General features: G+C 42.7%; 4 protein-coding genes across 7 annotated transcripts; 1 reads left to right on the top strand and 3 right to left on the bottom strand.

The window, feature by feature from the left end:
* Positions 1 to 21,219: 21,219 nt before the first annotated feature.
* LOC106865248 (histone RNA hairpin-binding protein-like) lies at positions 21,220 to 29,142 on the bottom strand. Its single transcript, XM_014895174.2, has 8 exons — positions 28,469 to 29,142; positions 28,068 to 28,199; positions 25,823 to 25,927; positions 25,236 to 25,295; positions 24,855 to 24,986; positions 24,189 to 24,338; positions 22,882 to 22,966; positions 21,220 to 22,176 (listed from the first exon to the last, which is right to left on the bottom strand). The coding sequence occupies exons 1-8, from the start codon at positions 29,032 to 29,034 to the stop codon at positions 22,060 to 22,062; spliced, it is 1,347 nt and encodes a 448-aa protein (XP_014750660.2). The 5' UTR covers positions 29,035 to 29,142; the 3' UTR covers positions 21,220 to 22,059.
* Positions 29,143 to 31,312: 2,170 nt separating this feature from the next.
* On the bottom strand, positions 31,313 to 42,706 carry LOC106865279 (uncharacterized). Of its 2 annotated transcripts, none has more exons than XM_088163022.1 (12): positions 42,582 to 42,706; positions 40,946 to 41,062; positions 39,631 to 39,735; positions 39,134 to 39,253; positions 38,234 to 38,383; positions 37,278 to 37,415; positions 36,553 to 36,669; positions 36,049 to 36,156; positions 34,801 to 34,914; positions 34,364 to 34,477; positions 33,439 to 33,625; positions 31,313 to 32,602 (listed from the first exon to the last, which is right to left on the bottom strand). In XM_088163022.1, the coding sequence occupies exons 1-10, from the start codon at positions 42,632 to 42,634 to the stop codon at positions 34,372 to 34,374; spliced, it is 1,128 nt and encodes a 375-aa protein (XP_088019148.1). In that variant the 5' UTR covers positions 42,635 to 42,706; the 3' UTR covers positions 31,313 to 32,602; positions 33,439 to 33,625; positions 34,364 to 34,371. The 2 variants fall into 2 exon arrangements, with proteins under 2 accessions (XP_088019148.1, XP_014750710.2); XM_014895224.2 differs by having other exon boundaries at positions 39,134 to 39,265.
* A 4,971-nt stretch (positions 42,707 to 47,677) lies between these two features.
* TMEM129 (transmembrane protein 129, E3 ubiquitin ligase) lies at positions 47,678 to 55,542 on the bottom strand. The gene is made up of 4 exons (XM_014895223.2): positions 54,798 to 55,542; positions 53,217 to 53,691; positions 50,845 to 51,004; positions 47,678 to 48,349 (listed from the first exon to the last, which is right to left on the bottom strand). The coding sequence occupies exons 1-4, from the start codon at positions 55,504 to 55,506 to the stop codon at positions 48,101 to 48,103; spliced, it is 1,593 nt and encodes a 530-aa protein (XP_014750709.2). The 5' UTR covers positions 55,507 to 55,542; the 3' UTR covers positions 47,678 to 48,100.
* A 1,179-nt stretch (positions 55,543 to 56,721) lies between these two features.
* On the top strand, positions 56,722 to 76,466 carry TACC3 (transforming acidic coiled-coil containing protein 3). Of its 3 annotated transcripts, none has more exons than XM_014895226.2 (16): positions 56,722 to 56,822; positions 60,477 to 60,657; positions 60,789 to 60,934; positions 63,248 to 64,330; positions 65,434 to 65,530; positions 65,942 to 66,134; positions 67,112 to 67,158; positions 68,013 to 68,146; positions 68,758 to 68,869; positions 69,550 to 69,702; positions 72,005 to 72,081; positions 72,172 to 72,215; positions 73,168 to 73,328; positions 74,645 to 74,751; positions 74,953 to 75,073; positions 76,303 to 76,466. In XM_014895226.2, the coding sequence occupies exons 2-16, from the start codon at positions 60,478 to 60,480 to the stop codon at positions 76,366 to 76,368; spliced, it is 2,721 nt and encodes a 906-aa protein (XP_014750712.2). In that variant the 5' UTR covers positions 56,722 to 56,822; position 60,477; the 3' UTR covers positions 76,369 to 76,466. The 3 variants fall into 3 exon arrangements, with proteins under 3 accessions (XP_014750712.2, XP_088019149.1, XP_088019150.1); XM_088163023.1 differs by lacking the exon at positions 56,722 to 56,822 and adding an exon at positions 60,079 to 60,161; XM_088163024.1 differs by lacking the exons at positions 56,722 to 56,822; positions 60,477 to 60,657; positions 60,789 to 60,934 and adding an exon at positions 62,140 to 62,259.
* The last annotated feature ends 66,677 nt before the right edge of the window (positions 76,467 to 143,143 follow it).

A 143,143-nucleotide genomic window follows, 5' to 3' on the forward strand; every position in this document is an offset into this window, starting at 1 on the left:
CTGGTTACGATTAACAGCACATTCTCACCCACTCTCTCTGATTCTGCTTGTTCACAAGCCCGGGGGCAACCGGAATATCTTTCTTTTTGTCCCACACTCCTTCATCACCACGGCAACAAATGGGCAAATATTATAGTGTTTTCGGTTTTTTTTTAATTTGCAAGTAGACTGGTGAGTTTTCAAGACCACACACACAGACACACAGTACGTGTAGCTCAAACTCGGGGATAAGCGCATTAAAACCATGGGTTTAACCAGTAACTTGGGCTGTGGTCTGGCTCCTGGCCAATGCCCACTAGAAAACGCCCGCACAAAGTCACACAGCAGTGGTGACAACACAGGAATGTGAGCCATGTCCAACATGTGGACATGTGCGCCTGTGGTTGTTGTCACCAGCAATTACAGGGAGGTTGAGGTCCTCCCCAGGACCACCCTGAGTCCATCCTAATTGTGCCACTGGCGGAAACAAAAGTCAGCTCTTGTGCAGGGTTTAAAAGCTGAACTTGCACCCCCAAGGGGACACTGCAGCCTAGAGCCTGCAGGGACACCAGTCACTAATCACTGTGGCCTGGGAATCAAAGCCACCATGTGCTTTAATAATTGTCCCCAAATGAAGGGGCTAAAGGAATAACACCAGGAGTTCATCAGCCACTGGGAATTGAGGGGAGGATTTAACTCTGCCTCTGTGCCCGCTGAAACCCCTGTGTCACCAGGAACCCCAGCAGGCAATGCTTGTCCATGCAGCAGCTAATTACAGCACTGGGGCTAAAGGCATGCACAGAGTTCCAGTTTCTGGTTTGGAGTCTGGGAAGAGATCCTTGCCAGCTACAGCTGCTGGAAGGTGCCATGCCTTGGCATGGCCATTGGGCTGATGGATCATCTGGCATCCGACCCCAGTGAGCTTGAAGGCTCTCAGCTGCAGCCTCTGGATCCAGATCCTAGCCAGGAGCGCTGAGTCTTTCCCTAAACCTCGGTTCCTTAGGCACCCTGCAACATCTGTATCACTTGGGTATTTCATGGGAAAGTTTTCTTTTTGTTGGTTACATGTTGCTGCTTGCACACTTTTTTTTTTTTTTTCCCCATGTATCTAGACCATCTATTCTTTTCAAGTGACAGATACTAAAAGTAGTAAGCTGTAAAAACATGTACCACCAGAGCTATAAAGAAAATCTCTTGGGAGATGGTAAAACAAACCCAGTCCCAAACACCCTCCCCTGGCCCACGTTGCCAAACCACCTCCTTTTCTACCGCCCTGCCAACAACTCAATTCTTCCACAATACCTACAGGGAGGGAGGCGGTAGGAGATTAAAAAGCCAGGTTCCTCCCTCGCTGAGGTTTCCCAGCACGTATTGCTGGCCTGGGGAATACGGGGGAAGGGCAGAGGAAAGGCTGGCTCTGCCCTGCGTAGAGCCCAGCAAGTTTTCAGCTGTATAAAATATATTAAGTCCCAATCGCGCTGGAGCCGGTGTTGAAAGATTTCAGCAAGGCCAGCACTTGACCTTTCGCAGACAATAGCCCCGGCCCTAATTGGCAAGAGCTCATTGTGCGGCCTCAGCTGTGCTGAACAGGCGGGTTTCATGCTCATTCCCCCGTGCGCCCAGGTCCGGGCTGCGGGCGGGAAGCGGCCAAGGTTTGGGCATTCCTGATTGTTCTATAATGCCACCTGCTGACTCGAGGGCGACGGCAGACAGTCTATCAAAAGTCCTTTCACGGAGCCCTGCTTTTAACTTTGGTGCTATTTATATTAATGGGATCATTCAATGCACTTCACTCATGTCCTGATTTAGAGTCGGAGGACAGCCCCGAGTTGCAAATCCTGAGTGAGCACCGTAAGATATATTGGACACTAACTATACTGGCTTTTTGTGCTTCAGCTGGGGTGCGACTACGAAATATAATGAGGAGGTGATTGAAAAGGTCCTGAAACTCAAAATATTAACATGTCTGTTTATACCACACTATGCTTGTTTGAGACTGAAGCAAGCACGAGCATCTGTGTGCCAGCACTATAATGTGTCTTCACCGAGTGGCCAAGGTGGTAGGAGGGGGCAGACACAAGGGGCTGTTTTGTCTGGGAGGCACAGATCTTGCTCCAGCTACAGGCATCCATAGCAATTCATGCAAGGATACATAGATTAAGGAGGCTCCCATCCAGAAAAAGGCTCTGTCTGTACCATGCACTTTTGCAAAGCCTGGGAAAGTGCAAACACAGACCTGGGAGTGGATGATGCACTGCTAATTTAATCCTTTAGCAAATTGAAAAATCATGGCCCTTTTATCTGACAAAATTTGCACTTCCTGAACTCATCCAATTATGCCAATGAGTCCTTGTTCTTCACTTCCCTGTCTAGACCAAAATTCAGTTTTCACCTCCATCTCTGGGTGAACCCTTTTACTGAAGGATCATCTCCGTTCTGGAGTGTTCCTAGCACACTTCAGCTACTCGTACTGCTCTGCCTGTGCTCTGCTTGCCCCCTCACATCCATTCTGGTTCTCTTTCCCTAAGGTCTGGCTCTGCTTTTGCATCTGGCACCAACCTTATTTATCACCCCCATAAATAACTGTTCATCCAGGTCTCTACCAGCACCTGAAGCAAATCTTTGTGTCTTTCTTATGAGCTCTCAGCTGATGCTCAGGGTACAGTTTTCAGAGGGCTTCTGACATGGGCAGCTTGGTGCTCTCCAGCACAGCAAGACAGGCACTGCAAGGCCTTTGCACTGCTCTCCTCCTTCTGGCACCTTCATGGGGTCTAATTTTTTGTGCTGGCCTCCCACACACTTCATAAAAGATGCACATTCAAGCAGGCTTTGTGCCTGGAACACAATTAAGCATCCAACTGTCCGATCTGTGTGGCCAAATCCTCTGTTCCCGGGGCTTCTCAGGTGCAGGTTCACACTGGTTCATCAGGTTTCCATAGGGGGGAGGAAATGTAATTTAGCTCTTTCAGTCTTAGTCATTGAAAATAAAAGGGGAGTAAGTGAAGCTTGTCTCTGGCTATAGGAATGGCAAACAAACCAGCCATGATTCTTTATCTTAAAGTGAAATTTGCAAGTGAACAAGGCATTATAATTGATGCAGATTTAAAGATTTAAGGTGAGGCTATTCTGTGTTTCGTTTGAATGACAAACCTTATCTCACTTTTCCCATCCCCTCCCTTTTTCTTCCCTTGCACAGCAAAATGCTTAACAATAATTTCTTCAGGCCCAGTCCTCAGAACTGCTATTACCTACAACTTCAGCAGTTTTTTTGAGCAGCTGAAGGTGTTTAGCAAGCCTGAAAAAATCCCTCCATCAAACCTCTCTTTCATCACAAGCTGACCACAGAAATGTCACAATACCTGTGATGAGCAGTTTCGCTGCATGCTCTGGGTCAGTCTGTACCACTAACAAAACATTACATGTGATGAAAACAACCCAAAATCACCACACAGAAAATAACTATCATCTCTACTAAAGACAGATCAGGTGTGTTTAATTCCAGAACCAAATCAAGCTCTGGACTATTAACTGTGCAGCAACTGGCAGTGCCTTTCATCATAAAGCTGTGGCCTGTGCCCATCAGTACCTTCCCAGAGAATGCCTGGCATGGCTTGGGGGATACAGGCATTCCTAAAAGGCAGTATGGATAGTACAGAGCCAGCTCTGGCTCCCTCCATGCTCTTCCAGCACTGCCTGAGCTAGCTTTGCATCCTCAGGAATCTCGTGCTGCACACCAGGGCTCACCAAACACACACACCTGCAGTTTCATGCTGTGAAAAGCCATCTGGATGGGATACAGCATAGCACGGCACAGGCAGTGATTTTTGGATACTTTGTGTCTTAGGCCTAAAGGCCACACATGGGCCCAGAGGAAACCACAGCTCCATAGACCTTCTGTACATAACTGGCTATGCCACTTTTCTTTGGGGCTGAAAATAACATCTGCTGTGTTGTATTTAGCATCATAGCTGTCACCACGGAAAGGAATATTTCACCTCCTAGGACTCACCAGGGAGCAAAGTTTTAAACTATAAACTCTGTTATGAGTTTGAATCTGAAACACTAAAAAACAGTGTAGGACTTGGTCACTTCTGTTTATTGAGAGAGAGAGAACAGGGAGGTTAGAGGGTGGATAGGAATGGCTGATGGCACAAAAGTGGTCTTGAATGAATGGAAAAGTAAAAAAAAAAAAAATTTTATAATGCTGCTACTAAATGACAGAGCCATTAGCATACTGGTATCTTGTGTGATTACTGTGGGAGGGATGTTCCTCATGCATCCAGAGATGGATCCATCTAGAGATGGATTGTAACCTTTATCTCTGTCACACCAGTTCCTTTGCATACACTCGGGCATTGCATTGCCTTTGCACCTCAGCTGTAACCAGGCAAGGAAAAATAAAGGAAAGGAATAGTGTAAAGGAAATAAAAGTGTAAAGGAATAAAAGGTGCAAAACCACTCAGACTTCAGTCAAAGCAAGTGACCACAGGAGCTGTAGGTCCTCTCATTTTGATTTGCTTTTTCCAACTACTGCAGAGGAAAATGAGATCTCATCTGACTGAAGGCAGCACTGGCCACTGGAATGTTTGACTGCACAGAGACACAGATGAGCCTTTGATTAGCTCAGGTTTGAAAGAGGTGCACAAAGAGGGAAACAACAAATTGGAGAACAAATGGAAGCTAAGTACACTTTGGCAAACTGAGCTCTAGGGGTTTTTCTTAACTAGGAATTATTGAAGTTTCTCTGAAAATGCTCTGCTGTATATAATAAAAGGACAATTTCACTAACTGAGGGGATCAACCTTACTAGGTTATATACCTTAAGAGTAAGAAGAGTTAGAAAGGCCCAAATCACAAGATTTAGAACAATCCATGTAGGAAAAGTCCTTACTTTTGGTCAGTGCATTCAGTGAAAAACAATTCCTATTGCACAAGAGCAGGAGGAGATTGAAGTGAAAAACAGTCAGTGAGGAAAGCACGTTTCCTGAAAAGTTGTCAGCCTCTGCAAGGATGCCCAGGAGCGCATCCAGCATCTCACTGTTTCTCCAGCTTGCAGTTTTCCAAATGACTGTCATCTTCCTCCTTGCTCTGCCCTCCATAGCTGTTGGAAGCCCATTCTGTCTCGTTTTTCTACCCTCTTAAATGTCCCTACTGCCCTGCCCTCTCATTTACCCAGAATTATCATCAACAGGTCTTTTCTCCTCTACATCCTTAACACTGCCAAGTAAACCAAATAAACCAAGTGCAGCATCCTCACTGTCAGAAGTTCTGAAACACCAGGCCTGGGAGTCTGAAGTGTTATAGGACAGTTATACCACAGAAACAAAGAAAATAAATACTAGACTTAAAGATTTTAAGTAATCTCTACTTAAAAACTTAAATATTTAAACACTTCTGTACAGCTGTTTAGCATTAGTTGTTAAACTGTGTGATGCAAAATGCAAAGATCATTTTGCTTTAGTGGGCAAAGATCTCTTCTGAGTAAATCAGAAGGTTGTAGGTTTAATAGTCAGTTTTTAATTATATTTCTATTTTTTGTTATATATTTATTATATTTTTAATGCTTGAAATGAGAGTGAGAGAGAACATGAGAAAAACCTAGTTTGGGTGTTTATCTGAAGAATCAAAAGTCTGAAAATACACTTGGAACTAACATTTGCAAAAGTTCTGCCAAATCTTTCAGCTCTAAGATTATTAATGCAGATTGAAGGAATACTTTAATATTCTCATTCCAATTTGAAAATAAAGGCTGGATGAGGAGTCCCACTAGAGACCAAAACTAGCTATGTACTGTTTGCAGCAAGCACTAGACAGGACATTTTTCTGAGAAAAGGGGAAACACCAGTACAGGACAGCCTGCTCACTGGTCTGGTTTAGAGCAATCTTAAGCCTTTGCACACTGGTAATCTTCCCAACTCAGCTCCAGATGTTAAGGCTGGCTGGCTGGAGGGAGGAAGGGAAGATATGGAGAAGAAAATGCGCCAGATATCCAAGATTAGAAGTTATGCAGTCTCAGGCATTCATAAAAGATGGGAACTTGCCAGCTCCTCCACATAAGGGATGGAGTTTGGAAGTGGGAAACAGCTGCTGTTGTCCTGTGCTGCCTCCCAGGCCATGGAATTTGTGCCAGTGACCCACCACAGCCAGAGATGGAGAAAGACCCTCAATGCAGAAGCCCAGCTAGAAGATGGAGCTAGAGGACGATAGAGGACAATTTCATCCAGGAGAATCATCCCTGACCACCAGGCTACATCTGACCCCTGACAGTGACTGCTGGGCTCCTGTTACACCCACTGGGATGATGTCAACCACCTTCTTGGGGAAGCACTGACATGTAAAACCCACGTGTGACTGTCACACTGTCACATTCATTACAGCAAGAGTTTCCTGAATCCCCCTGTGTGACTGATCAGGTTTTACATTTCCCCAGACACCTCCAGAAGGAACGTGGGCCTTTGTCCGGCTGCAGTCACACATCCCAGCTCATTTCACAGGCAGCTCAGGCTGTTACTGTCTGCAACCCCGGGATGCTGAAATCCTGCACCACACACTGCACTTTGATGTGGCATTGGCAAAGGGAGGATGCTCCCCTCCAGCGATGTGCCGAGTGAAACCATGCAGTGAAATGAGTCCAGGCAGGGTCAGGACAGATTCCACGGCTTTTGTGCTGCCTCCTCTTCACTTTTCCCTTCCTGTAGCAATTATTGCTCATCAGCACAGATTAACAATTGCACAAGCAAACCCTCAGAACAAATGAAATCAGGGCCGAGGGCCAATCTTAGTCAGTGGAGCTCTGCCACTGACTTTAAATGGGATTGGGATTTAGCCCTGAAGCCTTTCCCTGGTTTCCTCTTTTTACCCATTCATGTGCTGCACATGTGTAGCTCTCTGGCAGCTCCTCTGGCTTTGTTTGGGATGAGGCTCTCACAGGTACAAGCTCCAAAAGTTGCACCCATAACCTTCTGGCATTCTTCTCCACCCACCCCCTGGCTCTGGCTTTCTGCTAAGAGTTGTTCCAGCCATTTTATGGTATCTTTTAAAAGGTAGGAGAATAAAGACAAAAATAGCTCTCAATCCATTCATACGGGTTTCTGCTGGGCTGTGAATAATTTAAAGGTCTTCTCACCTCATCTCTTGTTTATCTGGTAGCCTCAGGCCTCATCTACATGAAAGAGTTGCAGCCATTCAAGTAGATGTTAATTTAAACCAATTCATTAAACTAACACAACCCCCCGGAGCGAGCAGAGGGAGGGATGCTCCCCTGTTAAACCCAGGCTCCTATCGGTTTGCTTTAATCTGGTGAGAAACTAAACCAAAGTAAGGAGCGCCCATGGACAGGTTTGCTCTGGTTTTACAGAACACATGGAACAGAGCAATGCAAATCATGCCAGGGAGTTCTCACTGGCAGGGCTCTGCTGCTCACTCCCTGCAGGGACAAGCTCAGACATTCAGCAGAGATTGGAACCACCAAAAAAACCCATCATGAGCCTCTAGAATACACCCAGGGCCATGAGCCTTGGGCTGGGCTGTGTTGTACGAGTGTCACACCTCTCACCCAACCCAGGGGCTCTGTTGCAGGTCTGCACTTTTTGGCCAGTGTCCCTGCAGGTGGTAATAAAGCCACACCTGTGTTTTCACACCATGTTTAACAGGGGCTATATAAGAAACCAGATAAAGTGTAGGTCACCTGAAAAAACTGCAATGTCAGTGGGAGCCAAAGAATGAAAGAATTGCAAGTCACACCACCCCAAAGTCACACAGAAAATCACTATTCAATGAAAACAAGCCCAAAAAGAAAAGAGAGGAGTGATGGGACTGGAACATTTTTGCTTCACAGTTCTGCCCTCTTTTCAGTGAGTGGAAAGGACTGAATCACCAGTTGTCAGCATTGAATGAGGACTACAAAGAACATGAAGCCAGACTCCTCTCACGTGTGCCAAGGGGGAGGATGAGAGACAGCAGATACAATCTCCATCAGTAAAATTCCAATCAATATTAAGAAGTTACTTAATGATGAGAGCAGTTAAACCAGAGGAGGCCTGAGAGATGGTGGCATCTCCATCCATGGAGATAATCAAAGCTAAACCATACAGAGACCCTGAACAACCTGATCTAATGCAGAATCTACCTGTTTTCTCAGAGGCATAAAGGTGTGATCTGATGGCTTAAAGTCCCTGTCAATTTATTCTGATTTATTCAAGTAAAATACAGCAGAAATTTCTTTTCTGAAGCCAGCTTCCCTCATGTTCCAAAGTCACACAGCTGGTAAATTCACCTGGCTATTACTCAGTTGTTCACTCTTCTTGAAGAGAGAAGGCAAAAAAAAATATTATGCAAATATTTTATTTTGCAAAAAATAGTCTGCAAAATGGTGCCAGTTGGCACAGTACAATTTCATGGGGCAACACAGAAGATTTTCCATCAGGAAAGTGCAGTGGGACACTGGAAGCCTACAGAAAGCTTCTTAGCATCCACCTCCTTGCTGAGTGGACAGGCCTAGGCGTGGGAAGTTACTGGAAGTTTTGCTGGGGATGGTTATGTAATTTGGCTTTCCCCTGCTCTGGTAAGCACTGGCAGTCAGGGTGTAGGTGACTGCTGGCTGGTTCTGTCACTTCCAAGCTGCAGCTGTAGCACCACACCATGGTACCTACACCTCTAGCAGCAGCCACAGCTCCTAAATTTCCATCACTGCGAGTGCTCAAGGCAGGAAGAGAGACAGAGTCACTGTTAATATGGGCAAAACCCCTTAGGCCATGTAGGGGCAGCATTAATATAACATTATTTCAGTGAAATGATTTTGCAAAAGGTATATAGATTTTACCAATACTTGAATATTTTTGGATTTGTTTTGATTTCTATATATATATATACACACATATTGTAGGAAAAATATTTGTGTACATTAATTTTTCATCATACTGGAGAAATCCTGCAAGATCTGTTTTTATATTACTATGGTTCTTTTCATCCAAGGATCTTTTATCAATTATCATGCCAAAGCTTTCATGGGTTCAAAGACATGAAAAATAAATTTCCAGGAGGAAGGCATGCCAAGGGCCACAAAACACAGAAGCTTGATGTCTAACTCAGGAAGCCTTTAAGCCATGGATAGCTGGAAAGTGGGATAGTGCACCAGAGAAATCTCAGCACGCAGTGCTGTCCTTGTTTTCTGTTCCAGCACCCAGCACAGATAGGACACTGGCTATGTGCTGCCTTCATGTTCTCAGCCTGATCCTCACATCTCTGGTCCACTCCTGAAGTTCTGTGGTACATCTCCAGTGCACTCTCTCAGCCTCCTGCTCCCTCATTTTTGCACAAGCTCTGGATCTTTTTGTGACCTTCTCTGAGCTGAACCAACTGGCTGACACACCAGTTATCTGGCCCAAAAGGGAGTCTGACAACTACAAGTGATGGTACAAAAACAGCAAGCCCATGTGGTTGTCTTGAGGTCTCCTCCAGCCTTAAATGATGTTGGGCATTACTTAGACCTTGTTGCAGCTGTTGAATTTGACTCACCTCTTCCACCCCACTCCCCAAAACAGATGTGGTTGTAAATTATAAGCAGAATAGAAGGAACAGTGAAGACTATAAGAATGCAAGAGCAAGTAACAGGTCGTAAATTCTGTTGGGTTGACTTATGTACAGTTTTCAAGTGGCTTTGACCTTCAGCACAGCACAGTTCTGAGTGTCTGTGCAACATGGACAGAGGAGGAGTCTCTGCTGCACTTCTTTGACAATCCAAGATAACTGTGAAGGATGAAGGAGCAAGTGCCTGTAGATCTCACAGAGCTTCCCAGAAGTCTGCTCACAACTGCTATGAGATGCATCAGAGCCATCCTCACCTTGCCGCTGGATATTCATGGGAGATGCTAAAGTCAATCAAATCACAACTGTAGATGCAAGAATTCAAATCTCAGCCCCTTGATGGGCCAGGAGGGTGCCTGGTGAAGCCCTGTGTTCAGAAACTGTACTCAGTAAGTCCACCAGAAATGCAGCCCAGCACAGTTAACACACTGCTATAGTCTAGAATGAGAAGTCAGACAGAAGCAGAAAACCTGGCATAACACCACTTGAATTACTTCTCTGTCCCAGGTTGTGTTTGTGGCCTTCCCAAACACCTAATCCATCTGAAGTCAGTGGGAGGTTTCCATTTACTGCAGATCTCAGACCAGTCATCTAAAAAACATTGGGATATGAGTATCTTTCAGTTCTTGGAGTCTGTAGAACTTGCTGCCTTGGTCAAATTTGTAAGGGTGTTAAGCTGATTTCTAGTCCATGATGTCTAGGCATAGTTGAGGGGAGAGGGTGCTTAGAGAAGGAATCTTAGTAAAACTACTTTTAAAAGTATAAAAGTTATCCTCTTATTGCCAGGAAAATCATAGTTTTTCATACTCCATTGGTCTGAAAACCAGTTTTTGTTTTCTGAGAAAGTACTGCAGGGAGTCGACAGAGGCTTTAAGAAACTATACTGAAACAGGTATAATTGTCACTGGGTTTGTCTTTTGTTTGGTTAAAGATCAGAACTCAGGCAGTGGTAGGCCTTGCATGGCAGAGACACTTCAGATTTCTAGTCACAAGAGACCCCTCTGTATTTCATGTCTGCTGCATTAAATGTGCCCACCCCAATACAGTTGATTGAATCCTTGGACACAGAGGATAAAATGTATTTCATTTGTATTTAATATATGGTGCAGCTATTGCATACTCACAGCTGTAAACCAAAGAAAATAAGTAAGAATATAAAAAGTTTCTTCTAGTCACGTGCTGACAAAACAAGAACCTGTATCTCATTTTGTTTGGACAGCAGGGGAAAGATGAGAGGGGGGCAGCCAGAGCAGCTGCAAATAACTATGTCTGTTTCAAATTCAGAACCAATCATCTTCTTGGTGTAATTTCTGACAAATCATTTTCTCGTCCAAGAATTTTTAGGTTGATCCTGCAAGACTGCTGGGATAATCAACCTGACACTGCAGATAATAGGATTGTGATCATAAATCTTAAGATTCAAGTATATTCACCATGGTTGAGTGACCACCAGCATTTTGAGGGAATGAGAATATTTTTCCCCTGAAAAGATGACGGCACGAAGGGCACATATGCAGAAAGTGAAGCTGAGGAAATACAGAACAATGCATCATTTTTGTTTCAATTTGCCACACACTCCTTATCATTTCACCCACATTCTGCCCACTAATCAAGGGGAAGAGGCTTGGCTGGTGCAACTGGTTCTGGATAGATCTATTTGTGGCTGTTGCTATTGCAGCAACAGCAAAAGCATGTTTTTTATAGAAGAATCTAGGCTCTGTCACAGAACCTAAGTGACTTATTCCGTGAACAATTATTTTTATCTACAGAGTGAAAGAACCTTTACACCTGACTGGTGTTGTGTGGGGCTATTCCAGTCATGCACATGTAAATGATGAAGGGAAATACACTTATTTTCATTATTTGGCCCTGCCTTTTCTGCACGGAGGAGGAGAAATCAGATATTTAAGTAATTTAAGTAATATTAATATCACAGAACTATGGAGCTGGGTTTTTTGCCATTTAAAAATGGTTTGTCTTCTGCAAGCAAAATGAGAGAAATGTACAAAATAGCACTGAGTTGTTTATCAATACAAAACACTCAGCTGATGAGATACACTAATCCACAGCCAAACACTGGAAAAAGGCCCAGCCAACTCCTGCTTAAGCCACCACCTTACTCCACAGCTTTTATATGTCAGATCCCTGACAATACCTACAATTTGAGCCAATTACACAGTTAACCACAGCCCTGCATATCCATGGTGACCAAACAAATGCTCACCTTCCAAAACGTGAGGAATTTGACATTAATAAAGGCATGTTGCTCCCTGCTAGGCAATGCATGAGCTGGCCAGACGTGCCACATTATATCACTTGCAAACTGGCAGCATCACAGGGCAAGTGTGTTAACTGTGATACTGCTGTGAGAACGGGAAGGGGATGTCTGGATTTACTTTCTTCCCCAAGGACCTTTCCAAGAGCCAGCATCTTCTCCATTGCACATAATTCTCTTTTACTAGAAACACCTGGTAGGTCTTGTAATTCCTGTCCTCATATTGCAGAGTGCTCTCCCCTCTCACATCACTGTCCTCAGGCCACACAAGACACGCTCTTTAAAAGAACACAGAGCTAAGAACCAGAAGAGATGGAAATGACTCCTCGAAAACCAGAGCAAGGCTATAAGCTGTGCTGCTGCCTCAGCCAATGGGGGTCAAACAAGGAGTCCCCCTTTACTTCCATTTCCCCCGGAATTGCAGGCTGCTGGTACAAAAAACAGACCTCTAAAACAAAGCACTGCTGCTGCACAGGATGCCCAAGTTTTTCTGGAAAAAGTTGGTTAAGTCAATGAGTTAACAATTTGTTCCAATTACAAGAACAGTGACCTGGAGTACAGCAAAAGCTTCTTACCTTCCTCTCTGCAGTTCCAAAGCTCACGCACCAGGACCCTCATACTCTTGCTGCATGGTTTATATATTCTGTGCGTGTGGGAGTGAGTGCTCAGGGATTTGGGAGGGGAGGGGGAAAGGGAGAAGAGTCCAAACAAAAAAAGTTAATTCCTTTGATGGTGCAGCTGTGAGAGGGCAACTGAGATGATTTTGCTGTATTTCAGAAGCTGCATAGTTTTCCTGTCCTTTATTAATTCAAAAGCATGTTTCTATGGCCAGGCTCTTCTCAAGTCAGTCTCTCCTGCCTGCATAGCAGACGTTGGTTCTAAATTCCCACACAACAACAGCTAATGCTTTATTTTCCCCCTTCTTATGACCCCATCTTTCACCTTCTCTCCCAAACATGGCATACCAGAAACATTTCCTAACCAGTGCAAACAGAACAGCACAAATGAACCCGATTTGCTTGAGTGAGAAAACTGCGGAATAGCGCCCGGATGGGAACGATGAGTTGGAGCATTGGAATCCCTTGCAAGGTAAGTGGCTTCCTGGTTCATGCCCAATTCCTTTCCGTGCTTTGTACACTCCTTCACATGGTGCCATGACTCCTGGTCTGCAGGGCACAAGGAGCATGGAGCAGAGCCAGCACAGGGCAATCCAGCAGCATCAGGAGTCGTGGCAGTGCAGGTGGGTAACGCAGCCCTGCTCCCCATCCATGCAGCTCCTCCACCAGCACAGATCCCTGATGGCTTCAACACCTCTACCCCAGGCTTCTGCATGGAGCAGGGACCTCCCCACCTGCCCTGTCAAACACTGGCCCTGTCAGACATGAGCAATGGCACTACATGACTTCACAGGGGATATTTTCAGAACAGAACACACTGCAAGACAGTTCCTGTGCTCCCGCATTGCCTTCCTTCAACCCTGCAGCCCCCAGCTGCAAACCATCCAGCCATTTCCCTCTAACCTTGGTTAAATCAGCAACTAAGGTGACACAGTGCTGCAGCACTGGGCTGGTGTCACTGGACAGTAGATAAATGACCACAGACAAGGCAAGGAGTCAGCACCTGCAGAGTTGTGTGGTTTTATTGCAGCAGTGGGGGAAGGCAGGGGAGGGCTGGAATTCTGTTTTACCGTCCATGTTGAACAACATACATTGAAGGTTTTTCAATCCCTCTTCCAGAATAGCGCAGCTGAGCCTTTCCTAGAAGTGATGCCAAGATGGTTTTTTTCTTTTCTTTTATATACCATTTATATAACTTTTATGTATCCTCAGTATTCTAAGCATGCATACTTGTATTTCATTAAGTCTGATAACCTAGTGTTTAATAGGAGGAGACCAAACGTCCTAAAGGCCTCATAGTAGGAGGCTGGAAAACCCTATGCTACCTTGGGAAATGAAGGTCCTCTTTAGAACATATCCTATAAACTAGAGATTTGGCCAATCCGGGGGGAGTTCCTCAAATGGGGGAATATCACATCCAGGCCTCCCATTGGGGCATCCTTGTTAGATATGCTAATTTGTAAGGTCTGTAAATTGTATACACGATCTATCGTGTGTGTGCATTGTGGCGTATCCCACCTTGGCAAAGAGGTGCCCCAATATGGTAAAAAACCCTTATCCCTTAACCAGCTCTCAATTTTTAAGACCAGGAAAAGGTATCAGAAGGGCTAAACCATTCAAAAAGAGCAAAAAAAGGAGAGGACACACAAGGGTCTCCTCAACTGCAGACAGTGGCCTGACATGATTACGGAACATAAGCTGGATGCCCTCCCTCCCAAGCCATTCATCCTCATCTTCCCAGCCCAGCACCTGGCTCCCTGGCTGAGCTCCCCACCACCTCTGTTATTTGCATGGTTACTCTCATGTCTGTGAAAATAAGAAACTTGTGTCACACTCTGAGCTGCATCTCAGAGCATCCCGAAGCAGGGGGGCACAGGGAGGGACAGTGTTACCTAGGAGCTCCGGGATTTTCTCCGAGAGACTTGGTTCATTTTCTCTGAAGCTTCTGTGTTTTCTTTTCTCCCCTTTCACCCCACTTCTCTCAATGGTCTGGTGCCCTCGGAGAGTCCAGGAGCAGACACCAGCTGGCCCTAGCAAAGGCCACATCCCCCACTGCCTGTGTTGTTCTCTCCAGCTCGCCTATATGGATCCCTTAATTGCATGCATGTCTTTCAGGCTATTCTCCATGCATGAGCTGTCAGCAAAACCTTGCTGGAAACACTGGAATTTCACATTTTTCATGGAGATTTTCCATATCAAATGGGCAGTTTCACATTTTCCATGAAATTCCTAATGACTACAAAAAAAATACAGCCCCAGTGTTTGGAAGGGCTTGCTCAGCTTGCCTTCGGGCACCATTTGCGTGTTAAATGCATGTGTGTGAATTTACTTAGCATATCATTTCAGGGATGGGATTGGAATATTTTTTTTTTTTTTTGTTGCAGATGACAGGAGAGAAGCATGCATTCATCCATTCATTCATAAACCCAACTTGTGGCACAGCATGCTGGGGAAGGGATCTTTCGCATCATTTTTAAAACAGAGAGAGTGCAAAGCCCTGTCAACTGACAATATCCATCCAAGCTGTCATTGCCAATCACTTGAATGGACTGCAGCAGAGAGTATTTTCCACAATGAGATACCAATGGGGGTGACCATTAGGTCAGGAATCTTATTTTCTCAGCTCACCAACCCCTGCAAATAAATTCTCACCAAAAGGAGAGAAAAGCCTCATTGATTTGACAAGCGATCAGACACTGCAGTTGTCATTTTCCCAGCAGTTGCTGGCATATTTTTTTGCCTGGTGTGTGAGATATGAATTTTGTGACTTAACCTATCCAACTCTTAAAGGGATCATCCCTTTTTCATCTGCATCCTCATGAAAAGCAGAACTCACAGCAGCAATTCTCTGAAAGAAAAACACTGTTCTTAGCTTTAATATATTAATAGTTGATTTACAACAAAGTTCATGCAGGGGCGCTACTTCAATTTAATAGTCAGACACATTTATTTGACCAGCAAGAATGTGGGGTTTTTTCCCCTCATCAATACCCATTTTAATTTGTAAAACACATTTTTCCAAAGTTGCTGGTATTGTTCCCTTATGCCAAACAGCCAAACGAAGAAAGGCTACAAAAGCAAGAAAAATCACATTCTTCAATGAAAGTCGTCACATTTTCTTGGTGTTCTTAGAGACATGAGTTTTCATAACTTTTAAAAATACTGCATTAAAATAAATAAAAAACCAAATACCCAGCCAAACAATTGAATTATGCTGAATTCCAGCAAATGGCCTAAATTCTAACTGTGGATCCAGTGAAACAGATTTGTGCTGGCAGAAAAAGCGTATCTTCTTCCACACTACCCAAATCTACTTCACCTCTTTGAATTAGAGCTTGAAAAGTCATCTCAGATTTGCTGTGGAGTTTTTCTGAGGCAACATCTTAGCAGAAATAATTTGTTAACTGATGTAAAAACATAGACTTTATGATGTTTTTACAGGCAGGTTCTTTGGGACTATTTTCTGACCGTGAGGGGACTCTGGCTCCCAACTAAGAGCCTGCAGGGAAGTGAGTCCCTGGTTTAGCCTCCCCACAACAGGCAATCAAGGATCTGAATCCAACTTTCCCAGTGAGGTTTTTGCGTTTTTCATTAAAAACAAAAATTTTGTCTGTAGATATTTTTGACACCAGGAGAAGGTTGTTTCTGCCCAGTTGTAGACACTTTCTGAGGAGCTCACCATGTGCTTGAACACAACTACTTCAACCAGACTGGATTATGATTTGCAAAACCTGCAATTCCATCCATCCAGACATTTAGTTCCCAACAGTAAAACTCCACTTGGTCTCACTTACTCTATAGAATTATTATAATTCAGAGAAATAATGGCATCCACTCATACTGGAAGCACTTCTGTCAACAATTCAGAATATTTAAAAAATATTACACATACATACATATATATATATAAGGATTTTAATTCCAAAGATTGATGTATCTAAATTTACTATTGGGAGGAGAACATGACCAAATCAGAATGTTTCTTTGCAAGTATTCTAAGGTATGATCAGAATCCACCAAAAATAGATTAAAGATCAGGTAAAGCCTCACCTCTATGCCTTACACATGGTATAGCATCAAGATAGTTGCTTCCAGTTTAGTTTCTCCAGTAAGAATGAGAGGAAGGATTTTTATTCTCAAACGTCAGAAACATAATTACTATTTGGTAAAGTGACAGGTCACTAGACTTAGTATCATATTCTTCTAAGCATTATCAGGCCATTCTTTGTTAATCAATACTGCACATTTCTTACTAGCCTTATCATTGGAGTACATTGTTCCAGAAATTCTAGCAGCATATTGAGGCATGAATCTGCTTCCAGATAAGCCTGGCTGGCTTATTTTTTTGTCTTTTTTATTTCAAGATAAGTGCTCTAGGGCAGGGGCCTACCAAAACGACATTTTATTCCTCATATACTTATCAATTCTAGCTTTGCCATATCCTTTCAATTCAATACTCAGCTGCTCAGGCTATGAGCAGTCTCTAGGTGGGACTGACTTTCTATCCCTTTTTCTGATGTTCTTTCCTCTGTGCACACACGTGGTAACCTCACCAACACAATCCTTTCAGTTGCTGCTAATTCCCTGCTACAATTTCAGATCCAACACTCCAACTTGCACTACAAGGTGCAATTTTAGCTCAGACAGCAATACTTTCAGAGCAGTGAGGGCTTGGTAGGTGTATGAGACAAACACTTTCTAACACATATCAAGGAATATGGATTCAATGTCCAGGAATATTCTGAAACTAGTCAGCTGTGGATAAAATCCTGAAATTAATTTTTCCAGGGCAATCTCAACTACTCAGGAAAAAATAGTTTTCTGTTTTCACAAAAGCGAAGTTCAAACAATTTAATAAGCATTTTCAGATACTTCCACTGTAGATCACTAGGGATTTTAAATGCAAGTAGGCTCGCACTGTCTGTCAGGAGGACTTTTTCTCCCCCCTGAAGTCCATTTTTCCTCTGTCTGCTGTTAAGTTACTATTATCTTCCATTCTTTGTAATAATGGGCTTAAGATCAAGTGAAACTGGAAATGGAAAGAACAGTGAAAGATGACAGACTTGAAGGGGCTTTATTGGGACTATGGGTTGCTCCTGAGGTCAGAATCAGTAAGTATAATTAGATTCCTGGCATTTACAACAAATGTAAAGCAACTCAGAGCACTCTTTTGTGTGCCTGTAATTAAACATGCACTTTTACTGCCCTCTGCAGTGCTCCTAAGTATCTTTGATTCCAGCACATGAAAGTGGAATGAAAGAGCAGACCCAAATCTTCATCTCTATATGGCACTCATATTTCTGAAAACAAAGTATTTCTCAGCAGAAATGGAATAGCCCCTTTCTAAAGAAACACAAAAGGGAACATTGTTTTTGTTAATAATTAGAGCCACTCCTGTACCTCCCAGAAACTTTCTCAATAGACATTTAGACAACACAGACAGCTGGGCCCCACTTTAACCCACAAAACAAGTTCCAAATTTCTACTCAAAGTGAAGTTATTTCTTGAATGTATGAATCAGCTTTTTTTTTTTGATAAATTAGTTTTCTCTTGTGCTTGAACACAATCCAAGAGGTAAAGTGACAAGCTCAGAGTGAACAGGACTGGTAATCAAAAAATACAGTGGGGGCCAGCAGTGGCAGATGTTAAATCTTGGTTCCTTGCATGTTTTGTGTTTAGGTATTACCCAGATGTCACAAAACTAAACAGTGCACAACTGGAGTAAATTCTGCTCAGCATTACCACTTTCTCTAACTAAAATGTTTATGTTACATTCTAACTACACTGTTTTCTTTGAAAGCAAAATGGATTTTTGACACTTCACAAAGTAATTTCAATCTCTTAACTATTTATATAAACTTTGGCAAATTTACCCCAGTTGGCAGGAAGCTCTCAAACTTAGTATTCAACCAATGGCTAGCAACCAATCTTCTCACTTTATGAGAAAAAATATAGAAGAAAATATAGAAGAGCAAGAACTTCTAGTAAGGTCAAAATTATTTTAAAGGGGTCTTTTACTAGCCCAGTTTTGATAAAGAAGTGCTTGATCCCCCCGATTTCCACACAGATCCATCCTCAGACATACAGAGTTGCTTTCCACATGGTCTTATTTACATTAGGAATACAAAAAACCAGATAATCCTAAAAATAACTTCAGTAAATACTTATATGAACAGAAAGTTGTTTGAATGGTATTTTGGACTTAAAAATGGATTCATGGAAGAAAGCTGGTTTTAGCTTGGCTTCCTTAGAACACTGAATTGTTGTACTGGCAAGTCTTTTTCCAAAATCTCTGTCCTGTCATTTCTAATTTTTGAACTGGCTGTCCAGGTACTGAACAGAAAGGTAAATATGTTCCCTTAGGGTTTATGTGACAACAGCTGAGTTGTCACATAAGGAAGACCCAACCAATGTCCAAGTGAAGGACAAGCTGGAACAGCTCAGCTCTTTAATGTTCTGCTTGCCACCCTACCCACACACGTGTATCAATGGCCCAGTCAAAACAGATGGAACTTTAAATTAGCCACAGCCATGACTGCTGTCAGCCAGGCATGGCATGAGGATGCTGAAATGGGACAGGGCTTGGTGTGAAGGGAGTAAGAAACACAAACCAGAAGGCACAGGTCTATAAAAAGCAGGGTTGACAGGTTCTGCTGCCTACAGAACAACCTGCTCAGTTTTATTTTTAGAGGAATTTAACCTAATAAGGCTAAAATTTGACAGCAGTACTTCCTTGTTCCCCATCTGAAGCAAACTCCACTGCATGCAACTATGCACAACTGAACATATGGATATTGTTTTTCCATAAGATTCCTCTATTACCACCAGATACTGCCCTAAATGGATGGGGTTAGCCCACATTTAACCACTAGAGGGCTTAATTCTATAGCAAAAAACTCCGCTTGGTTTCCAATTTAGAGTTCAGTACCTTTGGAAAAACATCCCAACCACAAAAACTAAGTGATATAAGCAATTGAGACAAAGGGAAGTTGTTGTAGTGACGACATTACTGTGGATGGCCAGCTCCTTCAGGAGAAAGTAACAAATCTGAGCCTGTTTCACAAACAGAACCAGCTACATTTCTAGTCTGGATCATATTCACCTGGTTCCTGGGTGAGTGTGCTGCACACAACTGAAAGCTGAACAGCACTTCAGATTGCTTTCAATGAGATCGATTAAGATATCTGTAAGCAAGCTGGAGCACACCACAGGAAAAGAAAACAAGGGATAAACTAATCAAAAAACCCCACGAAAAACGGTGGCATAAAACCTTACAGTCTGAAGCAGAAGTGACAGAGCACACTGAAAGGTGACAGGATAGAGCAGAGATGGAACAGAGTGAGCACAGGCAGAAGCAACACCCATCTCAGCAGGGCAGGGCCATGAACAGGAGGCACAGGCAATGAAAGAGGGTCATATCCCAAGGCCTGTGCTGACAACCTTGTCTGAGTAGTAGCAGGTTAGTTGGATTAATCTCAAATTATATACCAGATTACGGAAAACCACTTAGAATTTACTCTGCAGAAATTTAAAAGCGTCTCAAGACATTTGCCAAAGGAGAAAATTATTTGTTGTGTGCTCCCTTATAACAGAGAAGTGCACCCCATTTGTTTGCCTGAACACTGCCCAGGGACTTGTGCTCTTCACAATGTTTTGCCCACATTCCACCCCAGAGCTGGTGAGCACTCAAGGTGGGGTCTCACAAAAGCAGAACAGAGGGGCAGAGTCCCCTCCCTTGCCCTGGTGGCCACATTGCTCTTGGTGCAGCCCAGGACACAGTTGGCTTTCTGAGCTGTGAGTGCACATGGCTGAGTCACTTCCAGTTTCTCATCCACCACCCACATCCTCAAGTCCTTCTCCTCAGGGCTGCTCTCCATCTGTTCATCCCCCAGCCTGCATTTGTGCTTGAGAGATGGTCCCAACCCATGTGATTCCTTATTTCAAAACCAGGTGTAAGTAACCTTACTCCTCAGAAGCCTCTAACAATCTTTTGAATATCCCACTGATCCAACCTGTTTGGGTAGCTACAGTAGGATAGAAAAACTTCTTAAAAAAGAAAAACAATTCTACTGGTAGTTCTGATACTCAGCTACAGACTGACACACCAAAAATACTTAAGAACTACCAGAAACAATGTGGCCAGAAAATGTGACATAAGAAAAGCAAACTGGGAAGGACAGAAGGTACTCAGTCCAGGTAGAAAGCAACTAACATTTTGCCTCCTCTGGAAAAAATACATGTTAGGAAGGCTGTCTCCTTAACATCAGAGCTTAGCACCAACCGTGTCCCAATGCCACTGCTTCCTCTTGGAAGTTTCCCCATCAGATCAAGCTACCTAATTTCAAATGTGCCTAACAAATTAGACAGCTGTAAGCAATATTACTAGCTAAGATACTCCCCTGAGTTGATGAGTTTAAGGGGTGTACCATTAACACCCAGAAATTCCATTTTAATAGATAAAACCAGGTGAGGTGACTGTAAAAGATGTCTTGTTAGTAAAGAAGATTGAAGTGTTCACCCAGCTCTTCTAGCAGTTTTTCCTAGAGAACAGGACTTGGCAAGCAGCTAGTGGACATCCACTAAATTGTCTCAAATTCACTCTGGTGGCCAAGTAAATAGATTTTAAGGTCTCCTCGAAGTCAGAGGATGGCACTAACACAGATATATCCTGGCTTAGTACCAATGTCAGACACTTGGCTTTCAGTATTTCCCTGCATTTCATTATCCACAGAGCACTGCCAGCAGGAAATGAAGAGTCGTATGTAAAAGTAAACGCAGTTCTGTTTATTTTCCAGCAACATCCCACACAAAAGCAACAGAAACACGAACTGCTCTCAACAGAAAATCTGTACAGTTGTTAACATTTACAACAGTTTTACATTTAAAACCAGAAAACTGAAATAATCAAACACTTTCCCTAGACATTGTTTTCTTGACTGTATTAATGACTGATGACTATTTACAAATTTCAAATTAAGGCTACTGTTTCTAAAAAAACCCCAAACATTACTGCATAGACTTTACCATGTTGACCTCCAGTTTCTTGAGTGTATTAAACTTCCAATTGTTTCTGAAACATTTTTGCAAAAAAAGTAGGGTTTTTTTTAAGGTAGTTAATCTTACAGTGACTGCAGTAGATGGGTACTAACCAGTCACATGGCTCAGTACCACGTGCATTACTTCAGGTCAGGTGTTTTACAAAAGCAAGATGTAAAAGCAAGGTAACATTAAAAAAAAAAAATCTCCCTTCTTGGTTCTTGATCTGCAGATGGACAACTGAAATCATGTTTACAATAGGGGAGGGAATGGGGGGAAATTGGTAAGATCTTGCTGTGCTATTTAAAGGATAGCACTGCCTTTGGCTAACTTTTCTATTGAAAAAATTTATAAAAAAATCTGATATACATAAATTAAAAGTTAACAAGAAATCACAACTTCATTGCAATTTTACATAAGTCAGGTCTGGAGAGTACCTAGACCAATCACAGCTTTGAGAACAGTCTTCAACTTTGCTTAAGCTTTCTTACTATTAACAGGTTATGGATCAAGCTAACCTCTCAAATTTAAAATAAACTTTCTCTAAAACAGTTTGCACAGGACTATTTAACTCACAGTATCAAATTCATCCAGTGGTTCACTTGAACACACTTCCAAGTCAAATTCTCCTTCTGCTTGATAGTCAGCATGTGTAACTTTGGTGGGAGTGCCAGAACAGGTATCCTGGAAGGGAAAGGCAATTAATAATTACTAGTTAAGTAGAGATTAATAGTGCAGATAATTTAACTAACTTCTGTAATCCATTTAGACTACCCTGTAACAAAGGCTTACAAATGCTTTAAAGGCCATAAAAACTCAATGCTAGCCTTAACATTAAAGAGATGTAGGTTTCTGCCCATCCAACCACATTTGAAGATACCTTGCAAGTGTTTTAAGGACCTACATAGGCAAACATTAAAACATTATGCAGATATAATATTAGAAAAACAAATCCAGTAAGAAAAGCATTCCTGGATCTTTACTGCTCAGCTGTACCAAGTGCTTTCTGGACATAAAAGGAGCCTACTTCTGTGTGACAAGGAAATTACACCCTATTTTAACATTAGATATTGCAATCTAAAGTAGTATTTCAACTGTACATTACAGTTCAAGACTGATTTACTTTAACAGATAGATTTTCTTTTGTAGGCAATGAAAAAGTGGGATATTTTTAATTTGAGATAAATTAAGTTCTAATTCTCTATACCCAAGACTACAGACAGATAATGGCTATAGGTGGAAAATACTTAAAATTCAAGACTGCTCAGCTTTATAAACAGGCCCTAAATAAAGTAGGTGATGGGATCTGTATTCAGGCTGCTCTGGATATAATTCTAAGCAATGAACCAATTATCAGCAAATAATTATACAAATGACAGATATGCTTACATTGTTATCTTGACAGCTCGTTTGAGATTCAGTAGAACTGCTTCCAACAGATTCTGTCTCCATCTCACCAAGGTCAACAGGAAAACTGTAAAATCATTTAGAAGAATATAGCATAAAACAAATTGATTTTTTAGTGTTAAGATGCACTTAATTGTGCAGTTATGAAAAAAAATGGTCAGGAGAGCAAAGAAACCTACAGAGATCACAGGGACAGTGGTGGCAAACTGGGGAGAGCAAACAGAACTGCAGGACAGCTCAGTACTGCCAAAATGGCAAAGGACTGAATAAGAACTCTTCAGACTGAATACTGCAACTTGTCAAAGAGAAAAACCCAGTGCTCAAGAAATGCCTCAATGCAAATGTTACAGGAGAAGAAGGAATTTTTTTTTCCCAGACAAGGTTTTCACCCATCTGTTTTGCAAAGATTTAATATGCACTATACACAGACCTAGACCCCAGCATCTGAAGGCAGTATTTCAACACCAATGCACACAGCAGGGTTCTGGCTGAAATACCAGCTCCTCTCACACTGATGGCAAGGGAAGCTAAAAGGAAACTTTGCTTTTAGATCCTGCTGCTCTGCACTGGCTTTAAAATCAGCATCCCATTAAGGAAAAACATTTACTTTATTAACACGAAACTGCTGAGGAATTAAGTTCCATCTTTGTCCATTCTGTACTGCCAGTTTTATGTCACATGTTGCTGTGTATTGCTTTCTACAGAGGAAAATAACGAGGGCATCACTCTACATCTTCTAGAGGCTTGGACTGTGAACATTTGTGGCCATGCTTTGAGCTTTGGTGATACCTTGGGATGAGTTCACAATTCTCCCTCTCTGGTCAAGAAACATTTTATACCACTGTTCTTGAGCTAGCAAGTGAGAAAGGTGAGATAGGTTCTTGTGCACTGGATTGGTCCAAGCTCAAGATTCAGACCTGCCATTAGTGATAACTCTCCAGCACTGCTCCTACCAGATAATTTGAAGACTGCTCAAAGAACTGGCTCATGTTGATGGTGTGGTGTTATTTTACAGAGCAGTGCAGAACTGGCTCTGCTTTCACCATTAAAAAAGTGAGGGATATATATGTAAGCCCTTCCAAAGACACTGGGCAAGGACCAGGAAGCTATGGGAGATTTTGACTGGGAAGGAACTGAACAGAACTAAGTGTGAATAAATAATTAGTGAAAACATTCAGCATTCACTGACTTGTCTCAAAAAGAACTATGCTGGGGTTGATATTTATTTCTTAAACATGAAACTTCACATCATAATTTCGATAAAAGCATCTTGAATTATCTGTACATACATTTCCTGCAGATCACATCCTTCTTCAGTTGGAGGATCCCAGGAATGCAGTGCAACTTTCCATAGTTTAATTTGCTGGTCCCATGACCTACGGCTGTACTTCTTAAATTTGTTTGGAGTTCTGGGATGAACTCCTGGTACACGATGGCATCTATTCAGATATTAGACATGAAAAAATCTATCAGTGCTTTATTCATACATAGCTTTAAATGTTAACCAATTGTACTTCTTCGTTTTTCTGACTTCAAGTCAAATGAGATATTATTATTATTAATAATAATAATATCATTCATAGGTCTGAAAACCTCATACCAAACTCAATAGCAATTGTAGCCATTTTGTCTTGTAGTTAACTCACGAGAAAATTGACTGCAAGAAGCAATTTCATTTCCTCTCATTGACAAGCACATTCAAAAGAACTTTCATTTTCATTTCAGCAGCATGAGGTATTTCTTATATACTGACTCACTAAAATAAAACCTCAAACCACATCTCAGTTGATTGTTAGTGTGATCTAACAGTTCAAAAATGTCTTAAAAGTTTCATTTGTAGATGTCTTCTATTTGACTGTGTATTGGATACCAAGTTTAGTACACTAATGTGCTTATAAAGAACAGGCATGACTTGCAGGTGGACATTTACTTTTCTAGAAAGTCAAGCAGCTTACCTAGGAACTTCTTTAATGTATCTATCATATGCAATCATGTTTTTTCCATAGTTTATCTGTTTTTGTCTTCTCATCAAAACCACCTCATCTGTCTCAAATTCTACTGTCGCCGTGGACTCCTTTGAATCAGAACTGCAGAAAAAAAAACCATTGTAGGCTTGGGACTACTAGAAATCCAGTGGCATTCAAACAAACGCACTTGTAAAAGGCTATAAATAAACATGTTGAAACTTTTCAAATAAATGCTCAGGGTGTTACTAAACCATGGTACTGGAATAGACTTCAGATGAACTATTTAAAACTGTGTTTTAAGAAACAACACTGTACAATGAAAATTCTATTTTCAAGATTTTCTTTACCTAAGCTAGAAATTTAACCTACCTTCCTGAGGAGGACTTCCTTTCTCTTGAAAATTCATTTATCAGGAGTTTTCTTCTGTGTCTGTAAGAATTCAAATCAGTTTTAAGAAATCATATACACAAAGAGGAACATGAAGGCTGCACTGTCACAGGTCACAGTTGAATTAAGTTCTCAGAAAAGCAGCAGCACCCCAAACATTGCAAAAGCCTTTTGGCTATGAAATGGATGTTTCAGTTTTCCCTTAAAAGACAATAAAAATACCAAGACTCTCTCTTCCTGGCTATCTTCCCTAAAGCAACTTCTTATAGCAATGATACAAAAAACCAGTCATCAGTGAGAAGGTATTTTAAGTATTTCAATCTAAGAGATTCAGGAAAAGCTTCTTCCAAAAGGAAGATATTTAAGGATATACATCCAATCTCCAGAGAGCATCCCATACATTCCTGCAGGACTTAACCCAAAGCTGATCTAAAAGCAGCAGACAAGAGGCTAAGGTTGGCCTGATTTTACTACAATGCTGATGTTAAAAATACAAGTTGAAACAGATTCTACAAGACAACCTCCATTTCCCTTCCTTTCACCACTTCATATTAAACACCCAGGGGTACCTTGCAATTTCTTTGTTAATGTTGGTCCTCATTTCATCTTCTTCCACTGCAGTTCCCCAGTCTGAACACCGAGAAAGGGGTCCAGGACCTTCTGGTGTTGTAAAACTAGAAAGAAAAACAAATTAAGGCTCTGTGTTAAAAGTTTGGGTTATTGAATTTACCTCCCCCACTCACAGCCTGAACCCTTAAACGTAATTATTTACAGTACCCAAAACAGCTGTGAAAATCTTGTGTTCTGTTAAAATTTAAATCGCTGTAAAATTAATCAGTTGTGAGTTCCACCTTGAGGTTGTGTGGTTTGTGTTGGGTTTTCTTAAAATTTATGTAGATATCTATTGAAACATACTATTGTTGCTTGATAACCCAACTCATGCTTTCAGTAACTTCCAGCTCATGTTCTTCAGAAAATGGTACATGAAATACCAACTTTAGTCATTTACTCACTTGTTTTCACTCCACTAATGACTTAGCAATTATTTACTCTTTGATGACTGCAGACGCATTAGCTATATAAGAGATAAAAGCTGGAACACAGAATTAAGTTGCAAAGCTAATTAATTAAAATTACATGATAGCACCACGAGCTGCTCCATGTAAATATATGCCTAGTAGAGAAGGCAAAGGCACAAAAACTCTGTATCTTAGTTAGGAAACTGAGATTTGCTATGACTTTGCAAAGTGGTTTAACAACTTTACTTCAGCCCATTAGCAGCACAAGCAGGTCCAGGCTTTTGCAGGGGAATAAGCTCATATCCCTTCCCAACCATCTATTGCTGCCTGCATTCAGATTATTCAATGTTTCCCCTGTCTGTCTTCCTGATAACTAATCTTCCTTAAGTAAAACCCAAAACTGTATCCTACAGAGCAGAGTTTTTTTCAGTAGATCTGGAAATGCTCTAGAGACAGGGAATTAGATTCATCTGCACTAATACCAGCTGCAACTCCCACCCTGTCCCAAATTGATTTGCACAACTTGGAATATTTTGTTAAATTCAAACTGAAAGTTCTTTTTAGACAAAACCCAGTTACCAACTTGACAAAATGAAAAATCCATAGCAAACAGTATAGGCCCCTTTGCAAAGATCTGTTCAACCTCCAAGGATTTCAAACTTTTGCTTATACCTATTTCTAGATCTGCAGAGAATACAGGCCACATTCAGTTATTCTCTCTCGTGGTAGAGAACAGAATCCCAGTTGGTCGCAATTGAGCTTTTTTCTCAACACTGTGATGCAGCTTTTTATACTTGTTTAATTCTGCACCTATGCTGGGATTATCGAGATGACCCAGCCCCATCCTGATCATCTTTACTTTTGAGAATTTTAATTTGACATGGTTGGATTGGCATAAATAAAAGGTAGTTTCGACTGAGGAAGAAAACAGTTTCAGTCGGAGCTCAATGCAAACAGAAATCAGGAAGTATGCCTGCACAATTCAATACTGGAAGACACACAGAAGTGTTGCTTATTTATTGAAGCTATCTGCAAAGTTTTACCCTTGTACTGCTGTTCAACCATGCTTCCTGGAATTAGTTTAAGCTACTCTGGATAATGTAACTTGAGCCACTGACCAAACTGCTCCCTGCTTATCAGCAAAGGAAAATGGGTGGGCACAACTACCCCATTTTAGATTAGAAACCTCGATTCAATCAACTGGGCTGTGGCCACAACTCCCATCCACAGATCAAAGTGCCTAAAGAGACTGTGCCATGAACAGCTCAGAGTGTAAATGTGATCTCAAACAAGATACTTAATTCTAGCTGTGCTGGGAAACACGGAAGGCAGCATTATGGAGTGACTGCAAGCCTGGATCTCCCCACAAATGTGCTGAAATATAACATGGCTTCTCAGGGTGGCCTGTACTCCCTTCAGAAACATAAAATAGATGATTCCTAAGAACTGAATTTTTTTCATTTCTTTTAATTTTACCACAACTCATTGTACAGCCTGTATTTACAAACATAATGGGCCTGTACAGTATTAGTTCTTGATAAATGGCAGTAAAGCAGCATGAAATAGGACATAAATTATCAAGAACATATTTCAAGAGATAAGAATGAAAAATGTTGACTCTTAAGAACTGACTCCAAGATAAGAGCACTGCATTCGATCCTTTTAGACCAGCTATTCGTGGCTGATGAGCGATTGATAAACAGGCAGGGCTTGGAAAACGGGGTAGAAGGGCGAATTCAACAGCTCCCGGTGAACAAAAGAGCAGGAAGTCGCTGCCATTGTCACCACTGCTCACCTGTCCAGCCGGCTGTCCTCAGGCCTGGGCTTGTTTTCCTCAAACACGGAGGATTCGGGCTCGTTCTGCCTCCGCCGCCTCCCATCGGCGCCGCGTTTCCGAGCCTGGGCCCAGCGCGGGGGGTGCTGAGGGCTGGGGACAAACAGCGACACACGAGCACCCAGGTGGGCTTGAGCTCTTTAAACTCCCTCAGAGAGCGCGGTAATTTACCCATTTCCCTCCCACCAACGCAGAGAGGCGACGCCACTCCCGGCAGGCCCTTGAGGGGCTCTCCGGGCCCTCTGAGGGGGCTCTGCGCCCCCCCCACCCCTCAGAGAACTCCGCCCGCGGGACGGCGGGGAGCGAGGCCCGGGGGGAGCGAGGCCCGGCGCCGCCACCTCCCCTCAGCCCGGCGGCCCTACCTGCTCTGGGTGCTGCCGTGAGGGCTCCTCTGGCGGAAAGACATGGCGCGGTATCCTCGGGAGGGAGGGCTGGAGGCAGAGCCGGGCGGTGAGGGATTGGCAGGAGAGGGCAGCTGAGGCGGGCGGTGAGGCAGAGCCGGGCGCTGAGGCAGAGCGGAGCGAGTGCTGCTGCCTTCCCGCTCAGCCCCTTCGCATCTCCCGCCGGCGCTGAGCGACACCGCCCGCTCCGCCTCCCCGCGGGACGCCTCCACGAGCACAGGTGCGCAGGGGGGATAAGCGGGAAAGCGCAGCGGCCGCCCCGCGCTCTTACACGCTCGCAGACATCCCTCACCCCCCCTCCAGGGTAATGGCTCAGCCCGCTCCGCCCGGCCCCGCCCCCGGGGCGTGTTGGCGGGAGAATCGAGCGCGGCGGCGCGCGGTTTTGGCGCGCGGTGGCGGCGGGACTCACGTGAAACAACAGGAAAAAAGCCCAGCCCAAACAAAAAGTAAAATACAAATTCCCGCGATTGAAATATTAAAGATGACAGGCCCCGGCATGGCTCTACAGTCGATGAAGCGCACAGCATATTTCAAGGGCCAGTTCAAACCCCACGCCAGACGGTTACCACATAAATTTCACAATGACATGGCATTAAATTTTGTACCAATAGTGAAGGCTGGGTAATAACACGAGGTGGCTATGCCTTGGTTCGTGGACCTTTCTGGAGTTTTTACTTGTGCATGCATGCACAGTGAGATCCCATTCGTCCTACTATTTGGCATACACTCACATTTTAGAACAGTCATTTAGAAACCTGAAGTACTCTAGCAAAACACAAACAGTTTTAAACAATAATACATTTGCAGCCTGAAGACTGGTGGGACACTTCAGAGAGATAGTTTTCTTCTGGCCTTACAATTGCAGGATTACTAAGGTAGAAAAAGCCTTACAATAACAGGTTCATTAAGGCTGGAAGAGCCCTGTAAGATCATCAAGTACAACCATTATTAACGAGGCACTGCTGAGTCCATTGCTAAACCACACATCCAAGTACCACATCTGGTAAAACAGCTGGCAGAAGTAGCAAACAAAAATTTCTTTGGTGGCTAATCAGCTTAAAACACAAAAGCAGCTATCAAAGTGCAGCAATGGTTTTGGAGAAACTTTCTGAGCACACAATAACAGATGGTGTTTGGTTTTGATTTTTTTTTTTTTTTAATAAAGATACACTTCAGCCTTGCTATGTATTAAGGGATTTACTTTGAAAATTCCATTCCTGCAACCTGGCCTTACTGTAGTAAATTTTGTACAAACTCATGCATCTCCTGTGTGGCATCTGCATGACCATCCACATTCCTGCAGAGAAGTCTGCTCTGCTGGCATGTCTCCTTTCCCACACACTACTATGGAAAACAGAATTGTATTCTTGAACCAAGGTCATGCTTGAAGTACAGCAGAGGTTCAAAACGTGCACAAACAAACTCCCCTCCCTTCAGCCTGGCTCTGACTTCAGCTAGAACGGCATGTGTACCTGAACACACCCAAGCAAGGCAGACAGAGAACAGCTACAGCCTGGAAGCCACACAGTACTTTTAGCGCTACACTACCTACAAATTAAATTCAGTTTATCCAGTAGAACTATCTGCTGGGACACAGCTCAGGGATTACAGCTGCACAGCATCCTTCTGTCCTTGTCAGCAACAAAAATCCTACAGCAAAGCAGTTTCACACCATGGTGGGAATTTAAGGGGAGGAGATATCCTCAGCTGTGACCTCAAAGGAGTTTTACAAACAAAACTAAGTACACAGAGCTCATGGCATTTCAGAACTGGCAGTGAATGATGGTTTCCACAAGCACAGATAATATATCATCTGTGGATGCTTCTCCCAGTGGAAGCATGCCAACAGAAGATAGTTGTCACTTCTAGGGAGAAATTGAAACCTGCCTGATGAAGTTCATGGTATATTTTGGCTTAATTACAAACTGAGCACAGATTTATGCAGAGATTTAATTCAGTTGAGTAAAATTAAAGGAAAAACTGGGGGCGGAGTGCCAGACTTCTGCTTCACTTACCTCAGTTGTAAACGCTGTGTCAGACAGCCTTGGGTAGGTAAACAAGTGCATGGACAGGCTGCATTCCAGTTTTGACTGGTCTGTTTAGACTAATGAGGTTACTAATTAGAACACAGGATGATTCTACTTCCAGTGGCAGCACTGCATGAAATTGCTTTAGCGGACCTCAAATTTCATCTGCTGTTCCATTCCTTCCCTTGTGCTACCATAGCTTGTTCAAGCACACAGAATCTGGATTAGGGAATAAATCTGCTCAAAATTTAAATGCCACAGGCAGATTGGTTATGCTATGTCTAGACTAGTATCTTCAACTATGAAATACTAAGATCTTTTAAGGACTGCTGAACTGCAAATCCTATGGATGTGTCCCTAAATCCACTGCAGGCCCTGTCCATTATAGGCAAAAGTTTAACAGGCTCTTAACAGTCATAAAATACTTAAAGTGAGTTTAAGTATTTTTCTACAGCCTATTACTCTCACCTAGCAGTTCCATCTTCTCCAGCAGGACACCTTTCCATGGCAGAACGGGTGCTGGGACTTCAGCTGTTCTCTTCCACTACGTTACAATGCCATAACAAACTGAGGGGCTGGACAAAACCAGAATTGTAAACTGCCTTCAAAAGTCTAATTTTAATCCTCTTTTCCCCTTTTAGCAAGGGCAAAAAATCCAAAATTACTTCTTAAACCGAACTAAGCACCTTAAAACAAACAAGAAAGGACTGCTGAACCCACATATTCATTTTATAATCAAACAGACAACACAACTGCAAAAGCAGACTAACAGGGATTTTTAAAGTCTTTAATTCTTCTGCATAAAGGCAAATTGCCAGAAAAGTAACACATTCCCTTATTTACAATCACCATAAATTAAAAGAAAAACATGCACACTAGACAAGGTTCTAAATACTATCTTTTAGAAAAGCACTGTACAGATGTGTCCCTTGTACACACACGCTCCGTGCTCTGTGGTGTGTGACTGATACACCCTTGTGTTGGGAAAAATGTGTGAGCATGCCTGGAAATAACATTTTGGGAGGGAGAGTAGTTTCTGGGGAAGCAGCTTACTTGCGAATCAGCAGCCCAATGGGCTCTTGGCCCTGGGTATTGCTAGCCCCACAGTGTGGGAAAACAAAATCAAATTCCTGCAGAGATGCAACTCCCAGCTCTAGCAGACATTGGTATCCCAGTACATGCTACACAAGGACTGTAAAATTCTTGTAACTGGCACACGATTTTAGTCTAAACCACTGTAGCCACAGCTCTCACTTAAAACTTCTACACACAGTGCTAGCAGAGTTTTAAAAAAAAGGAGAGCCTATCCCAACACCATCACAACCCTTAGCCTGGACAAGAGCAGCTCCACACCTGCAAATACTGCTATTCATCCCCAATAGTTGTAGGAACAACAGGCACTGAATGCATCCTCTCCTACTCTTTAACTGTAGACTGGATCTTTGGGTCAGGCTGCAGCACACTTAAATGCAAAATCCAGGTATTTAAATTGTGCTGCTGTTCTAACAGTCACTCAGCCCCTTCAAGACAAGGATTTGATTTTGATAAACCATCTACCTTTCCTTTCTCTTCTCTCACTTGGCTTAGGCAAATGCCAGCTTAATACATCTCAGAGAATAGTAAACAGGCCAAATAGGTGATCACCCAATCCCATAGTTATGAACAGCCTGTCTTTAATGACTGGAGGAAAGCTGAAGTCATCTACATTCTTTTGAAGTAGTTCTTCAGGCTGGATGTCCAGTTCTGGTCCAGTGGAGCAGAGGGGGTTCCTTGGTTGGAGGGGTTGCATTTTTCAGTCTGACTTGACACTGGACCAATTCACTGGTGAAACATCAGCACACTCTGAGGAACAAGTTCTCCAGAGGGAATGGCAGGATCCATCACCTGAAGCAGCCTTTGAAATATAATGCACATGTCACCTGCCAACACAGGCACAGCAGAAATGTCCTCACAAAAGCTTTAAGGAACATCCATTGTCATTGCAGCACAGGCTTCATGAAATCTGAAGTTTTACATTTGAGGCACAGCTTGCAGGAAACAATCTATCCTTATAAAGATCTGGAGAAATCTGAACAAAAAAACAGTAACAGCATTTTATAAATGCTATATCCAGGCATTAACAACAAAACACATCTTTTAAGCCCTAGTGTTACAGTAGCAGTAAATGGAAGAGTGCACTGCATATGGTGAGCTTATAACACAGTATAAAGGAGAAACCCATAACGTCCACACTAAAGAAAGTGTTACAGCTAGTATGAACATTTTGAGAACATAAATTACTGAAAAAATACAGTACTAGATATCCTACATTCCTAAAGTATTTGTGAGAGAGAAAAGGAAGCAGCTGAGCCTATTTTTCCCAACCCTTAGCAGCATTTTCATCTACATGCCATTAATTCATAAAACAGGCTTTTATCTCAATTCTAATTAACAAATTTCCACCACATCTTAAGTATCCTATTGACTAAGTTTTTTCCCCACAAAGCAACCAGATACATTCACATTTATTCTTGTTTAAGAGAGAAATTTTCTTTTGGCAAAAGGGAAGGTAGTGTGGAATTCTACCATGTAAACCACTATCTGGTTTTCAAGCAAGATTAAAGTTCCACAGATAAAGTTCCTGACCCTTGAGTTAGAGCTCATCACATCTAAAAGCCAAGGTCAAAGGCAATGTTGCTCTAAATACTGATCTTTTCATCCCAGAAAACCGGTATGTTGCTCCACAGAGAAAATATTTAATTCACTTTATATATTCTGCATCTAACAGAGCTTTTTTTTCAATTAGAACAAGTGATTATAAATCCACTGAATATACACACTCCTTAATACAGCCTTATTTTTTAGATATCAACTACGTGGAAACCAGAAAGGCTCTTAACTGTGACACAGAGATGCTTCTTTTACCTGAATAATTTCACGTGATGTTGATTGCACATATGCTGACTGTAAATCTCTTTCAGTGCAGATCCTACATGACAGCACCAGTTTTCCAAGACTTGATCTGCTGATCTCAGACTACATTCCTATTCTTCAAGTCTTTTTCTGTCACAGGAGAAATTCCTTCTTCAATACTTCTATATACAAAGAGAGACTAGATATTTTCAAATATTGAATTAGCACTTGAGAGAAGTGAATGCATGTTAGAATCTTATTCATGCTCAAAAAAATTAAATTAGAAATTAATAAAGTCAAAAGAAAAAATGTCATTAGCATAAGTTTTTAAAAACTCTAATTGCCTTTTCCTCACATTGCTATAATCCAAAATCTAAGTGTAAAACTAATTTTGGCCATATTCTTAGAGAGTTTTATAAGGCAAAATATTCAAAGATCACTGTTTAACATTTATATCCTAATCCATGTTTCAGAGCCTGCATCAAATGTAGTAGGTCAAAGACAATCAAACTACACAAAAGGCTAGCTGCTAATAAAATCTGTTTGACCTAGATTACCACTCATCCTATTAATGCACCACAGGAATCTACAGTCCAAGAGAAAATTTTCATTAAAATCTACTGCTGCAAATGCCAAGTTGTGACTTCATCACAAAAATATTAAGAGGCAGAAAAGGTGCTACTGAAGTACTTAAAAAAACTGTCACTTTTCATTTGAGAGATAAAACCACATTTTCTGCCTGACAGGTAACAATTTCAGTTTAGTAAGTCTGAAGCATTCGATTTTTTAATTAAGGTGCTGTATTAAGTGCAAGAGAATGGGATAAAACACTAATAAAATAAAAGAGAAACTGATCTGCCTGAACTGAACAGTTGGATTCTGTATAATGATACTGCAGATGGGCTACAGATCAAGTAAGCAGTCAGCACAAACTCACCTTGGTATCTAAAATTTTTTCCTCAATATTGTATCTTCAGCATTTGCACTTTCCCATCCTCTGTCAGGGTATTCTGACTGATGTCCTTCCAATAAATTGCTACAAAGTTTAAGCCTACAAATAATAATTTAATAAAACAAAACAAAAACCAAAGACTAAATGACTTTATTATGGTAACTTTTAAATACTAAATACAGCTATAATCCATTTACATTAACACAGACTATAACATGAAATCATAAGGACACAATTTTACAACACAACATATAAATATTGATCAACACATCCCTAAGACAAATAGTAAAAAACAGCTAAATAAAAATTTAAAATCAAATGTTTATAATAAATGCTTGAATTACAGCAAGAAAGCAACTAAGCTTCTAAAATAATATGCAAAAATAGCCCTCAAACCCCAACTGATGAGCTGCATTTGATACCTCTCCAGCCTGCAGTCTGCATCTCTGCAAGTCTTGCTGTCAGGCAGAAAGAAGCTGGATTTCTTCTGTTTTGTTGTGCTCCATCCTGAAGAACAGCTGGCTGGAATTGGGTCACTGCATAAAAGCAAACAACTATCATTGTTGTCATTACAAAACAACTTAATCTCGAGGGAGACAGAGAGGCAGCTTCCAGCTCTTAGGCTGTGGACGTGAGAGGCAAACTTCCAATTTTTTGCACAAGGAAGTGTGAAAGGGGCATCATCATCATTTTCCAGCATTACCTGGGATGGCAGAGTTAGCAGAAAGCAACAGACAGAGAGTCAGACTGGAAAAAGCCAAGTAAACTCAATGTCTTGGGCTACAATGCAGGATGTGACCAAAGGCATGTATTCTATCACCATCTGTGGAAACCAGGTAGGGCAGTGATCTTTATCTCCAGGGGGGACATCTTCTGTTAATGGACCATCTGCTAAAACCAGCTAAGGCAGTGTTCATTATCTCTTCCACTTCCTCCAGGGAGACATCCTCCATTGGTGGGCCATTGAGTCTCACTGCATGACTGATAAAATTACATCACCCATGGGGAGAAGCTCCACCCAGGGGGAGGAGCCAAGCATTTCCTATCTAGGTAAAATCTGAGATTTGGAACACCCGAGCAGCCTTTTTCCACTGGATTCCAGAGGAAAACCAGAACCTTCCACATCATTACTGGACCTTTGGAGGAAAACTGTATCCCTCTACAGGACCACTGCTTCAACTGAACCACACCTGTCACTCCAGGAGGACTGCAGCCACCATTTAATGGGACTGCTACCAACACTCTGACCAACAGGGTGTCAGGTTTTGCTCTGACTCTGTCAGTGTTTTGGTTTTTTGTATTACTGTATTTTTATTTTAATTTTCCTAGCAAAGAATTATTATTCCTATTCCTATATCTTTGCCTGCAAGCTCCTTAATTTCAAAATTATAATTTAGAGGGAGGGGATTTACATTTTCCATTTTAAGAGAGGCCCCTGACTTCCTTAGCAGACATCTGTTTTTCAAACCAAGACACTCAAAGAACAGAAATAACAACTGAACATACTACATGCTGGAGGAAATGTAAGAAGGCAAAGAAACCAAAACAAAACCAACAAAAAAAACCCCTACTAGTAACCAGTGAAGGAAAAGATTAAGAAGAAAAGAAAAGGGCACCTTTACAGCATAAGCAATAAACAGAAGTAACAACATCATCACTAGGGTATTTACCTTGTTATTCCTATACTTTGTTGTACTGTCATTACTTCATCTCTTTCACCAAAGGCTTCCCAGTCTGAGCACTTTGAAAAAGCCTCCTGATGTCCTGAGTCAGTAAGGCTGGGAAGAAAATGAAAATGTCTGAACGCATGCACTGTGGTAACACAGTTCCTCTTAATTTCTCAGAAGGGGGCTAAGTAGAGAGAAGAAACCAACCTGTATGAACATTTTTACTAAGGTTAGTGTGAAATGTCTACTAACTGCCAAAACCCTTAGTGTTTCCCAAATCTACACATGAAATACAACCTGTGCTGTGTCTTCTGACACTTTGCAATGGAAGACTAAATATTTGCTATCATATAGCAAAATTATTCTCACATGATTTCCCTTCCTCATTAAATTTCAGACATTTAGATAAAATTAAAGCTATTAACAATAGAAGGGGAAAATACCAGTCATATTCTAAAAGTCAGATCATATCATCAATGAATTCCCACATGGAGAATCATTTCATACCTTTCCAGTGTGTGGTACATCTGCAGATAATGGTTTTTGCTCTCTGAAACCACAGAGGAGTCAGAATTGTTTCTTTTTCTGCGTTTCCATACTGGAGAAGAATCAGGAGAACGGGAACTACAAAAATAGATTTTACATATGTAGTATTTTTATCTGTGTTTAAACATTTATCAGTATTCTGCTAAATAACAGCATATGCTACAGAGGAAGTTTTCTTTTCAGGTGTGATTCTTCAGTCACACAGAGGAACACTGAGCAAATCGCTCACATTTTGGAAGAAAAACCATTTTGAGCTCCACACACATCACCTCAGGACAAGGTATTTCAGTAAACAGGGAAATACATGTCACAGTCAGTCGCCCTGCTGTTCTGCAGACAGGCACAACAGTATTAAGGATGAGGACTCCTGCTTCTGAAAAAGCTCCCCTACTTTCAGAACATTCCAGGAGCAGTTAAAGAAACCTCAGTACTCCACTGTATAAACTGAGAAGTTGAAAAAAATCACTGCATTTCCTTCTGTTAAATCATGTAATTCTGCAATGCTGGTAATTTTTCCATATTCAATGCTCTTTACTACTGATGGATTACATTCAAACAGCAAAAGTATCAAACTCCAAAGCTGAGTATTAAATGCCCTTCCACACAACATTTCCTACAAAAACCTGACAGCACTGACATGTACTGAATTATTTCCCTAAGTTAAGCACAGGAGTTTTCTCTCATACCTCTCAGGCGTGTAGGTAGTCTGTGTGCATTCATCTTCACATTCATTTCTCTTCTGCTTTTCATCAAACACAAAGGAGCTAGAAACATCCTCATCTTTGCAGAACCATTCCTGGGAACTACCTGAAGGTTCTGTACTACTAAACACAGGAGGAAAAAAAAAAAAAGCTTTAAAAAAACCACCCATCTGGCTTACTGCTCCAAACAGGTAACAGTTAAACTGCAGTAAAAAACTAACAGTTCATCTCATGTGACACCCAAATGGTGTAAACTGCAACTTTTACCACAGGTCAATTACAGCCAAGGTAAAACTATTCACACAGTGCAATAACACAGTTAAGGGAATTCCATTCACTCTTCTCCCAATTTACTACTCCAAATCTTGTAAAGTATGAGGTGGCATTAAGTAGCAGAGCTAACCTTGTTACAGAAATTCAAAGCTGTGAAAAGATAAAAATATTTCCTTCTTGAACACAGTTGCCACTATCCTGCAGAGAGCACCCATCTACTTAAACATCTCCCATCTACTTAAACATCTCCCATCTACTTAAACATCTCAAATTCTCTAACATACTGTCACTGTAGGAGACATTTGGTTCCACTGACATCAGGAAAAGGAAAGACGAAAAGTTATCAAAGTCCAGGAACCGTAACTGTCAAATTTCTGATTATGTCTCTTGCTTTCCAGAGAAGTAATGTTACCTTGTGCCCACCAGTGTAAATACTAAGGGGAAGGGAATTACTACTGCAGGCAGACCAAATGCCATTCTCCCCTTAACACCTGACTGCAGATTATCATAAACTAAATAACTGGAATATCTTGAAGACTAACAGAATTCAAATGGCAAACAACACATCCAAGAAGACTCCCAGTTTTGAGTCTGATCTTTTTTTCCCCCAGTCAGGAATGCTCTAAAGGAACTACAGAGCCCTCCTTGAATTCACCCATGGAACATACACGGGCCGCAGATCCCAAGTTTCTTCAGCAGGAGGATCCCAGGCATGCAGTGCTATCTTCCACAGCCGGATCTGCTTGTCCCAGGACCTACGGCTGTACTTCTTAAACTTGTTGGGAGTTCTAGGGTGAACTCCTGGGATTCGCTCTTTCCTGTAAATACACAGTAACATTTATTGTTTCAGAACATAAGGAGTTTTTTCCTTAAAAAGAATCCCTAATCCATCAGGTCTCACAAGCATCAGCACTCTAATAAACAAAATGTTCATATTTTTAAACACTTAACTGAAATGTATATACTATAAGACATTATCAAAAACAGATCACAAAAGCAACAACTAACTATAACGTGTTGAGTCAGACTGTAGGCTCATCCAGTCTAGCACTCTGACAGCTGCCAAAAGCAGATCCCTACTGGCCTTGAACAAAGATGAAACAGAAGCATAACTCATACTGCTTCAATATTATCCTAAAAAATCCAGCTCCTTCTACTTTACTTTTCCAGAGTCAATTATAGCTTCTTTTATTTAATATTGTACTGAGTCTGTCGAGGATGGAGCTACCTTCCTTCACAGCAGTCCCTGCAGTGCTGTGTTTTGCATTAATCACTAAAACAGTGCTGATAAACACATTGATTTTTGGGTGTTACTGAAGCGCTTGCACAGCTTCAAGGCCTCCTTTCTCCACCCCCCAGACACTAAGGTGAGAGTGAACATTAAGTTGAGAGAGAAAAGTGCTGGGACAGCTGACTTAAATTACCCAGAGATATCACACATCATATTATGTCAGACTCAGCAATAAAAAACTCAGGAAGAATTTGAAGAGAACTAAGACTGTGTGCTATTCTACACACCAGGAACAAATATAAGTTCATTTGGAAATCTGCAACACAGTGCAACTTACTTTGGAACTTCTTTAATGTATCTGTCATATGCAAGGGTATTCTTTCCAAAATTGATCTGTTTTTGTCTTCTTCTCAGGACCACTTCATCAGTTTCCCATACAGATGGATTAGCAGAGTCACTTGAAACAGAACTTGAAAATAAAAATATTAATTGAAAAGTTGAAAAGAATCTTACTAGCTTTATAAGAAGTTACATAAACACATATTCTAGAACTGCCCTGTATTCTTAATTATAGACAGTGAGCACAACTCTTATGTCGCAAGTTCACAGAAGTGAAAGCTGTGCTAATCAAATCTGAATCGCAAACGATCACACAAGTAACTTTAGAGATAAAACTTCTCTGCTACTTCCTCCTTAAAGCTTCCTTCTGGCTTGATAGGAAACAGCCTCTCTGTGGCTTCAAATCTGCATTAATGCATGTGAAGTAGTCAGAGATCACCAGATGGTTATTGCTAAAACCAATGCAACAATAAGCAGTAATAGTTCAATACCTACTTTGTCATTTTTTTATTTGATGTCCTCATTGTTTTGCCTTCTTCAATGCTACCTTTCCAGCTGGGGCAATTGGAAAGTGGCCTAGAATGTTCTGATGTTGTAGAGCTAGAAAATAATGGGAATTCAACATGAATGTTTGCTGCTTGTAACACATTTAATCAGCAGAAACATCAACAATGGACAAAACCACCTCCACTACTGTAAAACCATGGGCATATTCCTTCTCCATTTCAGTTCTAAGTAACTTTCAGCCTGCCTTCTTGTCAATTTAATGCCTCAGCATTTAATAAATTATGTAAGTAATACAGAAGCAGATTTAGCTGATAGTCTTGTTTTCCCTAAATGGTTTCACATCAACAGATGAAATTACCATCCAAGTTGACAATGTCATTTTAACACAGGACAAAGATTCCATACTGAAAAGGAACATATCCACTCAGCAAAAGAGAAACACAAAACATTGCTGGCACATGCACATAAGTCTCACACTCATGTCATACTGTTAGTATTTTTTTATGACCACATCAAAGACATAGAAAATGATCCTGAATGCAAGGCCTTTCCTAAGCTCCTCAAAAGATTCATTCATTAACGAAGCAGTATTAAACATGCCACCAAAAATTAAAAACACCTTCATTCAGGAATGTATGAATTACATTAAAAAATATTTTCATGCACCCTTAGTAAAACACTTCCTCTTACATTCTGTTCAGTTTTCTGCAGATATCTCAGCACTCATCACTTTTCACCCTTGCTATCAGACTAAGATACTAACATCAAACACTTGCTCCACCTTGGGTCTTTAGTCTAGAATATCCAAAAGCCAAAGAAAATAGTCATAAAATTACCTAAGTATAAAGTTCTATCTCATCTCAAATTGTCCCCAGTAATGGACTGTGGAGGAAATAAAAGGTGCCCACTAAAAACTGCAGTACAGCTAAATAAACCAAATGGACTGTAAAGAGACAAAGATGCCCACATTTACACATAAAGATGCACAAGTAAAGTATGAATATAACAGCAAACTGCTTAATTTATACTAATATTGAAGACTTCAGCAATAAAAGGCTTAAACTAGTGCTTCAGTACCTAGCATTTCTCCCTTTCATTTTGAATACTTGCAAATACTATGGTATGTATTGCAATGAGACAAACTGGATGGTCTTCTTTAGGCATTATGCAGGTATCCTCCTAACTCTGTGCTACCCTACTATAAGAAAACACTCAACCTAAACATGTCTAAACTCTTCTTGGAGTCCTAAAGAAGAGTGCAGCAAAGTGGAGATTTAAAAAAAAAATTACACTTATTCCTTACCTCTCCAGCCAGCGGTCTGAATGGCCACACTGATATTCCTCAAACACTGGAGAATCCGAATCATTGCAGCTTCTACGTTCCTGTTCTTGATGCCAGCAGTGTGGATGTTGCACAGAACTAGAAAACAAGAATTTTCATCTGAAATCAAGTCACTGAACATGGCCTATAAAAATCAAACATGGACAATCTCATTTGGCATACAGCTGTGTGATTCCTATCAACTTATTCAGGCAACACATACACAAGGTGTTCAATTGCTGAGAAAATGTCTTTGACTAATGTAATTAAGAAATCAAAATTTTCTAATAAACAGTTAATATTTAGATAACCAAAAACATACTCTTTTTGCAAACAAAATGGTAGGGAAGAAAAACCTAATTGAGGACAGCCACCAGGGTTTATGAACTTGTGGACATTCACCAACATCCACAGACCATCCTCTGTCAGCAGCACATTATTTGACATTTATTTACTGCCCCATCCAGTAAACTCATAGAAAAGACAAGTCCAGAAACTACACTTTAATGCAATGGCTAAGGAGAAGCAGGTCAAATGTTTATGTGGAAACACTTTTGCACAGGAAACTCTTGACCAGACGCAGCTGCAGAGCCCTCACAAGGCAGCCTGGAACAAGAGCTGACTGTAGTGCTTACGACACACTGGCGGATCAGACAGGGATTGCTTAAAGGTTGAGTTCTCTACATTCTCCTCTTCAGTTCCGGAGGCTTTGACATCTTAAATGATAGTTTACTAAACAAAACACAATTGTAGCATCTCCTAACACGAGACCTGGTGTCTGGGCTAAGGACCACACCAGCAAATTCACCGTCACATCTGTCCGAGACGACGATCTGGTGCTGCAACCTCTGCACTGTAAATACACCGTGTTTCTGTACGTGTGAGTAACAGCGAACACACTGCCCTGTACGCGCCAGGTCTCTGCCCTCAGCTCAACAAGGGAGAAGAAAGGATTTTTGATATTTTACTCTATATTAACCACCCGTGTTTTCTTTCCCTTCCTCCTCCACCCTGACTGGCTTTGGGAGGTTCCTGCTCCCAGAGCGCTTCAAGTTACCAACAACACAGCACAAACAGCTTCCTCAAATCACAGACCCAGGCAAAAAAGTCGCCTCCAAACCCGGTCAGTTCTCGCTAAGGCTATGAGCGAGACCACCTAACCACCTTAAACAATTACTGGGTTTAACAACTTGAAAGAAAAAAAATTTAAGCCAGCTTAGGTACACTATGACACATGTCATAAGTACGATACTGCTTGAAAACGTAAGGGGAAATGCTAAGCACACATTACGTCTTTTAGAAATATTCCGGTATTTGCTTTGCACTGCGCGACCGCTCCAGCCCCATACCGAGCCCCAGTGCTCCCATCCGGGCTGGGGCGTCTCGTCGAGCCCGCACGCCCTGCCCGGGGCTGCTGGTCCCTCACTCGCCACTGACACAGGAGGCCGAAGGAGCCCCTGCACTGGGACGAGGCCGCAGGAGAAGATTTGCCTGAGGAGCAGGGGCTGCACAGCCAGCACTACCTCCGGAGCCATCCCGGGACAGGCAGCGCCGCACTCCCGCCCGCCCAGCGCGGCGCTGCCCGCCCCGTTCCCCGTCCCCCCGCGGCCGCTCCCACCTGCGCAGCCCGCCCGGCTCCGCTGTCCCCGGGCGGCGCGGCCCGCCGGACATGGCTGAGGCGGGCGGCGGCCCGGCCCAACATGGCCCCGGCCCGGCCCGGCCCGGCCCTGGCGGCAGCGCAGGCGCGGCCCGTCCTCCCGCGGGGAGCGCAGGCGCGGCCCCGGCTGTGCCGTGACCGGGAGAGCCCCGGGTCGTGCTGTTCTTACGGGGGGGACCGGTGGTTCTGACAGGAGGAGAAAAGCGCCCTTGTGAGGGCCCGGGCGGTGACGAGGCCGGGAGAGCCCCGGACCGTGCTGTTCTTACGGGGGGGACCGGTTGGTCTGACAGGAGGAGAAAAGCGCACCGGTGAGGGCCCGGGTACAGTTCCCTCACACCGAGGGCACCATTGCCCTCACACCATCCCCCTCCGGCTGCATCCCCCGGCCCACTCCGCTCGCAAAGGCATGGAAAACGCTCTAAAGTTTTACCTGATAACCTTAACTTTAGAATTAAAGCTCCCACATTAAGGCGTTACCTCACGCAATAGCCAAGGATTCGTTTGGGGACAAGTTATTTTTCTGCTAGACGTCGTGAGGGGTTGGTGGCCAACACAACGTACAAGCTACAAGAATGTGTCCCACATTTCATACCATTAATGGAATCATGGAACAGTTTGGCTTGAAAAGGACCTGAGAGATAACTTGCTCCAATATTTATATCTCAACTCCTAAAATAGCTTAAAGCCAACAAACATTTCTTAAGAAAAACAGTCAGAACTTTAGTCTTACTGAGGTTATCCTGACTGGAATAGTACCTAGCTGCAGGCTAGCCAGTTTCATAAAATCACAGAATAGTTTGGGTTGGAAGGGACCCTGAAGACCATCTACTTGCAACTCCCGTGTCATGGGCAGAGACGCCTTCCCCTAGAGCAGGAGGCTCAGAGCCCCATCCAGCCTGCTTGGAACAGGGTCCCTTACAGGGATGGAGCATCCACAGCTCTGGTCAGCCTCTGACTCACCACCCTGACAGCAAAGAATTCCTTCCCCTGTCTCTAATCTAAACCCACTCCCTTTCAGTTTGAAGCCATTCCCCCTTGTCCTATCATGGCATGGCCTTGTCAAAAGTCCCTCTACAGCTCTCCTGGAGACCCTTTAGGTAGTGGAAGGTGCTCCAAGGTCTTCCTGGAGCCTTCTGTTCTCCAGGCTGAACACCCCCTGCTCTCTCAGCCTGTCTCCATAGCAGAGGTGCTCCATCCCTCTGAACATCTTCATGGTTCTCCTCTGGACGCACTCCAATAGGTCCTCTACAGGAATATGATATAGGAATGTTACAGATTCTTTATTGCTGGTGCTCAGTAATAAATCTGAGCAAGGTCATGATTAAATAAATGTTTTATGTAGGACACACCATTGCTACATGCCAGTGCTTCCTCGGAAAGACAATTTTTAGTCGTTGCCCCTGCTGATTTCATGACATCCAGTGTCACTCCTTCCCATCTGATAGTTGTGAAAAGTATGTGGAGGCTTTTCGTCCCCTGAGGTTCTTACAGAGATTTCATACGCGCATTCTTCCATTTATGCAACCCTCTGCATTCAGGCTGTAGTCAGAAAATCCATCGAAGGACTTACCATGTACACCTTCAGGAGAATTTAAGCCCTATTTGTATTTATTCCGATGTTCTCAAGTAAGACACCCCATACAGATAAGCAGACTGATTTCTGCCCATATAAAGTTTTATGTGGTAAACATAACTTTAAAATTAAAACCACAAGTCTTAACAAAGAATCGACTATATTTTTATTGAGCTCTTCAGAGAGTTTTAAGATTAACTGCATGTATTCATTTAGGCTTTTCCTTAAGGGCTATCCAAATAACACTGTTCATTTTAAACAGGCAAGCTATCTAGCTAAAAAACCCCACCAACCCCAAAAACCACAAATAAGAAATCCTGCAGTATGTCTTTGGAAGAAAATGTCTAGTAATCCATGGAAGAGCTTGAGCATTTATATCTCAACTCCTTAAACAGCTAAAAGTCAACAAACATTTTTTTTTTTAAATGGCACTGAGAACCTCAGTCTTACTGAGGTTTGTCCTGACTGGATGGTGCTTAGCTGCAGTCTAGCAAGTTTTACAATATCAGAAAAAGGTTTGATTTGGAAGGGACCTTCAAGATCATTTAATTCTACTCCCCTGCCACGGGCAGAGACACCTTCCACTAGACCAGGTTGCTCAAAGTCCTGTTAAATCCCTTTAGCACTTCAAAGAATGGGGCAGCCACAACTTCTCTGGGCAACTTGGTCCAGTGTCAACACAATAAAAATATTCATACTGAAGAGATCTCATGGTAACTTGGTATTTTGGTTTCAAGCTATGCCAAACCTCATAGTAGAAAAACTGTACTCATATAATGGATTAAAAATATGTCCTGCTTGGGGAAAAAAAAAAGTCTTTTTTTGGTTGATAAATTATGTTAACCTAAAGAAACAACAAATTTATCAATATGCCCTGGGACACTACAATTACAGAAGTAATACAACTGTGGAAATAAATATTGCCACGACCTATGTTTTGAGAAAGATCTGTTGAGCTGCAGCATGCCAGGAAATTTGGGCTACACATGATACACTCATATGGGGTATTTGTACTGACACAGTCCACCAACAGGCTGTGTTTAGTTTAATGACATCACATTTATATAATATACCTCAGATTACTAACACTGCCCACCCACAAATCAGTGATGTGGAGAAGCATACAGCTGGAAATGCAAAACTAAATAAATATCAGTAATTTACACACAGTAATAAAAAAGAAAATTCTTTCAGTAAATATTTTAGCCACTTGCATTACTTAGGGTTTTTTATTTTTTTTTTGTTTGGTTTTTTGAGTTTTTTTGTTTTGTTTTGTTTTGTTTTCACAAAATACTGTAAGAAAGCTGATTCTAAACCCTATCCTCCTATTTAAATGTATCAAGATTGTGTGGGAGGCAGTGGTGTGTTCTTTACTGCAAACAGAGAGGATCTTCTAGGATCTTCTCTAGAAAGGGCCCTGTATGTACATGTGGCTCTTTGGATGATAACCTGAAGCTACCACAAAGACAAATGCCTATTTTTCTAGTCTATTATTTTCATGTTAATATGGATTTTTAACAAGTTGTTTCTCTAACACAGCCTTTAAGAAGCTCACAAATGTTTGAGGCACGTCAGATTACTTTGAGAATTTAAACTTAGGGAAAACTACTTGTTTTAAGGAATATAAGTCATGTACTATCATTAACATAAATTGTGTTTTTATTTTGGTAATTATTACTAAGAGGCACTTCTGTGGATAGAGCATTAAAAGATGCAAGGGTATAAAACATTTATGACTGTTACTCTGTTGTACTTTTATATTGACAAAGAGGTAGGATGAAGAAAACGTTCCACTGGAGTGAAAACTTCCCATTAACTCAGAGTAGATTCCACTGCAAGAGCAATGAGGAATTTAAAGCTTTTATTACATAAGATACTATTGGCAACTGACCTGATTTTAGTCTGTAAATCATCTGCAACTACATGCATCTGAGATTCTGAAGGCCTTTATGATTTTAGCTTCACATAAATATTCACAATAAATATTTTTATTCCAAACAGGCAAAGTGCAGTAGTGGCAAAAACACAGCTCTCAAATCGTGCCATCTTTTCTGCAAGCATTTCAAGGGCCACATCCCACATATCCATGCCACATTATGTAAACTTTTCAGAAGCACATGCTACAAAATGCTTATTTGTAAAGGCTGCTGTGTAGTGATTAGGTGCATGTCAGACAACACCACCCGGCCCTGTAAGAACCTTGCAAAGGTTAAAAAATCCTGCAGACACCATTTTAAATCTGGAAATAACTTTCCCACAGAAGTACTAGAAAATATTTTAAATTCAATTGCTGATTGGCTCCTAGATTTTTTAATTAGTTTTCAGACTTGCCAACAAATCTGTTTGAAACTCTAGAACTCAAATTAATTCTATTCAGATGAAGAGTGACATGCCACTGAAGATCTCTTTGGGAAAGAGAGATAAATCCACACAACCTGTCTCAGTGTCAAATTTTCACTCTGTACAATCCAAAACAGCAGGTAATGGAAAACAGAGAAATCACTGTTATTATCAGGTAGTTTACTTAATTGCATAGTAGATGCTGTATATCAAGGAACTGAGATATGCTGAAGCAATAAATGTTCTTAAACTCAACTAGTTTGAATTTTTACAAATTAGTATTATTTTAAAATTCCAAAGTTAAAATCCAACACCAACAATTAAATATTAGTTTTCAAGCAATGCTGTCAGATCTGTCTTCAGTTCCTTACCCCTCTATGAATTCTTGCTTGCAGGCACACTTGTAACCATTTCCTGGCTGGTTACAAGTGCAGATGGGTGCATTCACTCACTCACACCCATTCACTGTAGCTCAGCTGAGACTCGTATTTCATGGCTGTGCTTCCAAAGTTGTACCATTTTTACATCCTGCCACCTGTTCCTGCTCAAACCAGTTGCCTGTCATAGTAATCAAGGGGTTGTCATATAATCACTGGCATGCCACCTCTGCCCATGATTTACTGGTAAGATCCTTTTGATTATTTAGGTGGAGGTATTAAAGAGCTTTTATTCTTGTATACCAAAGCTTTAAAGTATTCCTTTCTCTATTTGACCCACCTGTGATTTTAATTTACAAATTAAAGCTCAGATGTTTGCTGCACTCCCTTCAAATGTATGTAAAAAAAGTCTCATCACCTAAAGAACATTGAAACCCTAAGAAATGTAGTTCCTGGAAACCAACAATGTTTAACCATGTAGGTAAATGGGTTGACAAATCCTTCTGTTGTTTGAAATAAAGACATCCATCAAAAAGTATGCTAGAGGCAAATTAATGGAATAGAAGGTTCATACAGGACTCGTAAATCTTCAGGGATTACGTTTCTTAGCCTACTGCAATCCTTTGTGAGTAGATGTAATGGAAGTAGTTCCTTCCAGTTGAAGGAACGTAACTGTTACACTTGTTTGAAGAACTGCAAAGATTAGTAATAACTTTACAACTGGATTAAAGAATAACAAAAGTATCAATGAAGTCTAACCAAAGCAATTTTCTCAGTTAGCCCTTTATTGAAGAATCAAAACCCAAGTTAAATTTAAAAATTTAAAGAATTTAACCTACATTAAAACCTGAAAAAACAACAGTACTTCAAATATAGAAGGATAACCTTATTCCATCCAAAATGTAAGAAAGGAAAACAGAGGTTTAAACAAAATTAAAATCCAGAAGCTGACATCAGGTGAGTAAAATCCACAGATACAGGTAGAAGTGGAAAGGAACTGAAAAGATTTACATCTGTTTTCAACACTGTAAAAGAAACTGAAAAGATTTACATCTGTTTTCAATACTGTAAAAGAAACCTTTAGAGTTTATACCCTGGTAGAACATGAAGTCTCAGTAACAGATCTAGCAGGTCTTCAACCAGTCAAACACAGTCAAATTAAAAAAGTTAAAACATACCCAAGTTACTATTCATCGTATTAGGCAAACATCTAGAATGCAAAATTTGGCTCGGCAAGTCGGGCAAGGCACTTGGCTCGACAGCCAGGTCTCTGGGTGCTGCTGGTCCTGTCTGCTGGCAAACCACTTGCCCATGCAGGTGAGGCACCACATGGGCCGGCAGTAGCACTGCTGGCATTCCCCCTCGTTCGGCTCCTGGCAGTTCTTGATGAGCTTGATGTTGGCAATAGTCTGCATACACCCTATGCATGGCTCCAGCTCCTGAGGGAGGAGAAAAACCATCAAAATTGGGAACTGCACAGAATGGTTAATGTTATTGCTCTTCAAAGGCTTTCAGAAAATCATCTGTGGCAGAATAATCAAGGCAGAACTGCCCCACCAAAGGATATCAAATGGTTTTATTTGAACACTCGAATAAATGACAGCAAAGCTTCTCTCTGAACAGAAAACCCAGAACTGTTGCATGAGACTCATGATTAAACAAAAATGACTGAAAAATAAATGTTCTTTCACTCTCTGAAGAGCTTCCAGCAGCCACAGAAAGGTAAGCAAGCAGCCAGCTTTTTCATTCAAACTATTTTTCAAAAACATACCAGTATAAAGTAAGGATAACAAACCAAGCAAACGGTTCTTACCACTTAAAATAGCAAATAGCTATCTTCCATCTTTCTAAGTAAGAGACATAAACGAGGAAACCAGGGCTGTACTGAACACAAGGATGCTCATCCTGAAGGTCCAGAAACTTAATTTTTCTTGGATAGAATTGTAATAACTGATTTTGCCCATAGTTAATTATCCCACATGAACTTGCAGTTGCATATGGGGACAACATCTTGCTATGAAATGTTTTACAATTAATAAACAATAATTAGCATTTCCCACATGTCTTCTAGCTGTCCAAGAACTTGACAAAGCTCAAAAGACGGCACACTGAATAGGCACAGAGACCTGAATCTGTTCAAAATGCACCTGGTTGAACAAAAACCACCTCTCTCTGTGGTCTCTAATTCCCATTTCCGGGGACTCTTCCTTTGTCACCTGAAGTGTCTGTTCAGCTGCACTGTCAGCTGGACTGCAGAGCAGATCCCGATGAACACAAGCCACTCAGCTTTAGCTTGTGAAATTGGGTCTTATCTAAACTTTTAAGCAGGAAAAATTCTAGCATAGAAAGATTAACTAACTTTTTTAACATATTCATGGAGCTTCAGGGAAAAATTCAACGTTATATTTTTAACGTCCTTATCATCATCTGTGATGTCATTTATCACTCAATGTCAAACTCAAGTTTAGTAGCTCAGCTGCCACGTCACAAATTAAATGCTCTGCAAGAAAGCAGCTTTAATATCTTCTCTTTATTGTGACCATCTCTTTTCACTAGCAGTGCAATCAGAACACAACATAATGTGCAGACACACCTGATCCAGTTTTATTTTAGCTAGTTTATATAAACTATATAAGCTGTACAACACTGCCAAAGATACCAACCCCTCACCCCATGAGGTGAACCACTGGACACAGACTCCCTGCAGGGTCACCAGAACTGCTTAAATTGGTTCCCTCTGGACAGTGCTCCAGTCACAACTGCTGCACAAGTATAATAATGATCAGGTCTCTGTGAGTATTACTGGAAGTAGGACTCTGTGCTGTTATAATTAACACCATATAATAACAGCCATAATCATTATAACTAAAGCAAACCCCAATTAAGAATTAGTTTATTTCAGCAGAAGATCCAGCAAAACCTGGCTGTCTAGAAAAGCAAGCTGTATTGGAGCAAGCTGTGTAAAGAACAGCAACAGCAGCTGTGGCACTGGCTCCCCTTAAACCTTCTGCAACATCATCATTTCCAAATGTGTCCATGTAACATTTTAGTAGCAATTATTACAGGGGAATTTATTTCACTATGTTATTTCTCATGTCTCAAAACCATAATGCTCTCAATACAGTTTGTTCCTCGTAGCAGGAACAGAAGCAGCAGCCAGAGCTACATTTAGGCCGAGTTTACTGACATAGCAGGTGAGTATTTGTGAAGGAAGCATCACCTTGACTGAGCAAAGAGCATTTGGGTTTCTGGCATCACTGACCAGGAGGCCTGATTGGAGTCAGTCTTGGCTGTGCAGACCCTAAGAAATTGTGCTTGCTGTGTCTTCTCAGGAAGTTAAGGAATCTAGGCCATGTCTTATCAGGGGCCAGTGAGATGAAACTCTAAGTCCTACAGCTGTACACCCACACCAAGGGGCACTTTAACCACCAGTCACTCTCTAGGTAAACGACTGCAGCCCCCAAGCCCATGGAGCTCTCCTGCAGGGCAACCTCAGGCAGGTAGGAGACCTCTCAAAGGACCTCCTGAGATCAAGAGATCCCTTACTTGGTATCTGTTATCTACAGCAAGGTAAGTAACAGTTTATATTAGATCTAAAACATATTGCATGCAAGCTAGGTGAATTATTAGAAGTGTAGCAAGTAGTAGGGTGTTTAACTGCTGTTCAATTACCATTTAATTACTGACTGAATACTGCTTAATTATTAAATGAGGATTATTAAGCAGTAATCACATGATACTTATAACTTAATCATAATTTGTCGTTTAATCGATATTTTTAATAAAACCTTTTTGTTAACCTCACAACAATGAATTCTCTTAATAATTCACCAGAGATAGCCCTAGGTAAACATTTATCATTTATACAGAAATCACAGGGTCATCTATATTGAAAGTATAATTGTTACAGTCTCATATGGATAGAAAGTTTCACCTGAGTGCTTGGAACATGGTATGTCTGGTTTATTTCCACCAGAGATGTAAAGGTTTCTAAAAATAAATCACTAAGGCTTTGATGGATCACAACATTAGCTGCATTGCTGATTGGAGCACGGAGCTTCTCCCGGAGCTCCCCATACTCTGTGGAGTTCAACCTGAAGAAGAAAAGATGGAGCAAAATGTTACCATGATTATCCACCCAAATACCATGACAGCACCTTGCAGAGGTTAACATCAAGGAAGTGAATCCACAGAAAAGCTGGTACTTATTAGTCAGAATAAATACACAGCATTGTGTTTTCTTGGTTTCTTCTGCAGTTTAGTTATTGGTTTTGGCACAACTCGGTCAACAGAGCACGCTGTCCTCATTCATATCTGTGTAAGATTGCCAGCAGGGTATGTCAGAGATCAGCTAGAACATCATGCAAAAATAAAGGCTTTGGAGGTAATCAGCATGAACAAAAGCAATATAGGTATCATGCATTATCTGCAAAGTGCTGCTGGCACCATTTCTGTCACCTTTTTAATGCCTATTTTCCTAGACAATTATCTAAATCCTCAATTATAAACTCCTGAGGAGTTTAGTTAGGAGAAATTAGGAGAAATATCATGCAGCAGGCATCACAAGGTGATACAGTACTAGATAAGTAGCAAAAAAATGTCAATCAGGTTCTGTGATTTTATGACACAATTTTAGATTGTATCATAACACAATCCCAGAAATTTCACAAAGGTCACAAGCCACTGCTGATTTAAGGCTGCAGCAAGCTGTGTTTCACACCAGCCGCTTCTGTAAATGAAATTTAAGTGATGCCCACAGCACTCAAGTGGCACCTGAGACCTCACACAGATCCTACAGCGATGTATCCCTGTTGTCACCCCTTTTTACTGTAAGAGTTCTGAACTGTAGGGTCAGAATTGTCCAGCTCAGTGCTTCCACTCATTAAACAGCTTTCACGGAAATGTCCTGGGAAGACTGCTCTGGTTTTCCTACTGCTCATTGAGCTCGCTGAGCCCAGCACAATGCAAGGCTGGCTTAGCTCTAGCTCTCTCCAATGTTTTTATTGCTACAGGATAATGTAATTTAACAGATGCTGTCCATGCAAATCAGAGATATTTATATCCAGAGGAACAATTCACACTGAACATGCAGGGAAACATGGCCCACCAGCACAAAAACATTTTTCCTCCAGAAACATCTCACTGTACTTGATTCTGATTCTGGATATATACAATGATCTTGTATGATTCTGCTGCATTCTAGCAGAGATTTACTGACATCTTATTAAAACAGCTTTTAAACACATTCTTCATGCTATTCTGTTTAGTCACAAAGTACAGTTTGGGCTTAGGACTTTTTTTTCCCTAAAAGTCAAACAAGTCATAATTTTCTCAGCTGGGAATGTAGTTTTACCACTCTGGCACTGAAGTGCTTGCAGAAGAAAATCATTCGTTGTTTAATACCAATTTGGTCACCACTGTCACAGGTCTATAAAAGTTTATTTTCTTAGCATTGTCATGCTTACCTTAACTAACCTCTTGTTGTGAGGTTTTTTACCATAATCACCTCTGCCTTTCTCATGCTTGCCCCACTGCAGACCTACAAGTCTGGTGATCTGCCTGCTTTTAATTATCTGATTACCTAATAAATGCTCCTGACATACAAATTTACAGCAAAGAGAAACTCAAATACCTTTTCAAATATAGTTTTAGGAGCACTAACATGGCTGTTAATAACACAACAACAAAGACTTCAGCACCCTTCTACTCAGAGGTTTCTGCCCAACTTGTACTTTAGCCTGGTTACACAGAGACTGCTGAGATAAACAGCATGGGCCCTTGCAAAACAAGCCCTAACAGTTCACAATTGTCACGATTTACTGCTATGAGAATACATAAATGAGAAAGGGACCAAAATTTCTTCCTTGTTTTAGGGGCAGTTGGCTCGCAGTAGCTCAGTGAGAACTCCTCCAAACAGTGATGAAATTATGAGCCTTAAGCACAGGAAAAATCCAAAGTCGTGGATGAACATCAGACAGTTTTAGACAAATAGCTGTTCTCCATCTCTCACCTAATTTCATCCAGTTACTTCCTTCTGCATCCAGCACAATCCTCTCCCTAAGAATGGATCAAAGAGGCAAATCCCTTTGTTTATCCGTTGTGTATTCAGTGTTGCACGTGTATGAAGCTTTCTAAACAACCTTCCCTGCACTGCATGGCAGAACTGCACACACAGCAGCCCTGAACACTAGGCAGGGACCAGAAAGGAAGGGATGAGACCAGAGTCTCCAGACTGGGCACAAATGTGCTCCCTCAGCACCATCAAACAGCACACATGTAACATAACAGGTTTAGCAGTTGTTTTACCGGATATCGAATGCCTTGACGTAGGGATTTACACTGGCAACTCGGATGGTGAGGAACTGCACAGGCACGTTGGAATCTGGTGTGAGTTCGTGCTGTCTGGAGTCTGTCACCGTCAGGTGAATGTCCTGCTGCTGGGCAACATGTAAACAGTAGGTGGTCACTTTAATCACCCATGTGTCCGTAACGATCACTCTGGCTCCTGGTGCTCCGGTAGCAAATTTGTCGATTCTCCTAAATTCTGTGTTGATGGAAGAAGCTACTGCCCTCCAACCCGACTGCGGGAGGGCGTGAACAGCGAGTGTCCGGGCTAGAGGGTGATTATTCCAACCTTTCCGTGACCAGTAATATGCCAGGGCACTGGTGATTGCTGGGAGGAGAACGGCGAAGAAGAAGAAAGTTTTCCACTCTTTTGAGGCCAGGTAGAAAAAACAAAGATGTTTTTCAGGTGCAGCAAAGCACATACCAAGGTAATAACCTGCAAAGAAAAAAAAAACTTACTTTCAGAAAACAAGTAAGTACCTGCAAAAACAGATACCCATGAATCATATGGTATCTAACCAGTGAGTTCACCTCCAAGAGAGGTACTGTACTTCTGGATGACTTCAAATTCAAGCCTCTTGTCACAAGCAAGCTGAGATAAATTCTTAGGCATCACTGATTTTTACCAGAATTACATACCTAAAGGAAAGTGATCTGAATTTTGTTGTTGAATAAAATTATCTGTGAGATGCCGCTTAGTTTTAGGAGAATTATATGGCTAAAGGAAGCCGATTTGCATTCCCTGGTTAAATCACAGAATCACAGAAGATGATGAGCTAGAAGGGCCTCACAAGGATCATCCATTCAATGCTTAGCACTACACAGGACACCCCAAGAGTCACACCATGTGCGTGAGAGCATTGTCCAAACACTCCTGGAGCTCTGTCAGGCTGGGGCTGTGACCACTGCCCTGGGGAGCCTGTTCAGTGCCAGCCACCCTCTGGGGGAAGAACCTTTTCCTGATATCCAACCTAAACCTCCCCTGACACAACCTCAGGCCATTCCCTCAGTCCTGTCACTGTCACCACAGAGCAGAGATCAGTGCCTGTCCCTCCTCTTCCCCTCTGCAGGAATTTGTAACTGCACTGAGCTCTCCTCTCAGTCTCTTTAGGCTGAACAGACCCAGTGCCCTCAGCCTCTCCTCACACAGCTTCTCCTCAGGGCCCTTCCCCATCTTTGTTGCCCTCCTTTGGACACTCTCTAATAGTTTAATGTCATTTTTGTGGTGTCCAAAGCTGCCCCCAGCACTGAGGTGAGGCCGCCCCAGCCCAGAGCAGAGCGGGACAATCCCTCCCTTGCCCGGCTGTGATGCTGTGCCTGATGTCCCCAGCACAGGGATGTCCCTCCTGGCTCCAGGGCACTGCTGGCTCACGTTCAACTTGCCACTGAGCAGGACCCCCAGGTCCCTTTCCCTGGCACTGCTCCCCAGCCCCTCATTCCCCAGCCTGTACTCAAACTGCAGCTCCTTTGTGAGTGCATGTGCAGCCCCGCTGGCTGCACAGCTCGGGGTGCTCTCTGCAGGGCAGCCGCAGCGCTACTCACCCAGGGGCAGCAGGGAGTGGGCAAGCAGCGTGCCGGTGCTGCGCCGCAGGTGGTACTGCACGAAGGCCGCGTCCTCGCTGCCCAGCCAGGCGGACAGCAGGCTCTGCACCGTCAGCCCCGCCGAGCGCACCTCGTCGGGCGGGAACACGAAGCACACGGCGAACACCAGGTAGGCCAGCGTGAAGGTGACCGCGGGGCTCTCCATGCTGCGCCCCGTGGGGCGCCGGGGGCTCCGGCAGCGGTAGTTCCCGCCGCACCCCCGGATGCTCCGGCGGGGAGCGCTGCTTCCCGCCGCTCCAGCGGCAGCTCCCCCCGCAGCCCCGGGTTCTCCAGCGGCAGTTCCCGCCGCACCCCCGGATGTTCCAGCTGCAGTTCCCCCGGGTTCTCCAGCGGTAGTTCCCGCCGCACCCCCGGATGCGCGGCGCGGGCGCTGCCGGGCCGCCGGGGCCGCCGGGGCGGGACCCGCCTCCCCTGGCGCTGACGGTCCCCGCTCCTCCCTCCATCTCCTCCCTCCCCTCCCTCCATCTCCTCCCTCCCCTCCACCCATCCGCGCCTGCCCTGCCGCCAGTCCCGAGCCACGTCCCCGTTCCAGCGGGAGCCTCTCCCGCACCCCGCTCCCGCCCAGCCCCTGCCCGTGGCCTCCGGCATTGTCCGTGCTCCAGGTCACGCTCCGCAGGCCTGGCAGAAGGAACCGATTCCAGTTCTTCATGAACGTAAAAGAGCTCTGTTGGATCAGGGCAGCGTCTTTCTGAAGCAGGGAAACGGCCTGTTTTACTTAAGCGTCGGGAAAAGCTTCTCTTTGTTTCTCCTTGTGTATTTTATGTAATGCTTTCTAATATTTTCTAATAAGACAAGGATGTAGAATCTTAAAATGCTTTAAAGGGAGGCGTATTTCAGGGTATCTTTGTACAACGCCAAACAGTAAAGGGAGAGGTCTGAGTGGAATATCTTGTTACTATTGAAGTACAAATAATAGCTAATAGCCACAAGATTTGCTGTTTCTTACAGAATATAGGAAACCCCCTGCACGCACCCTGTTGTAACCACAAACTTCCATATTTATCTCTTAGAGAAAGGCGAGATTGTATAACTAGAAAAGGCAGAGAATGCTGCATGTGATGTTATAATGCTACTACTGATGGGAGACCAAGTCAATAGTAAATGCTACCTATAGGGTGTGACATCCTAATGCTGGCAGATGGCTGATGTGTTACTGCGGTGATGGAGATCGGGAATTCATGGTTGTTGAGTGACTCTTGAGGATGATTACATCGGTAAAATCATTCTTGGATTCCCTGCATCTTACTTCATTCTAAAAGACATCCTTGTTAACAAGTTTGTTGTTTTAACAATCATTTCGTTGTTGCTGTCTGGTGACTCAACACTAAGGACTGTTTTAATGTGCTGAATGCACTGTGAAGTTCAGTAATAAAAAGCGGGTTGTGAAGCAGCAAGTTTTCTTTCCTTGATTTCGTGCAAAAGCATGTTGAAGCAGAACAGCTGGGACTGTACAATCATAGAAACGTTTGGGTTGGAACGAACCTTAAAGCTCATCTCATTCCAACCCCACGTCATGGGCAGCGACGACACCTTCCACTAGCCCAGCTTGCTCAGAGCCCCATCCAGCCTGGCCTTGAACACTGCTAGGGATGGGGCAACCACGGCCGGCGCGGTTGTGACACGGGGACATTGTTGGGGACACGGGGACATTGTTGGGGACACGGGGACAGTGTGGGGGACAGGGGAGTTTGTCCCGGGGGAGCCGCGCCTGCACTGCCCGCTCTTCCCCGCGCGGGGGCGCACTCTGGGGGAGTGAGGGCGCAACGGTCACGCGTGGCGCTGTGCCCTCCCCGTCCCGCAGAGCGCTCTTCTGATTGGCGGGCGCGCCTCGAACGCCGCTCGCTCATTGGCGGGCCGGGGCTGCCGTTGGGTTTGAAATCGTGTGGCGGCGGAGGAGGGGCCGCGGCCGGTGGTGGGTGCAGCGTGAGCCGCCTCAGCTGAGCGCCCTCAGGGCTCGTCCGGCAGGTACGGGGGGCTCGGGGACCTCTTTGTAAGGAGGTGTGGCGGTGGGGAGAAGTGTTTAGGTGTCCATTTGTGAGACTGGGCGCTGCGGCGGTCTCGGTGACCTCTCTGTGAGCGTGGGGGGGAGGGGACAGACTCGGGGAAGTTCGGGCTCTGTAAGCCTGAGGCAGGGTGGGGCTGGGAGGGGCTGTGTCGGAGTTTCTTTGTGAGGTTGGAGGGCTCGGGGACCGCTCTGGGAGCTTGGGGTGCTGTGGGGGTCAGCTGAGGGGCCCCTTTGGGAGTTTGGCTTTGGGGGCCTTTCCGTAGCCCTTGGGTGCGGGGGCAGGGCAGCTCTGGGGTTGCTCTGTGAGTTTGGGGAGGAGGCTGGTGACCCCTCTGAGCTCGAGATGGTTTGAGTTTGATGGGGGGGACTGGGTGGGACAGCTTGAGGAGCCCTCAGTAAGCTTGGGGGGGGGGGGGTAGTGCTGGGGTATTTTAGCGACCTTTTTGTGAAATTCGTGCTTGGGGTGCTGTGGGACCAAGGGTACCTCCTTGCCTAGGAGTGTCAGGGGCACTTCCGTGTGCTTCAGATTAATATATTTTGGGGTTATTTCTGTCAGTTTAAGGATGAAGAGAAGGCAGGAGCTCAAGGGTGGAGCTCAGATGCTCGGCCCCACTGAAATCGGGGTTGAGGTGAGGCTCTTGAGAGCATCTCTGTGTGTTTTGAGGATGATATGGGGTTAATGGGGATCCCGGGGTGAGTCATGAATAAAGAGAGACTGAGGCAGAGTTGGGTGTTTGGAGGGTTTTTTTGAGTTTATTTTTATGACTTGAAACACATCTCGGTTCTATGACGGGTAGGGATGGAACTCCTGAAAAGCCTTCCCCGGCCTTGCTGCTCCTCCCCTGCAGTTAGCAGAAGGTGATTATGAGAGAGTCACTTCTCAGGAGAATGTTTATTTGTTCTCAAGTAAGATACTTGCACTGAAATAAATATATATATATAAGCCAGCTCTATGTCAGTTTGTATGGAAATATTCACAGCACGTACCAGTTTGCTTTGCCATGAACAAGTGCTCTGCTTCTTGGCTGCTGGAGTTCAGAAGGGTAATGAAGTAGAAAAATAGAAAGGATAATTAAGCAGAAAGAATAGAACGATAATTAAGTAGAAAAATTCCATTTCTGCCCTGCATGTTCAGTGGCTTTCCAGGCATTCGAGACTACCATTTTGTTGGTGTTTTGGATAGCGTGTCCCAGTGTATATTAAACAACAGGTTACCTGAAGCACTTTACAAATGATAGATAACTGAGGATTAATTATCTGATGTCATGTCATTGAATTTATGTTGATTCTTTGCTGTAGAATGGTAGGTTCCTGAATGTGCCCATATAAATATTCTTCTAAAACAGGGAGCATTTTCATTTTTGTGAACTTTGGTAGACCCATGGAAAAGTTTGGGTTGAAAGGGACCTTGAATATCCTCTAGTTCCAACCTCCCTCACAGGGAGGGGCCTTCCCAGGGACATGGACACCTTCCAATAGACCAGGTTGCTCCAAACGCCATCCAGCCTGGCCTTGGGCTTTGTTTTCCTATAGTGGGAAAACCTGATGTCTTTCATAATACTTGTGTGCCTTGGATGCTGACCACTTTAAACAAAGATAGGAATAAGGCCACCCTTTCCCTTTCACTTTATCACAGCTACTAGCTAATGAACTTGTAGAATATAATTTAGATCAAATCTTGACTGGAAATTTTAAAAATTAAATTATTAGGTACTTTTAGTGTTTTAAGCCTAGAAAGACATTTGATTTTTTTAGATTTTATATATAAAGTGGTATATGTATATGGTGTCAATTTATTTGGTTTAGCAGTGGTGCAAAGCTGAAAAAGTCTCCAAAAAAATCTCCCCTGCTTATGGAGCTTGTTTTAGAAGATGTTGACAACTTTGCCGTGTCCTAGGCTTGTTTCTAAAGTAGTTACAGTAAAAAGTATAGTTTGTAAAGATTCACTTTACCTGTTGTCTCAATTTTCATTTGGAATAAAGGAAAGCAGTGAAGTTCACTTCAAGTTCTACAAGTGGTTAATGTACAAATGCTTAATGCAAAAAATGACCTGAACTGAAGCATTAATATGATGAATAAAGAAGGAATGAAGAAATAGCTAATACTGGCGTGCTTTGCATACCATTGCTTCTGCAGCTATTGTTTGCATTCCACTGCTGATTAAAAGTGCTGCTGTCAGGCTTGCAGATAAAGCAGCTGAGTTCTGTGGAGAGTAGGAACCAAATTTTCCCATAAGGATTAATGTAGGAGTGGAGAAATGTTTGGAGGCTTATGTACAGAAATCTAAATACATAGGGGCAAGGAGATTGAAAACACGACTTAAACAGGTAACACCTGGACTGAAAATTTTATGGCACTGGAAACAATCATATATCATCTTCCTCATCTGATTTTTCTAGATTAATCCTGAAAATATGATGGACAAACAGGCTAAGGATTACATGTTTGGTCAAACCAGGCATTTGAGATCACTCAGGGTGGTTACACATTGCAGAAAGCCAATGTCTCTTCTACTTGATACTGGTTATCTTGGATAGGTGATAAAAGATAAACATCAGCTCTTATGAAATTAATTGCTTTGATAGCAGTTTTTCAGATAAATAACTGCACTTCTCAGGTGTTATTCTTCATGGCTAGTGGTTATGCTTACATCTTCCTTGCCTTACTTTCTGCGTTTTTCAAAAGCAGCTGTGCATCACTGCGTGTCATTGCTAAATCTTTAAGAACAGTAGAGGCTCCAATGGGAATAAAAAGCAGGCAGAGCTCAAATACATAGAGCATGATGGCTTGCCTGGTGTATTTTAAATGTGCCTTTTCTCTATTTCTAATTTATTTTCATCTTAGTTCCAGCCCAGACTTTAGTTTCAAATCCTTCACAGTAGTACAATTAAACTAGTATTTAACAGTCCACTGAAGCTCATGCGTGTCCAGTGTAAGAATATTTCAGAAGTACCTTTCTAATGATGATTTTTTTCAGATTTGCATACCAATAATACTTATGGTGCAAAGGATTCCTAAGTACTACGTGCTTTACAAGAGCAGCACATGCTCAGACAGTGCAGGAAAAGGCTAATTTGATCCAAGACTGGTCCCAAACACACCCTAACTAACCAAATTTGTTTCTGCTGTTTGCTGGTGTGCAATGTAGTAATGAGACCATGTGAGTAAACAGACATGATTGTCATCTGTCTCATCTGCCCCTTGCAGAAGCAGTTGTGCTGCTTAGTTGGATGTCCTGCTACAAGAGACACGGCTCTACATCACTGGCTAAAGGGGTTGGGATTGAGGAAACTTCGCAGGTGACAGAGTTCCCTTTAAAGGACAAGCAGCTTAATTAATTAGTAGGGCTAAAATGTGAGCTGTGGAAGGCATAATATCAACAATTAACTTCCTAAGCCCCTACCAAAGCAGAGGGGCTGTGCACTGCTGCTTTTAATTACTTCTGAACTCGACCTCTCCCTGTGAAGGCTTTCCATGCTTCCAACTTTCCCTTTGAAGCTGTTAGTCTTGGCTAGTCAGTGCCAGGCTGCCAACTTCTTCCATTATCTCAAAGTGCATCTGGCTGACCACACCCTCTCATTCATGCTGCGGTGCTGTGTGTGTTGATGTTCTAGAATGAGTCTGCAGATTTTAAATGCAGAAAATGGAGAAAATGGAGGAAGCATTAAGGATGATCTAACAGCAGAAGACTGTGACTTTTTCTTTGTGCCGCCGGAGCCCACAGGGAGACCTTCTATTCTTCGCCTGTCCCAGAAAGAAAACTTACCACCGAAAAGTGTGGGAAAAGCGATGAAGGTAAACTCTTGGTTTTGTATTATTTTATTCTTTCTATGATCTCTGCTACTGAATGCATGTACTATTTGGTGCTTGAAATATACTGTGCTCATGTTCTTCCTTTTTCTTTCCCCCCCACCCCTTTCTTAAAGGTAACCTTTCAAACTCCTCAAAGAGATCCTCACACTCGAAAAATCCTGAGTCCTGCTATGACAGACAAACTTCAGACTGCTTTTGCACTTGACGATTGCCGTGAAGATGTGGCAGATGATGTTTTATTTGCACCCTCTGATGCTGAGTGAGTAGTGAATCCGCTGCCTGCTGTGTAACCCATGTGGGACATGCTCAAGTTAACTTTCCCTATTTTAAACCTCTATAGTTAAAATATAATTTTCTATTCTATAACAAGATGCAAACTCTGTGAGAGGACCCACGTTAATATTGACCAATGCATGAACTTTTTCAAAGATAACTGTCATTACTTTTAAGAAAATTGTATCTTGATTGTAATATTCATTATTGAACTTTATTTCTAACTCGTCTGTAACTGATTTCATTAAGGTAACTTACATATGTATAAATAGCTTGAGAAGAGATACTGTGTAAGAAACAGTTTTGTATTCTTGATGTAAGGTTTAAAGTTTTTCTGTGAGAATACAACTATTCTGAAGCTAAGTCTTAAAATATCTTATCTAAGTACTGTTGTATCTTGAGGAGTAAAATCTAAAGAGCTAAATCTTCTGAAGGGTTAGCTAGAATTGACACCTTGAGTCAGGGAGTATTAAGATTGTCTTTAATCTAGCAACACAAAGTGAATAGAACATCAGTCACAAGTGTAAACATGTTTATGTTTATGCGTTTATAGTCTAGCAGACTGAGTCTCAAAGTGGCTCATAGTAACTGTTTGGAGAAGAGCATAAAATCTGTAATGTTTCAATTTGGGAGTGTTGTGACAACATTAAATGTAAATTTTTGTTACCCCCTTTAAACTAGTATAAACATCTGACACCTGTAATTCCCACCAGCAAGAAGTCTCAGGTCTTAGTTTTTGCTTTTGCAAGCAAATGCACCCTTATGTTTTTAACTAGCCAATATTTTAATTTGATCCCTATTGTTGTTGGAGGGGAAGAAAGGGAAAAAGGTGGCAACACTTAAGTGTCTTTAAGTGTATAAATTTGCTTCAACTGTTTATTTCTGTGTGGAGTTTAGTTCTGAAAACTATTTCTGAACTAACAACCACAATTTAATAATGTAATGGTATTTATGCCCCAAACTCATTGCTTGCACAAATAAACAAAGATTTAATAATTATAAAGTTCAAGTGAGTTTAAGGGATCAGCCCTGAATTGTTTTAGTTAGGGCATGATTGTATCAATGCACTGCTTGTGCTGAACATGTCCTCTCTAGTTTTAAAATGTGAGGATTTGTTTGTAGAAAATACGTGAAGGAGCTCCGCGTTGCTGAGCAGGGTCACCTTTGACTTGCCACCAGTGATTGAGGTTCCAAGCAGGTGTCTCGCTCCTGTCTGGCATTTATTAGGTTAAACACTGAAGGAGAGTGGGAGGGACCTGAGTAGTCGCAGCCTGGGGCTGAGCTCTTGCCGGGAAGAGGCGCTCAAACCGGGTGAGAACTTCTTCAGCTCTTATCTCCCGCCTCTGCTTTCGAGTTTATCAAAGTGGCGTTTTTAGTGAGTGGCTTTTAATCATGTTCTGTTCTGCAGCAGATAAGGAGGGCACATAGAAGTAATAACTTTATGGAGGAACAAAACAATGGGAGGAAATCCTCTTTCAGGAAGTAATGACTTAACTCTCTGTAGTCTGAGGCTAAGCTTTCAGAAGTTGCGTAGAGTTTGGGGAAATAAAGTGGAGAGCAATAACTTGTAGAATACTCAACAACAGTGTGTACATAAACCCTTTAACTATGTCTTTTGCTAGAAAATCTTACCTTTCTCTTACTGGAGAAGTGTTTTCTTGTATATCACTCTGTTCCTTGGATCTGCTGTTGTACAGAATTTAGTGCCTGAAGTCCAGGTTCTGCTTTTATATGTAGGCCCTCAAAAATAAAATGCTGATGCATACTTTCAGGGGGGGAAATATTTGCCAGAATGCCCAGACAAAGTAATGACTAGTGTGGGAGAACCTGAATCATTACTTAGTTTGGTCTCAGACTTGAGTCTGTCATGACTCAGATGAATCTACATGAAGATAGTGCCACGAGTTGTGCTTGTGTTTGAGCTGCTGACTGTCAATAACTCCTCCTAAGCAATGTGTGTTTCACTGCCTAGTGAAAGGCAGTGTCCAAATGCTGTGGTGAGTGGAACAGTCTACAGGGATGACTGGCATAAGGTAGCAAGACTGTGTAGAACAGGTAGCTCTTAAGCTGACTAACTTCAAGGGTTGATGTCCTATGTTTCATCTTTACCAGAGCTCAGAAGCCTTGACTGTTTAGGTGACAACTGAGTTCTTGCTGTTATATTTTGCTTTCAGCTGTCTTTTATTGCAAAAAAAAAATCAGATTATTCTAACTATGCAAAGCTACTTGTGCAAATCTTTCTAAAGATAGTTTAAAACTATGCCTGCAAAGTAACATCTTTTTTCTCTTTTTAATGCAGCACATGTCAACAAAAGACTGAAGCTGAAACAAACAATACACAAATGCCAGAGAAGGTCAGCGTGGCTCCTTACCCAGATGATGAGATGCCAGTGAAGAGTCGAGGTTCCTACAATCTTGATTTTGATAACTTAAATGACATCAATCCTTTTCAAAGTTCAGTACAGTTGCCCCATTCTCCTGAAAATCTGCAAAAGTCTGCCATAAAAGTATCCAGCAGCCCTGAGAAAACTACTGAAAAAACTAATGATTCTCTTCTGTGGGACAATGCAGTTCCTTTTTCTTCAACCACAGCAAGTACGGAGTGTCTGAGTGAAGGCAAGGCTCTGATCTCTGAAAAAGAATCTGCACTGGGTGAGCTGGAGTCTAACAAATCCAAGCTGTCCCCTAAGCCAGCAATTGGTGACTCTGAGCAGGGTGTGAAGTCTGCTTCCACAGATGCAAGCCAAACTGGTAGTTCAGTGGTATTAGCAGAGGCACCTAAACCTCCTGTACAGTCACCTGGCAGCTTAGGTCCCAGTAGTTCTGATGTAAGTAATTCTTTTAAAGCTGAGGAATCAAAGCTTCAGAATGTTTCAGTAGCAGAAAAAGTCTCTGCACACGAATCAAAGCCTGATGAAGAGCTGGGTGTCTCCAAAGGGAAACCTGCAGAAAAGCCTGATGTCACCAAGGCTGGACCAGTAAAACTGGAATTTGACTTTGATAATACCACTGCTAGAAAACCACCTCCTAAGAAACTAGGTAAAAGACCTGGAATTAAGCCACCTTCCAAAAAAATTCCTATTACCAAAGCAAAACCGGAGAGTACTGAAGTGCAAGATAAAAGTAATGTGGAAGATGAAATCCCTCTTCCTAAAGCATCTTATACGTTTGACTGGGACAAACTTGATGATCCAAACTTTAATCCATTTGGAGGAGGCTCTAAAATTTCCACCTCACCCAAGCGTTCTAAACCCAGCCCTCAGAAAGTTAACCTGCCAGAGGAACAGGAGAGTACCTCGCCAAGAAGGGAACCTCTTCCAGTGGAGCAGGATAACAGGCCAAGTACCCGTGAAACTCTTCAGAAAGAAGAACCCAAAAATCTGTAAGTTAATCTGTAGCTGAATGCAGAAGCACCTGGAATTCATGTGAGCAAAGTTAGTGTCTCAAAGTAGTCTGTTCCTCCTTCTTAGGCTGCATCCCTCCCAGGCTGGTAGAGTCTGTTGTAATCTATAACACAGTTATGTTGCAACAGCAAAGTTCTTAATTGGGGAAACTTCTAGGATGACTAGCTTTAGGCAAAAGGTGTTCTTAAGTCTGGGAGAATGGGAGAGAACAGGCTTAGATGGGAAGAGTGGTGTTCAAGTGGTGCTTTCCCCACTCCTCCAAGATGAAAATGTGGAGAATCAGGTGACTGCTATACTGTCTTTAAATAAAACAGGGAAGTAGTTAGCAGTGTTGCACATAGTGCAGCATGGGAAGGCAATTTTGTTCTCTGCTGAGCTCTGAGGTGGTTTCTTCCCTGTGTGTTCTTGGTATCTAAATGCTATCTCCAATAAAAAGACCTGGCTCTGAAGCTGCATTTTTTTTGGCAGCACACAGACTCTTTATTTGAGGATGGAATATGTTGTTACCTTTCCTAGAAAGTCTAGTTATTAATGTTATAGACAGTCAGGTGCTTGCCAGAACTAGCCTGGCACAAAATGTTCATTTGACAGAAATGTTTGCACTCTTGCTTCCTGTGTAACATGATCAGTTACTCTGATACCAAGGTGAAAAGTTTACTTACTGCTGACTGTACCAGAGTTCTCTAATGAAGTTCACACCAAGAATCACAGCATTGGAAAGAGGAGCAGGCTGCTTGTAATTCTGTTCTTAATTAAAAGAGCCTATCTTTAACTTTAAAAAAAGCAATGAGCCTAACAAATGGAAATAAGAGTAGTGTTACGTGAATAGAAAGAAGTGATGCTTCTGTGACTTTCTGCTTCCCAGGAAACACTACTTCTGATGGAAGGACAGCTTTCTGTCATATAAGTTGTCACCAGGCAAGACAGTAAATTTACATCGCCACCCTCTGTAAAGCTTCCTATGCTATGGCTGTAGAATTTCTCAAAGAAGCTAACTTTTTTCCGTTCATCTGATAATATAGAATTTGAACTGTGTGATGTAAATACTGATTTTCTTATTCTGATTGTTTGTTTTCTTTAGGGAAATCGAGCAGAGTGTGGTAGAAGACATGCCAAAAGCTCAAGAAGAGAAGCCAGGAATTCAAGCAGAAGCTGAACTTCCAGGAAAAAGAGACGTGGTAAGGTATAGGAAAGATAGCCAATTCTTACCAAGTTGTTCTGTGAAACAGTTCTCTGACTTAATGACTTAATCTTGTGAAACCTATTTTTGGTATTTTGTCTAAGAATTAGTGGGTTTATGCATCTTCAGCAGCTCTAGAAGGAATGTCAACTGTCCAGACCTGTGTTTTCAAGGTAACATCAGAGACAGCCAAATTGGTACCTTGGTATTTAGTACCTTTTTTGATGAGCAGTTGCATATAAAGATAAACATAAGATTAGAGTGGCTCCTGAGCTGTGCTCAGTATCAGTAGTTTAATTTTTATGCCTGTGAATTCTTGTTTTATTCTATTGGCTTCCCAGTTAATGACAAACCAATTTGATAATTAAAATTATTCTAAGAATTAAAAGGATTGTGTTTTTCTTATCAGGAGAAGCAAATAAGCCCACCTAAAATGTCTCCAGCTGATGTTGTCCCCTCTCAAGATAATTTGGTTTCCACTGACAGTGGAAAAAAGTCAATGTCTGCAGAAGAAATTAAACCTCAGTCCCCCAGAATTGAAGTAACAGCAGATGAGACAGCTAATACTGAACCTGAAGAGTTCTTCAGACCATCATCAGAAGGTAAAGGCATTTCTTTTAAAAAGACTGAAAATACCTTGTTTCAACAATGTGTATATATATATTTTTCTACTTAAGTTTTATTATGGATTCTAGTTTTTCTCTCATTCTACTCTTCTGAAAGGACTCCAGAACCTGCAATGGCTAGCAGTGCTGGGAAATGTATCTAAGCCTGTTTCTAACTTCCTCTGGTTTAAGCTAAGTTAAAAAAGCTAGCTATTAGAATTCAGCAGCCTGTGAGGATGGAATTTAGGCTGGTATAGAAACTATCTTTTTAGAGGTTTCAGTGGCAGTTTCTGTGCTGAAAAATTGCTCCCTTAAAATAATTTCTGGTGCTAAAGACTTTGAGAGCTATACAGCTGTGTGTTTCTGGGTCTTGTAGGTACTGCAGGCCTTAGCACTACTGATTTCATATTGCAGTGTGAATGATCTTCCTGACAAGCATACTTATTTTGAGAGCTTCCTACATAGCTGTGACTTAACCACTTGGAATTGTTATTCCTGGTAGGAGCATTGTATGGAAGGATGTGGTTTGACTGCAGTGCTGTCTGTCACCTTCATACTGGAGTGGAATCACTGTACTGGGAAATGGTTATAACTTCATACTTCAAATCTGAGCTGTGTGCTGGTTTTAATGGTCAGATTGACAATCTTGCTCTTTCACAAGCCACTGTGTGTAACAGAATATCTGAGTGTGCTTGTCACTTTAACCATAGACCAACAGAAGTTCTTCAATTGTGTATTAAATCCTTTGTGTTCTTACAAGTAGTTGGGAACAAATGGAAGTTGTAAGCTTGCCTAGCTTAGAAATCTTTGTCTTCAGGTCCGGGTAGAAAGACAGTATTTTGAACAAATGAAGAGCTAGAAGTCATGAGAATGAGAGCAGGGATTTATTTGCTTTATACACGTGTTTGTTTCTGTCTGTGGTAGGACAATTTGGCATTATTGCATCTTTATTGTATTGTTTTCTCCTTTTCCAGTTTTTGGAATGGGCGTAGACTATCTGGAGCAGTTTGGGTCTTCATCAGTAAGTAGGACATTAAGTATTTTGTTTCTGTTCCTAGCAGTGTGGAGAGGAAAGCAAAGATTAAAATGTCAAGCCTTAAATGTTTTCATGAATTAACTTCACTTTGGGTTGTCCACAGAAATTGTCATCTATTCCAAAGGAATGTGATGGTGAGGCTGGGTAGGGGGTTATGGTAGCAAATATAGTTATAAGCAATTCAACTGAAAATCAAAGGTCTCTGGCTCTCAGTGTGCAGAGGTGCTATTTTTCTTGAACAGCAGTGAAACTGAGGTGAATGATGTTTCATTCTGGCCAAAACTGCTAGAACATGATGCTTTAAAAGTGCAGGATCATTGTTTCAAAAGCATTTTTTTCTAAGCTCTTTTGCTTTTTATGGCCAGTTTCGGGAAATCTGTGTCTAAGTGGGGCTTGTCATGTTTTAATCGTTTCAGCTTAGTTATTCTTTCTCCTGCTTGAGTCCAGAATAAGAGTATCTCTGAACAGTGAATGCACTATATTGAAATTATTTTGGTCATGCTGTGTTTGTCCTTATTATTTTATGACCAAAAAACTTGACATACACTGATTTTTCTGGTTATAATACTATCCTTCCTTCTCGGTGTCTTCTGGTTTGGAATAGTTTATTAATGTTTGCCTTTTTGATTCTGTCTGTGAGCAGATTGAGTTCTCTTGATATTACATAAGGACATAAGCATGTGGGCACAGAAGTCTTATGTAATTTTTCTCCTGAGAACAGTGCTCTGGCCACTGAAGAATAGGCTCACCCACTCTTCGGAGGATTATTTGTGTGTGGGTGGGATGTGTGTTGTGCTCTGAAGCAGCAGACCTGCCAATTTATGCCTCTTTCCCTTCAGTTCAAAGAATCAGCCTTGAGAAAACAGTCACTGTATTTGAAGTTTGACCCTCTGTTGAGAGACAGTCCAAGAAAACCGATTTGTGGTACTATTGAATTAAGTGAGAGTATCATTGCAGCTCCATCTCAGCCTGGGTAGGTATTGACTTAGTACATAAAATAAGAGTTGTTTAGCTTGGAAAAGATCTTTCAGATTGTCAAGTCCAGCAATTAACCCAGCACTGGAGAGTCCACCACTAAACCATGTGTTGCATCAACTAATTTTTTAAATACCTCCAGGACTGGTGACTTCCCTGTTCCAATGCTTGACCACCCTTTCAGTGAAGAATTTTCCCCTAATAGCAAATCTAAAACCTCCCCTATGCAATTTGGCTGTTTAATCCAGACCTGTTCCTTGGGAGACAAACCCCCATGTCACTACAAACTCCCCTCAGGTAGTTGTAGAAGTGAGGACATCCCTGAGCCTCCTTTTTCCCGGGCTGAGCCCCTCAGTTGTCCCTCATCAGATTTGTGCTCCAGAGCCTTCCCCGGCTCTGTGCCCTTCTCTGGACAAGCTCCAGCACCTCAATGTCCTTATAGTGAGATGCCTGAAACTGAGCACAGGATTCAAGGCGTGGCTTCACCAGTGCTGGGTACAGGAGGACAATCATTGCCCTGGCCCTGCTGGACAGACTATTGCTGGTACAAGAGCTTTGCAAAGAAAGACAGCACTTGAATTTAATGGTGTCATGTTTGTTCCTTTTTAGTCCTGTTGCTGATATAAGTAACTTGCTTGAGGAAGCTGGAAAACCTCTAGTGAGTCTTCAGATGGAAGAAAAACCAAAAGGACTAGATCTTCTGGGGACATTTACAACTTCTGTAAGGGTTTCATGTTGATAGTTTGGGAAGGAGATAGCCTAGGTTTTGGATTCAAGACTTATGCAGATATTTTAGGGGTTGCAGAATGTGATGTTTATTTAAACGCTTGTTTTAAAGCAGGCTGGATACTTATTTATATCAAAGTTGAACTTTGTGATGAACTCTTTTTTAAGTGTTAAAAGTGTTTTTTGTGAACCTGATGCCATTGCACATGGTCTAAGGGAATTTGAACTGTTTTTAAGAATGTTCTAGTCATGCAATCTTTTTTATGCAAGTCAAGCTACAAAAGACAAGCTTTATATTGTAATTGCATTGATGGGATGAAGAGCACTTAGATTCAACTGGATGCTCTTGCAGCTATGGTTTATAGTTTGAACAGATCTGCCCACAGCAGCTCATCCTGAAATGGTCTCTTTTTCATTTGTGGGGAACAGCATGGTGTCATCTGCTCTGTTTCTGACAGCTGTAATTGGTGGATAGCAGTTCTGGTTCTCCCTTCTAGGTATTTCTTAGAGCTATGTGGTTGACTTTAAAGTAAGAAAGTTTTATGCTAACAAAACTCTGGAGGTATCTTGTGTTTACGTGAGATATTGACTTGGCATTGAATAATGTGTGTACACCTAATCAATGGTATGACAATAGGAATCTGTTGCAACTTTGCATTTTCCTTTTCTTTACAGGACACTGGTCCCCTGATTTCAGACTCTCTGAGTAGTGATGTTTCTCCAGTCCCTTTTGCCACTTCCACAAACACTGCAGTGGATGCTATTATAGATGTGCTAAAATATAGCCAAAAAGACATGGATGCAGCTGTTGAACTGGTGAAGAGAGAGGTATGCTGGAACCACTTCCAAAGTGGAACTTGGCATAGCCTTGGAAGGTCCTTTTGTTTGGATTATCTGCCCTAGATCTCTACTTTGCAGTTTTTTTCATCATACTTGACATAAGTATCTTGTTATGAAAAGCTTGCTGTGGACTTGATGGGTGCTGTAGGTACAGAACTCTTTAGAGCTAGCACTTAAGGGAATAGGACAAACTTCATTATTAGTCAGGTTCTGCCTTAGATCTGGTCACTATTAAAAGGCACGTGTTATCAGATGTGTAGTTAGGATTAATATCAGTGATCTTGATACTTTATTCAACAGGCAGGAAATGCATTTTCATGCCAATGAAAGAGAGACTTACATAATTTCCCTAAAAAAAGATGAAACTGTAGTGCCAGTTCAGTGCTAGGATCAATTATTTTCTTGTGGGATATGAATGCACAACAGTATGTCCAGCTAATAAAGTGAAGGTGAGATCTGATGCTTACTCCAGAGGAGAAGGAAGTTAGTGAAGGAGGGAAGAAGTAGTTTGGAAGATTTTAAGCCTGTTCTGTAATTGTGGAAATTGCCTTTAAAAGCCTATCTTCTGACTGATGCAAGAAGACTTCTATATCCACTAATTTCAAAAACTTGAGTGCTTTGATTCATTACAACTTCGGAGTTAGGTAACCTTACAAACACTAAATAATGTAAGAGGAGTATTTAAGCATAAGTGTCCTTGAAGCTAATTGTATCACTTCAACAAAAGCTGGAGCTTTCAAAATTCCAGACTGCTGTACTGTGGGTGGCAGCACTAGGGACATGAAACAAAGATGGCCTATGATTATTTGCTGCTTAAGTTATTTTGCTTTAGACTACAGAGATAGTGGCTTTTCTAGGAATAACTTTTACTTTGTCATTTAAGAGTTGACTTTCACCCAGCATATTGTCTAGTACAGGAAAACAAATGTGGTTTTAACAGGGGACAGCTTTTAGCTCATTGATCTAAAACTAAGAATATATAATAGTGGGGGTAAAGCTTTTGATATCTTAAAAGTACTGCTCTTTCATGTTGGAAAGAACTACTTTAAATCTGCAAACATTGTTGTAGGTGTAACTGGATGACTCCAGCTGTGTCACTTAAATAAAAAGGACTAGAATTACAATATCAACCTGAAGGAAGATAGACTAAATTTTAATATTTTTTGTCTGTGAAACAATTCGGGAGAAATGAGGAAAGTGAGAACCTATTTTCCTTCTGAGCAAATACAGCATTTAGGAAAGCTTGCTTTTTTGGGGTCTACTGAACCCTTTTTTGAGCTTGCAAGTGCAAGTTTCTAACTTGTTTCATCTTCACATACTTTTGTAACTTTTTTTCTAGCTTAGGTATCACTACTTCTTAGTAGTTTGTACTTTTTTTCCCTAGTGTCCTACTTCCTGTCACCTGGAATACTGCAATATATTTAAAATTAGATTGCTCTAAAATACTGAAAAATCACTGTGCTACAGTTTACTATGTAGTTTTGCAACAAAACTAGCAGTAATCATGTGCTTTCACTTTTTTTTTTAATTCCAGGTGATTTTATGTATTTTGAGCCTCTTGTCTTTGAAAGCCTCTCACAGTGCAGTCAGGTGTTACAGTTCTTAAACATAACTTGTCCTGAGGTCTTTGTTACGGGATTTGCACGAAGTGTTTAGCCAAGAGTATTTGTGCTGCTTAATTCTTTTACTGTGAGCTCTACTTTAGTTTAGCTGATGTGAAATAGGTATCATTATTCTCAAATTGAGGCATCTTTTAATCCTCCCCCTTCCACGTTCCCTAATTTGGTGTTGAATATAAGTTACTGCAAACAGCAATTTGATCTTGAACAGGCTTCTGGTATTCATTCTCTCATGTGTTAATATTAGCAGGTTTGCTAAGTGCTTTTTTTTTTTTTTTTTTGTCTGCTCTGTAAATAAGAAGGAAATGTGTGTCACTTGAGAGAATGTTCCTGGGCCCATTGTGTTCTCTCAGAAGTTGTAGTTATCAACACAGACACTGAGTGAGAGCAGCCAAGAGGTTGGTTGGCTGAGCTGGCTCTCGTCTTGCTACTTGTAGAGATACTGGCAGTGTGCTGAGACTCATATATGCAAAATCTATGTATTATTCCAAATTTTATTTGAGTCAAGTTTGTAATTAAACAATTTTGATTCTGTTAAGCAATTAGAACTTATTTCTCTCTGTATTAAGTTGAAAGTATACCAGAGCTGCCCTTCAGACTGTTTTTAGTATCAACTATTTTATCTCTTTTTTTGTGCAAAAAAGTAAAGGCTTATCTTTTCACCCTCAAAGGTTCAAGAGAAAGAGCTGGAGATTCAGAAGTGGAATGAGAAGTATAATAAGCTTCATATGGAATACAAGGAAATGGGGTATGAATAAGTCATGACTGCGATATATACTTAGTTATTCCAGATGCTTTTTCTAATTTATGTTCAACTTTTCTTTTTCATGATTTTTAGAAAAATAGTTGCTGAATTTGAACAGACAATAACACAAATTATGGGTAAGTTCTGTATTTATTTTTGAGTGCCTTGGGGGGCTGGGGCATGCTTAGCCCAGAGTTACTAAATGAGGTTAGCACTCTTTCACCTCTGACCCTTATATTTCAGGTGCTTCCAGGATAAGTGTAAGGTTTAAGACAGGGTGGACTGACCATTTTATGCATGTTCATATAGATATGATATCACTTGATAGGTAATGATGATTTTTGAATCAGGCATGAACACAACTTTTTCTTAATCTCCACTAGAGTGTGAATGTTGGTTTATTAAAACTGGCAGAACCAGTTGTCAGTACTTTAATTGTTTATCTGACGTCATTTAAGTGGCAAGGTATCACTGGAAGTTCTTGCTGGATGTACCTGGCCTTTTGCTTTAGTCAAGTTTGTGGCTTCAAGATTAGGAAAGACTTCCAGTGAAGCTCTTGTTGTATAGTTAGACTTTCTTAGTCTGACTATAATTCTAATTCAAACCTGAATTAGGCACATCTGTGCCAGCTCTTCTCCTCTGAGGCCATGGGAAGCATAGCTTGGGTGTGCTAAGCCAAACTTCTTCTGAAAGTCTGCTGTGCTAGTCTGACTTGTTATGCCAGTCTCCTCCAGATCTTTCAGCTGCTGTGTATGTTTAATGAAAAATATTTTTAGATTCCTTGCTTCTATCACAACATTCAAGGCTCCTGTTATGGTAAATTCAAGTGAAGTATTTTGACTACAGTGCAGGAGAAAAAATGCTTTTGGCAAGCACATTGTCATGGTGTATAATGGCCCTAAGTCTGGTGTGAGGTAATATGTAACAAAGATGCAGAGACTTAAAAGCACAGACATGGTGTCTTTACAGGTGAGAGGCTGTTATGAAACTTATGTAAGGGGAAGAATTGAAGGTGTGTGGTTATCTGTACTGTGGAACTGGTTTTATGCTAAAGCAATAACTATCATGGGTTAATTCCACTTTCTCTAGAGGATGCTCAGAAGCAGAAGGAAATCTCAAGGAAAGAAATACAGAAGCTGATGGAAGAGAAGCAGCAAGCTCTTTCAGATCTGAACTCTATGGAGAAATCCTTCTCTGATCTCTTCAAACGACTTGAAAAACAGAAAGATGCATTAGAGGGTTACCACAGAGTAAGATGATTCAATGCAAATAATATCCTTCCAAAATAAATTAGATTTAATGGAGAGGAAATGAAGTTTCTAGAGCAGCCATTAATTGGGTAGTACAGGGACGACCTGTAAATATAGGTGCTAAGTTGTTTATTTAAAGATTATAAAATAACTACTAATTTATTGTATTTAGTGACTGACTTAAAGTAAGATATCTTAGAAGGCGAAGCTTCTTCAAACAGAAGTGAGCTGTTTCTTGCTGCAACACACCTTTTTTGTTAATCATAGAGACACTCATGTGGCAACTGCTGCATAAGAGCAGCTTGTTTCCCCTGCATCATATTGAATGGGTGCTGAAGAGGATGTGCAATTACAAGTCAGAATAATAGGTTGTTAGGTGCTCCCTACTAAGATGCTTGTGGGTTTTCTCTAAAGTCAAGCCTTTGTCCTGCAGCTTCTTCAGAGCTAGAGGAAGGAAGTTAATGAGGAATATAAGCTAGGAGTTTTTATTCCATGAAATGCATTAAAATTGATTCAGTTGGTGCTTAAAAAAGTGCCTTTAGATTTTTTTTTCATTCAGTTATCCTTTAATATCCCTGTTTACTAAAACTCAAACTAGCCTGTTGAGAAGTTTCTTTGTGGTCTAGGTTTTAGAAACAGGCATAATGTCTGTTACAATTTCAGTTTCTTCTTTGCTAACATGTCAGGCTTCCTTCATCTTGTGTCCCTTCCATCTCCACCCTAAATTCAGAAGCTCTGTCCTAAGCACAGAGATAAACATCATTGGAAACACAGTTACTAAAATCAAGACCTACAACTAGTAGAGTCTTAGTAATTGTTTCAAACAGTTCCAACTTCCTGCTATTGCTAATCAAGTATGTTTCATAGTGTGACTACCAAGGTAATTTTCTTGCTGTTAGTGCTGGATTTGTTTCCATCGGGGCTCAAAGCCTGAATCTTTCCATGGCCTCTTTGGGGAAGTTGGATTTCTAGCTGTTCTTGTGGCACTTGCTCTTATCTTTTTAAAATCAGCTTTGTATTAAGTTGCAAAACAAACAAAACCAATTAGTGACTGATTTAGTGACCTTCTTTACTGGAGTTTGCTATTAAATAATGTATTGTGGGGAAATACAGTGAATAAACGTTTGGAAAGTTAAGATAGTTGAAAGGAGGCAGTTAAGTCCATGTAGGTCTGCAGGATTTCATAGTTGTTCTTGTTACTCCAGTGAGCAAACACTGCCACTTAGGTGTAGTCAAATAACCCATTTGTCAAGTAGGAAGACTCTTCCATCTCCTAGCTTAAACAGCTAACTGAACTTCTTTGGGTTTTGGGACAGAATGAAGAAGTTCTGAAGAAATGTGCAGAAGATTACTTGGCTAGAATTAAAAAAGAGGAGCAGAGATATCAGGCACTCAAAGCACATGCTGAAGAAAAGCTGCAGCAGTAAGTACCATGTCAAGAAGCCAGGTACCAGGAGTGACATACATAGTTTTCACAGTTGGTGCAGAATGCAGTTCAATAGTGCCAAGACTTGGCTTAAATGTATTTCATTTGGTGATTAATCCAAAGTACAAGCATCTAGTGTGATTCTGTGAGTTTTGCTGTGCTGAGGGGGATGTAAACACCATCTTGCACCTGTTTCAGAGCAAATGAGGAAATTGCCCAGGTTCGCAGCAAAGCAAAATCTGAGACTGCAGCACTTCAAGCCACTCTGCGCAAAGAACAGATGAGGATCCAGTCTTTAGAGAGGAGCCTTGAACAAAAGGTCAGTCACAATGCCATGGGTGAGTCTCTCCAAACTGTTGCCTTAGTCTAGGTCAAGAACTCCCTTGTATCAGGGCTAGAGGAAGCCTTGCTAACTGTGCTGGTTGTGATGGCTGCTGCCCTGGCAGGCTTGGGGAAAATGGCATTGAGACCTAAGACACAACTGTCATGTCAGGACTTGTTTAGATTTTTTTGGAGCATGAGGCTCATTTCCAAACCAGTCTGGGCTCCTGTGTCAGGGGGTTACCAGAACTACTGAAGGAGATGGTGAGGAACAGTTACACATAATGCAGAGCAGAATCTGGGAGTAAATTTTGAATAACTATCTGGCTCAGCTTGTTCATGAACATGACTTATAAGCTGTTAGCACAAATATATATTTAACTGTATATGACTCAATCTTTCAATATTGTTCAGGCCATTAATCCTTGTACTTTATATTGTTTCATATTGCCTAGGTAAAGTCTTAGAATGTTTTGTAAAGGCATATCCTTTGTTGGAACCCTTCAAAGGAATAAGTTTTTTGAAGATTAAAAGTCACTGCTGGAAGTGCATGCTATTAGTTTTACTGCATCATTGTTGTTGCTGCCAGTATTGAAGACTCAAACATTTATAATGATGACAGATTTTTATTATGGAAAAAACCCTTATTTGTCAGTCTTCAGGTTTATGGCTGAAGTTTGCATAGCAGAGGAAACAGTAAGCCTGTACCTGGAGAGATGAGACAAGCCATTTAACATAGAACTAGGTTTGGTCCTGTCATAAATACAGTAACACTTTCAGAGTTTTTATTAAAATGGTTTAACTGTTCCATAAGAAATTCTACAGACTGGAAATTGTAACAAGTCAGTCTCTGCAAAATGATGCCTTGATACTTTCACTATCTTGTGAAGATTAAAATCTAAACTGTCCATGTCTCGAATTTTGGTGTACCTAACAAAGGCTGAGTCCCAAAAGTCTTGTTTCCCTGGATCAGCTGGTCTCCATATATTATGGGAATGTCTGTGGAAGAAGCAGAAACACTGTAGTGGATTCTGGCTCATTTCCTAAGGATGCCATGTGACCTTTGGCATAGTAGACTGTCCTTTACATTAAATTTGCATGAGCCACTATCATGTAAATGGACTTTGTATTACATATACTGGCAAAAAGGACTTATTGCAACTCAGCTCACTACAAGGCTGTAACCATTTGGACATGCCTGAAACTCTCTTTTTCTTTCTTCCACAGACTAAAGAAAATGATGAATTAACGAAAATCTGTGATGACTTGATCTTGAAGATGGAAAAAAATTGATGTCTTAACTGTCTTGTAAATATGTTTATTTTCTGACTTTGTCTTGTGTGTTCACTTTTTTTATGTATGTGGGGAAAAAATAAAATTTTTGATTCACACTTGTCTTCCATATTATTGGTTGTATCTTTTATAGGAAACATCTATTAACTTAAGTTCAATTGCTGCTTCCAGAAAGTAATAATGTCTTTCCTAGCATTTTCACACATTTTCACAAAGGAAAATCTTTTAATCAGTGTACCTTCAGTCTGTTCCCTGTGTAAGAACTTCAAAGTTCTATACTCTCGACCTGGCTTTGCTGGGGAGGGTTGCCATGGGCGTTGTCTCTATTTTGCACTTGGTGCTCTCTCACTCAATTCAAGGCAGTCCAGAGTTACACGACTAATGTAAAACTGAACCTGCACAAATGCTATAAACTATTTAGTAATGTAAAACGTTTTGGAGCTTAACTTTGGCTTTGATTTGTGGGTTTGGATTATTATTAAGAGGAGCTGCAGTGATTTTATTTTTGCAGATAAGTTAAGCAGAGGGTTTAATGGCAGGACTGCTTGCTGCTCTCCTTCTCTGGGATTTTTCATGTCCTTAGTCCATCTGACACTATTGACTATAAAATCTTCATTCAATCTCCCTAGCCCTGCCTGTAATGGAGAGCCTTGAGAGCTGTGGGCTGCAGGTCACAGGTGATGTCAGCCCTAGGCAATAGCAGACATCTTGGATAAGCTGTTATTACCTGACAGACAGCAGCAGGATTGTCTCAGTGCAAGCTACAACTTTTGGTTTCTAAAATTACTTGGGAGTTTATTCCCTCACTTCCCTGACTTGTAGATGCATCTCCCGCAGAAGGGCTGTGGCTGCTGAGTGTGCTGAGCTGCATTTGGAGCCCTCCCCTTTACTCAGAGTGGTCTGCCTGGGTGGGTGGGAAAAGGAGCAGCAGTGCCTTGAAATCCAGAATCACCTCCTCTGTCAAGCAGCTACTGCTCACCCTGTAGTTCAAAGCTAATTAATCAACATGCTTCAAGTTCGTGATTTGTGGGGTTTTCTTTGTGATTTCTGCACTAATGTCAGAGGATGGCAGCAGTGGCAATGATATTAAATGCCTGACTCTTGTAGAAATTGTGCTGTACTTTTTAACTTATAGCTTAGGAAAGTGGCAGATGGAAGAGAAGAAATAGCCATAGAAGAATGTACAAAACCAAAGGTCCCTATCCTTTGCCTCGGCTTCAGATTCTAGGACTCCTTTGGGCTGTTCCTTTCTAAATAGACAATTATACTGATGGGAAATCTTGTACTTGGTCTAATTTGGAAAATTTCACTAGATTTGCAATAAAATGGTTTGAAAGGGACATCAAAGATCATCTCATTCCAACCCCTGCTCAGGGGGAGGGACATGCTCTGAACCCCATCCAGCCTGGCCTTGAACACTTCCAGGAGTGGGTGGGTTATCCACAAATTCTCTGGGGAGCACAGGAGGCTGGCACCGAACTTGCTGCTACTATTAAGTTACAATTAGCAAGGGTTCAGCGTTCAGTCCCAGAGACCAGGCTTTGCTCCCTGGTGTAGGATCATTGCTGTGCTGTGAGGAGCCAGGCTGGTCTGGGGGCAGGGACAGTGAGTGGTTGAAGCTGCTGTTCTACGATAGATCGATGTGTCGTGCAGGTTCACTTTGTGCATAAAAAGAGGGGTAGCAAAGGGCAGAGCGTTTCAGGGATAAAGGGATATTTATTAGGGATAAGCCTGCAATCCTAAATATTTCCACAAGATGTAGCTGCTGCTCTTTGAAATAGGAGCTTTTATGGAATGGTGTTTCAGCACGTTGCAGAGGTAGAGGTTGTCCCTCTTCTCGAGTTGTGCTTAATGTTAGAAGACAATTGTTTTTAGGGATTTTTGTTGGAATTGGTAAAGAGCTGCACAGTGATGTATGATAAATAGTCAGCTGTAAATAGTGACAATGCTCTCTAGAGTTTTTGTGCTACAGGTGCCAAAACATTACATCTCTTGTGTGCACCTTTAGGAAACTGCTGCATCAGGGAGCACTGGGCTCCTCCTTACCTTCCTGTATTCTTTCAGGGTAAATTACTTTCTACTCTTCCCCCTGATTTTCTATTATTTATGCAGAATATTGCTGGTCCAGTTTGCTGAGTGAAGTCAGGAGAGACTTAAACCATATTTTGTTGTTGGACATAGCAGTTGTATAGACACCACCACGTGCAGTGTGTTGATGGAGGTGAATATAGAAGGCCAGTAGAGACCAAGATGCCAGATACAGGTGCAAGGGTTGTGTTGGTGCCTGAAAATTCTTGTCTGATATCAAAAGTTTTATTAAGAATTTCACATTGTATGTCCAGTTACTGCCTGTTGGTATTAAATACTGGAAGTTGCCACATTCCTACTGGAAGCTGTGACTCCTGCCTGGGGCTCTCTTGTTTGCTGGTTGTGGCAGTACCTACAAGAGAACTGACAGTACATGGACACGAATGCATGGATGGAGATGGCTATAAAGTGCTGGGGCACTGAGCAGGATGAATAACAACTGTTGTATGTATGAATCTCTGAGGCTTAACTTCAATGCATTGCCTTGGATAGCTATTGTCCTTGTCAAAGGCTGGGGGCAGGGAGACCTCTGCATTTTAAACTGCTCAGAAAGGATGGTTGATTTTTCTCTGCAGGTGGAAAGTGCACCTCCAACTTAACACTCACGCCATCTGTAAGAATTTGGTGTTTTGTAATTCCTACCTGAAAGTATCATTTAAGTGTTGCCTTCCTGATTTAAAGAATTGTACTTGTTACTATCCTAATGCTGGACAGTCCTCTCAGAACTCACCTCTACAGTATATAATGGAGGTGCCTAAATACATATTAGTCAATTTGTTTTATGGAAAATACACATGGGTTTCAGTAGGATTAGTTGGTGTTTGCTTATTAAGACAAGAATTAAGCTATCTTGTTTTTTGCATTATTGCCATTTACTTACTGATGTGAGCTGCCTGCTCTGCAAGCAGGTTATAGGACAGAAAAGTGATAATCCTTGGTGCCTCTGCCCACTGAGTTTTGTTTATTACTTATATGAAAAATGGTCAGATGCTGTACAAACAGAGGATGACAGTTCTTGCTCCAGACAGCTTGTTTCTAGTTGAAGTACTTGGGAGGATGTATTTTAAGTGGAGCAAAGGTACTGAACTTTCTTCCTGGCCATTTCCACTCCCATTCCACCAAAACCAATTTTCAGCAGAACATTCATCATGGTCTAAGCACAGATTTTAGTCTCTTGCACAGTTAAACACTGCTGTTCAGAAATTGTGGCTTAAACCTCTTTGGAGTCAGGGAATCTCTCCAGATTGATTCTAGAGTCAGTGGGTTGTATGTTAACCAATTTTCCAGTCCTATTGTGCTGCTTTGGCAGCACAGAGTATGTAAAGAAATGTCACAGTTTCACATGAGGGAATTTCAGGAGTCACCTTGGTGTGAAATTGAAACCAGGCAAGGGCTGAATCAAACTCTGACTTCAGCTGGACTTCTAAACATCTAGCCTCTTAGGTTGCAAGTTACACCTCCAGGATCTCCTTCATGTTGTAAAAATTAAAATACAGAAGAAAATCAGAGAAATTATGAACAGTCTCCTTTTTTTACTCAGTTTGGAGGATGGATTTACTGCCTGGACAAAACCCAACAGAATATCTTAAAGCAGAAAAGGGAAATTAGTACTAGCTTTCCATTAGAAAGCAAAAAGTAAAAACATTTAATTTCAGCATACTGTCTTTGGCTGTATGAGGAGCTCTCCATCTCTTTAAAAATTATTAGATCTTGACATGGCTAAATCCTTTTATGGTTTTGAACGATCTGTGTGGTTTGGCTTTAAAAAATCGTTCAGTCACAGCATCTACTTTCTTACAGATTTCCTCTCCAGCATATCTAATACAGACAAATTAAATTCTCTGTATTGGTCAAGGGGAAGGAAATTCCTTATGAGTTTTGTCCTATTTTTGATATGTAAAATTAACAGCAATTTACACCAGCTATTTGCTTTTGTTCCTGCTGCCAGGTTTTTGATGGTGATGTCTTTGTTTTTTGCAGACAGAACCTGTGTCAAACCCTGATTTTTTTTTTTTTCCTTGTTGTGAGAGGGTTTCACAATGAAGTTCTGCTGTCCTCAAGAGGTTTGTGGTATAACTTTATTCATCTCCCCAGAGTCTCTGCTGGCTCTGGGTGTGTAAGGGGACAGTCCCTTGGGTAGTGCCCTGTCAGACCACTGCAGGAGCTGCTGGAGCTGGGTACCAGCTTGCCTGACTGTGTTTGTGTCAGGTCCCAGTGGCCCAGACGCAGCTGTGGCTGTTCAGTGGGGCTGACACCTGTTGTGGCACCAAGTGTGCTCACTGGTGTCGTATGGCTTGTGGAAAGACACTGGGGACACAAATGTGGTGAATCTTCCTCCCTCCTTCTCTTTAAACCCACTTAGACTTGCAGCACAAGACTACGTGGGCAAGATCTTCAAGCCCTTCCAGTACTAAGTCCTGTATCACCTCAGCCCCAGTCTTGATGACTTTTGTACAATGCCAGGGTCAACTTCAGATTCTTCTGGAGGAAACGGTGCAGGATGGCACTAGATTAGCTAATGAGTAATTTAATTTTTTTCTTTTATCTCTGTCTTCTAAGCTTGCTAAGCAACATTGCATCCTGGAGCCCAAGTAATTACTTTACTTTTTACTTTTTCATTTCTTCTCATACCTTCTCTCCAACACCATATAATTTTTTTCTCTAAATCAAGAGCCTATATCACCCCCTGCCAACACAAGTAAATGTGTGTGTCAATTTCAATGAGCCCATTTTCTTTTGAATAAGTTATTCAAACCCATCCATTATTTCCTCTGACACCAGCTAAAAAGAGAAGAGAGCTAACTGAAAGATTTGGGGATCAAGCAGCCCATATTAGGCAGTGTGAACAGACTGTGCTTCCTGGAGCTCAGGAAGGTGCCCGTCAATCCTAGGCGGAGAGCAAATCCAAATGCTTCCCATGAATTTCATGTCTGTTATTTGTGTCTAGTTTAATGGTCAGGTAGCATTAAAGAAACAAAAAACAACAAAACAAACCGACAATGGATGGTAGATTCAGGAACTGAACGTTTCTGGGTAAGTTACTTATGCAGCATTTCAATATGCAGGAAGTTCCACTGGTTATCTGTCTCTTGGCATTTTAAACACCATTCCCTGCCTTTCTTTCCATTAGCAAAGCCAACTGGCCTGTGCTTGGGAGGCAAGTGACAAGTGTTACCCTGGCTTACATTTAGGAGTTTTGTGAGAGCCTGTGCCTGACAGTTGATAATTATATTTATGGTCATGGCATCACGCTTCACTGTTCTGTTTGAAGGCATTGTCAGTGTTACATGGGAGAACTATGTTTGGGTTGGAAGAGAGGTCTAAAAATACATCCAGCCTGGCTCCTAAACTGAGGACACTCAGATGCAATGATGCTTTGTTTTCCCAATCACAGCATCATCTGCTGCTACTCTGATTTTTTTTCCTGGTATTCACCCTGCCCCCCAGAATTTAGATGCAGAAAGTCACCGGATATAATCCATAATATCAGTAAATAACGTTGTTTATTGGATGTTGCAGTAAAGATGGGGTTTGGTTCATTTCAGAGTGTAATGACCTAGGTGGTATGAGGTGAATTTGAGCATAGGGATTGAGGGCTGAGTAGCAACATGCTCTTGGAGAAACCACTTTGGTTTTCTGCACCTCTCTTTTCCGTGGAAATGTCTGGAGATTAACAATGTCTTCTGCATCTACACCACACACCTGAGGTTTTCAGTGTGTTGTTAATATTTTCCATCTGAGGGGCAGCCTGGAGCTAGCACTTCAAATTTTAGCTGCCCAGATCTCATGATAGGAAAGCTGTTGTTCCAATAGATGAACTAATTAACAATGAAACATCACATCTGGTTGAAAAATCTCTGCTGTGGTTTCTATAGAGATTGCTGTAAATAAATAAAATCCTTTCCAAAACAGTGTTTTGATCAGCAGTTGGTTTCCAAACAATAGAACTCATATCTGGGTCCCAAATCTGAAGTCTCTAGAGCAGATCTAGTATCACTGGAATCTGGGACAGCAGGGCTGGTAGATTTGCTGTGAATTTAACTCTTTAATGTAGGTGATGTCCAGAACTCCCCCTTCCAAAGAGAAACCTGATCTAAATTTTTTGGGTGCTTTTTGCATTACCTGTGACATGCAGTGTAGGTGCTGTGTTGTCTGTTCTTAGAGCATGTGATAAAACATATTTATAATAAGAAAATTATAATAATTTATATAAATTATGCATATAATTTATAAAAAATATAATTCATTATAATTTTATATTTATATTATAGTATTATATTTATCTTTAATATTCATATTTTATATAAATATAAATTATTATAATTTATAATTTATAATTTATAATTATATAAATTATATATATAAAATGATAATAATTTATCACATATTTATAATAAGAAAAATGTGATGTTTCAAAATAAAAGTGGAAACAACTCCATGTTTTCTGTAACATGATTGCTTTTAAGGAGTTTGTAAGGTGTGGCTGCTGTTAGGACCCTGAGCTAGGCAGAAGCATCTCATGGGTATCCCTTTGCAGAGCCCAGAGCAGCTGGTACTGACAAATCCATCACTCCAGCTCAGGATATTTCAGTGCTTGGAGTGACTCTTCACAAGCAGTGAGAGTTATTGACCTCTTTCTGGAGCCTGAGGTCCCTGCAGTGACAATTATGTAAAGTGCAGCCTGGAGTCTGTTTTTCTGGCAGGGATCTGGAATTCATTCTTCCAAGTGTTGTTATCCTGTTTTACCATAAAGCCCCTTTGAGGAGCCCTGGGAAAGCACTTGGATAATGACAGAGCTCGGAGGTGGAAGGAGGATGCTGGTGGTGACACCAGCTGGTGATGTGGAATGAGGTGACAGAGAAATGTGTGTGTGTGGCTGATAAATAGCTGTACCAGGTGTGAACGTACCATGAGCTGTCCTTGGTATGGACTGAGAAGATTATGTCCATTCAGACCACACACACACACAAAAATAAATTAGGAAGTATCTGTGTACACTTGAGAGTAAACACTGGCTGTGTTCGGCTGGCTCCTGAGAGAGGAAGAGTCCCATCTGGAAGAAATGAGTCTCACAGAGATCTTTGGAGTTAGGAGTACTTAATCCTTAATTTCCAGGATTAGATCTAATCTGAGCATCTATGATAACCTGGTCAGGAAAAGAACTGCAGCTGGAAATAGTGGCAGCATATTTGCCTTTTTTCTGCTTATTTATGTACACATAGAGATGTACATGTATATGCACATATCTGTAGGTTTCACTCCTTGCTGTTTTATCAAAGCTTCCCAAGACATCAGAAGCAGATGATGTGTGCACCTGTCAGCTAGGAAGTTAAGCATGTTTTAAAATCCATCTATTCATTTTTATCCCAGCACTGGCTGGGCAAGATGCCACTTGTGGCAAGTGTAATCAGCATTGGAGCTGCTGCTCTCTGGTGTCGTTGTTGGGGGATCTCTGAGGATAAGCCTGACTGCAGAGAATTCACTACACCCCCACTTCCACAAGAGGAGGGCTTCAAAGCCCTCTGCAAAAAATAGGTGTGCAACTTTTAGTCAGGGTCCAACTGTTTCTTGAGTACAAGTAGCCAAGGTTCTTGACCCTACAAGTGATATCCCAAAATCTTTGTGTGCTGTGGAGGAGAGAAGTTCCCAGGCAGATGATGATAACTTTATCTCAGAGGTCTCACTACAAAACAGCAGTGGTCTTGTCAGGCAGCCTGGTCTCGGCCCCCATGCCCTGTGCTGCCAGAGATGTGAAGGCCCCCTCACAGCCCCACTCAGGCTCACCAGCTCCCAGAAATCCTGCTGTGGTGTTTAACCCCAGCTGGCTACTCAGCCCTCCAGTGGGTTTGGGGGAGAATCAGAAGAATGAAAATGAGACAATTTATGGGCTGGGATGCTGCCAGTTTAATGGATAAAGCAAAAGCCCCCGACACAAGCAAAGCAGAACAAGGAATAAATTCACCACTTCCCAGGCAGTTGTTCATCCATCCCCAGGACAGCCAGGCTCCATCACACTAATGGTGACTTGGGAAGACAAATGCCACCACTCCAAACAACCCCCTCCCTCCTCCCCCCAGCTTTATATAGTGAGCATGATGTCATATATATGGTATGGGATATCCTTGGGTCATTTGGGGTCAGCTGCCCCAGCTGTGTCCCCTCCCAGCTCTGTGTGCACCCCCAGCCTCCTGGCTGCTGGGCTGGGGTGAGGAGCAGAAAAGGCCTTGGCTGTGTGTGAGTCCTGCTCAGCAATAACAAAAATATCCCTGAGTTATCAACACTGTTTCCAGCACCAAACACAGCCCCATAGCATGTTCTATGAAGAAAATTGATTCCATCCCAGCCAAAACCAGCACGCACAGCTAACCAGAACTCCTGAACCACTGACAGGAAATCACTTTGCATGTGTGCCAGGTGTTTTTCAGCTGATTTGCATGGATGGACAGGGAGCAAAGCAGGTTGATTGCTCTAGACCAGCCTGGCTGTACTGCCTGTCCAAGTGTGACATTACTGTGTGCTTAATTACTTGCTGTGCTCACAGTAATATTCAGTTTCTCAGCATTGTAAAGAATATTATTTATGGGAACTTTATCCTCCTGGCAACCAGCAAAGTAATGACTTCAAACTGCATCTTTCAATTGGATTTTGCTGTGATTTGTGGCTGTGAAATCCAGAAGATGTTAAAGAAATGGATAAAAGTGATTTACAATTGCAATCTTGCAGGTAAAACCAACTGCAGCTTGTGTTTTGGTTTGATAAACAATCAGTAGAATATAAAGGTAAGGCCTTTAAAGATCATAAAGATTGCAGGAGAAATTAACTGGATGGGCCAATTCGAGTTCCAGGTCCTCTGATGTGGCTCAGGCAGGGCTGTCATTCCCTGGATTAGCAGTGAGTGTCTCTCCAGGTCCACACAAGATGCTGAGAGGGATCTGAACCAGGAATTTGTGACAATGAAGACAAGACAGAGCAAAGTACAAGGCAGCATTTCCACACCATCTGCTGGCTGTATGAAGGAGTTGGGGGTCTTGTCAAACTGTGCATGGTCAACTTGCTTTATTCTACTGCAAAACTTGGGGGTCTGGGTTAGCACCAACAGAAAACAACATCATGTCAATAATAACGAGCTCAGTGAGGTGAAGTCTCAATTCTTCCCCTCCACCCTGTCACATCTATCCTGACAAAAGTGACAAAGCACCAACATTTCCTTGCACAGAGATAAGGGGAATTAAACCCACCTTGCTAAAATAAGACAGCAGCATCTTTCTGAGGCACAGAACGAGTCCATGTGTGTTCTGGCACATGTCCCTGGCACAGACACTGCAGGTGCAGGGATGTCTCTGTCTCCAGGAGGGGAGGAAGCTGAATTGCAGCTGGAAGGGTTTCCAGCCCTTGTGCCCATGTCCCTGGGGCTGCCCAAAGTGCAGAGTGTCCACGGGCAAAGGCAGCTTCTGATGTGCACAGGTAACACAAGCCCTGGTGCAGCTGGACCTGCTGAGCCAGGGTGGAGTCAAGGTGGGCAAGATGCTCTAGCACAGAAGGCAGACTCCTCAGCTCCTTCTTTCTGTTACAGGTGGGAATTCAGATGTTTCCAGAGACCAGGAAATTCTTGCAAATGACCTGAATTTTACTTACTTAGACTTGGAATTCTCAAACATGGAACTTCTTAAATGAGTTCTAAAAGGCTCTCTCAGACACAAACTTGCTGAGTGAGAGGGAGAAGCAAAGCAGGGATTTTATTTACTCCCTAATCTCCTTTTTTAAGCCACTGGCGAGGAAACAAGAAGCTTGTTTTCTAAGCCCTCTATTGCTGTCGGACTTTTATGCTGGGAGAGAGGGTGGTTTTTTCCTTTTTCTTTATTGTTGCTCAGGACTATGCACACTAGCAAGTGACTGCCTCTGCATAATAAATTGGAGGTGACCTGGAAAAAAAATGGAAAAGCTGCAGTTTCTAAGGAGTTCAAAAACATATGCTCCAAAATCTGTTTGTCTGTATATTGACTATTATTTCCAATTGCCAAGGAACTACATGTACATTTCTGTTTTTTCAAAAGCACATTGTGTGTGTTGTTGACAGGAGGCACTTTGGCTCCAAAATACTACCAAATAGCCTTGTCAAATGGAGATTTTTTTTTCTCTTTCTCTCCTCTCTCTCTGTCCCTCTCCCTGCTTCTCCCTCTCTCCTGTCCTCTCTGCACCTCTTCCTCTTGTAGAGGAGATGGGGTGAGGGGCTGTGCTGTGCAAAGGGATGAATTTCACACTGTGGATTCAGCAGTGCCTTTGTGTTTCTGACATTTTAACTGCAGAAGGAGCCAGTGCTATGGTAGTGACCTTAACAAGGGGACAGGACCCTCAGTGTCACTCACACAGGAGTGATCATTACCTGCAAAAACACATGAGAAGGTGGCAGCCCTTGTGTAGAAATGCCAAAGGTGGGGAGACCCAGGCTCCTAAAAGCATGTGTTGTTGTCAGGGGCCTTAATATTTAATGACTATAAAATTCTGAATTAATACAATAATGCTTAAATAATTTAAATACAAAGTTACAAAGTTTTTTGAGTTGTATTTAGAAGAGGCAGCTGTTTCTGGGAAAGGCAAGGAGCTAAAGTTGGTATTTTGGCTCAGGAAGTGTAATATGAAAGGGAAAACTAGATGGCCTTTTTCCCCTAGATTTTGTGCCTCTGGTTGTAACATTCTGTTTCAGGAATGTCTATTAATATTAAATAATTCACTTGGGTGACTTTAGTAGGTGGAAACCAGAACTGATTTCAAAGGACTCTGAAGGAGGCCCTTCATAAAGGAAACAAATAATTACACATTGTTTTTTATTTTGTTGTTTTTACCTTATTTGTGTCCAAGAAACTTTTAAATAGACCTTCTTTGTTTGTCTACACTGGAGCAATATAACCAGGGAATTTGGCAGAGTCCCAGATCCTGGCAGCAGCTGCCAATAAAAGCTTGCTGAGCAAGTACAAAAAATAAAATCACACAATATCATTTTTAACTTTGATTAAGTTGTGCTGAATTGCTCCAAGGGAGGTAATGGCAAGCTCCAAGGGGTTAGGACCAGCCTGGGATGTGAAGGATGTTTATCTTGCAAGTGTTTGCTTTGGGCTCTGTGTGTGTAGTTCCCACTGCTGGGGAAACACTTTGTCAAAAGCCACTATTAAAAGAGTTTGGGGAATAAACATTGCAACAATGGGAACAAATAAAATCCTTTATACTGTAATGTGCATAGCAAGCCACTGTCAAATATAAAAGCTGAATATGCTTTAAAATACTCCATCCACCAAGGGGGCTGCCCTAGGTTTGCAGTGAGTGGCTGAGCAATGCCAGGGCTGTGGTGCTGGGGCTGATGTGTGCCACAAGGAGCAAATGATGAGGCCATGGCCACACTCCTGCTGCAGGATGGCACAGCAGTGCTGGGGCACCTGGAGATTGGCACCTGCTGCTCTGGCCTTGTGTGCTGTGAAATGTGGGGTCTGGGAGGTCTCCTGGAGCAGACACCTCTGGGAAGGGGAGGAGGGGACCTGAGGAGCAGCTCCTGGGACATTGGGATACTTGTGTTGGACAGGCTCATGGCTGGAGTTTGGCATGGTGAGGAGTCATCATGGATAAAAAGGACAAAGGACTGGATCCATTCATGGGTTTGTCTCTCACCTGAGTCCACGAGGGCTGCTGGCTGTGCTGTCCTTATGCCTTTTTCCTGCTGCCTGGAAAGGCTGACCTGGAACAGAGACTAGACAGAGCAAAAGGAATAAAATAGATATTTATTGAAAGGATACACCTTGGGCCGTGCAAGAGCCCAGCCAGGGCTACACCCAAATCAAATCCAAGATGGATCCTGGTCACGAGTTTTTACACTTTTATAAGTTTTGGTTCATCTACACACTGGGGTCAATTATGCAACCACAGCCCCAGGCTATGAAGTCTCAGCTCCCTGGCTTGCCCCCTTTTCCTCGATGTTGTTTGTGCTTTTTGGGTAACAGGTGTCCTTGATTCTCTAGCTAGAATGGGATTGTTTTGTCTAACTACCCTGTGAAGAGAACTTACTAACACCTAATATGAAGTTTCAGAGTTACACAATAAGCAGGAGAGATTCTGAAAAATATAAAAGCTAAAACCCGAGGCATCATTTCCCCCCCAAGGCATCATCCCCACTCTGGTCCTTGGTTGCTAGACCCTGTTTCAGTAGTTTAGGGCTGGCCTCCTGCTTAGCACATCCTTAGCTGTCTCTGTGACACCTCTTTGGGATTTACCTCTAAAGATATGTCCAGAGAGCTGTAAGCCTTCAGCTGCTTCACATTTGCTTTTTCTTTAGGGTGCAGGTTCTTGTCTCAGTGCCTGGGATGCCAGGGACATCACTCAGCCTGTCCTGCTCTGCTCTGCTCCATGGGGGAGGCAGCACATCTTCAGAGCCACAGCTCAGGGCAGCCTCTCCCCTGCCTTATCCTGTCCTGGAGCAAAAGCATCTTTACATAGAGGGGAGAGGACTGGAGGGGAAAATCCCCTAATCCTGTCTAATTCCACCCAGCCTTGAGACCTGCTCGAACAGCTGCCATTATACTGGAGGGTTCTAAGGACTCACAAAATCTGCTTTTTCCTGACTTCTTGCAAGTAGGAGTAGATGGGGACACAAAGTACAACTCTTTCTCCCTGCTCTGGTGTCCAAAATGTAAATACATTTTTACTTTTCTACATCTCTGCACTGCCCTGCAATGGATGATTTCCCCATTCCCAGCCTCCCTTCACTTGAAGCTGTGTCCTTACTCAGCTCCTGTGTTTGTTGATCACATCCTCTCCCTGGACATTTCTAATGGCCTTCCTGTTTGCAGATCTAACTTTTTGCTTGCAGTAATTCCCCCTGAAAATCTTGGGTCCCACAAAGAGCTCTCTCTCGAGTCAGGAAGCATTTGTGCTTCCTGGTTTGTATGCAGATGCCAAAGTTCTCAGCTGTGGAGCAGAAATCTCTATTCTGTCCTCCACTCCTTGGTGTCAAGTGAAAAAATAAACAACCCACAAAACCCCAAGCCCCAACAACAAAAACCAAACTCCAAAGAATTGTGTTTGGTTTTTTTTTTCATTCTTCCCATTGATGGAGTCTCAGTGTTCATCAAATGACTCTTTAGCTTTTGCATTATTGGGGACATCATTCTCCAGTGCTTCAATTCACATGCTTTTTATCACAGTAAGGCAGGAAAATTCATTGCATTTTTGTTTGCTCCCCTTTATCCCATTACATTCACTGTGCTTGCTTCCCAATTGGTCTGAAAGTTGTTTGGTTTGTTTTTTCTGTAGGAATCCATCACTCCAGGAAGCTCTGGTGCTGGTTTGCTTTGTTGCCCACACAGTGCTCCAGAGCAGCTCTGCTCTGACCCACACCATCATCTCTGACAGACACACAGGCTGCTACACCTGGGAGAGGTCAGGGAATGTCCAGTGTCCACAGCAGTGGAGTGAGAGCTGCCAGCAAGGCCAGCAGGGCATGCACAGCTCCAGGAGAGGCCAGGAGAGCAGAGGAGCTGGGTGATATTTATGGCTCAGTAGAGAACCTGTGCCCAGCTGCAGCTTTTTTGAAACCTTCACCCAGGAATTGTTTAGACACAACCTGGACTGAGGGTCTGGCCAGCTCCTGTGGGCAGCCTGGCTGGACATCAGCCAGCCAAAGGGTGAAGGACACACCTGGTGTGAAAAATTCATCCCGAGGCATTGAATGCAAAATTCCTCTTGTGTGAGAGCACCGAGGAGACACATTTACTCTCATTGGTTTTCTTTATGAAAACCCACAGGTTTTCTTTGGCTGCTTCTTTAGCACGTTTGAAAACACAAGAAACCATTTATTAGGGAGCAGCCAATGAGCCCTCCAACTCCCAGTGTGTTTCCATTGACTTTCACATATTTTTGTCATATTTCTCTTGGCCTGTGCTATAATTTAGGCACTTGCTTCTATGCCTCTTTGGTAAAGGTTTATATGGAACTAAAATCCCGTGGTGCTTTGCTGTGTAGGCTTGGACTTGGCTAAATTTTTCAGGATCTTCAGCTCTTTTGAGTTTTTTTTGTATGCTGCATAGTACCATTGGTTAAAAGCTCTGCTTTTGCAGTGAATTAAATGTCAGCCTGTTTGTATTGAGGAGGGGAGGTGTTTTCTCTTCTAGAAATGCCAGTAGTTATGAGGAAAGCTTCAACAGCAAAGGCTTATGTGACAATATTTTTGTATGTTGGTGTTTGAAATGGCCTCCAGTTGTGCTAGGGGAAGTTTAGACTGGGTATTAAGAAAAAAAATCTTCACTGGGAGGGTGGTCAAGCATTGAAATGGGCTGCCTAGGGAAGTATTGGAGTCATGATCCCTGGAAGTGTCCAAAAAAATGCATGGATATGGCATCTGGGGACATGGTTTAGTGGTGGACTGGCAGTGTCAAGTTACTGGTTTGACTTGATGGTCTTAGAGGTCTTTTCCAATCGTGATGTTCTTCCTTACTGTGTTTTTTTGTTTTTTTGTTTGTTTGTTTGTTTGTTTTTTTCAGTATTTCTGCCCTATTGTGATATCTTATGACAGAGGGCGAGCTTGTGCTCTTTGTCAGGAGCTGTGAACCTCACCAAAGCCCTTGACTGCAGGCCTTGCAGCTTGAGGAGCAAAGCCCCACACCACGGGCATGTTGATCTAGAGAAAGCTGGAATCAGTGTGTGGCTGAGAAACTGAACATAAATATGCAAGACTGAAGAGCTGGTGTGTTTACCCACCCTGCCATCCCCTTTTATAGCAGTGGCTGACAAAGCTTGAAAGGATATTTATGCTGGAGCCAGTTCCCATTAAGTGAACTGCACTTCTACCCTCTTCCCCCTGAATCTGGTATCAAAACACCTCAGCAGAATAACTATGACAACTATAAAACATAGTATTTATTTTTGACCCTTTTTGTATTTACTTTACAGCACGTTTGCCCAGTTAAACCACTGGCCACTCACTCCAGCAGTGCCTGTGGCAGGGTGAGCCTGTGGAGCCATGGTTAGAGGTGAGGTCCTTCTGCTTAATTTACTTTTAGCAGCTTTTTTTTTTTATTTGGTGAGATATTCAGAACCAGATGCTCTTCAGCCTGTGGTGAAGCTGAAGCATGGAGGAGCCTGCTAAGCTCCAGCAGTGATGTGTTCATCTTCCCACAGCCCTGTGGGGACTGCTGAGCCTGGGGCTTGCAGCTGGAGACCCTTCCTGCTGTTGAAAACCCCCTGTGGGCTTGTGTCCTCACCCAGAATTTGGCATATTCCCCCTCCTCTGGCATCTCTCCTTGAGGGTCCTTTCACACTCACAGAGAATGGGGGAATGGGTTTGCTCTCGGTGGATGTAGCTCTTTAAAAATGGGGATATGTGCTTGACATGAGTTTGTTGTCTTGCCCTTTTCCTGGTCACTGGGGGGGGAAAGGTATTTCACGAGGGAGATTCAACCTTCTCAGCATCCTTCTTTAGAATGGGATAGAAAAAATACCCAGAAGGGCTGAGGGGGACTCAAAGCTGGTTTTTGTATTCCCATGCTGTAAGGCAGGGATGACTGTCTGAAATATCCCCACCAGGACTTCTTGAAAGAGGTTAGACTGGTGGTGGTAAATCCAGAGCCATGCCAGCACCAATTATTCTCTGGCCTTTTCCTTCTCACATCCCTATGGGGCTGTGTGCCATGTACCTGCACCACTGTCCCTGGGGCACTGGAGAATCTCTGGTCCCACCTGGATGTTTCAGCCAGCCACAAGGTTTCTGCAAGAGAAACAAAGCCAGTCTCTGCCTATGCCTGTATAATATGAAACTGCAGAGCAAATTTTTCATGTGCCTGTGTAGATAATCAAAATTATCAGGATATTCAGAATAATCAGAAATATTTCCATACACTGACATCAGCAGTGCTATCATTTCCCTGGCTCTCTTGCAGGGCAGAAGGTCTGCAGAGATCTGATGTAGGTGGTTCATGTGCAGCAGCCTCTTTATATCCCAGTGTTATTACAGCTCACTCTTAAAGAAGAAGATCAGAACTCAACAGCTCTTTATATGACAACACACCATAAGTCAAATTCAGTATAGAAGGAAATGTATGCATTCCTGGCCCAGTCTCTGAGCCTTTCTGTTAGGAGTAGAGCTATATTCCAGATTAAGATGCTATAATAGCTCTGGGCTTTGCCACAATTAAATCATCTTCACGTTTGAGCTGTCACCTGAGACAGATTCACTTTTTCCTGAACAAAGACAAAGAAAGAAATGAAAATAGGCTGTAATGGGGAAATTGGCCAAAAGTCTTAATTTACAGGCAAACATTTTGGGATGGATGGAGGCTTGAACTGTCTGTGAAAAATACAGAAAGCCATGAAGGAGCTGCCATATGAGGGTGGGGGAAGGAGGGATTTGGAGGAGCCTCTCAGCAGTGGCCTTCTGGGGAAGTCATGGAGAGTAGCTTTGGATGCTGCTCCTGTGCCAGTGAGGTCAGAATCTGACCTTGGGACTGAGACCTCAGGCAGCCAAAGGCTGAAGATGACCTGAGTGAGGTGCTTTTGGGACCTACAGAAGGTTTAATGGAAAGACAATTGAAAAATAGAAAATAGTGATTAATTAAAATTATTTCCGAGGGCTATGACAGCTTCTTTGTCACTGGAAATATCTCCAGCTCAAGAACTACTCAGCTGATGCAGATTCTGACATCATGCATTGACATAATGAAGATGAGACTCAGATGGCTTGAGTGGTCTCCAGTGGGGTACACCCCATAACCATAAATAAAATAAAGGGGAGGGAAACCTCCTGGCAGGAGAATGGCCTGACAAGAGAAGGCAGACTGGACAACGAGGCTACATTAGATAAGCAGAGCCTGGGAATAATTCATACAAAACAGTGGCCTGAGTGACAAGTGCTGATGTGGTGTTTGGAGCTCATTGCTGCAGGACACTGTGAGGACTGGGAGCTTATTGAGACAGAAAATGTGCAGACCTTGGCATCAGGTGGGGGAGATCCAGAACCTGGTTTCTCACCTCTCCTCTTGCCCTCCAGAGAATCCTGTAAGACACATTTGACCATCATAACTGTGCCTGTAGATCGTCCCCTCCTGAGACAGGCTCCCACCAGGGCTGTGACTTTGGTTTACTCATGATGGCTTCAGTGGGGGCAGGAGCAAGGCCAGGCTGAGGGCCATGTGTAACTCTGTGGGTGTGAGGGAATGCTTCACTTCCTTTAGACTTCATTAAGCCACCTAAAAGACAAGACCTAAAGATGTTTAAACCCCATTGTGAAGCCATCCTGGGCTGGGTAAATTAAATGGGATAAGAGGTGACATCCTGACTGCTCTGCATAGGGAGGAGTGGTAAGAAATTAGCATATACACATACACACACACACACACACACATTCATCTGTCTATATGTATCTATATCTATATCTATATATCTATATCTATATCTATATCTATATCTATATCATCTATCTATATCTATACCTGTTATATCTGTATCTATATCTCTAATCTATCTATGTACAGTGATTTGTAGGGCTTGTACTTACAGACACTTCAACAATGTGATCACTGCACACGGGCATGGAAATGCCAATTACACATCCTTGCAGTGTTGTTCAGCCAAGAAGAAATGGGAACAGAAGTGTATTTTTGCCTGTTGTTAAAAAGGCACATTTTCAAATACTACTGGGCCCTATCCCGACCTCAATTACTTTGAGTGGCCTCTACACTGTAAGTGAGGTGGTTTATGCTGTGACGTTGAAATGGGGATCTGTCCTGTTAGCTGACTTTTTATTTTAATCTAAATATCAAAACGACTGAAAGGATGGTTGATCTTTAAAATAGTAGTTGCTCTCATTAATTGTTCCAAGTGCAATTCAAACTGGGTTGTAGAATTCATTATTTCAAGAAATGTGTATATTTTAGTCCATCTCAGATTCAGCTGCAATTAGCATTCCCATTAATATGCTGATTTATTCCCATACAGTCCCTTCTTACTCAGACAGTGAGGCAGTGAACAAGATCAAAAGCACGTGGTCCTGGCACTTCAGCATCTCCTGGGAAATCTCTACTCCCTCCTGCCAGGAACTTTTGCAGTTGTGGCTTTGGGACTTGTGTGTTGCTGCTCCTGGGTACCCAAAACTGGGTGTCCTACTGCATATAACCACTTTCCCTAAAGTGATTAAAACAGCTCCTCAGGAGGGGCAAAGGTTTCCATCCACATTACCTATTGGAAAACCAGCTCCTGGCCCATGCTGCTTTGTTGTGCCCCAGCATCTTGTGGGAGGCCAAGGACACTCATGGGACCACAGACAGGGGATTTTCCCTCCCAGGATTCTGGTATGGATGTAGCCACAAGGTGCAATCTGCTCTCCAGGACCTCTGTCTAATGAATGCTGGTGGGGCCTGACTCAGCAGGTCCTGCTCTCTGCAGAGGAGAGGGAGAAATCTGTCTGTTCCCTTGTGTTCACTATTCCATGGCTCCTGTAGCAGCAAAACAAAACACAGATTTATTGCAAAAACAGGGAGGCTAGCTTAGGACAGTTTGTTCCTTTTTTTTTTTTTTTTTTTGTGCGCCCAGCTCTTCCTCCCACATTTCTGTGTGTACCACAGTGCAGATGTGCACAGCTGCTGTAACCTCCTCAGTGGTGGCTTTAGCACTGAGGCCATTCAGGACTGTCCTTTCCTGTACAAACCTCAGTGTCTGGATAACACAGATGTGAGGAAATGACATTTCCAGAGCATTTTGGGGAAGGCACACACTATCCCACACTCATATCCAGGGTACTGGTCTATCTAAGTCCTTCAGAGGCCAGCCCAGGGAATTTGAAGTGATGGGTCATGAGGCAGGGTTTCCCCCCAGAGCAGAAGATAGAGGTAAGAAGGGTTTTTTTCACTTTTACTTTCTTCTGTGAGCATGAGGCATGCTCTGCTTACCAGCATTATCTCAGAGCTTTGTCTTACACATCCCTTTCTATTGAATTTCACAGAATCACAGAATATTCTGAGCTGGAAGGCACCCACAAGGATCATCGAGCCCAACTCTTAAGTGAATGGCCCAGAGACCTGGGTTTCTCTGGCTCTCCCCTACTGGCACATCAGTGATTTCCCGAGGTGTTCTGCTGCAGGATATAATTTGGCCCCTGAAGTGGTCCTTGGAAGCACTGCCGAGCACCACTGAACTAGGTGTGTGTTTTTAGGACACTGGAGGCAGTGACCCTCTTTTTTTGCCTTTGGAAAAGTAGCAATGACTCCCCTGTTGGCTGGGAAGCTGTGAGCAGTGGCCACAGGCTGCAGCCCTGGCTCTGTCACCGGCTGCCTTTACAACTCTGCCCAAGTTGTTTCTCCTGTTTTACATCATGGAAGCAGTATACAAGGATCATACACCCCTGAAGAGCTTTTTTTCTCCAAATACATAACAGTGCTACCTGAGAACAAGATTACAGCTACAAATCACACCCCTTTTGCCTCCCACAGTACAAAGCCTGCCTCCCTGCTTTTAGTGCAATACACCAGCTGTATATGACTGTACATTAGCTTTACTGGCCCCGGAGGTGCTGTTCAGTCTGCCACATTCTCTTTTCCACCCTAACACCTGCACATTATTTTTGTCTCTTGTTTTTCTCAGCTGTGGCTGGAAGGTGTTCTGCAGGCAGATGGGGACTGCACATGTCGGAGAAGGCTCTAGATGGTGCTGCTGTCCCGGGAAAGCAAAGCTGGCATCTTTATTCACCGATAATAAAAGCTCCAATAAAAGCGCTGTAAAATGAGAGGGACTGAGAAAAGCAGGGCAGCTCAGAGCTGCTGGATAAATCCTGAGCTCCGGGGCCGAACACTGGTCAGTCAAAAATAGGATGCAGAGAGACTGTGAAGTAATCATGGACCACTGTGGGATTCATCAGGGCTTTCTCCAGACCCTGCCTGCCTGAGCTGAAGCAGGATAGTGCTCTGCCCATGCCAGGGCTTCCCAGGCACGGGCTGGAGGCTCTGGGAGGAGATGCAGGACACATCAGAAGTTTGGGAATAGCTAAACTTCAGAGAAACATCTAATCTCTGTTCACTGATTTAAACTCTGAGGAACTTTATTTTGTCCGAACGTCTTATTTTTTGTTTGTTTAATACTGGCTCTTGTGACTAGCTAATCTTGTTAGCTATAAGTGCAAGCCATTCTCTCTTGGATTCCTGCTAGGTTTGTTGTGTATGGGAAGAAAATCACAAAGAGTGGAAGTATCGTGGCATAATGAATTATCACTTCTCCACTGAGCTGTGGCCGTGGGCCATTTGTGAGCTCTTAGCCCTCTGCACAGCAAAGCTCAGCAGCAGTTTTAGCCAAGATCTAATCTGCATTTACAGAAGAGTAGGATGTCCCCAGCACTCAGCATCAGACTGTTTCAGTGCCATCCAGTGTGCTCAGGAGCAAGCCATGATCTATTTATTCCTAGAGTCCTGTAGCAATGAGTTTCACAGGTCAGCTGGACAGTATTTAAAGTATTTCCTGATGCTGGTAACATGTCTGTGGCTGGCCAGGTGCCTCCAGCTTTCCTATAACCTTCCAGCCCATGCAAAAAAGAGCCAAGATGGCCACATAGACACTTGGACTTGACTGCTGTGACTTGCCAGGAGGTTTTCAGCCCCAAAATGCATGCCTAGAACTGCATACTCTCACCCCTTTCTGTTGGAGATGCTTGAGGAGCAGCTTTCTGAGCCCTTCATCTGCCCTGTGCACAGGGCTGGGATTTGTACCACTACAGTAACAGTTTGGGATGGTTCAGATTGGGCATTTTTTGTCACATGGCTCGAGGAATGCTAGGTAATGCTTCAGCTTTAGAGCTGAGTCCTTATTCAGGGCTGGCAGCACTGCACAAGCCCTGAATAACACCTTCATCAGACCCTTCAAGTAAACTGAGAAAGCCAGTCCCCCTCAACTCCATTTCAGCCTTGCAAAGACTTTTTCTTCTTTGCCTTCCCTCTCTCAGAGGAAGTTTATATCAGAATACTGCTGAAATTCAAGATCCCTCATCTGCCTCCCCCCACAAAAACAGAGGCACAAAAGAGGCATTAAAGACGCCGAACATGCAAATAATTGAATGTTTTCATATGTGGAAGAATGGTTGCTTTTAGTAACTCATCCCAGAACACGACGGCATTAGAGGTTTTGGAATGAGCGCCTCCCAACAGCATCAATAAGGGGAAAAGGTCCAAAAAGTAAGCTAAACAGTGCTGCCGCCTGAATATAGCCTTTCATTCAGTTCTCCCCACACCGTTTCAGACCCATTTTGGAGTTTTTTTTGATAAATGATGGAATTTGTATTTTTTGGCTCCTGTTCAAGAGTTTGTATTTTCATTCTATAATTTCCTTAAACATTTAATTTCCTACATTAGCTGACAGTCTTTTGCATCTGTTGGAAAATTAGTTCTGGTGCTTCTGTGCCTGTGCTGGGAATTAATTTTTTTTTAAATTTCTGTTATTGAAGACACAGAGAGAGTGAACCCACCTGTGAGTAGATGCTGTTGCACACTGACCTCCAGTTTTGCAGATGATTTAGGAAGATATAAAGGATAAAGAGATATTTAAGTCAAAAGGCTCTACTTTCAAAGTTATTAAATAATCTGTTCTGCTTGGCTGTGATGCTGTGGCCATCTCCTACAGATCTGGACTCAGAGGTGACAAAGGCACAGGAAACAGTTTTCTTACAGATGCTACCATTGACCTGTGCAAGTTGCTTTTGAGATATTGGTGCCACCTTCAACCATCAGGCAGCATTTCTGTGAAGTCTCCCCACTCCTCCTCAATCTATGCTCTTCCTTCCCAGTGCTGCCTCTGCAAACAAGGTGCTCCTCATTCCAGACTCACCTTTCTTAAAATAGTGGACCCAGCACATCTGAAAAACAGCAATCCCAATAAACAATATGAGGGAATTTTTTTTCTAGTGACCTTTAGGTCTCCAGGGCAAGAACTCATTTAGCATGGAGTATCAAAGAAGGTGCTCAGCATCACTGGAGGAAAGGCAGTGGCAAGGTCTAGGAGCAGACATAGGAAACAACTGCATAGAAAACAAATTAGTTATGGATAAAGTAGAAAATGTGAGAGGTAAAATTACCCTGAAAAAGTGTATCTGGGGAGCAGATACACCACAAGAGTGATTTTACCTGATCTGTCAGCCAACATGGTACCCTTCTCTGCATGACTGAAGGGCATCCCCCCCAAAGCTGAGGCCAGCAGTCAGCAGACAGGGTGGCTCAGGATGCAGTGGTCCCTGTCTGTGTGTTTGGACATTTTTTCTTGGAGTTTTTGATGGTGCTTTGTATCTGGAAATCCTGATTCTTAGAGTCCTGAGGAATCATTCTTTTGAGAAACATCATTTGACTCTGGTGTTTTCTTCAAATAAACCGAGAAGAGTGGGTTTTTTGAGACAAAACCCCTGAACCTGATGCCACAAGTATTGTTTTGTGCCACTGCAGGAGTCAGAAGTAGTCAATTTGATTTCTGTCACCAGCAATTATTCCCCACATGGAGTGACTCCTCATCAGTTCCTACTGGGCAGCTGTCAGATGGATTTGAAGATGCAAAATGTCAGGATCTGTCCCAGCTTATCTAAGTTGTGCATTACTAAAGTTATTGGAAAATTGCAAATTTGTGATTTCCTTGATGCTTGGCTAGAAAGAAAGTCATGTACTTCAGCTTTTTCCAGCACACAGGACTCAGGGTTCTGGGCACTGAGGCAAGCAAATGGGTTGAAGTCCTGGACTGAAGTGGGATCAGACATCTGAATGGCAGATGATACACCAGTGGGACCATCAATAAAGTACCCCCATCAATAATTTAGGTGCTTTCTGGACAGGTTACATTATTTCTAGGATTTAGGTCTGGTTAGATGAGTCTGGTCTTATGAACACTCCTGGTTCTTGTAGCAGCCTGAGCTTGCCACCATAGTCTCTGAAATCTGAACTGGTTTGAATTAGCATAGTATTATGAGAGATAAAGGCCTCCTCCCAGTCAATATCAGCTGATCCTTGCTCCAACAGACATCTTGCCTGGTCTTTTCATAAGTGAAGTCTTCCACTGTCTGGACCTTAAAATTTGTCATATCTTAGTGAGAATGATCTGATGGAACACACAACAACTTCTCTTTGTTCATTAAGCCCACAGCATGCATAGTGTGTTTGTGCCCACCTTTGTCCTTGGCTGCCCACAAGACTCTGGCCCATGGAGACACCTGCAAGGGATCTGAGAGAAAGAAATGGGCAAGCCAGCCTGCCCCAAATGGGGCTCATCCCTGCAGAGATCTCTCATGCACAGTTCTAGGATGCATATCATGTCCCTCTGTCCTTATGCCATCAAAAGAGTCACTGCATGCTCACAGATTTTTGATCTGGGCAAAGGCTTCCCTGTCCATTCCTTTTGATGGCTTGAGGGATTTCATCTCCTTCCTTTCTGTGCAGTGTGCTGGTTGTCTCCTCCATCCCCTTCTTGTTCATCAGGCTGGGATATTAGAAGAGCTGTGTGTGGTCCTGGGCAGCTACTGATCCATGCTTGCTCCAGGAGAAATTGAGGTTTGAAAGAAAAAGTGCCTGTGTGGAGTGGGACTTATTTTTCTTGATACCAAAAATGTCTGGAAAAATGAAGTTAGGCAAAGAAATGCCTGCAAAAGCCACACATCACCTGAATTCCCAGAAAGGCAAGGGTTGGAGAGCACAAAACAATATGTGAGAAAGTATCAGAAGTGGAAAATGTACAATAGCAGTTTTTAGGCCAGACATGTTTGAAAAATTAAAGCTCACAATCAGTTCTGCCATCCTTTTCTGCCAGGTGAGGTAAAACCTGATGCTGAGACTGGCCAGCAGAAAAAGACACAAGGGCTCTTGTACTGCTGGGATTTTTTGATACAGCTCTGTGCTGAGAAGGAGGTTTTGCCTCTTTCCTCCAAAGATAACTTTCTTCCTGATGGCCTTACCTGCTGCTCTGCCCTCTGACCTTGATCTCCAGAAAACTTTGTGGGTCAGGGCTGGGACAAATGACCACAAGAGGAGGACAGACTCAGTGGGAGAGTCTGATGTCTTGAAGATAGTGAAGGAGGGAATAGATCCAGCCCCCAGGATGGATCCAGGCCAAGGACGTGTTGATGTGGACAGACATTCCCAATGCTGGCCACCACAGCCCCACTCTCCTGCCCATCAGTGTCACAAGGAAGACAATAAATGTGCTGTGCTGCTGTGCAGTTTGAGGTGGGGGTGTCCCTGGAGTGCTGACAGACCAATAAACTGATACAGCTGGCTAAGAATTGTCCATCATTTATGCTAAAAAATAAACAAGGCCAACAATGCTGAAATGGAACATTTGGGCTCAGCTGTGTTGAGCATTTATGTATGCTCAGCTCACACAGGATGGAGATTGGATGGCCCCTTCTCCTACACAGACCAAATCCATTGGCTGGGTTAGGAATTCTGTGCTCTGCCTTGTTGGATTTCTGTGTGGTGCCATGGGACCTGGTGATGAATGTTGGGTAGGAAGTTCTGGATGTTCTGAGCTGGTCAAAAAAGGAGCCTGGTACCACAAGGCATTTGCATGGAGATGGCTGGGCAGCTCAGCCAGGTGCAAGTTCAAGTCTGAAACACGTCAAAATGACGTAAAAAACGCTGCTTCCCAGAACACTTCATCCTATGAAAATGCTTTGATATTTCAACATTTTGTCCCCAGTCATAACGGAAACAAACACTAAAATATTGGAAATTCCTGTGGGATGAAATTCCTGTGAAGTTCGTTTTTGCACTTAGTGAAAGTAAGTACAAAAATGCCCTTGTGGGTGGTTTTTTGTTTTTACTCCCTTAATTAAAGTTTCCTGGTTTTTCCACAGTGTCAGGGATGGTTTACAGAGCTTTCTTCCTTCAAGAGTCATTGCACACAAATAGGCCTTGAGATTTCCCCATGGTGAGGAGGGAGATGTGCATGGAAATCCAGGTTATGAGTGAGCACAGTCCAAGGGTGGGGAACAAAACCTCCTCCTCGTGTGGTTACGGGCACCTCTTTGCAGAGTGCTGATTGTTGCTCACTCGTTTGCTCACTGCTTTGGATCAATGTGATACTGTCAGGAAGAAACAAAGATATGCATTTTTAATTCATTTTCTTCCTGGCATATATAAAATGTGCTGCTTTGTTGGAAACCTTTTCAGTTTATTTTTAATAGGAGTGTGGGACGTCAGGAAACATTCAGATTTCAAGCCTTGCACAGTGGCAGAATTCACATTCAATGAGGTCTGAGGGATGCTCGCCAGCCCTGGCTCTCATTGTGGGGCTCTTCCTTCTCCTCACCTATGCCCAGCTCCAGTGACATGGCTGGTAAGTTTATTGCTGCCTTGTTTGGCAAGAGATTAACACCAGCCTGGGATTTTACAAGCAACTGGCATTTTTGGCAGGTTTAGTCCTTCTACCTCCTGAGATTCTCAGTCTGAGGTCCAAGCTTTAATTTTTGTTCTGCCTCAATGTCCACAAATATTAGTAAGTTGAGATGTGACCTTTTGCTCCACCATATGCCTTTCCCATCAGCCAAGGACTCTTTACCTCTCTGAAACTCAGCAGCAAGAAACTCCTTTTACTCCATGCAGCAAACAGCATGTGTGTAACAGGGCCATGATCTCCAGCTCTCAATATCCCACCCAAACTTCTCCATCTTTGCTTGTTTGGGGTGTGCTGGTGTCCCTCTGAAGGGGGTAAGCCTGGGGGTATCTGTGGTTTTAGGGTGGGTTGATGCTGCCGAGTTTCCCTGCTTTTGCCACCAGGATTAGAGCTGTCCAGTGCCAGTGTTTCCCAGCTCAGAGCCAAGGGAGCAATTTAGGATGGCTGGCACTCAACACAAGAGGACTGTTATCTTGAGCACAGACTATTCCCTAGCATCCCCAGCACATTAGAAACCTGTTTATTATGTTTGTCCTTGGAAAGGAAAATGTTACGTACAAGAGCAAAGTCCCACGTTCATAATAGTGTCAAGGTATAAGAACAGTAGTTACAATGTGGTGAGCATGGGGAGACACAGAGGGACATGAACTTGAGGATCTTTGTATGTTTGGTGGGGCTGTGGCCCCACACCACCACAAGCCCAGAGAGGTGACATTTCCAAGTGACTTCAAATCCACCTGCACACACAGATTCTCTTGAAAATTGCCGTGCTTCCTGTGTATCTAATTTGGGATTCGTGGGTCAATACTGTGGTAATCTGAGCAAGTGGTTTTGGGTGTTGGCCCTCTGAAGGGCCTGGGGTGGCTCCAGAAGGCACAGCCAGACAGTTTCCTGACAGGGAACAGCCTGTCCTCGGGTGTTGCTGCTGAGGAGCTGACCACTGCAATGACAACTAATTCAGGGGAAAAGCTGGGAAAGGGATGTGTCCAAGCCAAGGAGACAAGCCAGAGGCTCTCTCTTGGAGGGGCAACACCTGCTGCAAGCCAGGGCCTCTGCTGATAGTGCAGGGCTGGTGGCTCACGGTGATGCCTTCCATGCAGGTCTCCAGCATCCTCTGCCCCAGCAAACTGCAGTCTGCTTTCCTGAAGTGGTCAGAGCAGTGTCCCCTCAGGACCATCGTGTCAGCAGGTGACAAAGCTGTTTGGCTGCAGACAGGCCATTTGTCTTGTCTCTGCAGAAGAGCAAACAGTTTTCACAAAAGCCAGGGTGTGCAGGGAGGTGCTGGCTTGGGAACTGCACATCACTCAGGACCAGTGCAAGTTTGACAACAACCGACATGAAGCCTCAGCTCTTTTATTAACCAGAACAGCAAATTCAGTAAAAATGCCCCCTCCTTCCAGCCACTTCAGCTTACTAGAATAATCCTTTCCATCTACACTAGGGATGAATTTATACCTGTCTGTTCCAATCCCTTTGGCTCTCGGGACCATTTAACTGTAGGAAATGTCAGACAGAAAAAATATGGAGTCATGTGGGATTATTTCACTGGATGGCAAAATAACATGAGGCACAGACTTATCAAATTGTTAAAACTTTTTTCAGTCTTAATCCCCATTAAAATGCACCATGTGGTGTCATTTTAATACAACATGTGCTACAGCGCCTAAGTAGCCACTCTGTCAATATTATGATACAAAAGTACCTTAATGCTAAAATAAGCACAAAATAACTAAAACTTCTACACAGAATAATTAAACTTCTCAAAAATCCCATGTGCATGGGGAGATTCCATCCTCAGCTGAGGTGTGGTAGGGCCAGGAGGGTGGATCTGATAAATGAGTGATCCTGAGGAACTCGTGTCTGCTGTCAGCAGTTTCACACACATCCCAGGCCCATTGCTGCCATGATGCAGTCAGCAAGAAAAGAGGTTGTGTCAAGTCACTTCCCCTTTTTTCCCTACATTTTTTCTATTCAGTACCCAAGAACTAGTTGCTCTTTTGTGCAAAAATCAGTATCTAAGATGATAAGACTCTAATCTTCATTGACTTCTGGGAAGTTACTGTTAACCAATGGTTCAGAGAAGGGAGACATTTCAAAGGAGATAAATAAAAATCACACAGATATGCTACTGGAGATTTGTTTTCTTGATTGTCTTGAGGTTGCTACAATTTGAGTTTCAGTGTGCTCCCCAGACACAAAAATAGTAAATAGTTCAAGCATCAGAACAACATACACATAACAAGAATGAGAGGAATGGAGAGGTGGCTTCTCAGCTGGATGTAGGCGGTGAGATATTGGTATGCTGAGCACGAAAAATTTGTCAACAAATTCAAAGAGCCCAGGGGTGGGGGATGACTGACATGGCCAACACAGCCTTGGGAACACACTTCAAAAGGTGACTGCATGGGCTGCTGCCAGGCACGGTGAGAGGAGACAAGTAGTAGCAGCTATTGCTGTCTGTGAGATTTTCCTAAGGGAACAGATGGTTGGGAGATGAACAGTGAGTCCCCAAAGTCTTGCTCACACAAGCCTTCTCTCTGCTCCCCCCACTCTCACAGGCACTGGGTGTGCATGTTGAAGGTTGTGCTCTAATGCTTTGCCCTGACAATTTGTTTTCCTCTCCTGTGTATGGACAAGCTCAGCTGAACAGTGTTTGGAGCTGTATAAATTCACTAAAAGAAATAATAGGGAGAAAGCAAAGCTGACACTGATGGCTGTGAAATAAACTTTAAAAAAGTCTTTAATAGAGTTGTTCCTCCTTCAGGCATTGAAGAATCTGCTCCTGTTTCTTTACCTTCCCCAGTGTGCTCTGGTGTGTGATTCAGAGCAGACCTGTTCCTCCTTATACACCTCACCCTACTCCAGCCTGACAGACTGAGCAGTCCACAGGGTGATGGAAACAGCTCCAGAATAGACTGTCCCACCTGGGGAGCTGCTCCTGCTGCACTCTGCATCATTCCTTGTATTAGATTTGGCTTTGAGAAGCCACCCCCTGCCTCTTGGAGGTTTCACTGACTATCCACATTCATTCTTCAGCTGGAGACCCTTCCCAAGTATCTGAGATCCTCCTGTGAAAAACCTCCTGTGAATCCACACCTGGAGCATGCCTGCCCCTAAAATCGGTGCACATTCCTGTTTCTGCCTCATCTTCTCCTGCTGCTGGGCTTTAAGCTATTGGGACCCACCCTGTGGCACCTGAAGTGAAGTTTTTATTTTTCACAATGCAAGGAGCTTTGCAAATGCAGAACACATCAGGGAATGAGCAGAGGTCAGCTGGCACTGAGCTGGGTGAATCAGTCACCATGCACATTTTTCTTTGTAGTTTGTGTTCTTTTTATCACAGAGAAGGTGGTTTTTGTTCCTGAAGTAGGGGGAGACTGTCTATAGTACTGCTGGTATTTGCTTAACTACCTTCCTGCGAGTGTAAATCTTCCCTCTTTCTTTCTCTCTATGGGGGTAAAACATTCAGCAAATCCCCTTTTCAAACCAGGGATCAGGTATATCAGCAGGCACAAAATGAATTTTGCATTGAGTTTGGATCTCCTCCTCTGCAGGGGTCCCTGGGTCTGCTAAACTTTCACACTTGATAGCCAAAGTCTGCTTGTGATTAAAGGGGAAAATGAAAAGCAGACTGCTGAGGTGAAAGGTGGAGATTGCTCTGTTTTACTGCCCTGGGAGTGAAGTGGGTTGGTATGCAGGCCACTGTAGAGAAGCTCAAAAATTTCTTTTTTATTTCAAAGGCTGACGGGAGCATCACATCTTCCAGACAGTGCTGCACTGCTGGGCAGTTCATACTGCCCAGCCTCAGGACGCAGCTTTAGCAGCACAGCAGCTTCTCTGTAGAGGAGGCTGGGGCAGAAATCTGGGTAATGAGTGCCCCAAATTGCCCATCACTCTCTGAGTATTGGCCAGGGGGATAGACAGGCACCTGCTGGGGCAATAAACCCAATCTGTACCCTGTCCAAACTCCTTTCATGGGTGGAAGTATCAAAGGAAGAGTGAAGCAGAGGAATCAATAAAGTAGTGAGTGATGCCTGCCCAGGATCCTGTCACTCCTTCCAGAAGAGATATCTGTATAAAGGTGTGACATCTCGCTGATTTTAGCGGTCCTGGCAGGTGCTTGAGGGAGAAACTGGCTAATGCAGTTGTCCAGGGTGATGGAGTGGGAGGAGCAGACACCAGAGAGATACTCTGGTACCCGATGAATCAACTGAAGAGGCAACATCTATAAACAGAAATGAAGAACTGGTTCCATCCTTCACTTCTCCTTTCCAAACCCTCCTAGTTCACTTCTCCCAGCCTGGCTCTGTGCTGAGGTCAGAGGGACTCGTGCTCTGTCTGGACTCAGTGACTGCTGACTTCAACCCAAGGGCTGAGTGAACCCACCCCATCTGACCAACACAGCCACAGCCTCTCAGCCCTGGGGCCATAGTCACCATTTCAAGTCTTACTGCATTCCTGAAGGAGAAGTCCCAGCTTGGAGGATGAAGTAAAGGCCAAAATACAAGGGGGAGAGTTGAGAAGTTTGGATTACACAAGCAAAGCAAACTTTGCCTTGACTTTTGTGCAGGGCAGCAATCACCAAAACAGAGGAATGTTTTTGTGTGAGTTAGAAACCATCACCAAACCTTCCCGGACAGGCATACCCACCATTTCTGTCTCCCTCAATGTAGATGGGCCTGATGAAGACATGGGATGTCTCTCCCTGTCTCTCTTCAGCTTGGGAGTGGGTTTTAAGCAGGCTGAACCACTGTGTTTTCACAGGGTCTCTGAAGTGCACAGCCTGAGGGATCCAGCTCTGGAGATCAGACAGACACTCTGCTCTCATCAGTAGATGAAGAAGTGAGAAATCATTAAAAGGATTAGCTGCTGGTCCAAAAGCTCTCTGCTGGGGCTGCCAAAATAGCTCTGCTGGTTCCTCTTGTATTGTCTGTGATTTCATAATTTGGGGGTTCGGAGTTCATGGTGGAGTTGAACCAGTGCAGCAGCAAAAGGGAAGATTTCTGAATGAGACCTCTGAAAGAAGATAAAATTAGGAATGCTATCAAAACATCATTTGCTGTCGTTGTCCATGGAGCCAAATCATAGAAGAGACTGAGAAGGGCCAGGCCAGGGCTCTGCCAGGTAACTGCAAGAGGCACAGCTGGAGGAGCAGCCCCTCTTCACACCCCTTGCTCCCCTCTATTTACAGAGGGCTAAGCAGGTACCTGACCTTTTCTGAGGTCCTGAAGTATTTGCTAAAAGGGTATTCTGGCTGAGTTGGGAAAAGTCCCAGGCCTCTTAGAGGAGGCTTCAGCACCTCTCCTGCCCACATCTCCTCCTTCCTGCCAGAAATCTCTTGTTTGAGGTCCTGGGATATATTTGCTTTGCCCCATAGCTCAGCAATATTCCTCTGAAGCCTTTCACTACTGAGCCAGTCTATATTTCTTGTTCTCTTAGGCAATATAAAACCAAGGGTGCAATTTACTCACATTTCCACAGTGGTTCCTGCCAGAATAAAGAGAAGTAAAATTTGCCCTGTTGCTTGACTGCTTGCTCCCAGGCTGAGATCCTGGATCTGCATTCCCTTGAGGGCAAGTGGAGACATTTACATCCCATGTTTAGCTTAACTTGTGGCTACAAAACAAAAAATATATATAATGATAATAAAGAAAATCAGATCTAGGCTGGCTGGCACTCCAGAATTCAGGGCTATGAAGACCTCAGGGTTTGGTTTCCTAATTATATATTGTCTATATATGAAGCTAAGACGGGAAGCAATGAGCATAAATTAGAGGAGAAAGACAATTTAGACATTAGGAATAGTAGAAAGGCAGTGAAGCATCGATGGCATTAGCTGTGGGATCTGCCATGGAGATCTGTGGGAACAGATTAAATCATGTCTTCATAGAGCTATGGAATGCTTTGGGTTGTAGGGACCTTTAAAGGTCCTCTAGTCCAAACCCCCTGCAATGAGCAGGGATACTTTCAACAGGATCATACTGCCCAGAACCCTGTTCCACCTGATGTTGGATATTTTCAGGGATGGGTCAAGAGCTAGCTCTGTGGGCAACACATTCCAGTGTGTCACTACCCTCATTGTAAAAAATTTCATCCCTGTGTCTAGTCTAAATCTGCCCTCTGTCAGATTAACACCATAACTCGTGTGCTGCTGCAACAGGTCATGCTGAAACTTCTGTCCCCACCTTTCTCATAAGCTCCTTTAAGTACTGGAAGGTCACAACAAGGGCTCCTTGGAGCCTTCTCTGCTGCAGGCTGAACAACCCCAACACTTCCAACCTTTCCTTACAGGAGAGGTGCTCCAGCCCTCTGATAATTTTCCTGGTATTCCTGTGGACCTGTCCTCTTATGTTGGGGACCCCAGAGCTGGATGCAGAGCTGCAGTTGGGGTCTCACCAGAGCAGGGCAGAGGTGCAGAATCCCCTCCCTCGCCTGCTGCCCACGGGGCTCTGGATGCAGCCCAGGATGTGTTTGGCTTTCTGGGCTCCCAGTGAACATTGCTGGTCCATGCCCAGCATCTCCTCCACAGGAACCCCACAGGGCTGCTGTTTTGGGACAGCAGAAGGTGGTACATGACTCCTGGGATTGTTTTCAGCCCTTTTCAATGATTTTGTACATAGGTTTTCCCTATTTTCAGCTGGATGCAATTTTTTTCTCTACTTCTGATCCCTGTCTCTTATTCTCTCTTCTCATAATGTAGGCTGAGGAAGGTGGAAGTATCTCCATATGTAATCTGTAATCCCAAATTCCTTTGGGATTAACAAAACTATATAAATACAGCTATGATTTATTATCTTCTGTGCCTAACACCTAAATGTTCCTCTGTATCCTTTGGAGTTCATTCATTCATCTTTTGTTCCCAGCAAACTTCTTGATTCTTGATTTTGATTTGCAGTGCTCAAGGAGATCTGCTGCCTTTGCAGACTTGCACAGTTTTCTTCATCAGCCATTTGCCTTCCTTTGGATTTATTTTATGGGCATAAACAAAGGTTATTCTGCAATTCTTTTAAGTGTGCTAACCAAAACTAGGGAGAACAACACACGCAGAAGCACTAGGGAGTAGAATGAAAAACCTCTCATTGAATTGTCAGGGCTCCAATGACTTTTTATACCAAAGTTCTGCTTGTCTGAACTTATAGCCATTACCCAGATGAAGATGTGAGGAAGGCACGTTTTCCATGTTGATCAGAACTGATGAACATCTGCTGGATAGACAATATTTCTGAGTCTTTACCTGGCTGGTGCAACATTGTTTTCCAGCTTGAGAGAGGTTTTTATGAGTCTGTGAGTAATTTGATGCCTACCAGAATGATTTATGTTAGTGTTATTAATTGTAGATACCCAAATGCCATTTTAAGTGCTGAGATAACGTGAGGTCCTTGGTGAGATATTGACAGGTATGGAAAGCTGATGGAGAAAAGCTTTCTGCTCTCAGGAAAAAACCCAATAGGATTAATCCTGATCTGCCTGAAGTCCACTTATTACTGATTTCAAATAATCTGTTATCCATGCAAGCCTTTCTTTAGGCCCATAGGACCTTCCTACAAACCTACATTTGTTCTACAAACGGGTCTAGAAACATTCATTTGTTAGTATAGAGCAATAATAAACCCTCGAGTGTCCAGGAATAGACTTTGCAAGACAATAATTACTTGACAATTCCCAAGTAATGGCATTTGGGATTTCCTCTTTATGCTGGAAAATAAACTGTTTAATTAAAAGGAAGAGTGGAATTAAAAGGAAGAGATGAAAAGACTTTTCAGCAGATCAGACTGTAATTGGTTCCTTAGCTCAGTGTGGTTCAATGAACTCTCCTGCACTCAGTGGCTCAACTATCTCTGAGTATCTATGGCAGTTTTGCAGCATTTCCTAGCTAGTGTAGTGGAAATGTTTAAAATAGAAATATCTAGAATATCAGAGGCTTTCTGTTTAGCTTTTCCTACTCAGAATAAGGGAGGGGGTATAAAGAAGAAGAAGACAAACTCTGGCATTTTGGTCTATCTCTTGGAATGATGATGTTTAGACATTTGCTTAATCTTATCAGGCCAGCAGAATGTCTGTTGTGTCTGTTTGTGTTCCCTCACACGATTACAGAAAACAGCCAGAGCAGTGGAAATTCCAAGATGATCCTACCAGGGCAGTCACAGGCAGAGCTGGCTGTCAAAATCCACCCTACATTTCCCCTCTGCCTGGCTTCTGTTTTTCACCTCCAAATTCAGGTGGGATTTGAAGGTGATCCTCATTTTCTAGAAGCCCACAAAGGGAAAGATTTTGGCTTTCTCTGACTTCAGTGGGGGGACCTGTGGAACCACTGTCAGGAGCACAACTTTGGTGCTCCACTCACATCCAGGACTCACTCTGTGTTTCCCTGAATTGTATCTCCATTAAAGTATGAAAAGCAAAATGAGAAATCCTCAGGTATTTCTAGATGTGCCAGTTCTTTCTAGCTGGACTGACGACTTGTAAGCAGATAGAAAAATCCATGCCTGCATGCAGAAGAGTGTCCCAACCTGCAGTGCCTCAACAGCTTTAATCAAGGTCCCTTGTGCTGGTGATAGTCTTCAAAAGAAGAGACAAGTTCATAGAGTGAAAAGATACTTTTTAGATTCCTTTATCTAGATAGAAATATTTCAACAATTATTTGGACACACAGAGCGAATGTGAAGGACTTAAATTCCCCCAAACCATGGCAGGTCAGCTGCACAAGAAGGGCTGTGTGCCCTGCAAGCTGATGTTTAATTCCAGCTTTACCTGTCAGAAGTTTGCCCATGGCAGACTGGCACTGATCACCAGGGAGGGGCCTGTGCTCACAGCAGGGAATTAAGGCAGGCAGAGACCTTGGGCAAAGCCTGCTGTGGGACAGGAAGAATAGCAGCATTCATGGCTTGGAGGGAACCTGGCAGGATGGGCAGCTCCCCCTGTATATTGGCACTCCTGCTTCTGATCCAGGGACCCTGAAGAACTGAAGGGAAAAGAAAGACAGGCGAAGAAAAAAAAAGCTCCAAACCTCTATTATTCAGACTTTAAAAAACCTCCATCAAAGGGTTGGTTTGTGTTTTGGACCTGTCTCAATGTAGGTTGTCATTAGTGACTGGCTAGCTATATTTGAATAGATGTAAGTGACAATCCAGAGCCTTTTCCCAGCCTTTTTTTTCCACTCTGGTATGTAGGAAAAAAAAGGTTTGTTGCAGTCTAAAATACATCTGCAGATGGTGTGTGCTCTCCTTGGCTCCAGCTGGGGCTCAGAGTGAAACACCACAAAATACCTATTGTTACCAGCACTTTCTGCCCTGCTATGGTAAGAAACCCTGTTTGGTCTCAGCAGATTTGGATCCCAGTTCCTGGCCCTAATGTTTCATGTGAACTTTTTGGATGGCACACCAGCCTCTCTGAGGTTTGCCAGTTTCTGATTATAGGCTGGTTCTTGGGAACAAGAAACAGACCAATTGTCATCCTGCCCCAAATGTGGGCTGCATCCCAGGACCCCTGAGGTCAGCAGATCAGCAGCAGTGGATGTTAGAGGGAGCATGAAACCACAACAGCTCTGCTGAAGCCCTTGAAAGGTGAGTAAAGTTCACTGCCCTTCCACTTCCAGTAAGCCTGGAACTTGGATCTTGATCCACAGAGGCATTTAGGTCCCTAACTCCCAGTGGTTTCCTTGCCATGGTGCAGGTTAGGAGTTGAGTCCCTAAATAAGTGGTGGCTGTGAGCCCAGTCTCTCAGTGTGTTCAGATATAGTCAACATTACTTGTCTTATTGTTGTATATTGAGATCCTGACTGGAATCTTGAAATAGAGACAGGGACACACAGGCTGGGATTTAGGTGGCCGAGTGTTGAAGTCTATGGGTGCCACATCAGAGCTGTAGACAATGGAAACAGTACAGAAAATACAGTTTCTGTAGAATGGGACATCATGAAGTAGTCACCTAAAGCTGATGTTCTGAGAAAGTCTCTTTAAGTTGGAGTTACATTTATGTTACTGGTATCTAAATTTAGATAGGAGGTGTCTCATTCAGAATGGAAGACAATTCCTTCTCCAAAGAGATCATGGTGCTGTATAACTGAGGCAGCTTGAGCTGTGAAGAGCAGAGGCAGTGAATTTTAGTTAAGGCCCAGCCAGCAGAGCCAGGAGTTGGCACAAGCCATGAAAATCGAAGACATTAACCACTCCTGAAATCCTGGTCTGTCTGGATTCCTCTCTGATCCTCTTCCCCTCTCTCCTCTTGCTCTCTGGCTCAATTTTTTTGATTACATGAAGTGCAAAGTCTTCTTTCTTGCAGCCTTTGCCCAAAACTCTATCAAGACACTTTATTTCTGGTTTCCAACATCTTTGGAGCAGATCAACAAGTTTTAGAAACCTAATTCTCCAGTGATAGCAAATAGAAACATTTCACCTGACCTCAGAAAGTTTCTAGATCAGCTGAGGCCGAAGCATTTTATCTTCAGTGATGTACTTCAGAGAAAGATGGCAAAACACGAAAATGCTTGCAGAGCTTTGTTTTATGGATTTTATGAGGCTTTTTGTTCATTTCTGAGTTGTCTGGGGTAAACCCTAAACCATCAGTCTTTACATGTTCTGCTCAGATGATGTCAGAGCAGATGGTGAGAGAGTATTTTCACTTCAGCCTCTCCATGTGGGCTCAGGCAGTTCAGCTCCACAGACCTTGATCCCAGCCAGGGCCTGTGGCCATTCCTGCACTACACATGCTGGATAATAGCACATTTTCGTTTCTCACATCAAATGCTGGGTGTGTTTCCATCCCTGAGATAAACTTTATAGTGTTTCTATTTCCCTTTCCCCCATGGTACTGATTATCCCTGAAATAGATAGGCACTGGAAAGCTATGTTCTGGATCTGAACTATTTCTGCATTGCATCTGGCATTGTGACTGGATCCATTTTTGGGAATGTGATAATTCTGTGTTTGCCCTTGTGTCAAATTCTTTGTCTTTAAATCTTATTTTTTCCCTTACAGGCATGGATTTTTTTTTTTTTTGTCATTTCAAGTGCTTCTTGTTTGAATTGTTTTGTTTTCATCTTCATCTTTCCACTAGTGCATCTTTCTGCTTCTTTTTTTTGTTACCTTCTGCTGTGTCACCTACTCTGGTCTCACAACAGGGACTAACAGCTGAACCTCCTGCAGTTAAAACACAGCAAGAGTGGGACACCGTGTTCTAAAGAGGAAAAAAAACATGACAAAAGCTACCTTTAAGCTTAGCCCTGCCTGAAGAGAAGCTCAAACCCTGGGTGAGATGCTCACGTGTTGATCAGACTGAGATTTCAGCACTCTGCTGTTATTCTGGAAGAATGTGAAACTTCCCCAGGAGGAATTTGCTACAGAAAACTTTGGTGTGCTTTTGGGAAGAGCAATGATTCAGTGTTGGGTTTTCCACCCAGATGAGTGTGGGATGGGGTTAGCTAATGCCTGTGGAAATGATGGCATAGATGTTTCACTTTTATTGTTTATTTCAGGGAAGATGTGCCTGTGGCTAGGACAGAGCCAAACACCAGACAAGACAAGACACAACCAAAATGAGTGCCCAGGGGCCAGAATGGGCTGGAAATTGAGTGATCACAAAGGGGAAACACAAAGTCCAGAGTCCTGGACTGCAGGGATTTGCTGTCCCTTCCCTGCACAGCACACAGCCATCACCAGAGCACCACACTGCCTGCACTGCTCACCTGGACTCAGCCTGACAGTTCTGCACATTTATTTTGGAATTGTTTTCCCCAGTTTGGCATTTTTCAGGGTTTCAAGCAAACTGGGCAAAAAAATAATGTTCCAAAGTGCAAAAAATGTGACATGGTCCATGGGGAGGGGAGCTGGCTCTCCTTGCTCCTCTCCAGCTGCTGCACAAAAGGGATTTCAGGGAGAAAAGAGCTCCTGCCTGAGGCAGGGAGAGTGACCCCTCTGAACAGATAACACCATCACAAATCCACAACCTGCAGTCTTTGGACAGGCCAGGCTACTCCAGATTTTCCTATTGAGATGTTTTCTTTCTCTAGAACATAAAACAAAAAAGGAAGACAACCCTTTGCCATATTACCAAATGATTTACCAAAGTTCAGGAAATGAGATCAAGAGGTGAACAATGCTGAGCTGTGTCTGCCACTGCTCTGGCACCACAAATGACCTGGAACCACAGCCTGCAAGTGTTTGGTGTGGGGCAAGGAATCCCACAGGACTGCAGGGAAATGACACTAATAGGAGTGAAAAAGCAATGGTTTGCTGCTTCTTCAGGATGGTGGTCCAGGGATTTCTGGTGTATCTTGTCACCTATGAGCTGATACTGACTTCCAAGTTTACTTCCCATGGAAAGGTAACTTCAGTCTCCAAGAACTTTGGAAGCTCCAGTATGAACTTGGGGCATCTCCTGACAAGGGAGACAGGATCTTGTCCTTGATTTGCAAAGCTCTTTCAGATCCTTGAGACAAAATTATTATTTCAACACTATTGTGAAATCTCAAGGGTCGTGACTGAAAAAATAATTGGCTGTATGGAAATAAGGATGAGATATTTCAGCAGATGACAGGACTATCCAGCATTATAATAACATTTTAAAGACTAGATAAACAACAGCTATGGGAAAGACATAAACTCTTATGTTTCAGGGCATAACTATTGTGTGTCAGGAAGTAATTCTCTTTTGAGGCCATTTATGCTGTTACTGGTGGCTGCAACTTGAGCTGGACACCATCAGAATCAATAACCCATGGCAGAGGCACCTCTGATTGTTTGTTACTTCCATGTTTTGCAATTAATTCATTGGGATAAACAAGCTTTTGTTTTCCTCTTGCCAATTTGACCACCTCCCCACTCCTTGTATTCCCATACTTTATATTCTTCTTGGCACTAATTGTGTGCTTTCAGTCAGCATGTTTTAGCTTTCCAAGACCGTAAGCCATGACTTGGGGGCACAGTCACATTTACATCCCTTTGCAGATGGTCTGTTTCTAGCACTGTCAGTCCTTGGGTTTTATTTTTTGCTGTCTTTATGCTGAGGGACCGACACTGTTCAGTGGGTCTTTGTGATTCTAATCATTTTCATACAGTTTGAGGAGCAATGAACTTGAAAAACAAGATCCCTTTTTCCTGGGAGAGAAGGCACCTGAATTTAGGCCTGTCTTTACCACCCACTAAGGATGTGTGTGACAGTTCAGAGAGGGCTGAGAGCAGCTTTAGTGGTTGCTGTAATGCCCTTTGTTGTTTCCATGTAGCTCCCATTTCTGTGGGCACCATCTGTTTGTTGGAAGCTTTTTTTTTGCCTGGTCATTGCAGGCTTCAGGAAATGCCATCTTGCCAGGTGGCACCTCTATTTGCTGCTGATACAGCAGCTCCAGAAGCAGGTGCAGCTTGTGGGATAATGCAGCTTTGTGCCAGCCCATTACAAGCCATGGCCCATTCAGAGACTTGGATGGATTATTGCTTTAGCTCAGCTCCATTGGAGATGTGGGCATTGCTTCTGAAGTGCCCCTGGCAGCTGACTTCTCACTTTGATTTATGCTAACCTTAGAACTGCTGGTAATTACATGCATGTTCTTGTATTCAGGAAGTTTTTGCAGTCACCAAGGAGCGGGGACTTCTTCATGCCACACCAGGAGAATGAATTGTTCATTTTGATGGGCATCTCAGACACTTTGGGGCACATGAAAAGGCCTGCCTGTGTGCTCCTTCTTGTCATGGAGGAAGGGCTGGTGGAAGGAGAATTGATAATAACACTGCAGCTCTGATCTCTCAGATCAGGTCTCTTTCAGGACTAATTTGCTGGTATTTTGTCAGCCAAACTGCTGTGTGCAGAACAATGGGTTTGCATAGTGTGATTCTGTGGCTCATTAGCCTAGTTGGACGACTGGTTGGGATTTGTTGTCTTCTTGGCATCCCTTACAAATGGTGCAAGGGAAAGAGCGGCCAATACACATTTTTCCATGGCACTTTATTTACCTGAACTGAATCCAAAGGGTCATATCAGGGAAATGGTCAAAAAATTCTTTTCATACATGTGCCTCCTCTGTGAATGGTCTGAAGATATCATTTAGCCGGTGTTTTACACAGGAAGACTTGTTCTGATCCAGGCAGTGACCACTAACATTTCTCTCCTAAGCTACCAGTCATTTCATATTTTAGATAACATTTCTTCAAGTAGACTCTCATTGACTTTTTCATCTCCATGCACTGCTGAAAATAATCAGATGCAGTCAGATGACTGAAAGAGAAGAAGGAGAAAAAGGAGGACAAGAAGAAGAAGAAGAAGAAGAAGAAGAAGAAGAGAGGAAGCATTTTTCTGGCCTTAGCAGCACAGGGAAGCCTGGAAAGCTTTGGATTAGGTCCTTTATGAATTTTCATTTCTCCACAGTGTTTAGGTACACATTAATATACAGGATATATATTAAATGGGCTATAGGATGAGTTGGTAATGCCACTAATAAAGGTCCAATAAAGATATTAACCTATGTGAAAAGAAGGATCATTCTTTCACAGTGAAAAAATGTGATCATTCCCTCTGCCCATCTGTGTTGATTTTTTTAAATCACTTGGCTATTGCAAACCAATTTTGAGAGAAGAGGAAGAACTCTAAAACAATAAAGGTCCTGCAAGCTCTTTGAAACTTCATGGCTGAATAGAAATTGAGATGCATGTGCATGTTCTGAAAATGGTGAGAAGAGGCCAAACTTTGTCATGTCCAGGCTGTCCATAGGCAGGTGGCTCAGGATAACCATGGTGTGTTTTGCTGATTGTCCAGGGTGGAACGAGGGGCGTTGCAGGGGGCTTGAATTACCAGCCCAGCCTGTGTGTTGAAGTGAAACCACATTTCCTCAGTCTCACTGTTCATGAAACAGCTTCCTGAACGTGGGCAAAGGAATGTATTTTTCCCTTGTCTTCTGCACGAAATCTCCTGAAATGTTTTGTCTCAAATTGGCTCGGAACTTTTAGTGTGCAGCAGATATTCAGAGCATAACATTTCAGCCCACACAGTTAAATCTGGCAAAATAGGAAGCAATTGAAAGTAGGGTCTGTCCAGGATCACTCAGGAGGGGACTGAGCTGAAAGGGACAAGCTCTGCTATTTGTTTCACCCATGCCTGGCTACTTCTGCAAAATGTCACTGAATTTCTGGCTATTATGGCCATCCTCCACTCCAGACAGAGGGTCTCAGTTTAAGTAATAGAAGTTGTTTACCAAAGCAGAAGCTGTACTGAGGCCCTTCAGAAACCCAAAGGTACTGCCTGTGGTATTTCACTGGCAGCAGAAGGCAAACCTGGAGTCAGGATATTATTTTGGTTGAACTCTAAGTGTGTAAAAGCAAATGTTCCAGAAACACCAGAGAAGGAGAGAGGAGATAGTAGCAGAAAGGCCCAAGCTGCCAGAGTCAGCTGTGCATGTAACCCCAAGTGACCACAAAGAGGATGTTTTGGGTGTAGATATGACCAGAAGAAGAGCCCAAGAAGATCGGGAGAGGCTCTTCTTTATTTTTTGATTGCCCAGAGAAAAATAAGAACAGACCTTATGGTACTGATAAACAGGACTGAGTCAAAACCACTCAATTTTATTCTCAACTTCATTGCCATCTTTCATAATGGGAACATTTCCCATGATCAGAGCTATCAGCTCTCTACTGTGGCCAAATATTGATGTGCAAATTGCACTACATTTATATACACATGAAATACATCTGTATATCAAATAAAGCCACTTTGGACTGAGCATCACTTCACAGGCTTTTGAAAGAATTCCACTTCAATTTTAGTTTATTCTCATTTGTCATTTTGGGTAAGATACATGTGATCAAAAGTAGATGAATGGATATAAATATTTTCATCTAAGCCAGACCCTGGGCTGAATCTTCTGGTTTTTGTTTGTTTGTTTGTTTGTTTGTTTGTTTTTGTTTGTTTGTTGTTTTTTGGTTTTAAAATTTTTTTAATTTTATTTTTTATTTTTTGGTTTTTTGTTTTGTTTTGTTTTGTTTTTAATATCCAGGGTATTATTCTATTTCTCTTAAAATAGAGCTTTAGAGTAGGTCAGACAAGTGTCTACTTAAAGATCATTTATTGAAGAACCTGAGGGTGGCCAGCTCTACCTTGTAGGCATCTGTATTAGGGGAAATTAATTCCTTCCCCCGATCACCAGGTACATGGCACATAACTCCTGTGCTGGAGTGGGTGGTCTGATCTTTCAGGCCCTGAGCTGAATGGCAGGGCTGTTTGCAAGTGGTTTCCATGAGCTCCCTGTAGTTTTCTTTGCAGCCAAATGTTAATTTTTTATGCCTTAGATGGTGGTGGGACACTCCAGCCGTGGCCATGTGCTTGTCTTTCTGTAGGAGAAGTGTGTGATGTGTGCCACTTCTGCATTTCAGCAATGCAGACACTGACCCTGGGCACTGTTTTTCTCTCTGTGGGATGGCTCCATGGGTTTGGAGAGTTGTCCCTTAACCCAGCTCCAACAGGCTTGCAAAGGAAGGAGGGTGGTGTGGTGGTGAAAGTACCCCCACTGCGTGGCAGGAGATCTGAGCTTGACTCTTCACTCTGCCACAAAAAAATATCACTGTTGATCTTGGGTGTGTTTCTTACACTGCTGCACCACAGTTCCCCCATCTGTAAAAATGTGAAAGATTTTTACCTACCTGGCTGAAAACTGAGGACCTCATAACTGGAACTCGAGGAACCTAGAGGGAAACTCTGGTCTGGATTTGCTCATGACAAAGCATCTACTAACATATTTTCAGCCAGTGCCTGGCAGAGCAGCAATGTTCAGATTTCTGTTTAAATAAGCTCTTTCATCAGATGAAAGAACATACCAGGAACTGGTCAGCAATATTCTCTGCAGTGGCTCCTGGAAGGCGAGCACAGACAGGGAGTTAATGGTTTCCAGGTAAGGAGAAGGTGCAGAGCTGCAATGAGATGGAGCTGGCAACAGAGCACTGAGCCAGGGAGCTCCTCACTCCTGAGCAATCCCAGTTCCAGCTGCTGGTCACCTCTGCAGGGCAGGACAAGGTGAATGCAGCCATTGCTCTTCACTCTGCTGGGGAATATTGAACAATAACCATTAAACCTTGGACTTTAACTGGCATGAATCAAAGGCTTCGGTCAGGTTGGCCTTGGAATTGTTTAGGATGAAGTGGATTCCTTTTAGCCTTTGAGAGGGTCCAATTTAAGCTGTTTAGCTGAGCAGTGTGGAAAATAGAGCAGTTTAGCTATTATGTGGTCAAACTGGAGAGCAGACGCCGTTTACCGATATTGCTGGATCCATAACCTCACATCCTCTTGGAAACACCGTTCCTATTACACTTCCTATGGCTGTTGTTGTGGCCACCAGCGATGAAATTCCAGCCTGTTTTATCCATCCTGTTTCTTGGCTTCCATATTTCTTGCGTGTCTTATACACCCCTCAGTACATTTGGTGCACATGTTCACTGCAGGGCTTCCACTGCAAGCAGAAATGTGTGAGTTTTGAGACAGCAGGGCAGGAAATGCTTATGGAAGGTGTCAATGGCCTTATAGTTTGTAAAGATAAATGTGGCCACAAAAGCTATAATGAAAAAAAAAAATTCTGAGAGACTGATTGCTTGTGCTTTTAACCCTAGAGCTTTTTAGCCTGGATACAGTAAGCATCTTGTTTTGCTGCAGATGTGTAAAGATTATATAAATATATACAGTCACCTGTTTTCTGCACTGGACAGTCTCTTTGCCCATCCTACCTGAGGGATGGTTTCTTCCAGCAATACTGGAAATGACTGGTTTGTGAAGCCAGTCTGAAAATAGAGGCTCATTTTTTTATCAGACACATTTTACATAAATTCTCAGCTGCCATAAAATTATAGAGAGTATGAATTTGTGAGTTTTATACTGGCTGAGAATCTGACCTAAATTTTGGATAATGGATTATATAGACAAAGGAAAATGTTAATTTCCATTGATTTCTGTTAGAAGGAGAACCTTTCTCTCTTTACAGCTTCCTTTGGGAGCTGTGGAGGTACATGGAAGGGCAGTGAGATAAAATTGAGAAAGGAAAATTTGGGGCCACTGCTAGAAAAGTGAGGTGTTAATCTTTCCCCATGAGGACATGATGATGATTTCTCAGCAACATGCAGAGGGAAAAGAAAAGAGATGGAAATGATGAAGTAATAGAAAAGGCATCTTGGTTCAACGGGCACTGGTTTCACTTGGGTATAAAATGAAGAAGAACATGAGAAGACAAATAAACCAGGAATCCTTTTCCAGAAGAAAATAACCATGTGATGTGATTCTGAGGCTGCACTGCCAGCACTAATTGCTGCCTCAAAGGCATAAAACCCCTCCTTTGAGCAACTGCCCTCCTAGAGGATGAGGACTTCTCCTGCCTTACCAAAATGAGCAGATTGGTTCCTGGGCAAGGAATTTTATGCCAGGACTGGACAGAGAGGAGAAGAAGCATAACCCTATGCTGGCAGACAAATGAGCCTGGGTGATGCTAGAGGCAGTTTCCATCCCTGTTTTCCCCAGTTTGCTCCGGAGTGGTTAAACCTCAAAGCAGCCAGTATTTATCCAAACACTTCCATATTGAAAAACTGGGCTTCTGGCGAGTTTTCCTGCCCTCCCTGGCATGGCTGGAAGTGCTGGGAGGGCACCGTGGTGTGTAATGTCTCCTTACTCCCACTTCTGGCACAACTCTTAGGAAGTGTACAGTCGTGCAAAGAAATAAAAATAAAAGATCTTGTGGCTAGATACATCAGGCAAAGTCAGTCTGAGAGTCTACAGGAGGAACTACTTGAAGCTTTTTATCCTTGACATTGAAGCCAGGCCCTGTCCCTGGTATGGATGTTGCTGTAGAGTGCCCATGACCCTTATTCCTGGGGCAGACCATGCCCCTGGCTAAATATGGGTGGCAGGAGGGACATTGCCTTCTCCATGCCTTCTGCCCTACTACTAGAGGTGGGCTTTCCTCCACAGCCCAATACACTGTCCCTAAAGCCACAAGAAACACAAATGAATGTAGAATTTTCAAAACAATCACCTAATTTCCTGAAAATATATATGAGGTTTTCTATTTAGGCTGCTGGAGAATCTGGAAAAAAAACATGGTTGACAATTAATATGGATGGGGTCAAAATTAGCAGTCTCTCCAGCAATAAAAACTTGGTTAAAATCAGCAACATGATCAAGTTGATGATTCCCAACTCTCCCAACACTCATGTCTGTCTTTATTTATTACAGGGTTGGGAAATACCAACTTAATCTCTGGCTGTGCCAAAGCAGGTCTCCACTAGAGACTGATACTGCTACACTTCACAGTGCTTTGAATGAGCTGGGTGTGCCCATACCAGAGTCATCTCCAACCTGGCAAAGGCAACTTGTCTGTCCCAATCACAAACAGCTCTTTTTTCCAAGAATGATGGTTTGGTGCCATGGGGAATTGTCTCCTTCTGCCCAGAAACGATGACTTATGTGAACAGCAGTCACTCATCCACAGCCCAGGACATGCTGTACCTAAATCTGGTTATGTGTCAACTGTATTAGAAGAGTTTTCACTTTATGGAATGGTTTATTTTATTAAAATGTAATTTAGGTGATGTTTAAAACAAGCAAGCCTCCACCTTGGTTGGGACCTTTGGTCTCAGTGGAGCACCATGACAGTGACATGGTTCTCTGAGGGACGAAGCTGCAAACAAACCATGGCCACGTTGGTTGGGCAGGTGCCAAGGAATGGCTGACAGGGATGATTTGCCATGGAAAAAGAGCAGGGATAGCCTAAACACGTGTGTTTGTTTGGACAAAAAAAAAAAAACTATGGAGGGAAAAATGGGTATTATTGATAAAACATTGGCTGGGGACAAAGAGCTGGGTTAAATACCAGTGCTGGCACAGGCTTTGGGTGTGAGCCCAAGAATAAGTCATGGCACCTCCTGCCCTGGTTCTGAGCCCACAAAATGGGGATGTGGCAGAGGACAATAACAGCCCCTTTCCTTTTTCCTGGCTTTATGTGTCAAAGCAGCAATCCTGGGGGAAGGGGCTGCATCAAGCACAATAGAGGCTTGTTCCCTTTTCATCATGGCTCTGCAGCAGACACAGGTTGTGCTGTACCAAGGCCTCTTTCAAGGTCGTTTTGTTGAGACCAGTATTTAATTTTAGGCTTTAGAAACAGAAAATGAAAAGACACAACTGTTTAAAAGGTCAAATTGTCCACCTGTTCTGGGCAGGCTGGGTTTGTGGTGTGCACTCTATGGCTGTGACAATTTTGCCTGAGGTCTGAGATGTGAGTTCAATGGCAATCTGCAGAGCAAAGCAGCAGCTTGATTGGCAAAGCTCTAAAAATTTGTGCTCAGCAAAACCTAACCTTCCTGCTGGGACAACATTTAATTTTAAGGTTAAGTCGTTTTTGTCCAGGACTTACTTTCATGAGAAATTCTCTCCCAATTGGGAAGATAACTTCTACCTTGTGACATAATGAAAAAGGAGAGGATGAGTTCTGATTCTTAATTTTGTATGTAATTTTGGTTTTGTGTAATAGGACCACTAAGAGTCAAATAATGAGTTCACTCTTTCCTCCACTATACTTTTTTCAACGGGAAAAATATTTATTTTCTTTAGTCCTCAATTAGAAGCAGCTCCCACAGTGAGAAAGAGTATTGTCTTTAAATTTTGAAAGGAAAAATTTCCCAAAGAGGGTTTTCTTATAATTATTTTTTAAAATAATAATTATAATTATTATATATATTATTATTATATAAATTATTATTTATTATAACTATAATTATAAAATTATTTTTCCTTAAAGAATGTAAAGAATGTTACATTTTTTAAAATAAAGAGATGTAAAAAAAAGTTTTAGCAGTTTGTTGCAGTACCTTTTTTTCCTGCATTTGTGGGTTGCTCTATTGCATAGATTACAGAATCATAGAGAGCATGAGCTGCTCTAAACTACCTCTGTGGAATGACTGTACTAGTTTTTGGAAGAAAACCCATGAAAATTTAGAAACATTGAAAATAAGCAAGTGTTACACTCTGTTGACAACCTCAAGTAACCTTTCCGAAAGCTTGTAAGAGGATAAAAAGAAGATTGTATAGAAGAAGAAAAAAAGAGTAACACAAGTAAAATATTTGAGAAAACTCCAGAAAAACTTATTTCACTTAACCAAGATCAATGCACAAAGTCTAAAAAAGCAGTATATATGGCTGATAAATTTCAATGTTATTTTGTTTCCGTTTTGAAATATTATGGAGTTGTGCTAAGCAGAATTCCTGAGGCTGAAGGAAAACTCAGGTACTCCAAACAAATACCATTTGAAGTGAATGGTTTTTGGCAAGGTGTTTCACAGTATGCATTGAAAAATTCCATCCAAGATATTTTGATACCTTGTTTTAGGAGAAGAAAATGCTGAGGATTCAAAGTAAAATAAGACTGCGGGGGAAAGAAAATTAATCTGTTTTCTTGGAACATCTCTCAGAATGTTACAAATCCTGCAGAAATTTATGGGTAGCCAGAAGCATCAACTGAAGCTCTCACCATTCACCAGCCTGTTACCAAAAGTGAACATGAGAGAACATTTCCATTTCATGGAATATATATGATGATTTTATGATCGAGAGAGGTCAAGCTCAGACTAGCTCCTTAGGAATGCTGCTCTCCAAACTTCCCCAAAAATCCTCAGCATCCGGCAGCACGTCGTGTTCTGTAATATCTACTCATTAATCACCACCTTACCCTATTAACTAATCCTGGCAACACCTTTCTCAGATGGGGAAAGTTAAAGCAAGGTGAAGTTGAATTCCAAATCACGGAGGGATTCCTAGCTGGCTGTCAAAAAAACAACACAGAAATCACAGGCATTTCTAAACAATAGGTGAAGCTGGAATTCTAGAGATATTTAGACACATACCACTAAAACCAGGAGATGTTTCTATTTCTGCTGCAGTCAGCATTTTGAGAATTTTCGCTCTTCTGTACCACAGAAAAGATTTATGTGTTTGAGGCATATGTTACAGAGCTGTAGGAAACACTGAAGCCCATTCAACACTTGGAATGAGCACACTGAAAGTTGTCACACATTATCTGGGATTAGAGCTGAGTACTTCTAGCCAGACTCTCCACTACTGAAAGTTAATTGGTGAAACTTGATTTTATAGGCTGGCAAGATGCCCGTGTACCTCATCTGGAGGTCAGGAGTCCTGTCCTGCTCCCTGGCTAGGCACAGGCAGGATGGGAGAATTTCAAGGCTGCTTCCATACTTCATTTTGGGTGGCAAGCTGTGATGGGTCTTTAGAGTTGAGGGGAAAAAAATTGAGAAAAAGCACGTTATTTCTTCCAATTCCCTGATTTAGAGGAGTTTATGGAAAGACCTGCAGAAGCCCTGGATGACCAAAAGGACTGGCATGGCCAGGAGTCTCTCCTCCCCTCCTCCAGACTTGGGCTGGATGAAGGTTTGGGTGGGGACAACAGAAGAGGTACACAGTCATGTTTGCTTGCTTGTAGGATGTTTTAAATTTTTTCTAAAAAGAAACTCAAATTAGTACAAATTAATAGTTTCCAAAGGTGCCTATTTTGCTCTGCTGGCTGAGACAGACTAAAGGCTGACCCGAGTTCAGTGGGATGAAACCCAGCCCAGCTGCTTCATCATGTTCTGCTTCAGGGGCTTGTTCCTCTGTGAGTTATTGACCTTCACTCAGCCCTGATGGTCCAGCCTTGGGGTGGCTTTGCCTGAATCAGCAACAAAAGCAGAAATCCAAGGTTTATTTCCCAGCTGTAGACAACGTCCTCCTCACCTTGTCTGCAAATAGGAATTTGACAGGCCATAAGGCTCCTCCCTGGGGTCCTGTGAGACTCCCAAGTGTTGGGGCTGCCATCAGCATTGTGCCACCCTGTGCCTGCAGGGATGGCATCGAACACGATGGGGATGCAGCTGCAGCTGAGGCATTTCTTGTCCAGGTACCAGCTCCACACAAATCCTCCCATTTCTGTGTCACACTGGGACCAGGAGAAGGCCTTGAAAAATGAAGCTGCCAGCATGAAAGCAGCAGGGGAAGGCTCATGAGGACCTTTCTGGAAAGCTGAAAACAGGAAATGTTTAATCAAGCTCTGAGGGGAAAAAATACGAAAAAAAAAAAAAGAAGAAGAAAAGTCAGTCTCTCAGTCTCTTTCTGAGCAGCCAGGATGTTTGTGAAATCCCTGCTCCGTTTATTATGATGCTGAGTTTCAGCTGGCTGTTTTATTAAAGGCAGCTGGGACACATTACTTGCGCATTAACACTGAGCCAGCTTTCATTTTAAAACTTACCCGTTGCTGGGAGCTTTCCTTAATGCTTTCCTGCTGCTGCCAGCTCCATAATCCACCCCAGCAGCCGCAGGGAAAGATCACCTCACCTCACCATACTTCTTATTTCCGGAGAAAGGCCTAATAAAAATCAGCCTGGCTGCTCAGGAGCGGGGCTGTCCCTGTCCCTGCTGTGTGTCCGAGGTGGAGCAAGGCTTGCCAGAGCGAGAGGCTGGTGGTGCCTGTGCCAGGAGGACATCTGCCTGTGGAGCAAACCCCTCAACACTCACGGGCAGCTCTCTCATAATGGCTTTCCAAGGATGCATTAGAGCTTTTTGCAATGCAAACTGCGTTTCAGTACATCACAAAGCACTGAGTGATGGCTCTGGTGGAGCGATGGGGAAGGAGCTTCAGAGTTTGTCCCTGCAGCGTGGCAAGTGGGGTGCTGGGGTTTGGCAATCACAGTCTCTGTCCTCCAGCTCATGTCCTCCAAGCACACAGGGCCAAAATGTTTTTGTCAGAGAAGTTTTTATTTGAGAAGTTCCTGAAGTCCCTCGCCCTCAATTTGTTCTGTTTAAAGAAACACTCACGTGCAAAAGGAGAGAGGAAATGTGTCTCTCTTGTGCCCCCAGCCCTGTAGCTTGGGGCATCAGAAGCTGTCTGAGCCCTGCCTACCATCCTGGTCCTGGTCCTGAGCACAGCTCCAAATGCCCCCTGGGAACCCAAGTGTAAAATGTTGCTGGGAATTTGGGTGACAGTTTGGGGAAGGGGTCAAAGCAGTGATGTTCCTATGCCCACATCCCTTCTTAGCTTGGTGTCAGAACAAGCCTGGTGCCATCACAGCATGTTGGGTGGTGCACTTGTGTGGTTTTTAGCAGGTTTATTCCCTAAATAGTTTGGAACTCATAAGCTGACTTCAACTAAACACAACTGAAAGGCAGAAATTTCAAAAGTATTGAGCCCTTACAAATGTGAATAAGCTGTGGGCTGGAGAAAAGCAGTTCTGTTAATGCCCTTGCTGATAGGCTGCATTGGGACCTCGGGCTTCATCAGACACTTGAGAATCCACACAAGCATGCTCCATTAGGTGGTTTAAGTGCAGAGGGCAGTTCCATTCTTTATGCCTTATTAGTGTTTACCCTTCTCCCATGTCCAGGAAGAACCCTTTTTCTTTTACATGGGACCAGCCTACGGAACAAACTGCCCTGAAGATGGTTCTTCCGACATATCTTAGCTGATACTTACTTGAAACCATTTCATTTTAGCAATACTAGATGATTCCTAAAATATCAGAATAAAAATAAAAATATCAGAATCCTTTTCCCACACCTCAAATCTCTTTGTACCCTTATTTGTTAAATCACACAACAGGTTCCTCAGATTAGTAACATCTGTACAGAAAAAGAAGGGGTTTATTTCTGTAAAGGCCTTTGTTTTGTCTAATTCTCATGCATTTGCACTTCTAGAGAAGACAAGTGTCTGTACCATTCATTAGTTTGTACCATATTTCTTTATGCTTTGTCTCCACAGAGAAAGGGCTTCAAGTTTAGTGCAGCAACTCTACAGAGAACAGAGAAGTTAGATGCCTGGAAAAGCCAGAGGTACTAATCAGAGCCTTCCACAAGTTCTTCTTGGAAGGGAAACCATTGAACTACTGCAAAATGTTTATTAGGTTCATTAAATATTAGGCTTAGCAGTGTAGAGCTGCAAGCCAAAATGTGGCTGATATGCATACAGAGACTCAGAATGAGATGTTTGTGTGTGTAGCTGTCTAATATTTCTGAAAACCTTCCTCACCAGGTCAAAAAACATGGATTGAGACTCCTCATGAACAATTTTGGTTTCACTGGATTAACATTGCTCAAAGGGAAACTAACTCTGCAGAAAAATTTTGAGAGTCCCCAAAGACTTTGACATGGAGCATGATGGAAGAGGAAGGAGGTATGCTCCCAGGGAGGCAGCTAAGGATGTATGTGCTCCCTCTCTCTGGGGAGATAACCTGAGCTTTAATGAAATGTCTCACCAGCTCTGGGAAATGCAGAGAGGTGAAGGAGCTACCCTGCAGAGTTTCTTTTTGGATAAAATTTCCCTTTGCTTTGGGTGCTGCTCAAGGAAAGGAGTAGGTTGTGCTCTGAACATCAGCTTTCATACAGAGGGCTCTCTTTTGCAATACTCCTTCAATTCCACTGCCTTGAAACACCTTGTCTTCCTCAGCTCCTCCCTTACATTGTCATAATACTCATCTGAATAAATGTGAACTTTCTGTTTTATACCATGTCCCCCGTGTTAGCAGGGAATTAATTACTGCAGTTCAGTATAGGAAGGAGCTCTGCACTTCATTCATTGCAGTTTGCTGTAATGAATTCAAGAGCAATTGTGTCAGGCCCTGGGCTCGAGTAAATCTACATAACTGCACTAGACCAGGTGATGATCTGCCCTATTATTTTTCTTACAGTGCTGCAATTTGCCTGGGACACTTGATTTAACATTTACATCCTGAGTCTTGCAAAAAGTGCCAGGGGAAATTTATAACCACGAGTTAATTAACCATGAATCAGTTAATATTTGGGCATGTGAAGTGCTATATACATGCAAGGGATTAAGCTGTCAGAGGGAACTTTGGTTTTAAATCTCTTAGGAAAGTTGTCACTTCTGGCAGCCTGCTGGTCTCCAAGTTAATGCTGTGCAGGACGACTGCAGGAGCATTGATTCAGGGACACAGTTGCTCTTGCTATTTTTTACATTTTCAGGGTTTATTCTATGGGACTCCCATCCAAATAATTCTCCCCCTCTAACCTTGGGAACCTACCCAAGGCTTTGGGTAGGGGAGCAACTGGTACACAATGGCTGGGTGAGATTCCTACTCCTGTGCTGTACAGATCACAGTGTGTCCTGTCAGCTCTGGAAGACAGACAGACACACACCTGTAAGGTCTGCACAGCCCCTGGTGTCTGCAGGGATCTTGGCAGCAACTGAGAGATGAGCTCTGCATAGCAGCCAGGATTCAGCAGTGAATTTAAGGACCCATCTGCTATTGCTCCCCTTTCTGGCCAGTTTTGCTGGAAGATTCATACTCTAATCAATCCCACATTTCATTTTTATCCTGAGCAGCGCCGCAAGGAGTGCAGTGACCCTCTGACACTGCCTCTGTCCCTGCTGGCATGCTTTTCCTGGGTTCAGAGATGCTCCACAGATGCAGGCAGAGGTGAGCATCTGCACGTCAAAACCAGTTCCTCACACCCCGTTGCTGCTGGGATCTTTGTGCTTCCACATGGGCTTTAACACAGCTGCTGAAGCAATTGGGCAGCTGGGTGGATGGAGAGGAACAGAGATGTTAGCTTTGTGCCTGGCTGGCAAACCTTACTTATATTTGGGCAGCACTAGCTATTAGGATAATATTGGTATGCTTTGTCATCAGGGCAAGGAAGATAAAGGCTAGGAATAAAGTAGGAGGGTTTTTTTTAAATCTTATCCCTGATGATAAAGTCTTGCTTAATGGTGCTGTTTGCAGAGCTCTGACTGTGGTCAATGAGCAGGAGAGGCATATCAGAATGAGTTGGTAATCAATAATTAAAATCACAGAAATATTTGTGTCGGAAGGGACCTTCAAGAACATCTAATTCCACCCCCCTGCCATGGGCAGGGACATCTTCCACTAGACCAGGTTGCTCAGAGCCCTGTTCAGCCTGTCCTTGAGTCTTTGCAGGGACAGGGCATCCACAGCCCCTGTGGGTAAATGCACAGAGGAAACTCCAGCAGTCCTGAGTCTCCCACCCTGTCTCTGCAGGGAAAGCCTGCCCTGTGGAACCCACTGAAGCTGCTGCTGCCAGCAGTTCCAGCTCCTTGCTGGGACAGGGTCAGGCCGGCTGGCCCCGAGGCTGCAGGTGACCTGCTGTGGCCAGGAAGGGATTAGAGCTGTGGAGAGCAGTGGGGCTGAGCAGGTGGCATGGCCTCGCCATGGCCAGGAGCAGCACTGGCACTGCAGGACCTGAGCACAGCTGTCCCCAGGCTTTGGCAGGCTCGGCTGAGCTTTAGGATGTTGATGTGGCTGCTCTGAGCTCCCCGAGGTGCCAACAGCAGCGTTTCACACGGCTTCAAAGAGCCAGCTTTGATATAACAAACTCATTTTTTTTCTGCCTACTTGAACCTGATGAAGGTCCTGTACTAGCAGCAGTTGCTGACAAATAGTGACAGTTTGCATGAAGAAAATGAGTGTGAATGGAGCGTTAATAAAGCTCTGCTAGACCCATTTAAAGCAGGCACTTTCCCAGAGCTGAGAGCTGACTTTAAGTCACTAGAGTTGTGTAACCAAAGGAAAGGATGGAGCTGAACTTCCCTGTCTGTGATAACCCTCCCTAAAATACTTGGAGAAATAAAGTCTGCATAATGATGTGCCATTATTCAGGGGCTCTTGCTACCAGTTCTCTCTGCTCTGCAGGTCAAATTCAAAAGCCTTATAACATTTTTATGGGCAGAGAAGCAGAATAATATTAAGAAGGGTATTTTTTGCTAGGGGATGGTTTTACAGTTATATATATGGGTAGGCAAATGCCTTAGGTAATGTCATTCCATGTCCATGTCCATTCACCAGTACAACTATTAACTCTATTTCCTGCGTTACTCAGTCTTTTGGGGCCCAGTCAGGCTGGTTTTACCACAAAGACTAGCAATTAATGTTTCCTCCCAGGCTAGAGTAGATTTATCCCTGTTCTCCTCCAAGTAACCACATGAAGCATTAACATCTCAGAGACTACTTGAGGATGATCAAGTGTTATTTATAATGCAGCCATTTTAACAGAAACTGCAGAGTTTTGGCTGTAGGAGGCTGATTTCTCAGTACTTCTGCTGTCTGAAAGCTTGAGCAATGCAAAAAACACACAACTTGTAAAACATAAGGCCAGATGCTGCCCTGTTCCTCTGCATGACTATTGCCACTGACATTTGGGGACTGCTCCCAGGGCAAGAGGCTGCTCCAAGAGCAGGGGTGGAAAGGCCCAGCTCTTGACATGGGAGTTGTGAAAGAAACACAGAGGTGGCAACTTCCTGCATCTTCTCCAGCTGCTCTCCAGTGTCTGTCAGCAAATCCAGACAGAAAGCCTTCTTGGGACAACAGGCTGCCATTTACTTTATTTTTCAAAACATTTACTCAACTCCAGCACCTACCAGACCATCTTATCCTGCACTAGATGGGAATGGATGAACTGAGCTCTTGACATGACCATAGCATGCATGTTTTCAGGCAAGCATAAGAACAGCACACAGCGAGGAAGATGGATAGATATCCAATAGGTGTTCCCCAAAACAAAACAGTTATTAATGATTCTGCAAATTTCCCTCAACATTAATTTCCTGTTTCATGCAATAGGTGAGGAATGTCAGTACTTTCTGGACTTCAGGGCTCACTTTCTGTCCTTGATTCCAAGTCCCTGATGGACCAGATACCTATAACATCCTTGTGATTGAATACAATCCAACATGTAGTTCTTGTTCCAACATGTAGTTTCTAACATTTTGCCTGCCTTGATTCTATATCTCTCAAGTGCCAAGAACCTGGAATTTCACCCAACCCATGTAGGAGCTGGTTTGGCATTCCCTCACTCTACACCCATCAGGAGCAACCTTACTGGAAGAAAGAAATTGTATCATTATGAGATTACGATCAGATCAGCCCAAGGCAATTTCCCTGGAAAAAACCCAAACAAACAAGCAAACAACAAAAAGAAAACATTATGAAGTTAGCTCTAGGACGAGCATAACACTTGATTGGCAGAAGTCTCTGGTACAGAAGGGTTTGGGATATGGTTTTTTTATGCCTTTATTAATGTGACTGATGGAATTGCAGAGAATTCCCATATAGGGCCACGAGGCCCAAGCATGCCATTAACACAATTCCACTGCATTTTTCTTAAACCCATTAGGCTGTACTGTTGTGGAGGCCCGTTTTTTTCCCCACCTTGTAGATTCATCTCACAGGGAGTGATTTTGCAGGGGCACCTTCTGATTTAGTTCAGTGTAACCCAAAGTCAGACTGTGGTCTCCTGAAGGAACACTTTAATTTCCCTTACAGTCTATCCCCTCCTGCTCACTCTGTTGGCAGCTCAGAACATGCACATGTACATTTCTTATGAGATCCCTGATGACCACAAGGAAAAAGTCCTGGGAGATGCTGGGAATACATGTGCTGTATGGAAACTGAATCTTACCCAGGTGCACAGCTCTTGAGAAGCCTGAGCCTCTGAGGAGCTGAAAAACTCTCTTTCCTGCGTGGGAGGAAAAGGTTTTGCAAAGGTTGTCAAGTGGGAACAGAAATGCTTAAAACATAGACAAGAAATAGGTATAATTTGCCTGTCGTTCTTTAGGCTGTTGAGTTTTACAGGCACATTCATATAAAAATCAATTAAAATTCATCTTCCACAATAAAATGAAAGGGGCAATTAAAAACCACCCAAATAAACCCCAAGCATGAGAAGCTATCTACACAGGAAATTTGCTTTATTATTGCAGCAGTGGCAAACCATGCCAAATAAAGTTTAGCCCCTGCTGTGCTGGGCACTGCACAGAGAGATTGACAGCCAAAGCTCAGTACAAGGAACATGCAACCTTCATAGTCACAACACCACACCACGCATTTTCCAACTGATTTTCTCACATGAAAATTGTAGCCTCAAAATATTAAGCAACTCAGTGACACCAAACCAAAAGGCCATGCTAAAATCAGAAATTCAGTACTGCTGTCCTGAATTCTGATGCAGTGAGGGTGTGCAGTGGCCCAGGCATTTCACAGTGACCAGCAGATCCTGTAGATATGTTTCTAAATAAAAACATGATCCATACACAGAGACCTCCCCCTTCCCTATAATAACTCCTCCATGAAACCATACCTTCATCAGAGGGAGGGTGGGTGGGTTGTTTAATTTTTGCAATCAGGAGCTGCTTCAGCCTCTCCCATGCACACACCTGCCTTCAATTGCTCTCTGAAAGCAGCTCAGCTGTGTCTTCACTCAGGTGCACTCTGCTTGTTAGCAACAGCAGCTCCTCTGTCTGCTGCTGGCATCATCTTGCTCCTTCCCTCCAGAGCAGCAGCAGCTGTTTTCTCTGCATGTATGAAAGTCTTTACACTGCCCAAGGACTGCTAAATACCTCTAATTGCTCATGTAATAATCTGGGAGTGAAGGACATGAGCTGGATAATTCCCATCTGTAGATGCAAAGTCTCACCCCCCACTCTGAGGAGGCTCCTGGTGAAAAAGAGGTTGTAAGTTTTTAAAGGAGAGATGATCCTCTCAGGTTGGGAGCCTGTGTCTTACTGATCTGGGGAAAAGCATAAGGAAATGGCAAATGTAGTGTTGCTTTAAATAAAGCAAAATAATTCCCTGTCAAAAATAATTCCCTTTCTATCACTGATTTGCAGCTTAACTACAAATTACCTTTTTTATTTCATATCTCTATGTCACTTCCTCTTCCATGAATTTGTCTCGTGGTTTCTTTGAACCCAGGCAAATATCTGGTATCCAGGGCACCCAGTGTCAAGGAGTTCCAAAGTTTATCAAAGAAGCCTTTCCTTGTGTTAGAACCTGGTATTTTGTGTGGTCATTAATTGCTCTTCTATCAAGAGGGAATCTACTTATTGTGGACCCTCCATATAGCACTCTTGAGCTCAGAAGTTTCCAGCACCTTCTAATTTGTCTCTTGTAATTCAGTAGCTGTGGAAATCAGCAGCTGAATTTCAGCTAAATTCAGTTGCCTCTGAACTGCAGGATGTCAGAACTATTACTGTTTATTTTTCTTGTTTTTTTCTCTTAATTTTTTTAATGATTAACAGGCTAATACTCAATCAAATGCTTAAAATTTTGGATAAGCCAATGAGTTATAACTCTCTTAATCCTTTTCTATACTTTGCCTTCCTCTTCCAGCCTCCTGAGGGTCTTGACTTGCAGTTCAAGAAACTACTGCACAGCATTTGAGACACTAGGCAGTATCCTTAAATTGCCTTTTATAAGACTGAAACTTTTATTTATGATCAGTTTGTGGTTTGAAAAAGAACTGTACATCTCTTCAGCAGCTCTTTCACAGCTCATAGAGCAGGATATCAACAACAGTGAGCTGAAGTTTAACAAGACTTAGGAGATCAGTGAGACTTAGCTGTGCTTCAAGCCTTGCCATCTCACTGATGTTTCTGTATTGGGAAGAGCCAGGAAAAGCTCGGTTTCATGTTTTCCTTGTCTTTGATCTTGATCTAATACTTATCCAGGCTTCAGAGATTTGGAAACAGGTACAGAGACTTGGGCTGCATCAGAGGACAAATCTTGGGCAGAAACTGAGTTCTGCTTTCCCTTTCCTCATGCTTTAAACCCAAGTTGGCCCTTACTGAAGGTTAAGGAACAATTTGTAAATTGTTAACTGAGGAGTGTTGATTAATGTTTCATTTCACAGAGGAACTGGAAGCAAGGTTGTTTCCATGCACAATTTAACAAGGAGATGAAGGTGAAAGGAAACTGCACACCATCCATCTTGGATCCTAAAAGTCTTAAATGCTAAGGAAAGCAGAGGAATTTTGCAGCATCACAGGCCACATTAGGATTTCTATTTTATACCTCATAATCTGGCATTTCTTTTCAGGAGTAATGACATACCTAATACAGAGCAGAAGAAATCATTGTCAGGTAATCCAGCTTTGAAGCAGAACAAACAGTGACAGCAGCATCAGAAGCTTTGAATAACAAAACACTCCTACCAAGGAGTGCCAGTGGAAACACGCTTCTTCTGCAGGTCTGTTCGCTGCTATTTATTCAGCATAGGCTGTGAATAAACAGTGGAAAGCTAAATGGCATTAAACTTTGGTAATGACAGACAGCACAGATAGGATGTACAGGCCTGAATTCCTCCGTAGCCACATGAAGCAGGAGTAATTAGAACTGGCTGGACAATTGCCAGCAGTGTATTCTCATTGAGAAATAAAATCCTGTTACAATGTAAGTACTTAACTAAGTCACACAATAATTTTGGAAGTCATGTGCTGGAGAAAGGACCAGGTTCTCAGATTTTCAAAAATGAACCTCAGACAGAACAGCACATGATTTTTTTTTTTTTTTTTTTTGTTCACAAATGATATTTTGGTTTGGAATTTAAAGCTATGTACTTGAAAATGAAAAAAAATCCCAACCAACTGATACTGTGTAATCAATCTTAAATGCTACTTCTTCCATTAAAGATTTCTCCATTTACTGAGCAGTGGAAAGGGAGGGAGCATTTTAAAGTGGCATGAAGACAGATGTCAGCCTCTCAAAAAGGTTAATCTCTACTGTCAGTGGTACCCAGGCCAGGGAGCAACCTCTGGCTCCAGAGAAATTCAGTGCAGACAGTTTTGCATCTGTAACATTTAGGACAGCTTCCAGGAGCAAAATGTCCTTGCTGTGTGTCCAGGCACTGAAATCTTTGTGCTTTGGAGGGAGGTGTCCCTGGCAGCACAGGGTGCAGTATTGGATGTGACCCTCTGGCCATCCATGATCAACTGCTGCGGTTCACCACTCACAGAAAACTTTAATTCTCTCTTTAGATGGCAGATCCTGTTGCATGGGGGATGTGCCCTGTGAGATTTCTGGCTGCATCATCTCTGCTCAGATCTGAGCCCATCGTTTCTGAGCTAATTACAGATACACTGTACAGTGGGAAAGATCTTCAGTTGTTCAGAAGACTGATGGTCTCTCCAACTTATTTTCCTGCTGATTAAAAGTTTGTGGAAAATACAACCAGATGTTAGGCTTGTCTGTTAAAGGAAATGGATTTCAATCTTGCCTTTTTACCTAGTACTCTGTTGCATGGAAGCACACAGCCAATAGCCATGAAAAGAAAGGGGCTGCACGGTGAGATGATTCTTCTATTCTGCAGGCAAACCAAAATACTGATATTCATTTAAATGACTTGAATAAAAATTTCATTTTGTTTACAAAAGAGATTATGACAAAGCACTTGCCCTGGTTTACACGTAGTGTTACTGTTTAGGCTTCAAAATGCCTTAAAAATAATATAAATGTAGCTACAGAGTGAGAATGATTTAATTTCAGTTAATCTGTTTAAAGTGAGAATAATTTAATTTAACTTAATTACTTTGAAGACAAGCTCTTTTCATACTCCATCTAAAGTTAGGCAGCTCCAGAGGATAAATCACCCCATCTGTTGCAAAGCATTGAAAGCAAAACTGTATAAAGGTTTTCTTTAAAAGCATCAAAATAAAGTATTTCTGTGTTTAGCCCAGTTTTTTAATAGCTTTGTGAAAGCAAAACATTGAAAAAAAATAGCTGGTTGATTGGAATCAGCCCTTTTAATTAAAACGTTCTAATGGAGACCCCTTCCTTGTCAGCCATTCAGAGCTGTTTCCAGCAGCTGGAAAGTCAGGCATTGTGGACACTGAAGCTGCAGGAGCAGTGTGGATGGTATGTTCGTGCACACAAATGCAGCCTTGCATTTCCTGCAATGATGCGTTTGCCTGCAGCAGCACTGCCTGCCCCACCGCCCTCTGCCATGGGATGAGCCCAGAAAACATGCCACTCTGCAGAAAACCTGACTTGGTGCTTGTGTGCCCGTTTCTGAGCCCTCTGGGGCTCTGATCAGGTCATGCTTGCAGGCTTTGGTCTGCAGATGGGAGGCCAGGGATGCAGGTCTTTGGTGGAAGATCACCAAAGCTGAGATCCTCGCTTGATCGGCCGAGTCAAAGAGCTGATGTTTGGGAAGAGTGCCAGTTGTGACAAAACATAATGAAATGATGAGAATTGGCACCACTACAGTGCAGTGTGCTGCTTGTCCCTGACAGCAATCCTGAAAGTCGTTTATACATGGGAAGTACACACAAAAGCCATAATTAGACCATATGGCTGAGCGGTTCCGCTGTAGAACTTTTCCCTTGCAGCAGAGGAGTGATGGGAAGGGTCAGATCCAACCTGGAGGATTTCCACTTTTAAAATTTTTTTAGAATTTTCTCTTACATCTCTATGGAAACCTCACATTATTGGCTTTCTGGGGCAAAAAAATAAAGTCTGTATCTTTGATCTTAACCACAGCCCACATGGTCTATAAAACCTGGAAAGCTGCAGTACTGGGATTCAGTACCCCAGCACAGAGAAGCCATTCTTAATATGTCTGTATTTTTAACATCCTTGTCTTGGGCAAGGTACAACTCCAATGACTCAAATACAACTTGCTGGAGAGGAAAATACGGTTTATCCATCTATATTTGCTTAAGTGACTCTGAATAAAAATATAAACAACTCAGGGAGCTAAATGGGGTGGAAAGCTCGCTGTAAAAGGGGTGTAAAGGGAAGGTCTGGGAGTCACCCTCCCATGACATTCACTGTGTTACTCTTGGAGAAGAGCAAGTGCTGTAAAAAGAAATAATGACAGCTGTTTGTTTCAGGTAAAATGTGGGACATTTCCAGTTCTCTTTGCTCTGGATGCAACTCTGGGAAAAATTTCTGCAGTCAGCAGGTTATATCAGCAGAGATATGGTGGAGGTGAAGGGAACTGACATTTTGAATTTCAAATCAGTTTTCTATATGATTAGACCACTGAAAACAGATATAAAGCTAGTGAGAGAGCACACCATCTCAGACCTTGTTACACTGGGGTCAGTAAAAAAAGAAAAGGTATTTTGTTTGCCAAAACCCCGTGAATTTTGTGCATATTCTGGTTTCATGGCCATCATGATTGTGTCAAAATCAACACCCAACCCTAGGAAATGTTTATGTCTTAATTTTTCAGGTCCTGAGCATCTTACAATCAATAAATCATTTTATTCACAGAGCAATTCAGTAAGGGAAAGGGTCACAAAATGTATTTCTAAAGGCTACAAAGGATAATGGTGATGGTGTCCCTCAATTACCCAGTACATTTTTAGTACAGTTGGTATTGATTCACGTCTGTTGGTTTCCATTTCAATGCCTGGATTATGAGAATGAACTTTATTTGCCTGCCTTTTATTTCCTGACCCTTTTTTATTCTTCATTGACCTATTCTTTTCACCATTATGCATAAAAAAAGATTCTTTTTCAGTCAGAGAAAAATCTACGAGTGTGACAGCTCGTTCCAATATTTCCAGTTTCCAAATATCGATAGCATTTATCACAAATTTTGAATTTCCTTCCAAGAAAACCCACGAACCTGTGCATTTTTTCACTGAATTCCTCCTCATTTTTGACCAGCCATGTACAGGATGTGGTTGGGGTTCAAGGCAGAGAAAGGTCAGTACCATTTCAAGTGAAATCTTTGATATCAGTCTACAAAAGGCAGGCAGATGAGGCTTTATGCTTCATATATTTGAAGAGCAAAGATTCAAATGTATTTATTTATTTATATTTCTATTTCTACAGTGTAGATCAAATTGAAGAAGGTCTGTGCTAAACATGGGTCACCTCATGCCTTCAGCCCTTTGGAATCCACAGAGACAGTCCCAGCTCAGAAGTTGTGATGGAAATGTCTTGTTGACATATTTAGTTCCTTTCAGCATTTTAGAGAATAGACCATGATTTTCAACCAGTGAGCAAGTGTGGTTTGTCTGCCTGAGCATCAGAAAAATGAGTGTCAGAGACACCAGAAGGCCCCAGTGTTTATTGGTGTGGCTGGTGTTCTGATTTCTTTTGATACCTCCCATGTTTTTATGGTGGTGAGTGGGGAGGGTGCCTCTCCTGCCTTGTGAGAAGTTCATCCCAAGTGAGGGAGGATGATGAAACTCAAGGACAGCTCCATCATTTGGTGCTGTGCGAGCCACAGCTCTTACGAGGCACCAAATCAGCCTTTGCTCTGCTCGAGAGGGGCAGAAGCAGGGCTGGGTTTATCAAACCATGGCTGGGTACAGCTCTTCAAAGGCATCCTTGTGGCACGTCACAGCAGCACCATGATCAGCCATGATTTATGAGTGTCTGGCAGCTTCTCTGCCAGATGTGCCTCTCCTTTGTTTTCTGCAGGAGCTGGAAGCCGTCCATCCCGAAGCCGACCCACGCAGAGGGAGTGTGCAGAAGAGACAAGCTCTTGGAAAGGGAAAGCAGGCAGTTTGGGAATGGCAGAGCCCCTGGGCACTGCTCAGACATCTCATCTGCCTGTGTTGAGCTGCATCTGCTCTTTACAAGCTGCAGGTTTCACTGATGCGTAGACGGATGTTGTGAAAGGCGTTTGTGGCTGGGATTTGCTGGGGCTTGCAGGTGGTAGTAAAGTTTTGGAGAGCTGACAGCAAGTGATGTTGTAGTTCAAAATCTTAGAGAAATAACTGTGATTGTTATGGGGATATAAAATGCTCAAGATCTGTCGAAGCTGGTGGAAAAGTTCCCATTCGTATCTTAGGGACAGAAATAAAATGGGATTCAGTGATTCCTGGTAATATTTGTTGGCTGGAAGGAGCCACACATATAATTAATTCTGCATTCATTTGAAGTGCTGGTGGAGGAATCCAGTCCACATGCCTAAGGCATTTTGAGGAATAATCCTCCTACACTGGGTGAAAATGTCTCTGCATAGTTAGTGAAGCCAGCTCCCTCTCGGCTGGGCAGATACTCACATCACAGAATTCCTAAGCACCTTCCCCTCTCTCCCCATAGGTGATGCACAATCACTTGTTTTAGGAAGCCTGGTTCACCTGACCCAAAAATTTACAGCTGATAAGGGAAGCAGAATCCATTTCCCCCAGATCTCCCCCATTCCTCTGGTTTGGGGAGACTTGGGTTCCAATGGCTTCAGCCAAGTTTTATCAGACTGTCATGGAAGTCACTCTGCTGAAGCCCATCCTAAAGCAGTGCTGCAGGAATTTGGAATCAGAGATAGTGAAGCCAGAATGAAAAAGTTGTTGGGAGCAATCTGATCCTGAAAGGAGATTTACAGACATGACTTTCTAGCCTTCTGAATCTTTTGTTTTTTGGTTTGCTGAAAAGGTGATATAAACAGAAGCAAAATGTAAACGGGAGTGTACTCTGGAAAATCATAGCCTGGGGAGGGGTAGAGTAGGAGGGGACATGATTCTTGGGTGGGTATTTAATACTCTTCAATAGAAATCAGCAGAGAGGTGAGGAGAACCTTCCCTTCATGTTCCCAGGCTGTGAATTGATGAGAGGCTGTCATCACAAATCACTCCCTTGTTAAGGCCAGAGCCATCCCCAGGCACAAAGCCCAAGAGACTCAGGGTGTCCAGTCTCTATGGGAGAGGCAATGCAGGTCTGACAGCTCATGCTTTGGTGGTGTACAGGAGGGCTCAGTCTAAAGGCACAAAATAAGTGATTTTAGACAACACTGGACTCTACCACACAGCTTGAAGGACTAATTGGAAATAAATGAGTTTGGAGGCAGACCAATTCCCATCCATGGTTGGCTGTAAACTCCTTTCTAAATGTAATTTCTTGGACAGGTAGGCCATAGAGGGATCTCACCTGAAGCAGCTCACCATTGCATATCTGACTTTCTTTTATATGGGAGCAAGAAATCTGGCAAGCAAATGATAGCTGGAGATGTAAACTCCCAGGAATAGCAAGTTTCATCCATTTCACACTCAAATCACTTTAAATCTTAATGGTGGCTAAATGACCTTCCCCAAGAAATTTGTCATCAGCAAATAGAAAGGTGACAAAATCCACAAGCCCGTCAATATTTATCCTTGCTGAAGTGTGAAGAATTTGCAGAATCTGTAAGTAGGATGCTGCTTACATTGGCTAAAGAGAACTCACCTAGCAAGGATATATATTTATTTATTATCTTTCAAATATTTTAGATCCAGTCTGATTGGTGGGTTAAAGGGCTTTTGCCCTGGTTAATTTTACTGTCTTCTGTCCTCATGACTGGATTTTTACACTGGGCACTTGTAATATTACTTAAATTTAGACTGTGGGAACGTAGATTTGGTGACTCAGTTTAGACCTCTAGGGTAAAATACAGAGAATTCAGAAATAGAAATATTTCTGGAAAATCTGAGCCATGAAATCTCTAGCTCTAAGTGTGGTTCTTGTTCCCAGGTGTGAGGCACACAGAGGCCAGTTCCAGCCCTCCTTTCTTCCTGGGGCCAAGTCTTAGAGTGATGAAGGTCAAAAGACTTAAAAAGTATGTTTTTAATGTGGTTCCCTCTCTTGCTTTATGAAAGGCTATTGCTGGATAGCCAGAGGCCACAGCTTAGGATGGATCTGTTCCTATGAAGCCAAACACCTGAGATCCTGACAAAGGTGATGTGGATGTAGAGAGATATGAGGAGAAGGAATGTCACCCTTTGGTCCTGGAGCAGTGTTAAGAGTAGCTTAGGTCTAGGCTGATGGTGATTGCCCTGGCTGAGCCATGCAGCAGCATGCACAGTGTAGAAGATGATGATGATGAGGGTCTCAGAGGACCCATCTGCTTTTGGAGTGAAATTTAGAAATTGCAGGCCTGAGACTGCAGGATACTTCCCTCAGTATCTGTGTACCCATGGGCAACTTTTGTCCTGATGTGAGAACAAGCACAGCTCACTAAAATATAAATGCACCCACACACCCTTAGAGGGAAAGCTGCTGATCTGAGCTCTGAGTGTTGGTGTCAGCGACCACTTCAGTGTCTGAATTGGCAACCTCGGGGGCGTGAAGAGGAGCCAGGAGCCTTCCTGTGCAAGGAGTGCCATGCCTTGCTGGCCATGCAGTGGCAGTGGCAGAGCTCCTGGCCACCCCCAGCAGCTGCCACCAGCCCCTGGCCATTGTGCCCTTGCTCTTCCCACAGTGCAGGGCAGGGAAATGCCCCAGCAGAGTTAATGCCAAATAACTTTTTGTCCTGGTCCAAGGCTGCCAGGAGGGACTTGGGGGCTGATGGGCTGTGTGAAAGGTGCTCCTGTCTGCTCCACACAAAGCCACTTATCAGAGCCAGGAGGTGGGAAGGGGGAGAGTTACTGTACAAACAGGCATTCAAGATTAATTGCTTTTCATCTCTGGAGCAGGAGCTGGCCTTTCAGCCCCAGGATACAATAAAGGCCTGTTCTGATTGTATCTGTTCAGGGGCCGTGTACAGCCAAGGGATGTTTGGCAGGGGCAGGCTGAAGTTTTTTGGGAGAAATGAATCGAGCTACCAAGTGCTTTGTCCTCCTGGGGCTGGAAATTGTTACAGTGCTAATGGAAGTGATTACCACGTGTTTACAGCCACAAACGGGATGTTTGCATCATATAATTTCTCCTCTCCTTGGAATTTGTGTTGTGAGCCGTTTTCACACCAAACTCCTGCTTGTCATGGTTTGTCACTGCTTGTTGTGCCCTGATCTTGCTGATAAATCCCAGTATTTGATAAGGTGATTCATGTGTCTGAAATCAGTTTGCCTGCTCTGGTGCCTTTCTTATGAATCATGCAGCATTCAGTGTTTCCTTTAAAACTTGAGGAGTGGCAGGTAAACAATTACACGAAAATCTCAACCTTCATTGAAAAAAATAAAAATTGCCCAAAACTGTAAGCCAAAGAAGCTGACATATATATATATATATATATATATATATATATAAAAAAATGTCACAGAATCATAGAATCCTAGAATGGTTTGGGTTGGAAGGGAGCTTAAATATCATCTAGTTCCAGCTCCCCTGCCGTGGGCAGGGACATCTTTCACTATCCCAGGTTGCTCAGAGCCCCATCCAACCTGGCCTTGGACACTTTTAGGGATGGGACATCCACAGGTTCTCTGGGCAGCCTGTGACACTGCCTCACCACTCTCACAGTAAAGAATTGATTCCAAATATCCAATTGGAATCTACTCCTACTCGATTCACTGATGTGGAACACCTGATGTTAAACATCCTGGGAGCCCCCTGTGATCCAGATTGTGCCAGAAGATCCGTGAAACACAAATCATGGACTGCACTGCAGTGATGATGACTCTGGACCACAGGAGGACTCAGGGCGTTTACATGGGCTGTGTCACAGCTTTTGGAGTCACCACACATCCATTTCACACCGATGCTCTTCCCACCAGCCACAAAAGGTAAGGTCCTTTGTTCAAATGCCAGCTGCCTCACTCAGTGTCAGCTGCTCTCCTGCTCCTGTCATGGGCTGTCTTCTCCCAGTGCTGACTCCAAAATGCCAACCACAACGCAGTCAGGTCCCTGCCTGCAGTTCTGCCCCACCTCTCTGCAGAGGAAAGGGGCACCTTTGAACCTGACAGTGTCCTTACCCTGCCATTATGTTCTGTTTTAGTAACTGGTGCAAAGAAATGGGGAATATCTTCCTTTACTGGGCTGAATTATGACTACATCCTCCTAAAATAGTATCTCTGTTTGCAAAAATGTCAGCAGGTAGTGAAGGAATTTGAGGTTGTTCCTGACATGAAGTATTTCAATTTATTTTTGAAGTGGTTCCAGACTCTAACTCCATTGTTCTGATTTAACCATACCTTCCCCTGAATTTGCATTGCAGGAAATAAAAAAAAACCCCTTCAGTTACTTAATTCAAAGCATGTTACAGTGAGTTGCCAGCATAAACCTGTAGTGACTTGTGGTTGAGTTCAGTGCTCACCCATATTGACCAAAGAGGTAAATATAGACCAAGCTAAAAAACAAAGAATATAGTGTCCTTCTGGGACAATATATCTTTATATTGGCCAGAAATCTGAGGTCAATTTTTCTTATACCCTCAGAAGGGAAAAACTGGAAAACAATGTAGAGAAACAAGCAAGTTTTAAAGATGAGAAAGATATAATTTTTAAGGCAACATAGTAATTTTTTTCTGATTTCAAAACCACTTGCCTCATTGATTTTTGATCCAAACCACATAAACTCCACATAAAAAATACAGCTTGTCCCTATAGGGCATTTAAAAATATACACTCTTTAGTTCTTTTCCTTTGTCAATATAGCATGTGTCAGTGTGGAAGAAAAACATCAGAAATAATAAAAATTATAAGAGGGGATTATCTGCATTAGTCCAGGAGGTGCTGTGGAATCCTATAGCTGGGAATGAATTGTGGTCTCAGGCAGATTATGGGGAAGTCCATAGGGTCTTTATGCCTGGTTTCACTGAGGTTTTCATTTGCTCTGCTTCTGCCAAGGATCATCACATGAAGATTGTTGCTAAAATTATTCTAATATACAAATGTTTTTTAGCTTGTACTCCACAGAGA

This window comes from Sturnus vulgaris, chromosome 4, assembly GCF_052056855.1.
Source record: "Sturnus vulgaris isolate bStuVul1 chromosome 4, bStuVul1.hap1, whole genome shotgun sequence".
Taxonomy (NCBI): Eukaryota; Metazoa; Chordata; class Aves; order Passeriformes; family Sturnidae; genus Sturnus; species Sturnus vulgaris.

Excerpts from the sequence above, each read along its gene's own strand:
- LOC106865248 (XM_014895174.2), bottom strand. The coding sequence starts at position 29,034 with ATGCTGTGCGCTTCATCGACTGTAGAGCCATGCCGGGGCCTGTCATCT. Across the intron at positions 25,296-25,822 it reads ATTAACAAAGAAATTGCAAG|ACACAGAAGAAAACTCCTGA; the intron begins GTACCCCTGGGT and ends GAATTCTTACAG. Across the intron at positions 24,339-24,854 it reads TACATTAAAGAAGTTCCTAG|ATGCCATCGTGTACCAGGAG; the intron begins GTAAGCTGCTTG and ends ATATCTGAATAG.
- LOC106865279 (XM_014895224.2), bottom strand. The coding sequence starts at position 42,634 with ATGTCCGGCGGGCCGCGCCGCCCGGGGACAGCGGAGCCGGGCGGGCTG. Across the intron at positions 39,736-40,945 it reads TCAGACCGCTGGCTGGAGAG|CTCTACAACATCAGAACATT; the intron begins GTAAGGAATAAG and ends ATTATTTTCTAG. Across the intron at positions 36,670-37,277 it reads ACTACCTACACGCCTGAGAG|TTCCCGTTCTCCTGATTCTT; the intron begins GTATGAGAGAAA and ends CTATTTTTGTAG.
- TACC3 (XM_014895226.2), top strand. The coding sequence starts at position 60,478 with ATGAGTCTGCAGATTTTAAATGCAGAAAATGGAGAAAATGGAGGAAGC. Across the intron at positions 73,329-74,644 it reads CATTAGAGGGTTACCACAGA|AATGAAGAAGTTCTGAAGAA; the intron begins GTAAGATGATTC and ends GTTTTGGGACAG. Across the intron at positions 74,752-74,952 it reads GCTGAAGAAAAGCTGCAGCA|AGCAAATGAGGAAATTGCCC; the intron begins GTAAGTACCATG and ends CACCTGTTTCAG.
- TMEM129 (XM_014895223.2), bottom strand. The coding sequence starts at position 55,506 with ATGAAGAACTGGAATCGGTTCCTTCTGCCAGGCCTGCGGAGCGTGACC. Across the intron at positions 53,692-54,797 it reads CCACTCCCTGCTGCCCCTGG|GTTATTACCTTGGTATGTGC; the intron begins GTGAGTAGCGCT and ends TTTTCTTTGCAG. Across the intron at positions 51,005-53,216 it reads GTCAAGGCATTCGATATCCG|GTTGAACTCCACAGAGTATG; the intron begins GTAAAACAACTG and ends TTTCTTCTTCAG.